Source organism: Symphodus melops (assembly GCF_947650265.1).
Source record: "Symphodus melops genome assembly, chromosome: 7".
Lineage (NCBI taxonomy): Eukaryota > Metazoa > Chordata > Actinopteri > Labriformes > Labridae > Symphodus > Symphodus melops.
Window position 1 is genome coordinate 9,216,330 of NC_136697.1, and position 138,923 is coordinate 9,355,252.

The 138,923-nt window shown below is 41.6% G+C and overlaps 12 protein-coding genes and 2 long non-coding RNA genes across 21 annotated transcripts in view; 8 read left to right on the top strand and 6 right to left on the bottom strand.

Moving 5' to 3' along the window:
• Positions 1 to 19,168: 19,168 nt before the first annotated feature.
• On the bottom strand, positions 19,169 to 27,287 carry LOC306826618. Its single transcript, XR_013779458.1, has 3 exons — positions 26,851 to 27,287; positions 19,531 to 19,556; positions 19,169 to 19,328 (listed from the first exon to the last, which is right to left on the bottom strand). It is a non-coding gene; the product is annotated as an uncharacterized lncRNA (long non-coding RNA).
• Positions 27,288 to 42,320: 15,033 nt separating this feature from the next.
• On the bottom strand, positions 42,321 to 48,942 carry psmb5 (proteasome 20S subunit beta 5). Its single transcript, XM_079347652.1, has 3 exons — positions 48,617 to 48,942; positions 46,872 to 47,178; positions 42,321 to 43,001 (listed from the first exon to the last, which is right to left on the bottom strand). The coding sequence occupies exons 1-3, from the start codon at positions 48,839 to 48,841 to the stop codon at positions 42,718 to 42,720; spliced, it is 816 nt and encodes a 271-aa protein (XP_079203778.1). The 5' UTR covers positions 48,842 to 48,942; the 3' UTR covers positions 42,321 to 42,717.
• Positions 48,943 to 49,066: 124 nt separating this feature from the next.
• psmb11a (proteasome 20S subunit beta 11a) lies at positions 49,067 to 50,392 on the bottom strand. The gene has a single exon (XM_079347651.1). It carries the CDS (start codon positions 50,178 to 50,180, stop codon positions 49,107 to 49,109), a length of 1,074 nt encoding a protein of 357 aa, XP_079203777.1. The 5' UTR covers positions 50,181 to 50,392; the 3' UTR covers positions 49,067 to 49,106.
• A 242-nt stretch (positions 50,393 to 50,634) lies between these two features.
• Positions 50,635 to 56,366, top strand: prmt5 (protein arginine methyltransferase 5). The gene is made up of 16 exons (XM_079348518.1): positions 50,635 to 50,859; positions 51,174 to 51,292; positions 52,044 to 52,129; positions 52,300 to 52,434; positions 52,533 to 52,645; positions 52,764 to 52,813; positions 52,923 to 53,086; positions 53,165 to 53,326; positions 53,421 to 53,498; positions 53,640 to 53,698; positions 53,875 to 53,997; positions 54,212 to 54,387; positions 54,868 to 55,071; positions 55,168 to 55,278; positions 55,362 to 55,426; positions 55,632 to 56,366. Exons 1-16 carry the CDS (start codon positions 50,762 to 50,764, stop codon positions 55,782 to 55,784), a joined length of 1,896 nt encoding a protein of 631 aa, XP_079204644.1. The 5' UTR covers positions 50,635 to 50,761; the 3' UTR covers positions 55,785 to 56,366.
• A 1,859-nt stretch (positions 56,367 to 58,225) lies between these two features.
• slc7a8b (solute carrier family 7 member 8b) lies at positions 58,226 to 68,019 on the top strand. Of its 2 annotated transcripts, none has more exons than XM_079347411.1 (12): positions 58,226 to 58,541; positions 59,072 to 59,298; positions 60,943 to 61,147; positions 62,353 to 62,504; positions 63,765 to 63,890; positions 64,486 to 64,639; positions 65,168 to 65,291; positions 65,522 to 65,625; positions 66,113 to 66,209; positions 66,327 to 66,476; positions 66,558 to 66,735; positions 67,512 to 68,019. In XM_079347411.1, exons 2-12 carry the CDS (start codon positions 59,142 to 59,144, stop codon positions 67,643 to 67,645), a joined length of 1,581 nt encoding a protein of 526 aa, XP_079203537.1. In that variant the 5' UTR covers positions 58,226 to 58,541; positions 59,072 to 59,141; the 3' UTR covers positions 67,646 to 68,019. The 2 variants fall into 2 exon arrangements, with proteins under 2 accessions (XP_079203537.1, XP_079203538.1); XM_079347412.1 differs by having other exon boundaries at positions 58,226 to 58,383.
• A 1,438-nt stretch (positions 68,020 to 69,457) lies between these two features.
• Positions 69,458 to 87,386, top strand: ap1g2 (adaptor related protein complex 1 subunit gamma 2). 2 transcript variants are annotated; one of them, XM_079348497.1, is made up of 22 exons: positions 69,458 to 69,617; positions 70,238 to 70,440; positions 70,753 to 70,877; positions 72,244 to 72,385; positions 73,081 to 73,177; positions 73,268 to 73,344; positions 73,595 to 73,690; positions 75,055 to 75,135; positions 75,621 to 75,719; positions 75,827 to 75,882; positions 77,158 to 77,271; positions 78,963 to 79,103; positions 79,598 to 79,652; positions 80,628 to 80,750; positions 81,461 to 81,550; positions 81,775 to 81,902; positions 82,594 to 82,698; positions 82,808 to 82,955; positions 83,759 to 83,930; positions 84,138 to 84,289; positions 85,373 to 85,471; positions 86,050 to 87,386. In XM_079348497.1, exons 2-22 carry the CDS (start codon positions 70,240 to 70,242, stop codon positions 86,134 to 86,136), a joined length of 2,388 nt encoding a protein of 795 aa, XP_079204623.1. In that variant the 5' UTR covers positions 69,458 to 69,617; positions 70,238 to 70,239; the 3' UTR covers positions 86,137 to 87,386. The 2 variants fall into 2 exon arrangements, with proteins under 2 accessions (XP_079204623.1, XP_079204624.1); XM_079348498.1 differs by having other exon boundaries at positions 83,759 to 83,921.
• A 60-nt stretch (positions 87,387 to 87,446) lies between these two features.
• On the bottom strand, positions 87,447 to 90,554 carry nedd8l (NEDD8 ubiquitin like modifier, like). Its single transcript, XM_079348499.1, has 4 exons — positions 90,373 to 90,554; positions 88,117 to 88,164; positions 87,940 to 88,022; positions 87,447 to 87,870 (listed from the first exon to the last, which is right to left on the bottom strand). Exons 1-4 carry the CDS (start codon positions 90,388 to 90,390, stop codon positions 87,747 to 87,749), a joined length of 273 nt encoding a protein of 90 aa, XP_079204625.1. The 5' UTR covers positions 90,391 to 90,554; the 3' UTR covers positions 87,447 to 87,746.
• Positions 90,555 to 91,257: 703 nt separating this feature from the next.
• Positions 91,258 to 94,022, top strand: LOC306827131 (zona pellucida sperm-binding protein 3-like). Of its 2 annotated transcripts, none has more exons than XM_079348799.1 (10): positions 91,258 to 91,368; positions 91,453 to 91,637; positions 91,711 to 91,814; positions 92,032 to 92,123; positions 92,195 to 92,375; positions 92,461 to 92,566; positions 92,641 to 92,729; positions 93,513 to 93,604; positions 93,677 to 93,762; positions 93,880 to 94,022. In XM_079348799.1, exons 1-10 carry the CDS (start codon positions 91,302 to 91,304, stop codon positions 93,892 to 93,894), a joined length of 1,017 nt encoding a protein of 338 aa, XP_079204925.1. In that variant the 5' UTR covers positions 91,258 to 91,301; the 3' UTR covers positions 93,895 to 94,022. The 2 variants fall into 2 exon arrangements, with proteins under 2 accessions (XP_079204925.1, XP_079204926.1); XM_079348800.1 differs by having other exon boundaries at positions 93,883 to 94,022.
• Positions 94,023 to 95,524: 1,502 nt separating this feature from the next.
• LOC306826537 (zona pellucida sperm-binding protein 3-like) lies at positions 95,525 to 97,531 on the top strand. Of its 2 annotated transcripts, none has more exons than XM_079347907.1 (10): positions 95,525 to 95,642; positions 95,726 to 95,892; positions 95,975 to 96,078; positions 96,154 to 96,242; positions 96,331 to 96,511; positions 96,608 to 96,713; positions 96,800 to 96,885; positions 97,034 to 97,125; positions 97,203 to 97,286; positions 97,421 to 97,531. In XM_079347907.1, the coding sequence occupies exons 1-9, from the start codon at positions 95,540 to 95,542 to the stop codon at positions 97,265 to 97,267; spliced, it is 993 nt and encodes a 330-aa protein (XP_079204033.1). In that variant the 5' UTR covers positions 95,525 to 95,539; the 3' UTR covers positions 97,268 to 97,286; positions 97,421 to 97,531. The 2 variants fall into 2 exon arrangements, with proteins under 2 accessions (XP_079204033.1, XP_079204032.1); XM_079347906.1 differs by having other exon boundaries at positions 97,203 to 97,280; positions 97,413 to 97,531.
• A 1,585-nt stretch (positions 97,532 to 99,116) lies between these two features.
• LOC306827366 (E3 ubiquitin-protein ligase RNF212B-like) lies at positions 99,117 to 105,741 on the top strand. 4 transcript variants are annotated; one of them, XM_079349129.1, is made up of 13 exons: positions 99,117 to 99,153; positions 100,441 to 100,564; positions 100,654 to 100,706; positions 100,793 to 100,867; positions 101,126 to 101,232; positions 101,323 to 101,425; positions 102,747 to 102,775; positions 102,871 to 102,911; positions 103,015 to 103,039; positions 103,838 to 103,904; positions 105,096 to 105,153; positions 105,283 to 105,313; positions 105,416 to 105,741. In XM_079349129.1, the coding sequence occupies exons 2-13, from the start codon at positions 100,465 to 100,467 to the stop codon at positions 105,489 to 105,491; spliced, it is 765 nt and encodes a 254-aa protein (XP_079205255.1). In that variant the 5' UTR covers positions 99,117 to 99,153; positions 100,441 to 100,464; the 3' UTR covers positions 105,492 to 105,741. The 4 variants fall into 4 exon arrangements, with proteins under 4 accessions (XP_079205255.1, XP_079205256.1, XP_079205257.1 ...); XM_079349130.1 differs by having other exon boundaries at positions 103,841 to 103,904; XM_079349131.1 differs by having other exon boundaries at positions 101,141 to 101,232.
• Positions 105,742 to 105,844: 103 nt separating this feature from the next.
• Positions 105,845 to 109,204, bottom strand: homeza (homeobox and leucine zipper encoding a). The gene has a single exon (XM_079349128.1). It carries the CDS (start codon positions 109,156 to 109,158, stop codon positions 107,170 to 107,172), a length of 1,989 nt encoding a protein of 662 aa, XP_079205254.1. The 5' UTR covers positions 109,159 to 109,204; the 3' UTR covers positions 105,845 to 107,169.
• Positions 109,205 to 112,113: 2,909 nt separating this feature from the next.
• On the bottom strand, positions 112,114 to 116,051 carry dhrs1 (dehydrogenase/reductase (SDR family) member 1). Its single transcript, XM_079349161.1, has 9 exons — positions 115,810 to 116,051; positions 114,879 to 115,044; positions 114,507 to 114,650; positions 114,319 to 114,398; positions 113,875 to 114,007; positions 113,623 to 113,766; positions 113,463 to 113,532; positions 112,867 to 112,947; positions 112,114 to 112,775 (listed from the first exon to the last, which is right to left on the bottom strand). Exons 2-9 carry the CDS (start codon positions 115,020 to 115,022, stop codon positions 112,639 to 112,641), a joined length of 933 nt encoding a protein of 310 aa, XP_079205287.1. The 5' UTR covers positions 115,023 to 115,044; positions 115,810 to 116,051; the 3' UTR covers positions 112,114 to 112,638.
• Positions 116,052 to 126,563: 10,512 nt separating this feature from the next.
• LOC306826617 lies at positions 126,564 to 128,878 on the top strand. The gene is made up of 4 exons (XR_013779457.1): positions 126,564 to 126,598; positions 126,749 to 126,811; positions 127,778 to 127,840; positions 128,853 to 128,878. It is a non-coding gene; the product is annotated as an uncharacterized lncRNA (long non-coding RNA).
• A 386-nt stretch (positions 128,879 to 129,264) lies between these two features.
• The window catches only part of LOC306826613 (uncharacterized protein), a 12,066-nt gene continuing 2,407 nt past the window's right edge, over positions 129,265 to 138,923 (top strand). Inside the window, exons 1-23 of the mRNA XM_079348042.1 lie at positions 129,265 to 129,349; positions 130,470 to 130,553; positions 130,647 to 130,706; positions 130,815 to 130,865; positions 130,991 to 131,092; positions 131,167 to 131,256; positions 131,345 to 131,407; positions 131,486 to 131,545; positions 132,584 to 132,652; positions 132,898 to 132,981; positions 133,596 to 133,682; positions 133,782 to 133,865; positions 133,981 to 134,049; positions 134,161 to 134,250; positions 135,008 to 135,097; positions 135,311 to 135,400; positions 135,486 to 135,575; positions 135,670 to 135,750; positions 135,952 to 136,014; positions 137,249 to 137,311; positions 137,922 to 138,068; positions 138,198 to 138,380; positions 138,563 to 138,610. Coding sequence (XP_079204168.1) covers positions 130,535 to 130,553; positions 130,647 to 130,706; positions 130,815 to 130,865; positions 130,991 to 131,092; positions 131,167 to 131,256; positions 131,345 to 131,407; positions 131,486 to 131,545; positions 132,584 to 132,652; positions 132,898 to 132,981; positions 133,596 to 133,682; positions 133,782 to 133,865; positions 133,981 to 134,049; positions 134,161 to 134,250; positions 135,008 to 135,097; positions 135,311 to 135,400; positions 135,486 to 135,575; positions 135,670 to 135,750; positions 135,952 to 136,014; positions 137,249 to 137,311; positions 137,922 to 138,068; positions 138,198 to 138,380; positions 138,563 to 138,610 — 1,783 coding nt within the window. The 5' untranslated portion in view covers positions 129,265 to 129,349; positions 130,470 to 130,534. The remainder of the gene's footprint in view (positions 129,350 to 130,469; positions 130,554 to 130,646; positions 130,707 to 130,814; positions 130,866 to 130,990; positions 131,093 to 131,166; positions 131,257 to 131,344; positions 131,408 to 131,485; positions 131,546 to 132,583; positions 132,653 to 132,897; positions 132,982 to 133,595; positions 133,683 to 133,781; positions 133,866 to 133,980; positions 134,050 to 134,160; positions 134,251 to 135,007; positions 135,098 to 135,310; positions 135,401 to 135,485; positions 135,576 to 135,669; positions 135,751 to 135,951; positions 136,015 to 137,248; positions 137,312 to 137,921; positions 138,069 to 138,197; positions 138,381 to 138,562; positions 138,611 to 138,923) is intronic.

Genomic DNA, 138,923 nt, shown 5'->3' on the forward strand with positions numbered 1-138,923 from the left:
TTCACAGCCTGGCCTCCAGGACCGCTGCCCAGACAACACGAGAGGCTCCCTGTCAAATGAGCCGCAGCCTGTGGAAGTTGGAGCACAAGCATTTATGTGCAGGTGGAGCTGAGAAAGTCAAGGTACTCAACTTTTACCATGTAATGTAATATAGAAGATGTTCAGTTTAAATATATGTTTAAATCCCGCTTTAACAATCCCCATATTTGGCATTAATATAGTACATGACCTGAAAAAATCTACAGCAAGTCACACTATGTCTTATCCAGGGTTTTGGAAAGAGCATTAAGTAAGAACCACAACCTCTAACCAGTTAACAAACACTCATTTGGATTCATCTTCATGAAACCCTCAGATTGTAAACTAAAACTCTCTATGTTAAAAAGCTCAGGCACTGGGCGTGCTGGTGGCGCAGCGGTAGTGCGGGCGGCCCAGGTTCGCGTCCGGCCTGTGGCTCATTTCCCGCATGTCTCTCCCCACTCTCTCCCTGATTTCCGCCTCTGTCCACTTTCCTCTCTACAATAAAGGCATAAAGGCCAAAAATAAATCTTAAAAAAAAAAAAGAAGCTCGTGCAAAATGTAACATGATAAGAAGTGAAGAAAAGGTTGCTCATTGGTTGATTCATGACATGAAATAAGCTCCTCCAGGAGAGTGCTTTATGTTCGAGCATATATGGATCAGTTGAAAGGCTTGGATCAACCTGAAACAGAGCTGTTTATAGGGAGCGTCTTCTGGCTACATGTAAAGGAAAGGAGTTGAGGTTGTTCCAGTTTGGGTGAAAAGTGGGCTGTCATAGAAAGTGTAAGACACAGTCATGTTGAAATGGGTATTTCAAACATTCGAAGCTATTTCTGCAAGCTAGTGTTTTATTTATTTAAAAAAGGAGTCAGGTTCAGCATAGACATGCTGAAGAATGTTAAGAGAGAGAACAAATCTCTGCTCATTTTCTCACTTCTCATCTTTGCTTGTCAGGCGCTTAAAGCAACAAAAACCGCTGGACACTGCTCATCTAATTCTCAAGTCTGTTGGTGAGGTTTCAGAGGGTGAAGGAGGGATTGGGGGGGGGTTAAGATGCCTCTCGATGACCTGACAGGCACTTCCCCTGAAGCACACTGACACTTTAACAGCAATCGTGTGCAGGTTGGGAAAAAAAAGTTGTACATCATTGTAATTCTCTCTCCCAAAGGCTGTGTCATAAACAATTCCAGGCTGCTGTTTTGACACTCCTAACATTCACAAAGGCTACCTTCATCTGTGTGTGTGGGGGGGGGATTGCTGACCGTGAACAATCCAATCTTCTGTGCTTCAGTGTGAGTAAAACTCTGTTCAATTCCACTCTGCCACAGACGAATGAAACACAAACATCACCCACTGTTGTAGACCGACAAGATGAGATAGGCTCCAGTTCTTTCTCACACACACAAGTTTATGGTATTTGGTTCCTCAGCACTGACACAGTTGTTCCTTTTCATATAGTCGTTTTCGACCTATGACCTTACAGCTTTGATGAAAGATTCAATCTGATATCTTCTGATTAAGAATACCATAAAGAACAGTGTACTGGTAATAGCACAGACTAAAACAATGCAGCACCAACTAAAAACAAATAATAATAGACTAGGAGTTGAAGGTAACATGGCTGTCATGATTTACTCTTGTAAAGTTAATTCCTTGTTTTGTTGCAAAGTTTTCATTTCCTGTTTTAAATTGGGACTTCTTATCCTTGTTTCCTTATGGGCCTTTTACAAACCAACCCTTACACCCCTCCCCCTCTGAGTAATATAAAATAACACATCAAATAACACAACATTACAAATTACGTTTTCAAATTACGTGCCATGCATACGCCAAAATGCAATTTTGCGTACATGATACAACTTGCAACACATCCCGACTGGTTAAGGTTAGAAAAAGGGATTGGGAGAGATTACAATAGTTGTCTTTAATTTTTTTTTATTTTAATTTTGACACATAGCACCATGGAAAGTGAAAAAAAAATAAAATGATTTTGCAACACTGTTTTAATTGTATTTTTTAAAATACAATTAAAACAGTTATTTCGTTAGATTAAAAAAAAAAAGATCCTCTCCCCTGCTTACCTGCTCACGCTTCAGTTGATTCTGGACAAACGGAGCTTCGCTGGTGACGTCATGACGTTAAAAAGTAAAGCGTGCGCTTCTGCTCGCTCCAGAAGTTAGTGGCAGGGATTGGCGTATCATACGCACGCAAAATTGCAATTTGACGGATGCATGGCACGTACTTTGAATGTGTAATGTCATGTTATTTGTACGCAGACTGTGAGGCCGGGTTGGTTTAGAAGTCACACTCGCAGCTGAATGAAGTCCCCTTCATCAAGGTGTAGGATAGTAATACAGCAGCAGACTTTGAGAAAAACTTTACTCTCTCAGGCAGAAGCAGGAACTTTGTGTTACCATGATTTCAAAGCAGCATTTTGTGGAAACAGCTGTTTGTTTTTTTGTTTTTTATTGGAGCTAACTCTAGCGTCTCTAGTAAATTGCATTAGTGAATTGAAAAAAACCCTACTTAGATGGAGCCTACATTCTTTATTGTAATTTATAATTTAATGTTCAATTAATTTATTGTAATTTCATTGAACAGGTCGTCCTAAATGAATGCACAGGCACTATTTTTGAGCATCAGAGCAGTTAATGAAAGCAAACTATCTGTTGGAGGAGAAATGTGGATACAATCTGCATTTGATTTATACTGTATTTAGATCTCTTATAATGTGTTTCTGCCTTTGTATTTATTTTATTTATTTGTTTTTATCGTTTGTTTGTGGTAAAGCTTTGCTGTTATTTGATGTTGATTCATATGAGAAATTGTAATATAAAACATTGTTGATGAAAAAAAAGGAAAAGGGACGCAGATCATGACAGTTTCCATTTCAATTATTTGCCTTGAACAACTTTCAACAATCTTAAACCCAGAGGTGAACGATGAAAGTTATGTTGATGTTGTAAAAGAATCAAAGTCAAGTATCCTCGTCGCCTTTATTCCTTTTATTTTAATTCAGAACCTCGTGGTTATCAGGATTATTTCACTGGTAAGAAGACATCACGGCAGACTCACCTCACTAACCTCTGCCGCCGTCACATTACTACGTCACCAGTAGAAATGCGTTTGGATTGTCAGAGCAATGTGATCTCCTTTCCCTTAGACTTTTATGCATTCTCCTAACATCGTTCCTTAAAATAGATAGTGAAAGGAGATAGGAGGGACAATTTTAATGAACCCAAAGTCTCGCTGTTCCATTCCTCATATTGTCAATTCTTACATCTTCCTTCCCATGTTTTGCTTCTTGTCTTCCCCTGAGAGTAGTTTTTCTTTTTTGTGGATTTTTATTGCATTTTTTTTATTCTGCAATTTATCAAAAGCGTGGCAGTGTGGGGACCTGTATATACTCTGAGTGTCCAGTGCTCTGTAGTGACTAGCTCAGCTTCCAGAAGTAGTGAGAGGTTCTCCCTGCATTTTCATTTAGATTTACATTGCCTGTTTCCCACTGTATAAGTTGGGGTGCTGGATAGTTTTGTTGTGACTCCAGCCTTTTGTGATATCACAGGTCTCCCTGGCAGCATTTCGTTTTTGTTTCATGTCTTCTGGGCGGTGGACAATTTCGGTATTGAGTCAACTGCTTGGCAGCAGTGGGTTTAGTTAATCATTTTCGGTGCATAATTTGGTTTTGGAAGCTTATTGTGGCTCTAAACAGTTTTGTTGTTTTCAGCCCCTTTCCAATCTTACACCTGCAATTTTTTTTGGTTATCCTGCTGGGATAACTTTGAGACACCTTTGGGTCCACACCTGCATCCCCATACTCCCTGACAGCCGCCCAAGTATATTTCCAAGCTGTTTTTTATTTAATTTTGTATTTATTCATAAAATTGTTGCACGCTCGAGAAAGCATGCAACAAAGTAAAAACAACTCCTTGAGGAGAGAAAAAACACAGCAACACCAAGAGAGCAGAATCTCATCAGCTTCAGAGAGAGAGAGAGAGCGAGGGAGAGGTTTATGTTTGAGCTCTTTAATACCTCCACTGTACAGACATAACAGTGCACAGAGTCGGAAGCCAGCAAGAAAGAGGGTTAGAGAGGCAAACGACTCGCAGAAAGGAGCCACAGGCTGGATCCACGCACATGGCATGCGTGCGCCAACCAGACACTACCCCCACGTCCCTGGCGCCCCACTCCAAGCTCTTGTTAAAAATAAAAGTCTCTCTTTTTCTCACTTTAATTAAGAACAGTGAACAGAAAGATGTATTTGAACAACGTAGAAGGACTGACTGCAAATCCTGCAGCCAATCAGAATCGAGTAAGACCATGGTACAACAATGTGTACTCATATTCGATAACATTTAATCACAATAAAAAGAGATTTGAATATGATGAAGGGAACAGAATGTTTACATATTATATTTATATGATTGGTTGAAGGGCTGTTTGGCCTCTTATGTGTATATTTCAATCAATGCATCTATAATGCCTTCTTCAAAGTCAGAGCACTGTGTGACCCTCTGAATATATTATGAAACAAAACAAGGAGAGAGAATACCTTTTGACGGAACCTTTCATCTGCAATAAATAAATGAACACTTCCTCTGAATTTCAAACTTTTGTAGAATTGTCTCACTATGCATAGTTAATGCCTGAGATACCTGGAAAATGTATCCAGGGTGTGTGTGTGTGTGTGTGTGTGTGTGTGTGTGTACGTGTCATCTTTCATCTTCACACATACAGGCTCAATGTCAAGCTGCCAGTTGATAGAAGTGAGTTGTGACTCCCCCTATTTTTCCGTCTCTTTCCCCGAAGATAAAGATTCATCATCGCTGTGTCCCTAGAGGTAAACGACCACACTGGAATACCAAGACAACAAAGAGTACACACACCTGCATAAATATCATTAGAGTCCTAATAATACAAGGCAGAAACAATCAGGAATAAATCTGCATCAAGTGGAACAAGCTTGCAAAAAGACATGCCCACTAACAACAAAACAAAACGCGAGCCCAGTGAGTGATCATGACAGTAATGATCATAATCAGCGAGCGTCCAAGCACGGAGAAAATAAAGTTTGAACAAATTATATGCTGCTTAATTTTCCCCACACACAGCTCATGGAGAGAGTAGAGCTGGCTGTGGCTGAGCAGCTAACAATGACAGATTGTCCATACCTGGGATAATATTAACCATAATTATTGCATTAGTGTAATCTATACTCTGATGAGAGTGGACTCTGTGAGCTGAATACAGAGTTATCGAGCTGGAGGTGGAATGTGAAAGTAAAGTCTTTGTCATACCTGCATGTAGGAAGTCGTTTCACATCATGTTCGCTTTCTCTTTCATCAGGGGCCGCCATTGTTTCGGCTCTGCTCGGACTGACAGAGTGTAATTTACAGGTGGAGCCAGACTTTCTGCCATCCACAATAAATTGGTCTCCATTTTCTGACATCTAGTCTTTTGGAAGTGGGATTTCTTTGATCTTTTCAGCCCTACCAGACATGTTTTTTTTTCTTCTGCTTTTCCATTTACATCATCACCCTCTCTGCCTCCTTCTCTGCCTTTCTTCTTGTCATGCCTATCTCTTTTTTCTCTGTCTCATCAGACCACCTCCTTTTTTCACCCAACTCTGTCACTTATCTTTTCTTTATCACTTGTCCAACTTATCCTCTCTTTCTTTTTACTTTTCTTTTGTGCTGTGCTGCTGTCATAAGCTGTAACGTACCATGCCATGCCTTTTGTTGCATCATCGCTGGCGCCACACACTTTGTGTGTTTTCAGTTTATAGTCTACATGTTTCAGTATTTGTATTTTTCAAGCTTAGAAATATGCACAAGGCTTTTTGATCCATTTCAAAGCATGAACAACATGGTTCCTGACTTGCGTGGGTATGAATGGGAACATTTTTAAGCAGTATAATTTCCAGATATGTTAAGTTGTGAACTTGCATCTTAATCTGCATGAACTTAAACGTGTAACTAGAAGCATTAAACTGATTCATACATGATTTCTGCACGTTTGAAAATCGGAGCTTAATCCCACTGTGTCCTTGTTTCATCAGTACATCTGGAGGCTGCATTTCTGTGACAGTGTGTTTTTTTTAAAAAGGTTAAATATGGCTTCAACATTTTCTTTCAGAGACTTGGATAGGAATATTGAAAAATATTTTTACATGTGCAGGCGATAAGCCTTCCTTTGCAAACGACTAAAGAAGAGGAAATTAGCATGGCTGTCTCCAGGGATTAAAAATAAACCTTCCAATAACTCGAAAGAATTAACATAAACTCAATTTGTTTGACGGACTCTAACAATAGAAGAGAAATGTGAAAATATGTACATTTATAGAACTGTGTCACGGCTGGTTCACAGCCTTGTTTCTTTTCTGTACAAACAAACATGAATAATTTACTCAATCGTTTTAGAGATTTTAACTTCACTGTTATTGAGACTGACTTATCCCATTATTCCTGGGGTCTTTGAGACGTTCCCAGGGTCCAGTGTTCCCCAGTTCATGATGCAGATTGGTAGAAGTTTTAAGTGCACTTTGAATGATGAACATCTGTTTAATCGTTGCAGAGAAATACAGAAAGCTTTCTTGCCAATAGTTCTGAAGAACAAGGTTTCAGGAACATTGACATCAGTACAGACAATGTCTTAGACTCTGAAGGTTGATGGTGAATCATAGACTGTAAATATTCATGGATGAAGCCTGAGTGACGTCATCTGTTACAGCAGGGGTCTAGAGGCTCGGCAGCAGCAGCCTCCTTGCTGGAAATCCTGTCTCAACCTAACTTTCTGTCGACCTAACGACAGGCTAAGAGCTGGAGCTGAGGCGGCTTTTAAGCCTCCTGACAAACCTCCAGGCCAGCCTGTCAATCATGTCGTCTATACATGCCTAACTCTGGATAACATGTATCATTCCTGATGTCGAAACAGATGCGTTATAAAAAAAAATTCACCCCTCAAGGTGTGTGGCTGTCTATCCATGAAGACAGACTCATATCGGGTTTTTTGTACCAGGCCATAAACATGTTAATTTATGCTGTAAAAACAGGATTTTTACAATGAAGTATGAGACTTCAAGTCTGAGGTGGACACTCTTTTACTTTCGCATTGGCTTCATTTTTTAAAATCGAAGGTCACCGCTTGTGATGAACATATTTTGGGCTTCTGCTGAAGCCAGTAAATATCTGGATCACTGATGACTTGGACAAGTCATTTGAATTCTTAATTGTTTAGAGGATAAAAAGGCAAGTTGAGACACTAAAATGAAGGAGAAGTTGAAATATATGATTGGATTGTTTCCTCCCTCATGTGCAGATGCAACAACTTTATAAATTGAAAAAACATTTTTAAGCTACTGCAGATGGGTCGTGACGTGTGAGATCATCTATATCACACAATCTACTGTTTTTCTCACCTCGTTGCCTTATTAATGTAGTTACATGAATAAGGATCAATTATTTGTGTTGCATTTCTGAAGGCTGACCTTCAAAATTCTGCCTCTACATGAAAATTCTTTTGAATAAAGGTAAAACGTCTCCAGGTTTTTATGACTGAGCTGCATTTCAGCCAGTGTATTATGTTTCCTTTTCTTTCCACATGCATGTGTAACCAGGTTAAAATGATATATTTATCTTTTATTTGAAACTTCACCAAATCCTTTAAAATACTGAAGATATTTTCATTTTGTCATTTTCTTTATGTATTTTGAGGTTCGCTGTACCCAAACTGTGACACCTGTACTGTCCCTTTAAAAGATTGCTGTGTGTGCGTATTGCGAGTGACGTGTGTTGTGCTTCTCTCAGTCCGCGCGCTACGTGCGCTGGGGGAAGGTAAGGCTACTTTGCTCTATTCACGGTTTAGCACTGTTTCTTTTTATAACAATATAAAATGCAGTAGTTGAAATTATTGTTCACTCGTTGCCTTTCTGAGCATGCAGGACAAGTTACGTTCCGAATATAAACTTTATCATTGAGCTTTTAGAAGTTTATTAGCGGACACGTGTTGCTAAGTGCTACGGGGTTTCCCGTGTGTTCTGTTAACAGGTGACTGGAGACCCGTGTGAGAAAGAACCGCATGTCACAGAAATGTCTTTTGATTTGTGCAGATATGGGTATTTTTGTATTTTACATGTTCACTGTTTATTGTGCTGGTTGTAATTTTGATGCTGTGAAATTCATTTGAATAAGTACATTTTATTTACTGCAGCAGGACAGAAACACACCCGTTACACATGGACAATTTTTGTGCAAAAACTAAAGCCCTCTCAATCATGATTGGTCAATGTTACACTTCAAACAGCTGAATTACCAACATAACATCAAACTCTTCAAATGCTAAAAATCTTGTCCCTTACCCACAGATTGTAAATAAACTTAACCGTCTGTCTAAAACAGTGGCTCTCAATTACTTTCTCTCTTGCCCCCCCGAGAGGACAGAAATGTTTGTGGGTAAAATCAACATATTCAGTCGGTCACTTTAAAATTTGACAGTATATTCTGATTCTTACCTGGACTTGGATGGTGAGTTGTTTTGTGCATTCAAAGGACCAAATGGTGGATCTGTTTGCTTGGATTTTTAAAAGAATTCCAGGAAAAGAGCAGAGAAATTTCTGTGTTAGCTTTTAAAGGATAAAAAAAAAACATGTCTGAACATGTTTTACAGAAGAGGTTTGTAAAGAACATAAGCACTGCTCTCTTTAATAAAGTTAAACAGCTCTAAAATAAAGGTCATGTGTATTTTATATCTAACTATGACTGTAAATTACTGTCAGCAGAATTGGCAATTTTACAGTGTTTACTGTATGTTTCAGACACAAGAACTTCCAACAATCCATCAGCACTTTTTGCACATCCATGCTGTAATTTATTCATGTTCATCCATTCATTCATGTGCAACATCATTAAACAGGAGCCTTCTGACATTTACAAGAATGAGGGGCAATAATATCCATAACATTATGATAATTATTATTCATTTCTATCACAGAGAGTCTATCTCAGTCAAAGTAAAGCAGAGCTGGGTGTCTTGAGCCAAATAACCAATATGTGTGTGTGATCCCGGGCAGAAGGCCTGAGCTGCTGCTCTCATGTCTTCAATCTGCAGGTCGCCATGTTTCTGAGGACGGGGCGGACTCGATGGCCAGATGGTTTAGCAATTATTTTCACTTCTGTGGGTCAGTTCCACTTCATAGGACTGAAGTTAAAATGTAAATTTTAGCTGTAATTCCCTTGAAAAATACATCTACTCGGGAAGAGATCAAAAATGTGAGTATTGGCATGAAGGGGAGTGTTATTACATCTGAGCCAGGCCTCTCCGTCCTTAAACTTTAATCTTTTTCTCCTCCTGTGGTTTGTTGGGCCAAAGCTAGCTGTTTTTAAGCACCAAAACACAGAGCCACTTTAGGGTTTTGATCTTTTTGTTTCTACCCCATGTTTCTTTTTTAACTCTATTCTTGTTCTGTCCCTGAGGGATTGCATGTTAAGAGGAACATTTAAAATCGGTTCAATCATAAAACCTAATCATTAACACAATTTCAGACTGGAATATGAGGTAAAGGATTGAACTGCAAGTCTGAAAGTTACAAAGAGGACAAAAAGTTCCAGTAACACTTGGTCGTCCGAAGATCAACTTTATTAACAAATGAGGCTGACGCTTTTCGGCTCGTTGCCTTCATCAGGTCTGAAAGTTTCATCCTTTTTTAATCCAAAAACAATTTAGCTTGACCATGGCAGCTGTTTCCTGAAGAGAATGATCCTCATTGAAGCTAAACTGATACAAAAAATCTGCCAAGTAAATGTGGAATACAAACAAAAACAAAAAAATTAATCCAACACTGAAACAAAAAAAACAAAAATAAATTTGAATTGGTCTCAAATTTAAGGAAAAAAGGCAGTTTTGTGATTATTTACATAAATTCTGTTCTAGCTTTTCTGTTCTTTCAGAGATAACGTGAATTCATAACTTCTTTGCAATGCTCTAAAAAACACAAGTATTAAGGGAAGTAAAATAACTATTTATGTGCAAGCTTAACTCGCTGTCTGCTCTTTTGTATGTGTGTATTAACAAAGCTTTTTTTCTGCAGGACTGTAAGCAATCTATATGTTCATTTCAGCCAGCTGGCTAAGGATTAGGATTTTTTGGAAGAGCTCAATCTTCTGCTTTTTGAGTCTTCACAACCAGCAGTTTGTGATAATGGACTTCAGGACACGACAAGCAATTTTAAAGCGTAAATGGAGTTTGAGTTTAGAGGCAACATCCTACAGCAACCTTCTAGTTAGTTGATATCTGTGAGTTTCTCTGGTGTGTTGCAGACATGGTGTCACAGTCTGTCTACCCGTCCCGCCCCTCCAGTCTTCCGGCTTTCTCCTTGATTTTCAGATCCAGCGACGTTCATCTGTTCTGCAATCCCGTCGTTCATTATATTCTGTGTTTTCATCCATCACTACCTTAAGCTTATTCATCACATGTATATACTACATGCTTTGTTTTTCTGCCATTTGCTCAATGTTACAATGTTGTTTTGTATCATAGCTTCGAGTCTGACTTCTGTTTTCTGGATCCCTGTCACATGTGTTTACCTGCCTGCCTTGTTTCCCTGTGAGCAATGAAAACATATTCTTTGAATTAATCATGGATTTGCAGCGCCGCCTCTGCCTGCATTTCGGTTCTACATCCTTGTGTCCTGGTAACTCCATTGAAGCACCTTGATGTTTGATCTATTAATAATTAATAACTGGTCCTGTTGCCTTTGGATCAGGCGTGGATTTACCATGTTGAGCATGACCTGGATGACTGAGAACCTTCACAGATGTTATGTTTGTGAATAAACATTATCATCTGAACCTTTTCATAACAATGAGTTTGTCTTTACAAACCTATTTGCAATTGCCCAGCTTGTTTTCACTTCCAGAAATCCTTTCAGCTTAAAGCTCCTTAACAGCCGTCAACAGCTGCGCTAAAGCCGTTATAACTTTTAAAAGATGGAATAACAGTACATTATTATATTCACAGTACATTGTGTTATAATGTGGGCCGCTCACTATAATATCTAGCTTTGTTGCAACCACAGTCTTTTATGAATAGAAGTAAATAGTGCGTTTGTGGGGACTATTTTCAGCAAAGTATTATTACACATTTTGGTGCTCTATTGAATAATTCTGGCAGCAGGACTGTATGTGGCAAAATGACTGAAAATAAACGTGTGTGTGTGTGTGTATTCATGCTCGCTCAGAGCCATAGTGTTGCTCATTGATATTGCTCATGTGTTTTTAATAGTTTTTGGACAAAGATGCAGCTCTTTGGCAGAGAAATAAGCTGTAATCGGTTCTGACTGCACAGCCAACAGTTGTTAGGAGGATCAATGGTGGGAAATTGTCGGTAAATTAATGGGATTACTTTTTCAGTGACTCATAATGAGGGTTTGATTACATATTTTAAGTAAGACATATGTAATGGGCATTTATATTTCAAAGAGAGTTTTGTGTGTGTGTGTGTGTGTGGGTGTGTGTGTGGGTGTGTGTGGGTGTGTGTGTGTGTGTGTGTGTGTGTTTGAGGTGGGGGGTCGTCCAACTTACCATCCCTGTGAGTGTGCGTCTGTGTGTGTGATCTAAGTGTATTCAACAGCATGCCAGAGTAACTCATCTGCACTGTCCGTTGGCACCTGAGTCTCGGCTGACCAACTTCTCTGCACGCATAAAAATTAACCCACGCAAACACAACACACTTACTCCTACTTCACTCACACACTCACAAACACACACACGAATATTCCCATGAAACCCCCCCCCCCCTTCCTCACACATCCCTCCAACTCTCTCTCTCCCGCACACCCTCCCTCTTCTTTTCATCTCCCTCGCTTTTCCTCAATCCACCAGATGGCTGACCCATCTGCTCCCCCTCTTTCTCCCCTGCTCTCCACCTCCGTCTCTCCCCCGCTGCTCTGTGCTTCATGTGGTCCAGATCCAAATTCTCCACACACAGGACCCTGGGTTCCCTGCGATGCAGTGCGCTCGCTCGCCCCTCGCACTGATTGCGTGTGTTTGTGCACATCAGTTCCAATGCCAGTTTCTATGGCCACATTTTAAAGCCATTTCTGATAAAGACTCTTATAGAAACTCATGTTTTTCTTCTTTGTGTGTGTATGTTTGTGTGTGTGTGTTTGTGTACACATCTGCTTAGGTAGCCAAATTTGTCTGTGTATGCAGCACACCCACCATCTGTTAGTTTACTTCTGCTTTCAGGGGTTGTTTGTCTAAATAAAGACTAAAAAGTGTTTTGCTCGTGTATAAAATGTTCATGTGATGTATGTGTCAGTATTGTTTTATCTACAGAAGCAGCTACACCCAACTTTGCTTGGCCATAACTTAAAGGAATAGTTTGACATTTTTAAAAATGAACACATTCACTCTCTTGCCAAGAATAAGATGAGATGAGTGAGACACCATCATATCTGTCAGCGTCAAAAGGAAGCATCCAGCAGCTTCTTAGCTTAGCTTGGCATCAAACCTGAACGCAAGGAAGCCCATCACTTTCCTAAGGTGACAGGTGAGAGTCAATGGAAGTGCTATGTAAAATCATAACTTTTTTAAATGACTACAGCAGTTTATATCCTGTTCCCTTCAAGGTTTTTAGTGGTTGAAGGCAAAGTTGAAGAGGCGACTTTTTAGGGATTTCTTGAAGGTGGAGAGTGGAAGGCAGTCTCTGGTATTCTTTGGGAGAGAGTTCCAGAAAGTGGGAGCGACGATGGAGAACGCCCTCTCCCCCCAGGACCGATGGTTGGTTCTGCATTCTCGTCAGCAGACCTGAGATCGCGAGTGGGAGTGTGTCGGTGGAGGAGCTCAGACAGGTGGGGGGAGCCGGGTAATGGAGGGCTTTATAGGTGATAATGAGGAGTTTGAAGTGGATACGCTGGGGGATGGGCAATGTTTCTCAGATGGAAAAAGGCTGTTATAGTGATGTGTTGGATAATTGGTCAAAGGAGAGGGTTTGATCAAAGACAACACCAAGGTTACGGGTTTGGGGGGAAGGGAGCGCGTTGGAGCCATCAATGAAGAGAGAGAAGTTATGGCTGGATTTGATGAGGGATTTGGGACCGACTATTGGAAGACTTCTGAATTGTCGCAGTTAAGTTTGAGAAAGTTGGCTTGAGACAGGATTTTATTTCAATGATGCAGTCAGCGAGGACTGAGTGAGTGAGTGAAGATGTGGATGTCATCAGCAAAGCAGTGAAACTGAAGCATGGCAGCAGATTATGTGGCCGAGGAGGGAGCATGTGCAGGATGAAGAAGAGGGGTCCAAGAACTGAACCTTGGGGAACACCTTGGGAGAGAGGAGCAGGGAGTTTTTAATGCTAATGAGCCAGTAGAGTGCAATGTCAAACATTGTCAGTAAACACTCCAAGAAAGCAACTAATTGCATTTTACAACACAAAAAACTATAACTTTAAAGTGAATTTATTTGTGTTGCATCATGGGTTTAATATGTTTAGTTATGAATACGTTTGCTAACATTGCACTCAAGCTCATCGAGGTATGGATGAGCAGCGAAATCACTAAAAGTTTGTCCAAAAAGAAATCAGGTGATCAGACAAGGATTGAACATCATTAGCTACCTTTTTTTTTGTAAGAAAAGCTCGACATAAGCGTACACAATAATCCGTCACAGTAAAGCCATGCAGGCAAGTACAGTCGATCCATCAGCTTAAACAACAATATGGGAGTCATTTTGCTGCCCAGTTTTGTTTTCTCCTCAGAATAAATAAGGCTGAACTCAGTGGTTTGTTGAAGAAATGTATTTGATTGTGTCTTGCCTAAACTGAACCCTTAATTACAAAGGCACTTAAAGAATTTTTGAAGAGTTTGTTACATTTGTATAGCTTACCAAAAAAACGTTTTATTTTATTTTTCATGTGTAAAAACTTCCTTTAGCTAACGCAAGTGGTCTAGTCCCAAGGGAATAGCAGAGAAAGGTGGTTATACTATTAGCACAATAACACGACACTGCTCTTCTCTGCACACTCACAAAATCACTTTACAGGCTGTCCTTTTTGTGCTTCTGCAACTTCTTGAAATCACACACTGAGACACCAGTATTATACCATTGTGGAGTTCATGTAGAAATACGAAGCCAGAGTGACAGCAGATCTTTATTAAGGCGATGTTGCAGAATCGCAATCTCAAAAGAGCTATATGAACTCTTCACATCAGTAGTCAGACTGAACACATACATGATTTAAGGGGAAGGAAAGAAGTCGGACCTAAATATAATCTGTAACTGAATAAAAGTGCTGCTTTTGAGGAACACCTGAAGGTTTCCTTTCATTATGTAGCTTACACTCTCTCTCTCTCTTGTCATTCAAAGCTGCCTACTTCAACTTTAGCTTACATTCAATTTTGCTATTTTGAATAAGAAACCACAAACAATGATATTGAACACTCAAGGTGTGCACCATCTCAGAAAGTAATATAGAGCACAGTGCTGCAGGGCTGAAGCAGAGTCTGCCTGTCGGAGTCACCATGACCTTGCCTTTACAGATAGCAAAGACCCTGCCGAGACACATTTGACTGACAGGCGTGCACGCGGCAGACTCATACAAACACAGTGATTGACGCACAAACATGCAGGCACACATACACTAAGCCCACATGCGGATGAACAGGCACAAACACATGTAAGCACACACAGACGAGCAATGAGAGAAATTCAGGCGCCGGGGGAGATAAACAGCACAAGCCCGAGGAGGGGAGTGATTGCTTCAGACACATGTGGCAAGAGTCAAACGGGAGAATAACAGAGAGGGAGAAAAATGGCAAAGCACACAGTCTGACAGGCGTGCTGGACAATCACACAGATGGGATTTAGTGACAGACAGATACACGGTCCGGCAGGAAGACAGGTGTTTTACTATGCAAGCCCCTGCTGCCTTAAATCGACATGCATCTCCTCGCAGCATATGCGAGGAGATGGCGGGAAAATGAAAAACAAACAGAATTTTGACATTTTCAAAAAACCACATACACCTACATAACCTTCACCAGCACAAAGCATGCCTGTGTGTGTGTGTGTGTATGTGTGTGTGTGTGTTTGTTAGATGTGTAGACGGTGATATTTGGTTTAGAGATAGAAGCACTGTGTCATAAATGTGATCACAGTCTTCTGAGGAAGAGCTTTGGGAAAAGAGAGTGCAGCTGCAGGACCCTTCAAGGAGCTTCTGTTTGTTCAAATAGTCAATAAAGGACAGAAAACAATATGCAATACATGCACAGGATAAGAATCATCCACGTCTTCATGTTTACATGGATGATGTGCACACATACTGTGTGTGTTTTGTGTTAGAGACACACCTGATAGAAGCAGACCACAGGTGTAGTGTGACAATGCAGAGGATGGAGGAATTGGGAGAAAGGGAGTGAACAAGGAGGTCACAGGGGTAGGGGGGAGTGTGGGGAGTGGAGAGTGGGGGAGGGCCTGGGGGGGGGGATGCTGCAGGCACCAGGCCAACTGTATTCAAGTGGAAGACCATCAGAAACCCCTCGTCCCCCCGACGGAGGAAATGAAACCACACGGAAAATAGGGAACGGCGGCCTTGATGCCGTCCACTTGTACTCACGCAGCATGCACAGATGCTACCCTGCACACTCGCACAAACCTCCAGATACAAACAAATTAGAGAAACCACTACTGGCAAAGACAAGGGAGCGAAATGCATCCCACGTTTACAAGCATCAAATGGCTCTGCAGTGTGACACCAACTCGTCCTCGTTGCTCGGGCTAATGCCTGGGGTCTTTGGCAGCAGACGGCAGAGAGATGAAGGGAGGAAGAAGACGAGGAGGAACGTTTGGGATTATGCAGCCTCACACACACAGGTCAGACCTCCTGCCCTCTGCTGTCATATGCTGCTTTAACCCTTCATTAATCCCTCGCAGTGCATTTAAACCCCTGATATTCTGTGGCTGGCAAAGAGGCGCAGCATTTCTCTCCAGAAAATTCCCCTGCAGAGACCACCAGAGCCAATTAGGCAAGATGAAAGCCCACGCAAGAGCGAGGCGGCCAGATCACAGGCGGAGAGAAGAAATTATCAAGACTCAGGTGAGATGCAGAACAAGAAAAACAAACAAATGTAATTTAGGGCAGCAAATTATTGTGATATTTTTTTACAGATTGAGGGGAGGGACCGAGAATGAGATTCAGAGTGAGCTCGGAACTTTTTCATCTTTCATTCCTCCTTTTTTCACAAGGCGCTTACATTTATTTATGGGACTGAGACAGGTTACAATAACAAGCAAAAGGTTAAGATAAAGAATGAGCACGTAAAAGTCATTGTACCTGCTTTGACAATGGATAATGGGCACGGTTCTGGAGAAATATATTATTAAAAGGAAAAAAAAAATAAAATAAAGAAGTGTTGGCACACTGTGAGGTGAGGAAAACATTTGAATGTTTTATGTTCTGGGACAGCGGCACCACAGCTTACTGAGAAGGAGACACTGTGTAAATACACCTGAACAGTTTTACAAGGTTGTGTTGAGGAACAACAATGTGCAGCAGCAGCAGCAAGACGAGGTAGTAAATATCAACAACAAGCAGCAGCAGACCCTCCCTGAGCAATAAGAAGCCCCGCCGCTGAATAGTTGGATGAAAGGTATCGTAGTAACAAGCACTGGTTTAGCACTGGATTAGAGGCAAAGCAAGACTTACTCTGATATTTGTTTTTGTCTTGTTTCTGAAGAACCCCATTAGCTTCTGCGTTAAACAGACTCTACTTGTCTTTATTGACTATATTTCATTATGAAAAGACATGACATAACCAATGTAACACACAATATACAACACAAAGTCAAAAACTGTCTGACACATAGCAGGTAAATATAGTCATATATATTTATATATTCTCCACTTCAACAGTTAAGGAAAGAAAAAAAGAAAAATATCCAGCATCTAGATCACAAAAAAGAAAAATAATAACATAGAAATCATCCTATTCAGTGTCTGGTGTAAATAAATATAATCTGAACTTTTTGTGAAAAACATCTAGTATTACTTTCTGGTTGTGATGATTTCCATGCTGCTATTGCTCAATAATGCCTGGTTTCTTTGCTTGAGATATTCTTTCAGTCCTTTATCCAACCATGGAGCTCCAACATTTCTCACAGCTTGCCTTTTAAGAGGGACATGGTCATCAATGATTGGCATTAACACAAATGTAAAAACCTCCAAGGCCTGATCAGGATCTTTCTCGACCAAGACTGGTCGATGGTTTTACCTTGACCAGTTAATATTTCTTACTTCTTCATAGAAATCTTTTTCCTTAAAGTATTTAAATGTCCTCATTAAAATCACTCTCTGATCTGGTTTTAGAACTTAAGTCGTCCTTTTGATTGCATTCAAATTATGATCACTGCAGCCTACAGGAACCGAGGCTGCTTTTGAGCATATTTCAGACACATTTGTACTAATTAAATCGATACATGTTGCGGATGTTTTCAGCTTTACAGCATATTCATGTTGGCTTTATAATTACTTGTGACAAGTTGTATATTTGCAACTGAAAGCAACTTTTTTCTTAATGTACATTACTTCAAATTCCAATTAATTTTGCATTTGGTGGTCAACAGCACCCAATTAAGACTGGACTGAGAAAAGGCAGATGGACCTGTAGCCAGATAACTTTAACTCTTGTCTTCAATCACTCTGAGCTCTTTCTGGTATTTCGTTCTGACCATAAAATGCTACTCCACTTGCATTTATATCTTGTCTATAATATTATAATCACCTATGTTCAATAAAGAGCTGATATGATTGAACAAGACAAAAAAGGAGTGAAACAGCAGAGCTGGTGTGGAGAAAAACAGATGGTAGCAGGAACATCGCACACACAGCAAGAATTTAAACATCTGGTAAAGACCACATTGCTGTCGGAAAAGAAAGCCCACTATAGGATATATGTCCAGACAAAATGCTACAGCAACTTTCATAGTTGTTTTGTCATAAAGCTTACCCAGGTTGAGACTTATTGCTTTTCAGGAATAAGTCTCGATGAACAACCTTCGTCTTTGCTCTTCTGCTGTCTACAGAGGCCTCAGTTGGTGGAGTAATTGGTATCTCTGTGCCTTCTGTGATGGATTTCCAGCTGTATTATAGGTACATGTCAGTGTAAAATGGTGAGTCCAGACACAAGGCTGTTCTCTCACTCTGAGGGACTGACATTCGGATTTCATATATACCTTTGATGTTACAAAGAGCTTGAAAGATTTCCATCATGTCTCGGTTTGGCCTCACAACAGAAACAAGACATACACCAGTAGAGCTCATTCTAAAAGGATCAAAGGACATAGAAATCTGGCAAAGGTTTGACTTGTCATGGCAGGGGTCCTAGTAGTGACACTAATCACATTAATGTCGGCCCCTTTTTAGTTTAAGTGTCCCAGTAAGACACTGGCAGTGAGTGGCATTAAGTGGCAACCTCCAAAGCAGAAAATGAAGTCAACGAGTTCAAGTGCCAAAGGCTGCAGCTCAATGAATGGCCATTTGATGCTGACTGTAAGAGTTTGTCAACCCCCATCGAGGCCAATATTAAATATTCCTTACAGAAAAATGTAATCCATGCACAGACCAGTACACAAAAAGGGTTTTTTTCTATGCTGCTAATTTCCTAATTGTAACAAATGTGGAGGTGGAGTGTTTTTTTAAGCTACATTAGCTTTTTAAGTTTAATCAGTACCTCAAATTATGCATAACTAGAGGTGGCTTTTCATGCACTCGTGGCTTGCTCTCGATTTCTTTACAAATCACTTGTTGTCAAAGATGTCTGTGATGCAGATTTTGGATGAGCAAAATTATTTTATTTTTCATATAGCAAGCCCATCTCAGCTGTCATTGGGAATGAGGCAGGGTACATCATGGATTAGGAGTTACCACTTAACCATGACTAGTTTGTTTCTGGACCAAAAAACATTCCTGCGGCAATGCGCTGATCACTGCAACACCATGCAGACCTTATTTCAACCACAAGTTACAATTCTTAGAACGGTATTAGCGTTTGTGTGCTATAAGATATGCATGTGTGGATGTAACCGCATTCATTTGGCTGGTTCAATAAACCCCTCGACTCTGCGTTGTGTAAAAAGTAAGGAGCGGGAGGCTTGCTGGTCTTTTCACGTGGCTATTTATTATCACGGCAAGTCCGTCATGGCACGTCTCTCCAAAATGGTTACAAGTTTATAAAAACATTTGTACAAAAATATAATGTACCTGAACGGGAACAGAATAAATGCTGGTCATTCGTTTGGCTCGCACACAGACAGCACACTATAAAACAAAATCAACACGAGGCGAGTTAGCTAGCTCGTTGCCATGGTAACTCGACATCTCAAAGAAAATACTTTTAACAAACAATAATCTAATCAAAAAAATATACATACACATCTTATTACACTTTTATGAAACCCTAAGTGCTACTAACGACCTTAATGCAAAATATGTTTACATTGTGCTGCACACAGCCACTTACCATGGCACGTCTCTCCAAAATGGTGCCTGCTACGGTTACCGCTGTGCATTTATACTGCACCTGAGAGAGGGCGCTATTGAGCCAATAATAACAAAAAAATAAACAATCACACAAGCAAGTGGAATAACAATAAAAACTCCGTTACATTCCCCCCTGCTAAATTCCACTTGCAAAATAAAAAAAATGACCATCAAAAACACCAGGTACATATATTCAACTCAAAACCCACACAACCATTATTCCACACATGTCTGGCTCCCAGATGCTGTCCACATAGTGAGATTCTTAAACTAAAATTCACAGTCAAAATACCCAGTAAAAAAAACTACTCTCCAACGAGTCAGTGGAAGAAGAAGTTGGCCAGACCTCATCAACACACACAGGGAATAATATGCCTGTAACATATTACATAAACATAATGACTGCAAACTGTACCCCACACAAAAATCAACATCGAGAGACATGATGTAAAACCCACCACACACAGACAGGAGCATGGAAATAGAACAAAAACATTACCCCTAAGAAAGAGAAAAAAAAAAACCTTCACAAATGAGATAAACCACCCCCTATCCTACAGATAAAGCAGCTCTAATCCCTAGTCACTGTTTTCTGTTGCATGATCTCAATCAACCTAGAAACCGGTTTAAACAACCTCCCCGCTCTGGACCTAAAATGACCGCTAACTCCCCCATTCCCCGCTGTAGCTACCGAACAATGTGAAGCAGCGTCAGATAAACTTCGGGTCTCAATGCATGCAAGGGAGTCTAAAGAGTCAGTAACAACGGTCGGTCTGAGCACAGAATCAGTCGGACAACCACTTTGTGTCAGTGGTGCACCGTTAGACGAAACGGTTCGTAAAGATCCATGAGACTGCTCAACATCATGCGTCTCAAGGTCGGTGATGGACCCGAGAAAGATGGGAGGCACATCAGGCTGGTGGACAGTCACAGTTTCCCCAGGACGAGTAGACACCTCCACATCTGCCTGACTGGAGACTTCAGATGGAATGATGGACACCCACATCCTGGTCCTATACTCCACAGAGTCCACAGAAACACCAGTAACATCCTCAGGTCCCTCAGCTGTGTCAGCAGAACTTGACAGTGACGAAACGTCCATGTCGCACTGAGGCGCAATGTCAGGAAAAGGCAGGAAATTTACTGGCATAATGAGGTTACGATGGACAACCTTCTCCTGACCAGTAGAGGTATGTTGGATCTTGAAGGTGTGGCTCTCGGCATGTTTTCCAATCACAACATAGATGGCATCCTCCCAGCGGTCTGCAACCTTTCTTTTACCACGCTCCCCTTTGTTCGACAGCAACACACGATCGCCGACTTCCACAGGAGCTCCACGAACCTTTCTGTTGTAGAGGTCAGTGTGCCGCTGCAACTGTTTGGAGGCTGTAGCCTGAGCAATGGCCATGGCATCCATTAAATCCTTGCGCAGAGACAAGACATATCGGTCGTAGTCCGCAACCTCAGGGTTGTCAAGGACTGATCTGAAGATGGTGTCCACAGGAAGTCTCGGCACTCTGCCAAACATCAACAGAAAAGGTGCATAGCCGGTAGTTTCATGAACTGTACAGTTGTATGCAAATGTGAGAGACTTGAGCGCTGCAGGCCACCTTTGCTTTGCTCTGCGAGGAAGAGCACGGATCATGTTGCCCAAAGTCCGGTTCATACGCTCACAAGAGCCATTACCCATTGGGTGATAAGGCGTCGTATGGGACTTTTGTACACCTGCCACACTCAGCAACTCAGCAATCAAAGCACTCTCGAAATTCTTCCCCTGGTCTGAATGCAAGCGCTTGGGAAATCCGTAGATTGAGAAATAGTTATGCCACAGTTGATGTGCAACAGCTTTTGCAGTCTGATTCGGACACAAGAAAGCTTGAGCCATCTTCGTGAAATGATCCGTGATGACAAGCACATCCAAAGACCTATTGTCAGAGTCCTCAGCCGTCCAGAAATCGATACATACAAGCTCAAGGGGCTCCGATGTTCTGATGTTTTCCAATGGTGCTCTGGCTTCAGGTTCAGGTGATTTGCTCACGACACAACGTCGGCAACACTTCACATACTCTGCCACGTCCTTACTCAGTCCCAGCCAGTGGAATCTCTGTTTTGCAAGATACAGTGTACGTCGTTGCCCCTGGTGGCCGGCTTCATCATGGACACCACTCAACACCTTGGAGCGCAGCGAAGATGGAACGACGTACAAGTAAGACTTGTTTCTAGTCACAGTGTTCTTTACCACACGATACAACACACCATTCCTTATTGTGAGTTTGTCCCAACCTTTCAACAGCTTGATGGCCTCAATCGGCTCATTAGCACGTTCCCTCCTTGACGGTCTACGTCCTCTCTCCACATAGAACAACACTCGTCCAAGAACACCGTCCTTCCGCTGCTCTTCCGCCAAAACATCCACTGAGAGCACACCAGCGCTGGCACATTCAGATGTCAAGACAGACTGAGAAAACTGAGGTAACAAGAGAGCATGGGGACAAACACTGGAGTCTTGCTGGCGACAGGCCTGGAGAACAGCTGCTACCTCCTGTGAAGACAAAACACCTGCCCGAGCAACCACTGCAGACTGAGAGGCAACAGCCTGGCACTCCTCAGTTGGTCTGTCAATTGGTTGCACAGACCAACGGAAAGCCTCCTGTACCCCGTCAGTGCACACCGCAGCAGCTTCGGCCAGCAAGTCTGCATAAGGCACTCTAGTTAGTCGATGTGAAGCGCTGGTCTGCACAAAGGGTTCCCTGCTCAAAGCGTCAGCAACCACATTCTTGGGTCCAGGTATGTACTTGATGCCAAACTGGAAGGGAGCCAACTTAGCAATCCACCGCTGCTCGCATGCATCCATTCTAGCCTTAGACAGTATATATGTCAGGGGATTGTTATCTGTCCAGACCGTAAAATGATGACCCCTAAGCCAATGATGAAACTTATCACACACTGCCCACTTTAAGGCGAAAAACTCTAACCTATGTGCAGGATATCTGGACTGTGCGTAACTGAGCGACTTACTAGCGAAGGCAATCGGTCTGGCAGTCGACCCTCCAGCAGGAACCTGTGACAGCACAGCACCTAGACCATTACTTGACGCATCCACCGACAACAGAAAGGGCTCGTTGAAGTCTGGGTGAGCTAAGGGGACTTGTTCCAACAAGGCTAATTTCAACAGCTGGAAAGCCTGTCTGCATTCATCTGTCCAATCAGACGCACTGAGCTTCCTCTGAACTTGGCGATGCTTTCTACCTGACCCACGAGGACGTTTGTTCCCTGAAGTGAGCCCGAACAAAGGTTTAGCTACAGAAGAACAGTTCTCGATGAATTGTTGGTAGAAAACTACCATGCCAAGGAAGGACCGGATCTTTCTCGGAGAAGGAATGTCTGTGCCTTGCTCCATAAGGTCGGCTTCAGTCAAGGAGGTGATGGCCGCCACCTTATCCGGATCAGTCTTTATTCCATCAGCACTAACAACATGCCCAAGGAATCTCACAGATCTCTGCAGGAAGTGACACTTTTTCGGGGCCAACTTGAGGTTATGAGCTTTGAGTCGATGAAAGACCATCTCCAGCCGTTCCAGAGCCAACTCTTCTGTGGGGGCAAACACCAGCACATCATCCAGATAGCACAGCAAACTGAGAAAGTTCTGGTCTCCAAAGATCCCCAGCATCATCCTCATAAAGGTCGCAGGGCTATTGCATAACCCTTGGGGCATCCGATTGTATTCATACAATCCAAAAGGCGACGTAAAAGCGGTGTACTTCCGGTCATCTTCGTGCACCTCCACGTTGTAGTAACCGGAAGTGAGGTCCATTGTCGAGAAGAAGGCGTTGCCTCCCAGGGCAGCCAAAGCATCAGCCGGATGAGGGAGTGGGTGAGCACCCTTGATTGTTCGTGCATTGAGCCAGCGAAAGTCATTGCAGATACGCATATCACCAGACTTCTTCCAAACCAACACCAAGGGTGATGCAAACTCACTGCTGGATTTCCTGATTATTTCTCTTTCCTCTATTTCATCCAACACTTGTCTGAGTCTTTCATACTGAGTCGGTGGCACTCGTCGACATGGCAGCCGAAAAGGTTTGTCATCCACAACCCTGATACGATGCAAATGGCCTGTAACTTTGCCACAATCCAACTTCGCCCTTGAGAAGACTGACTGAAACTTGGCAACAAGATTCACCAACCTCTCCTTGCAGGCAGGAGAAACTGCACAATCATCAATGTTAATGTCAGACAACCCTAAATCATCCAGAATTGAATGAAGGGGATCAATAGAACAACTAGGCTTTATCTGCGGTGGGTGGTCAGGCAGGCTGGACACATCCGTTGTTAGACTGTGGATCTCGTGGCCAGAAGCTGCGTCGCTCATCGACAATTGCACATTCTGTTGCACACCAGACCAGATGTCACCGTTGTCAATAGCTTCACTGAAGGCTTCCACTGCCACACATGAATACACATCAGCAAGTTTGGCATTTCGTCTCACTGTCACAGTTTTGTCAGACGGATTAATCACCTTCAGAGGCAACCAGCCATCCTCTCTTAGCAACGCTACAGTCCGTCCCACTATAACTGATCTTGGTCTTGCTCTCGAGCTTGTAGGCTCCAGCATGACTGTACTGCCAACTGTTGATGCACTCACTTGCTGCAGCTTGCCCCAGACCAGATGCTCAGTCATGGGTTCAAGCGTGACAGCTCTCTTCACTTTCACAGTGCCAATTTTATCAACAATGTCCACCGTCTGATCCACAACCTCAGTCATTAAACTCAACAGATGTTCCTCTGAACTGCTGTTTGCACCTGTTGTTGCAGAGCTGAAGCCCAAAAGACCCTTCTCCATCTTCAGATGCTTGGCCAGATACCTCATGAGATTGCTGCCGATAATGAAATCGTCACTTTGACCATCGACTACTAGTGTTGGCACAATTACTTGACAGCCATAAGCCTCCACTTCCAGGTCACACAAACCAGATGGCACCGTCTTTGAGCCACCACAACCAATTAGGACAACATCAGTTGGCTTCAAGGTTGGTGTCTTCAACACATCTCGCTGCAGTAATAGAGGCATCACACCAGAGCTCAGCGTGCAAGCCATTGAACCACTATCAAGCATAGCTCTGACTGTCACTTTCCCACCCAAGGATACATTCTCATAGAACAGTTCATCGTGTGGTTTCAATCTTTGAATGTTTTGGAGGACAGGTGTGCGTCCGAGCTCTCTCTCTTCACACACACTCTGGTAAACCGACTCCAAATCATCCTCATCAATCTCTGGGGGATCACATCCAGGCCTAACATTTGCCCCCTCCACATGCAGGCCATCTAGTTTCCCATTTGCTGAGCTGCAGGATTCAAGACCCCGTCCTTTGAGATCGTAGCTCTGGGACATCCAACACGAGTGTGACCAGGCGCATAGCAGACAAAGCACAGTCGATCGGACCTACAATGGTAATGAGTAGTGTGTCCAGTATCTCCACAAACGTCACAAGGCGAAAACACTCTTGCTTTAGCCTTTTGATCCTGATGAGGTCGTCCATCCACCCTTCTGAATGACCTTGTATGTTGTGGCTGCTGCTCCAGAACACGCTCCAGCCTGGCTACGAGTCGGTCGAGACGATCAGCAGAGGACTCAGTCTGACGCTCTGGAGGTGGGGCTGAAACAGGTGTTGCCTGGACAAACTCGTTAATGTCAGGTTTTGTTGTATGTTGCACACAGGAGCTCACTTCATGCTGCAGAGGAGTCATGGTCGTCATCACTCTCAACTGTGGAGTCTGTTTCCTGTCCCTGTTATGTTCAACTAGTCGTTCATGCACTTCAGCCACCGTCCATTGTTGTATTGGTTTGCATTTAAACATGAGCGACAACTCTTGGTCAGGACAATTACGTATGAACATGGTCGTCAAGTCACGTGACAGACTATCAAATGTCTTATTCTGTCTCCTCAGACAGTCCTCAGTCATCTCCATAGCTCTGTTTAACCTTAGCCAGTAATCAAAGGGGCATTCACCTGGGCCGGGCAACGTTGCATAGAAGTCAGCAAGGGGCATACCAGAGGAGACTGTGTCACTGAAGTGCTGCTTGAGTATTTCAAACACTGGGTCAGGCCCACCCGCTAAGGACAATGATGGCTTACTACGTATGCCCACCTTCACGACCTCGCGCGCCCTCCCCATGAGCTTACTCAGCACCTCCTCCGCCTGCACTGTCACTGGGATCCCCTTCTTCTTCATGTACGTCACCATCATAGCTTCCCACTCTCGAACTGCGTGAGCGTCATGTCCGTCCCCCTTAAAACTAACAGGTTCTTTGATCTCAGATCTGACTACAACGTTCAATAGCGACGAGTCCGCCACTGCATTCCCCGCAGTCCCACTAATACTAGGCCCCAACCCATAGCCTAAGCGTGACTCAATGGAAGATGCTATACTTTCACCTATAGAAAGTCCAATCTGGGCAGCCATGCCTGCCAAAAAGTTTTCATTTGTACTCCCTTCCTCTAATGTTGGCATTTGGGAGCCATTCTGGAAGGCCTCACCAGTCGTGTCATCAACAGTCACTAAATCCTCAAAAATAGGTTTAGGAGTAGAAGAATGGGGGGTAAACAAAACTCTGCTCCTACCCCTCCCAAATGCTGGTATTGGAGTAAAAGTAACCGACCCTCTCCCCCTACCAAACACATTACTACCCTCCATGACCTCGGAAGAATAAAACAAAACAAATCACTGCAAAAAAAATATAGTGACCAAAAGACAGGTGAAACTTGACAAAAAAAATCGAGAAAAAATAAATAAATAAATGCAATACAAAATCGAGCCAATAGCAGCTTAATTACAGAGACACTCTAAATTAACCACTAAACTCAGTAAGTGAATAAACTCAACACTTACTCTATTAAATATTCACCCATTCTACACCCTGCATAACACAGAGCGCACATTCATTAAACCAAACAAAATAAACAAACACCTTAGCGTCTCTACAGCCAAACCTGACTCAATACCACCATCTCCTGACCAAAGAAGGTAGGCGCAGGTCAGTTCACTGCCACTGTCACTCCGCGTCGACGGCTCTGTCGCGTGACGATCGAAATCCAGGTGATAGACGGAGCCCTCCCGCCGCGATGAAGTAGAAGCTCGGGTCACGGCACCAATGTAACCGCATTCATTTGGCTGGTTCAATAAACCCCTCGACTCTGCGTTGTGTAAAAAGTAAGGAGCGGGAGGCTTGCTGGTCTTTTCACGTGGCTATTTATTATCACGGCAAGTCCGTCATGGCACGTCTCTCCAAAATGGTTACAAGTTTATAAAAACATTTGTACAAAAATATAATGTACCTGAACGGGAACAGAATAAATGCTGGTCATTCGTTTGGCTCGCACACAGACAGCACACTATAAAACAAAATCAACACGAGGCGAGTTAGCTAGCTCGTTGCCATGGTAACTCGACATCTCAAAGAAAATACTTTTAACAAACAATAATCTAATCAAAAAAATATACATACACATCTTATTACACTTTTATGAAACCCTAAGTGCTACTAACGACCTTAATGCAAAATATGTTTACATTGTGCTGCACACAGCCACTTACCATGGCACGTCTCTCCAAAATGGTGCCTGCTACGGTTACCGCTGTGCATTTATACTGCACCTGAGAGAGGGCGCTATTGAGCCAATAATAACAAAAAAATAAACAATCACACAAGCAAGTGGAATAACAATAAAAACTCCGTTACATGGAGAAAGGTCTTTTAAGTAACTTGGTGGGCTTCACCTAAACTCTGTTGCTCAACAAGCAGCAACTTTGTTCCACACTTTAAGCCATGCCCACACACCTCTTTAGCACCACCCATTTATTATAGATATATGGGTGCAAACATGAATGTTATGAGCTACACTTGGGCACTACCTACTGTAATATATCAAAATATATGTTGTGGACAAAGGAAAATCAGACAAAAAGAACATTTTGAGTTTTCTCCAACAGGCAAAACTTGACCTACATGTACTTGGTTAGGCTTTTATAGTATGCTGACACAACTGGATTAAATCAAGCTATTAATTATGTTATAAGATACCCCTGTGCTTTTTTACTGAAATGACAACAGTCCCAGTCTGAAAGGTACGAGAAACAGTGAACATTATTTAGGGTAGTTTCCACATTAGAGTTGCTCTTATATATATATATTTAAAGTAAGATTTTATATATAAAATCTTACTTTTACACCAGCTCAATTTTTTTTAGGATTTTATAGAGGTTGCTTGTGTTGGTAATGGCTGAATGAATCATGATCATTTGAATTGCTCCCTGGGGACAAATAAAGTTTTTGAATTGAATTGATGTAGATTTGCAAAAAAACAAAAAACAAACAAAACAAAAAACTATAGTGTGTTTAAGGTAGAGTAGGTCATTTTCTCCAGATACACTTTTTAAGATTTTGGTTGAAATTGTCAGTCTCTCACAAGGTACCAATTTGATGATTCAGCCTTGCCTCCCTGACTCTATTCGTTCCCCTTGCATTCACTAGCCCACACTAAAAGCCTGTCACTGATGACAGAGTCAGTTTGTCTGTCAGTTTGTCATTGGCCGTTGAGTCATAAAAAAAAGGTCATGTTTTTTTCCATGTATGTTTGTAAAATGTAGTGTTTAGCTGCCGCTTAAAGAGACATGAGAGGGTGAGTTGAGGTCCGCTTCTTGAGCTTTAGCCTGTAAGTGAGGGGCGTGGCTTGTGAGGGAGCGCAGAGGGGAGGGGCTGGGTGTAGATGGAGCACTGAGTAAATGCTAGTTTTCCAAAATGACCGTGTTTCTTTCTGCAATGATTGGTTGACTCTTTTCTCTCCTTCATCATTCAGCAGCGGTAGAGAAATATATTCCTATAGTTGGTGGAGAACATACCAGAGCTGAAGAATAAATATTAGACATACATTCATCTGTGGTCAAAAATCACATGCAAAGTAATAATCACTTTGTTCCTCGTCTCCAATAAAGTGTTAATAATCCGCATGTTTGCTATTATCTTAGAGGTGATAAAATCAGTAATGTGTTTAAAACATGCTCTTACTGCTGCAAAGTGGCTAAACATATTAAATAAAAATGTATTCACGTGCTGATTTGTGTCATCACGTAAATTAATGATGCATACTTTCATTTATAAGCATGCATATATAACATTGTATTCATTATTTATTGTGCCGTTCAAGGACGCTAACATCTTACTGTAAAATGCACAAAGAAGAATTGGCTCACAAAAGGAAACTGTTAATGGTCAGTTTTTGCCAATGCTTATAATAATTTCAAACACAGATAGTTATATACACAGATCATATTTTAGAAAGACACTAAATAACTATACAAAGACTTTAGTTTGGTTTGTCTCTTGATTGTATTCCTCTTGATTAATCTTTTGATTGTATGGCTGTGTCTTCATGAGTTCATTTATTTGCCAGTGTTTGCTGGCTGAATGTGTTACGTGAGACATCCGCGTCACACAATGCATCACGAAGAGTGAACGAGTGAGGTTTACTGACTAGAACCCTCCTATATCGCACTGAAAGACAAACAATAAAAGCAGCAAATGAACAGCACGAAGACCTCCAGTAGTGTCTGGAGATACATGTATATTTAACATTTAGATATGCGTATATGGACTGGAAAGTCATATTGAAGTCCAAATCAAGTGAGAAGGGAATGGTGAATTTGTTTCTCTAACTCTGTTCAGTGTTTAGGCACCCTGCAGTGAAGGGTTAAAAATGGGCAGGAATTATCAATAAATTAAAGATAGATCAAAGATACTTGAGAATAACCCTAAACTTGGCTTTGGGTTTTTGAAAAGCTCATGTGAAGAATACTTTAAAATACGATCTGTTAAAGCAAGTCCACCAGCGAGAGGATTGTCTATTCTCATAAAGTATTAATGTGCTGCTGGTGATTAAAAACAAGCCGCCCTTTCATAACATTTTCTACACAGAGGTTTCACGTTGAGTAACACGTTTGACTATTAAAAGACAGCCAGAGGACTGAAAGTACTGCAGAATGCCATGAACACATACGTGAAATAAGATGTACTGCTTTGTCCAGAGGGGGGCGCCAAAATCAAAACAGCAAACATGAAAAGAAAAGTGGTTGTGTTTAATCAACACGTTCTTGCAAAGATACTGATTTCAGTCATTTGTTCCCTCGAAAATACCAAAAGGCTTTACTACTACATAATCTCAAGTTTCATTTCAACCAAGGACCCCTTAATGAACACTCTGACAGGTAGAGGAGGAAGACCTCATCAACAGTGTCACATGCTGAGGAGACATCTTTACTCTCCTTGGCATATGGTTGGCCACCCGTGCTCCAGGACACATCACTGTGTTAGCACAGTCTGTAATGGGCTTTCTCCAAGCATCCGCCATAACTTCAAAGTCACCTTTGTTGGAAATGAAAGTATTAAAGCTAATCAATCCAGTGTCTCCTTTAAAGAGACACTTGTTTAAAAAAAGTAAACATACATTTAGCTAGTGTTTGATTTTTTTAATGGTTATTGTATTGTTAAAAGCAAAAGCTGCAGCGAATACAAATAAATTACACACAAATGTGATCTGTGCTTACTTGTGTCAACTAAGTCAAACGGCTGCTTGTTAATGTTATAACATGCAACTCTCTCTCCGCTTTAAACAACCGTGTGGAACTGCCTTCATTACGCAATCATGTCCCACATTATGTCCATAAAATCCTAAAAATGTTCAAAGAAGTGTTTCCACCGATACACTACAGAAATGAACAAGAGACTGTTGAAGTAGGTGATGAAATATTCACGTTAGGGCTTCAAACATGATGAAATGTCCCTGTTGTTAAAGGCATAAAGAGTTGGATTTGTTGGTTTTGAATTGTAAACATGAAATTCAAAGTTGGCCCCCATCTCACCAAATGTTGACGGCCAAGAACATTCAAACACAGCATCATAACAACACACAGACAGAGGGAACGGTCTCAGTAGATACACAGAGACACTTGTAGTGGGTCATAAAGGATGATTGAAAGGGATTAGTACATTGTTTTTTAGGAAAAATCTAACTCATTCTGCCTCCAAGCAATATTCATGAGACTGCCGTCATTAATGAGACGACACAACACAAGATTTCATTTTATCTGTGGCTTTGTTTCTGGGATTTTTTCAACCCAATAGAGTCACTTCGGCAAACCAAAGAGCCGTTCAAGATTTTGCATGATTTCTTAAGGGACAGCTTGTTCTCTTATCTTCTGTTCATCTGCCTCGCTCTCTGCCAGCAGCGCACTCCCAATTGTCTTTAAAACTGTGGATAAAGTCTTGCAATAAGAATCGTGTTTGCATCAGAAAACCCTGTAGTTTAAAAAAAAAAAAAAAAAAAAGGAACGTTCATGTTTAAGAAAAATTCAAAAAGTGTTACTTATTTCCTCACAGCAGCTCTGCAATGTTGTGTCCATGTTTTATCACTGTGTGTGTTGGCAGTGCAGAGGAGAGGAGATGCAGTGATGCCCCTTACAATCAATGCTCACTTTTTTTGTCCTGTGCACTCCGGGGATTTACTCAGCTGGACTTCTGGTGCAGGAGAGCAGTTTTGGCTTTGCTCACTCCCTGACCAGTTCATCCACTCACCGAGGAACACTACACTACTTTAACTCATATATGTTTCATATTTTCACTGGGGCTTTTTTTTTTAGTAGTTCAATTTCTCATGATGTGTGCAAAGAATTCAAAGTAACCTTCAGTCTTTACTTTAAAGCTTTCATTGGAACGACCAACATGTTATACAACTCTGTTATAGTGGGATTTCAGAGTATTATTAGGCCCGTGACGTTTTAAATGATCCTCATCCTTAAGAGCTGTTTTCTTTGTGCCTTGGATGGAGCATGCTTTCAGGGGGGGATTTCATTGGGTTCAATGCTACGCTGCTCAAATCTACTCTTTTAGAGGGTCACCATTGAGACTGTCATTACAAACGTATGCTGTGCAGACTTTTCAAATCTCGCAGAGCTCAATCTTTTATTCTTACTGAGCTTGGCAAATTGTTTTCAAAAGATGCTGATGTTTTGGTAAATGTGTCCAATTTCCAATGTAGTGGGGATAACATGGAGACAAAACATATATAATGTGGTCATATAGGGCCTGATTTATTAAGCTCCCAATTAAACAGAATGAAATTGCGGGTTAGCTCCAAAAAATTGCATGTTTGGTTTGAGAACGTTTTGCGGGTGATCTACTAAGAATATTTGCGTGAATGATAACAGGTGCAAACCTTGTGGAGGCGGTAGTGTTTAAGTCAGGCTTTTGCGTGTTGGACTGGTTTATGCCAGTTTAAAATGTAATGTTGGCTAAAAGAAAATAAGAGGATATAAATGTCAATGTTAAAATTCTTTAGAATGCAGAAGCTGTTCCGTTCTTTTAATTTAATCATGCTGTTTCTCTTTGTTTACTATTAATAATCAATACCAAAAAAAAAAGTAAATGCATGCCATTGGTATAGACAGTGGTATCAAATTTGCACACGTTTAAGACACACAAGTCTTTAGTAAATCAGGCCCAAGTCTAGTTAAACATATTTTTTCTTATTATTTTAAGGGGAAGTTTAGGTTGCTTATAAACGGCTGTTTAAAGGTGTTGGCCTTCACCATTTGGTGCAATAAAATAATAATAATAGCTGTGTATGCTTTCAAGTAGTCTCCAAGTATATCAATTGAGTCAGACTAAAGCACAAGTTTTATGATAGCCATCTACACAGACAGAGCTGCCACTGAGCTCTCTCTTAGGCGGACCGGCTTCGGACTCGGCAACTGAAACTTTCACGTTAAAGTCTTCTTCTGTCTATCTCTTTCATGAAATAATGAAGATAAAACTAAAAGCTAAATTAACGGTATTACTGTGCCTTACAGACGGCTTCACGTAACCAAAGCTGCCAATCAAAGTTGAATAAGTCTGGTTATGTGGGCGGGATGGTGTTGACAGTGACCAATCATAAGAGAAGCAGAGCCAGCCTTGGACTCCATCTCCAAATTGCCAAAACTCTTTGCTCCTTCGCTCCAGATACTTTACCTCGGGTGAGCAGAGCAGAGCCTCGAGTGAGGAGAGAGTCCTGCGCTCACAAAGCAGACAGTGACGTTCTTCTCATCTGTTTTATTTCACCCTCACAGCTGCCTGTGCAGTAACTCTGTTGATGAATGAGTGTGAGAGGTTGTTGAATTTAAGAGCTGAGAGTTTGATCATGAGCTTGGCAGTTAACATCTGCCAGGTGTAACAATACATTCGCTCATGGGTATGTTAAGTTGCTCTCTCTCTCTCTCTCTCTCTCTCTCTCTCTCTCTCTCTCTCTCTCTCTCTCTCTCTCTCTCTCTCTCTCTCTCTCGAGATTTGAAACAAATCTGATCAGATCAAAAATATATCAGATTGTGATGCATTTATTACGATTGTTCTTTTGAGCCAAAGCAACATTGCAGTGCAAGTCAAATAATCAGTCTGAATCAGATAAGTGTTCTAAAAATGACTGTGTGTGAGCTTAAAAGGTAAGGGTTTAACAGCATGAACTATAAGTACTGTTTTAAAGGAGAGACGGTGGAGGCAAAGGAAAGAAGTGGGACAGAATTGGATTGAGCTCGGGATGTTTGCATTTGACTAAGAAGTGCAAGAAGAGTAACACTGCAACAGGAATGACCAGGAGTGGAGGCAAAGCAAAGTCCACTGCAGTGCAGGTAAAAGTGAATGTGTGAAACATGCACCTTAAGGGATGAATAATAGAAAGTGGTAGATGGTTGTTTTTTTCTTTCCGTGTGTATGTGCAGTGCTGCACTGGCTGGCACACACTTGCCAGAGCTCAAAAGAGCATTTCATAGCTGAGATCTGAAATAGACTGGTTCAGCTTAAACTAAAATCTACATACACAACATGTACCTGACTTTTTCTCACAGTGTCTTAGTGTTTACTTCATATCTTCTTACATCTACAGTGGATACACATGAAGAGTTCTGCTTCACTAAAACACACATCAGTACACAGATCTGTGTGTGACCTGTATGATAATATGAAGAGGTCACAGGACTGACTTGCAGGTGCCCCCACCTTGATATTGCACCCTCAGAAATGGAGCTCGCTGTCCCTGCTGAGTGCTGCTGCATGAGTATGCTGCAGAGAAAGGCCTTGGAGAGGCACCAGGGAGAGAGTGCACCATTCAACTGTATCATCAGGGCCATCCAATGTAATGAGAGCAGATCGGTCCAGAGCAAAGAAAGGCGAGGAGCCAGAAGAGTGAAGAGGGGGGGGGGGGGGGGGGGGGGGGGGGGGGGGGGGGTGAGATGGAGGAATGAGGGGGATAATGGGGTAAGTAGAGAGAGAACAAGCAGAGGGTCAAAGCCGTAGAGTGCTGGAGCTGAGCGAAGGAGAAAATAGGAGAGAGGCTGATATAGGTTAGAGTATAGGGAGATAGAAAAAGTTTCCAATAAAAGAATGTAAGGTAAACACACAAAGGGCTATGGCAAGATTGAGGAAAATGCTTAAAAAGAGATTGTCGACTGGCAAACAAACATTCATTTTACCCCCCAAAAAGTGTGAACATGAAAACATCAGAGGCTGAATTACACAAAGGACGCCAACTGCTGGGCACTCAAGACTTTGGCACTCAAACTGTCAGAAAAATATCACACAAAAAGGGCAAAGAGAAGGAATGAGGACGAGATAGTTTGGCACGGGGGGGGACAAGAAATATTGCAGAAGAAGAATTCTCCTGAAATTCTTCATAGCACATCGAGGGGAAATATTGATCATAAAGGACGTTTCTAATTTCACAATGTTGTTCATAGCAGGGTGCTGATATTTAATTAAACTGCCATTTCCATGATTTAGTCCATTAGCTTCTCGTTCTCAGAACGCCATCAACTCCGTCATCTCCACAGCAGTGACAACCTCGGCCTATTGTTTGCGATCAGAGAAGCTGAACTTCCAAGAGGTCATTACTCATTTCTGGCATTCGTCTCGGCTCCGGAAGAACACGTCATAAATTATTTCTCTCACACATAATCCTGGTGCCAAAGCAGTGTGTCAATCACTTTCGGAGTCACTCCCCTCCCCCCATATCTGTTCTGTCACGTCCGGGCCCATCGGATCATCTATCAGTGGGCGATCGTCCGTTTGGAAGGGTACCCTCTGTTATTACCCTCACGTCTCGGGCTCCCAGCTGAATCACAATTGCAGAGTCAGTGAAGAGTCAGGAAGCTGCGAGGGCTGAGACCGGGTAACGAGCTCTGGGGTGGGTAATTAATGCCTCCATTTCCTCCCGTTTTTGGATTGTCAAGGGGAGGAGGCAGCATTGATCAGAGTGTGATCAGGCCGGAGGGGAAGTGGGCGACAGGCACCTCAGGGGGGATTAAGTCCAAAATGTGGAGCAAAAACTACGGATGGACTGATGGAGAGGTGACAGAGAAGGAGAAAAAGAAGGGGGGGGGGGGTTCAAGCTTGGCAGAGCTGCTTCTCTTGAGATGGGTCTTCCGCTGGGGCTGGATACTCTGTCAAAAAGCCTGCAGCTTTGACTGACACACACACACACACACACACACACACTGGCCTTCCTATTAGAATTGTAAAGCAGTTATTCACCTGGGGGGGAAAAAAGAAGGTTGTATTTCATAGAGCTGGTTGAGGCAGATGGCTGAACACCAGAGTTTGATTCTGCCTGTTTGAAGGAAGAGTTTCCTTTTCACTGGTTCAAAGTGCTTTCTCTTTGGTGATGTCATGTTGGGTTAGCACTGTCTTGATCTGTCCTGCTCTATACAGGTGTATTTAAACATATTGCAATGCACCTGAAAATGTCCAATACATTTCTTTGGAGAGCTCAATGTGTCATGTGTGGAAAACAGACGGCCTAATTTTTCACCACAACTCTACCTGGAGTATTTAAGCCCCCTATAACATCCACGTGAAGTTGGGCTGAACTGATGTGAGAAGGCATCAGAAAATATTCAAAATTCCCGATAAGCTGGCGAGAAAGGCGTGATGATGTTTATAAAACAGGACCAGCGTGATCATGATGCGCACGGTGAAGCTGCTTCATACTCTTTGTCTTGTGTTGTTACTGTGAATTCCTCCAATCACATGACGGGTGATGTAAAAGGAACACGCTGTCATCAAAGCATCTGACTTGTTGCTTTGGCCACAGTTTCTGCGTTATTGTTACGCCATGTTCTGCCGTCTGAGACGGATCGGACAGAGAGGGGAGCCCTTTGAGGTGCTCGTGTGATGAATTATTCAAATAAAAGACGATGGCGTCGTTTTCAGTGACTTATAAGAATGAAAACAACGATTTGCACGAATACAACTGCAGAGGTTTACAGGAGAGTATAAGCCACAGTGCAAGGTCAGCCACGAGAAAAACACAACACCATAACAGTGTGTCACCCAAACAAATGTAAGCACTCACATAACCAGAACTGAACTGCCACTAAAATCACAAGAAGTATAAAAAAAAGGCCAATTGATACGGGGAAACAAGAGAATACGCGATTCACTTTTCGCCTCCCTGAGGGACCTAAGTCACTACGTATTAAAGGATGCAGAGCGCTATAAAGGAAAAGCCAGGAGCCACATGGGAGTAAGTGGAGTGACCGTGGCAGCCACCATCGCTCTTTCTGCCACGTCTTTAGCTGGAGTCTCCCTGACCCTGTCTGTGTTTGCCCGGGAGGCCAAGTCTGGTGCTGGTGACGATAAAACAAACGGACAGACCCCATTTATACAGTCAGGTGTCATGACAAGGGATAAACAGCCGAACGCTTCAGGCCTCTCGAGGCTCAGTCTGCGCTAATAGTCAGGGCTATCATGCTCCTCATCCTCACCATCACCCTCATGATCATCATCATCAAGAGCAGCAATAGCAATGTTGGCTGAAGCTCGTATAGGTGCCTGCTGGGAAAACGGACGAGTACTGAGTCAGTATTGGACAGAACTCAAGGGTCGCACTGTTTACTCTGCTGGGCTGTATTCATTCGTGACGCTGAATTAATCGAGGCAACATAAAAAAATAAGTGAAAAAAAAAGGAATTGCCAAAAACATTGCTGGGGAAGAGGGGGTGTGAAGAAAAAAAGAACAGCCTCGAGTAGAGCGAGGCGGCTGTGGAGGGAGCGCGAAGGGAATGACAAGAGTGTGGCTGTCATAGTGAGGGATGAAAAACAGCACCTCTCAAACGAGGCGAGGCAGCAGCTGCCTCTTGCGCCAAAACGGAAAAGGATGCGCAGAGACCACAAACATAATTATCTTCATGCCAGCTTTGTTGTTTGTCAAAACTGGCACGCATTTAAGGACTCGGGTGTACTGATTATATGACACCCGGAGAGCCTTCGGGGTGGACAAGAGGCAGCCGGCAGGGAGTCATTATCCAAGCCAAATAGACTTCTCATTTATCTTTCCGTCGGGATAGAGCATCAACAGGAATAAACAGTGGCTGATTGATTCTCAATCAACAAAGGGGCGCACTCTTGCAGTGGGTGTTTTTGAAGATCCAATTACCAATCCCAGCACCAAATCACAGGAAGTCAGCTCGTACGTGAGGCGTGTGTTCGTGTGTGAATAAAACAAAGTTTGTCAGAGAATCCTAAGGACTGACTTCAGATATGATCGGATGTCTGGGAGTGAAATCACATTTGACCACCTGACAGATGGTAAAATGTGGGCACAGGGGTTATTTTCTGACTGTGAAAATCATCATGCTGGCACCTTTCAATATCACCAGCTGGTCTTTTTCATAACATACAATCTAATTTAGGCAAAATAAGAAAGCTATTTTCTCCATTTTGTCATGCCCCCCCCCTCCCCCCTCCCGGCGTGTTGCCGTTTTACCTTGAGTGTAAAGCTTTTAGAAAATACTCTGAGAGCTGCTGCTTAATAGCAGCTATTGTGAAAATACCTGTTGACAACCTGTAATCTCTGTGCCAGACATAGATGACCGTTTACACTGGCAGCACGCTGCCTACAGTGTGCTGGGCCAATGCCAAGGTCACACACACAGACAGGTGGAGTCTAAACACGCACACAAAAAAAAAAACACGGGTGAGAAGTGTTTTCTCTACACATGACCAGCCAGGCCAACAGGTCAGACAGGAGCGTCCATACCTGCTACAGGCTTCTCAAACTATGAACAAAAGCAAACAGAGTTCAGAGTGCTTTACAGATCCTTCTGTGAAATTGAAGAGCCACACTTAGGGCAGGAAAAGAAACTTCAACAGTCTCTATACAGAGCTTGTTGCGCACACTTTCACATACAAAGACTAAATCTGTACAGCCACATAACAGGTTCGACAGCCCCGTCGCTGCAGCCAGTGCCTGTCCCCCCAGCACCCCTCTACACACCCCCTCCCCCCCTCCACACACCCCCCTCCCCCCCTCTCACTCCTCCCCCCCCCAGCACCCCTCCTCCCCCCCCCAGCACCCCTCTACACACCTCCCCCCCCCCCTCTCACTCCCCCCAACACCTCCACCAGAACAGATACAACCTCCAGTGACAATCCATCCCCCCTCCCCCCCACCATCACCAGAGACCAGGTGAGCAAGGAGCTGAAGAGACTCCGCCCCAGGAAGGCAGCAGGCCCAGACAAGGTGTGTCCCAGGATGCTAAAGGCCTGCTCTGCTGAGCTGGGGGAGCCACTTCAGCATATCTTCAACATGAGCCTGCGGCTCGGGAAGGTTCCTGTGCTCTGGAAGACCTCGTGCCTCACCCCTGTCCCCAAGAAGAAGAACCCCAGTGAACCAGGCGACTTCAGACCAATCGCTCTGACATCCCACGTTATGAAGACCTTCGAACGGCTGCTGCTCCAACACCTCAGACCCCAGGTACAACACGCACAGGATCCCCTGCAGTTTGCATACCAGGCAAAGGTGGGCGTGGACGATGCCATCCTCTATCTTCTACACAGGGCTTACTCTCATCTGGACAAAGGGAGCAGCGTGATGAGAATCATGTTCTTTGATTTCTCAAGCGCTTTCGACACCATCCATCCCCTCCTACTGAGAGACAAGCTGACCGAGATGAGGGTGGACTCGCACCTGGTGAGGTGGATCACGGACTACCTCACAGAGAGACCACAGTACGTCAGACTGAAGGACTGCACATCTGACACTGTGGTCAGCAGCACCGGAGCACCACAGGGGACCGTGCTCTCCCCCGTCCTGTTCACCCTGTACACCTCGGACTTCCAGTACAACTCTGAGCTCTGCCACATGCAGAAATACTCGGACGACACTGCGATAGTTGCTTGTGTCAGGGATGGACAGGAGGAGGAGTACAGGAGCCTGATCGAGGACTTTGTGACGTGGTGCAGTGCCAACCATCTGCAGCTTAACACCTCCAAGACCAAGGAGATGGTGGTGGACTTCCGAAGGAAGAAACCACATCTAGAACCTGTTTCCATCGGCGGGGTCGACGTGGAGGTGGTCAGAACCTACGGGTACCTGGGGCTGCAGCTGGATGACAAGCTGGACTGGTCGCCTAACATGGACACTACCTGCAGGAAGGGACAGAGCCGTCTGTACTTCCTGAGAAGGCTAGGGTCCTTCAACATCTGCAAAAAGCTGCTGCAGATGTTCTACCAGTCTGTGGTGTCCAGCGTCCTCTTCTACGCAGTGGTGTGCTGGGGAGGAAGCTGCAAGAAGAGGGACGCAGCACGCCTGGACAGACTGGTGAGGAGGGCCGGCTCTGTGGTGGGTACAGAGCTGGACTCACTGGTGACAGTGGTAGAGAGGAGGTCTCTGGACAAAATGCTCTCCATCATGGACAACACACACCACCCTCTGCACAGCACCTTCACCGGCCAGAGGAGCATGTTCAGCGAAAGACTGCTGTCACAGTCGTGCTCCACGGACAGACTCAAGAACTCTTTTGTCCCCCTGGCAACAAGGCTGTATAACACTTCACTGTCACGGCAGGGAAGAAGCGCACGGTGATCCCTGGAATCTTTTTTCACTTTTTTCTCACTCCTCACCTGCACTACTGACCTCAGAGTCAGCCCCCAGTTGGACACTGTAATGCATATTGATAGTCACCTTACTGAGCACTGGTCACTTTAAAGATAATCACCCTAATCATGTCTGGTTTCATCCTACTGTTGTGTTATGCTACATCTGTAATGGCTGACATGATCACCCTAATCAGGTCAAGTTTCACTCTATTGTCTTCAACACTTAATGCTAATCTGCCCATCAATAGTTGGGTACTTAACGATAATTACCCTAAGCACTCCTGGTTTCACCATATTGTCTAGGACACTTAATGCAAATCACTGCTCCTTTAAGTGGGTGAGCCAATTTACATTCCTGCATTGACTGTTTAACGACTGTACTCACACCTCTGGCATAAGCTCAAACACTTCTGTACATGCACATGTAACTAGTTTCTAAAGGTCAGCACTTTGTTTCTAAGGCTCTTTAACTGTTTACAGGTCTCTTTTAACCAACACATATTTTTCTCTCCTCACAGGTTATGTACATTATGCCATATTAGTTTTAAGTCTAACTGCTAATGCTAACTGCACAGGTTTAACATATAATTATGTTTATTCTTAGTCACATAGGGGCTGCTAAATCTGTTTGGGGGATTTGTATACAGAGGGGAGGGGGGACAGCGGGTGTGTATTGTAACTAATGTCTTGTGTCCTGCCTGTCTGTATACTGCTACTGAATGCCTTGAATTTCCCTCGGGATCAATAAAGTATCTATCTATCTATCTATCTATCTATCTAAGCAGCTTTTTGATGCTTTGAGTTAACTAATGCCTGCTGAACATACTCAGTGACTATTCCAGCATGTCGATGTTAAACGAGTACATAATGTTTCTTGTACAATAGCACGAGATATCAGCCTGGGATAGCAAGGTTTAAAAGAAGACATACTACATTTAATGGCACTCCTGAATGTGATGGGTCTTTCCACTAGCGGGGGACCAGAATTACAAAACGCTTTAAGGCAGCTGGAGTGCATGACCTAAGAAGTCAAACAAAAAGACTGTTGAAGACTGAACTCCTAAAAGAGAGCTTGGATATAAAAATCTTACGCCTGGTTGCTGCTGCTGCTGCTGCATGACGTCAACACTTGATAATCAGATATCAGAGTTTTGGACAGTTGCACAAACTGACGGTCCTCCCAAATTCAGAAAGGTGTTTGAAGGAGCTTTCAGATGCTGTTTGATCATCTGACACGTACTTCATTTGATGCCTTTACCAGAAAGTTCTGAACAAAAAATAATCAATTAGCGCCTTATGTTCTGGTTCACTCTTTGATCTGCAGTCCTCAGCTCCTCTTCGACTCATTGTTCCGAGACGTGGACTTCAATACTGATGTGATGGGAGCTTTTACTACAAGCATTGATTCATCTTGGAATTACTTCCTGTGCGAGATCAGAGCAGCAGTTGTTTTTTTTCTTTAAATTGGATAACAGAAGAAAAAACGGTTTTATGTGTAACTTTGATTGTTTTGACTGGATTTTATTTGTTGGGTTTTTATGATTTTCTGTGATCTTACGACATAGCACTTTGTGCCCGTTTCTAAAAGGTGCAACCAATGGAGCAGATTATTGCCAAGACGAAATCAAGAGCACATGCAGCTATTCCCAGGTATGATTTGCGTAACAGACGTGTGTGCAATGCCATTTTCTCAGTGATACCAACTTAATCATATAAACTGAACTGATAAACGTCTAAGTCATAGCGACAGTTTTCTTGTTTGAACTGCGGAGAGAATGGTGTACTAAATTAAAATTTACAATTATAGGTTAAGATCTGCTTCTTGTCAACACGCCCCTCTTTGCTTTTAATCCAATAGGATGTAATCAAACACTTAAGGTCTTATTATGCAGGCTCTATGAAGTCTATTTTTATTCAAATAAGGCCTTCAACACTATACTTACCATAAATAACATGGAAATATATTGGATGTTTAATGGTTACGGAGGGTGTTTATCCACTATTCTGAGGGTATCATTTAGAGTCATATTCAGTGCGCTTTTGAGAATCACTGCTTTAATCCACTAAGTGTTCAAATGTTCTGCACATTTCTCTACCAGTCTCTGCAGGGTGTCACTTCTGTTTCTATTCATTTACCAAGAGCAGTGACACAGACGAGACCCCGCTCATTTCCATTTATCGAAATCCCATTTCTATTCCTTCTGCCAGCTAGTCACCTGTGAAACTAGTTTTTAACCATGATTTGGAAGTGCGCTTGCTTTAGATGTCTACCCCATCCCCTCCGCTAGTGTTTATTCCCAACCATAAAAGCTACTGGAGGGGCACACACTGCCAGCACAGGTCGTTACATCGTCTAACACAGAGGAAGGGAAGCGCACAACATAGGGCATTGAGAAGCTAAGTGTGTCGGGGAGGAATTAAAGAATAAATCTCCCATTCCAATTAAAAGGCAAATTTGTGCAACGTGAACAGAGGCAGGGAACAATATCAACGAGGAAAAGAAAACACACTGTTACAACTCAGAAGGCACAATTACTGAGGTTGGTAGTATGCAATTAAATAGTGCTACTTAGACAGCGCTGCTGCTCACTAATACACACCGAACATATAGAGGAGACAGGCTTTGAGTGTACCCCCGAATCTAAACAGCTGGGGAAACAGATGACTGAAATGTGAACACAAACCAGAAAGGAACATGATGCAACAAAATGTTAGCTTTACATGAAAACTAAATTCTAATAAATGCTATTATCCACAACCTTTAGCATCAAGAGAAACATCAGCACTTCTGAAATAAGCAAAGACAACACTTTGGAAAAAAACCAGAACATCATAGGTTTTATTGTGAAAGATGTGAGTTCTCAGGGTAGATCCGAATGAATCGTATGTAGGGCAAGTAACACACTACTCCCACACTGTATTAAAGCCTGTTTGAGTCATCGCCCTCCCTCTCTGCAGCCCTCCTCATACTGTGTGCGGGGAGAGTGGAAACACACGGCATTCTCAAAAATGTACACTTAAAAGCTTTAGGCTAGCAACAAGTCAGAATGTGTCAGAGACGCAATACAAGTGGAAATCAATTGGCGGATGAGTCCTTTATATTTGTGTCAACCCTTCTTACATTTTCTGAATATCTCAAAACATCAGATACTAGAAAAAAAACTACCAACCCTCCCTGTTCTCTCCCCACCTTCTTCATTTCTAGCACTATGGCTGCCCCTTGTACTGCTGGTGCAGCATGAGCACATCTTCCTGGGAGACCCGGGTCCAGCCGTCACTGTGCACATGGTACAGGTTGACCTGCCCTCCGCTGTATGCGTCACGGTATGTGGCCTGGTAGATGGCGCGGCGGCCGAGCTCGCAGGCTTCCTCCACGGACAGATCTTGCCTTAGGCCACTGTCCATCACACCGTAGGCGTACATGGAGCCTGAGCCGACAGCGAACAGGTCGCCGCACACCCGGTTTCCCTCTGAGTCGACGTAGTACAACCCTGAGGACAGAGGACAAAAGGTTGGTCAAGAAGGGAGGAAACACAAAGGGAGGAAATCGTGTAAAGGGAGTTGTGTTTGCAGTCTTTTCTCCTGACTCAGGTGTAAAGCTTTGTCGGGAAAAACTGAGACGGCGCATGTATTAAACCGCCGCTCTCACACAAACTTTGAAGCGCACACACACTCCAGGGTCCTCCAGAGAGAAAATATGAACAGCTGCAACCTCTCCAAGTGAAGAAAGGCTGGCAGATATAAACAGCTGCATCCTCTTCAAGTAAAACCAACCGGCCACAGAACCTGCTGACAAGGCACGGGCCACATCGCTGTCTGCTCAGGGGCCCCACTCCAGGCCTTATTGATCCCTGCAAACACGCCAAAAATTAACTATCGACCCGCAACCTGAGCTGCACAGGTAACTGAACCTCGCACCTCAAGGGGGAGAAGGAAAAAAAAAAAAAAAGTAGTACATCCTGTGGACATCTGACGAGCACAGCACATTCATCTATTTCCACACATAACACTTTGTCCTGCACAGACATTTCATCTTCACACATACGCACACTTGAATGACACATGGAGGCTTGAGTTCAGGCCACACTAAAACCCGACCAAAAATGTAAGCCAACGTTAGACGGCAGACCCAAACTGCTCTGATGGACCTGTGAGGGACAGTTTGCGCCACACCACGCTCCGTGGACACATGCGAGACATTTTGTTTCCGCGCTGTGACACACTCACTATGCCCGATCCCAGGAGTGACGTGGAACGGGTGACGAGCAGCAGCCTGTGAGCTCGCCCACAGTCTGCCTGCAGATGGTAAAAAAAAGACAGCCAGCAGAAAAGGTTTTCATCACACTTCACCGAGTGAAACCTGTGAAAATGATACTCACGCAGAGGCACAGCAACACATGCATAGAAAATTGCTTAATATCCACAGCTATCGCTCATATCTCACATTAAAAAACACTTCAGCCGGCTCTCAGATTGCACACCCTCGCCTACTGAGTTTCTCAGCTAAACCAGTCTATAAGGGGCAGAGAGCCACTTGTTCTTTGGAGAGAAAAAAAGGACTCACCATCACTTACACCTGGAAAATTGCAGCTTCCTCAGCCTGTCTTTCGCTTGCCACGATAATAATCCAGTGGCTGCCTATGCACGGGGTAATTTGCCATTCTGAGACCTTCTTTCCTCTTGAAAACCGCATGGCACTCGTTAAAAAACATAATAGACAGGGATAAAGAGAGCTGTAAAGGCGGCCTCTCGTGTTGAGTAGTGCGCTTGTCGGAGGTGGATGAGGACTCTTCAGTGGGTCCAAGTTTAGAAGCAGAGCGGCACCAAAAAAACACTTTGCCAAATCTCTTCCTTTTTCAAACGCACCTGGGCTCTTTGTCGAACCCGATGCCCGATCAATTAACAAGTCTCTGCACCTTGAAAAAAACAGACTTAGAAAAACACAGGGAATTCATAAGGGCCACTTATATGCAGAGGCGGGGGGCCATGCTCCCTGGATGGTTAGGCGTTGCAGTGGCCAAGTGGAGCTCCTTCCACTTCATCCATCAACTGACAGGTGCTTAAGGAGCCTTTTTCTGAACAGAGGCCTGTGCAGCTGGACTGACAGCTTTTAGAGGCCAGAGAGGAGCACAGAGTGAGATGGACGGCTGGCTGTAAATGGGAGCATTTTTGTCCGTCATCTGTCCTTCCCACTAGATTTCACCCCTGGTTTGAGAGTACAAAGTGAGCAGCGGTTGTACTGCCAGGCAGGGAAGAAAAAAAAAAAAAAACTATTACATCACTCTCCTGGGAGTGGTGGTAAAACTGACGGCCACATGGGTCTCATTTCATACTCTTCTATTCTCTGTCATCATGCGTGATTTAATCACATAGAAAGGAACCCGTGGTGTCCTTGTGGGGAGAAGAAGGGATGCTGGGCGAGAGGATTCTTCTGACGCAGAAGCCACTCTTCTCCGTCAGTTTCAAAACCACTACAGAGTTATCAGGAATTAACGACACACTGATTACAAGTGCCATAACGTTTAATGTTACAACAAAGCGCCATATTTGACAAGCTCTTCAACACAGCTTTTATTTGATTTATTTAGCATGCAGCTTAAGACAATCCATCAGGGGAATAAGTGCTCTTGACATGATTGTAGCCAGCTAATGAGCTTCCCACCTAATCGGGATTGATTTAATTTACATGACATTTACCTCTCCATTCAATCATCAGCATTGAGGGGGTCATGGCAAAGCTCCCACACCAATTGAACTTATAAAAGGATCGTTATTTCCCCAATTGATTGCTGGAGATTGAACACGTGTCATTTAGGTTTGTTGGCGTAACGGGCGGGCTGTTGTTGTTCACACAGCTCTGTGTGTTTTCCAGACAAAGCCGGCATCGATCTCTGCAGGTGCATGGGCATTATGCATACGACCCAATTGTCCAAGGCTGAGACCCAACGTCCATCATCCAGCCGCGCTCGCTCTGGCCCGCACTCCCAGCCTCATCGATTTCCCATTACGGTGTCACTGTGGCAGCCTCCTTAAGCCCCCGTTCTGTGATGTACGGCCTCACACTGCGAGGCATCAAAAACTCACCGCTTTAAGCACAGACAGGGCAGAGCAAGAGAAAGGCTGCAGTGCCATCTAGTGGGGAGCTACGTCAATGACACAGCACACAATACAAAAAAAAAAAAAGCATGTCGAAACTCACCGCAGTTAATGCAGTCACACTTTTGTCTCAACCTGCATTCTCAAAATATTTCGTCACTTCGGCTTTCACATGCTACAGAAAGATACTCAACAGACGCTTATGATGCTGGACCCGAGAAAGTACCAACTCAAGAATCTTAAATATGTTTGAGGCTCAAGTAGAATCCATTTTTACGTGACTTAAAACTAAACACTAATAAGAACAGAATTAAATAAATATAAAGTGTTAACTTCACAGACTATATCTGTGTTAGGGGAAAGAACTGACAGCACAGTATTCTGAGCATTTGCACAGCAATATAATATCGATCGATGGCTGCCAAGCATCAATATTTTAATTCCATCAATAACAAAAAGTGCTTTTTTCTTTTGCAATTGCTGAAAGGGTTGCACAATTTATTTTGAACAAGTTGTGTTGTTAAAAATGACTGCAGCTGTTCAGTCGTCCGTTTGTTAGTGTTTCAGGCTGATCAAACTGAGCTGAACACAGTTCATGCAGCCTTTCACAGGGTTTGACTTGGTCACAGTGTTGATCAGTCTGTGGGTTTGACTTTCATTGTGTAGAAATAAAAAGACTGAAGTGAGATAAACAGACTGAGATTTTTTTCTGATTTAAAAAAAAAAGTTATTGATTTAGTTTACATTTGTCAGCATGATACGCAGATAAAAAAAGTTAAATCACCATATATCGTACAAAAATTCTCAACGTAACATGGCAGTAGTAACTTATGGTGACTCAAGTATCATAACGATATGGCATCGTTTAGTCTGTATACTGTATATAAATATGAACAAAGTCTCAGTGACAGAGCTTCAGACCTAATCAAAAATGTTTCTTCCAAGGGCATAAAAGTTAACTTTGAAAAGTCTAGCCTTTAAGACTTGTCTTTTTTTAAATCAGGATTCTTATTTAAACAGATTTCTTTGTCTTTTATCCAATTAAGTCACGATATATTCAGCAGTGAAAAATGTTGCCGCATTTTAAAAAAAATAAAAAAAATCCAAACAGACGAAAAAAGTCTGGAAATTATTTAAGTGGATCCTTAACTCAGTAAAAAGCCATAAAATGGTCAACCTGATGGCAGCTGTTTCGTTGTTTGCTTTACCCGTTGAATCATAAACTCACACAGGCCATGCATTTCATGATTTTCTATTCTTTTTACCTGGGCCTCTCTTGTCCCAGCCACACACCATGGTTCCCATGCTGAGTCCCATGCCTTTGTACTGGTACACCATGTTAGCGAGCAGTTTGGAGGCTGCTGCCACAGAGATGCGCTCCTTGTTACGCAGCTCGTAGATGCGGCACTGGCGGGCCAGCAGGCGCTCCCAGAAGCTGCAGTCTGCCGCTCCTCCCGCCATGGTACCCAGCAGGTAGGGATTGATCTCGATCACCTTCTTCACCGTCTGTGAGGCGATGTAGGAGCCGGCTGTCGCCCGAGAGTCCACCGCCACGATGACACCGTGCTGGAACTGAAAGAGGCCAGAGCAGGTGAAGTGTGTGTTAGAGAAGCACAAACACTGATAAATCTGTGATCACTATGCACCCGTCGATGTCTCGAACCTCCTCTCATAGCCGATCAGACAAAGCTAAAAATGTGCTTTTGTTTTTCAGCTGTCAGCGAGAAAAAATACATTATTCAGCTCTGTCACAAGGCTGCTCATTTCCTCAAAAATCTCTGTATTGCTAAACTGACAGGCATAACAGTATAGTGCTAACGTAAACAACAGATTTGGCCAGCAAGACAGAGATGTCTGCTGAGGAGGGTTTCAGCTAACACTCTCTGGGATTAAGGGATAAAGACGGTGTTATTTTATCTTTTCTTTTTATCATCAAATCCCCTGAAGAGACAAACATCAAGTGCAGGGATCGTGTTCAGTATTTACTCTGCTCTGACAAGAGAAAAACACTGCACTGGCTCTTCTCACTGTAATGAAATGTCACCCAAACAAACACATCGTTCTCCTTTATGGGTTTCTAATAGTTTTGGATCCAGTGGGGCTCTGAGGCACAGACAGTGAGCTTATATCAGGCTTTTACACAAACTTGTTAGTAGCATGAATTTATTGTTGAGAGTAGCACAATAGCATTATCCATCTTTTATTTAAGTTGAATGTAATGACACTTAATTCAACTTTAACGTTTATTGTGCGTCTTTATGGCACAAATAAGCTGCCTTCACCTTTAAAAACTCAATCCTCTCTTTCTTGATATGACGAATGAGGGTCGGTCCTCTTTTGTTTTTTTCTAATGAGGTCAACTTAATCAAATGAAGTTTTCATAATACTTCTAACAAATTCTATCAACACTTAGTTTATAGACCAACATTAGACCAGTTACATAAACCAAAGGTGTACAATCAAAGAACAATAATAGTTAACAGTTCAACAACTCCAATATATTGAGCCTTCATATAAAAGACACGCATCACAACATCTCACTTAAAGTATGAATTACTCTTTACCATCATAGACATGCACTGACATGAACGCTTTTTATGAACATGTAGAAAATAATACATTATATCCAAACTAAAACCATTTTGTTTATATTTAGCATTGTTTAGTTTGACTTTATTACTATTCAGTCACTGCTGAAGTGCCGACTTTATAAATCTATCCAAAGAGCTCGACCACTGCTGCTAATGACCAGTAGCCTATCTTCTGTGTTAACTTAATTTTTAAAGACAAAACATTAAATTAAATCCTTTGTTAAATAACTGTCATGTGTACGTTACAATGAGAAAGCAGTTTGTAGCCACGTTAGCATGCTAATGCTAGCATGTTCCGTCAGTGCCTAACAACGAACTTTAACGGTCCAAACGGCCTACCATAGTGAACTTTGACATTATTACACGTTGTTTTGCTTTATGTGTTGGTGCATCTACAAAAAATACAATGAAATACTTACTTTGAATGCTAAGGTGGTGGTTCCATGCAGGAACTCTATTTTCCTCTCGACACCGTCGTCGTCCCCGGCACACAGCGGGTTTTTAACCGAGAAACTGAGCCCATCTCCTGGCGTAGCGTCGAAGCCCGTCCCGCTCTGTCCGAGCCCGCATCCCATACCAAAAGGCTGACATTTATCAAAAGAAAAATCCGCACAATTACTGTTTAACACACTAGCAAGAGCCATTTTTCAGTCTGACGATGAGCAAGCAACTTCCGCCGTTTAAGGACAAAATGTATTGAGTCATGGTGGTAAAAACCCCACAGCGCCCCCTTTGATTTTGGCGGACTATATTGCAGTGTTGTCGATTGATAAAAACTCATACATTCTGTGATCAATACAGACTAAAATAACCTATTCTATAAAACTGATAAAAGTAAACTCTAACAATAATCACACTGTTTCTGTAATTCCCCCTAACCACTACTTTTCCTCATTATCCTGAAGTATCCTATTTCCTTTCCTCTGCTTTCTTTTCTCTCCTTTTCATGTCTCTATAATATTCTTCTTTCAGATCCTCTCTCTGTCTCTGGCTCCATCCCTGAGCTGTGATGTGGAAGAGGTCCACGTTGTTCCCTGAGTATGCATCCCTGTGAGTGGCTCTGAATACTGCTTCTCTTGCCAAAGAGATGGCTTCTTCTTTACTTAGACACCACCTCAGCCCTCCATCCAGGACTCCATAAGCATAAGGAGAGCCCGAACCCACAGAAAACACATCTCCTTGCAGTCGGGCTCCATCACTGCACACATATATTAACTTTGGGCCACTGTTAGTGGATGCAGCAGTGTCCTTATCCCACCCACACAGTGTGAGAGCAACACACACTTCAGTTCCTTTAAAGGGATGCAGCATAAATGAGAGGAGCTTAGCAGTGCCACATATTGAAAGGCGATGTCTGTGCCGCAGTTGGTACAGTCTGATCTCTCTGGTCAGAATTCTCTCCCACAGCATGCAGTCTGCACCGCTCCCTGAAGAGGTGACCACTAAATGGGAATGAATTGGAGTTATTTTATGAACGGCTGGGCATGCAACAAGCCCCCCAGCACTGGCACGTGTGTCTGCAGCTGCAATCACCCCACCTTGGAAAACAAATCCAAGGGTAGTTGTTCCGTGAGACAGAGGAAAAGGCCTCCTGACCATTGTTGATTTTGCTAATGGGGAAGGCATCAAAGGTAGTCTGTGGTTGAAAGATAAAAAGTTCTGTAAAGTTGGGATAAAGAAATCCACTGGCATTCCACCATTTCCCTTCGATTTTTTTGGTGTCTTCAATCCAAAGGTGTAATTTTCAGTTAAATGAATCGATGAGATTGAATCTCCAAAAAGAGAGGTGTGCACAGGGGTGTCTCTGAAACCACAAACATCTTCCAAAGCCATGGCCAAACAAATCCATAAATCCCTCTGTTGTGTTGATGACTGCTGCACGTATTTCAATGTTGAATTCCCTGGCTGGTTTATTGACCAACACGCTTTTATAGCTAGCCTAAATATGACACCTTGCAGAAACACAAACACAGCCAAAGCCATCAAGTTGACTGAAGTGAAAATGTATCCTCTTTCTGAATGCTGTGAAAGTAATAACTAGAGAAGCCACTTTCAGCAAAACTCATTTCTGCAGAGTGTCATCTTTGTAACTGTATATCTTTAGATGGGATTTCGGTTTCTTATCAGGGGAAAGCTACAAGCAGCAACAACATTAGAGATTACAGACTGTAAAAATATCTTCTAAAGACAATAAAAAAAAATCCAAAATACATTTGGTGAACTTAGCTCTAATCACAAATGTTTGAATGTTGTATATATATATATGTATATATATATATATATATATATATATATATATATATATATATATATATAATTTTTATTTATTTATTTACATATACATACTGTATACAACCCAACCTGTTGACTTGAATAGTCATAAACTGGGGACCGTAGATTCTTAGCTATCGCGGTAACTAACGTAATGTGGAACTGAGGTACTCGCAGCGCCATTTTGGCTCCAAAGCGCTTTGTCGCTCAATTAACTCGTACGCTGCTGTCGATCCAATATGGCGTCAGTTTCCTCTGGAGAAACGAGGTGATCATTTCAGTCGGCAAAAACCATGGCGTCCGCCAGTACGGGGAGCAGAGTGTCCTGCGGGAGAGATTTGAATTGTGTGCCGGAGGTTGCAGATACGTTGGCCGCGGTCGCCAAACTTGGGTGAGGAGCGTGCTGCACTGTGGAGGTCATTTTGTTTTTAGAAGTGAGCTTGTAAGAGGAACCAGGAGCTGGTTTTCTGGCATGCTGTCAATGAGTGGGTCCGCTAGCACAATGCCTGCTATGCTAGCCTGTTAATTACCAGCACGTGCACAATCACAGTGATGCTTGACTCTGGTTTATAAGACTTTTTACAGCCTGCTTGTTCAAACACATATCTGACTGGAGAACAAACACGCATGTTGTCGTTCCACCTCTGTTATCTCTCTCTCTATAAACGTTTTAAATGATGTGTTTTTCTGTCTTCTGCCGTGCAGGTTTGACTTCCTCTGCATGCCCCTGTTTCACTCGAGGTTCAGGAGAGAGTTTGTGTTGGAGCCCGCTAAAACCAGAGCTGGAGCCCAGACCCGATCAGACCTGCTGCTGTGTGGAAGAGGTCGGTGATTCTCCCCTCCCATTGCAAATAAGATATCTCTTAAGATATACCCCAGAATGATGCATGTACAGGGCCCTGTGACACTATCACATATATTGTATTACTGGTCCAGCAACCATGCAAAATAAAGTATTAAAATGAGCTACTAATTTATTTGAATACTTCTTCCATTTCTGATAATTCTACAGTTTATAACTGTGTGCTCATTGTCAAACATTTTCCATTACTGCGACATAAAATGTACTGGTCATAATTTAAGGTTCAACGTGTGTATTTATACGTGTATGTATACATATCTATGTATGTTTTTACACAATCCTACTTTATTTTATTCAGTTCATGACGGGGATTAAACACCTATTAGAATACAGAAATGGAAGCTTTAAAGTGAAAAGATCAAACTACTCGTGTTAATTAAGTATACAGGAAACGGGTGAGATACAGTACTATAGATGGTATAGTAAAAAAAAAAAAGTACCGTAGTAGATAACAGTTGGTAGACAAATCTTGAAAATCAATAGTGACGGGTACTAATTGTAGTTTTTGATGATGGAATTTGCCTCTGTGACACCAGATCTTTACGCCAGCACTGAGCTCCACTCACTCTAAGCATTGAATCAAAGATGTCTGTCTCCTTCACTCTTAATATTAAAATGTTTGTCACACATTAAAACTCAAGTGTGTTGTCATTGAGTGATTCCATGGTCTGACATCTTTTATTTTTTCTCTCTCTCTGTCATGTGTTGAATAGATTGGAACACTCTTATTGTCGGGAAGCTCTCTCCATGGATCGAGGCAGATTCAGAAATCGAGACCGAACGCAGGAACTCAGAGGCGGTAAGTACTGCAGTTGGCTTTCTTTATGCCTGTGTTAAATTTGTTGCTGGCAACAATTCTTTGATCCAAATATCATTCAACCTGTGAATTTATCTTGTTCATTCTCCCTCTGACCTCGCAATGCATCTCTTTGTATAATCCACCCGGGTCCTGATCATCGGTCTCTCCAGGCTCTGGCACAGGAGCTGAACTTCTCAGCATACCTGGGTCTGCCCGTCCTAATGATCCCTATAAGGGGCCCTCATAACGCCAATCTTGCTCGCCTGCTGCTAAACCACATCCACACAGGACACCACACCTCAAATGTAAGACGAACAAAATTCAAGAGTTCAGCTTGAACTTTATGATAAAGCAGACAAAGAGCTGACTTCTGTTTCCCTCTGGGTGGGTGTGTGTGATTTAGTTCTGGATTCGTGTGCCTCTGATGGCTCCAGAGGACATGCGCGAGGACCTGATTGAGAACGAACCGCACACTTGCGTTGATGACCCAAGTGTGGATGAGAAGACCTGGAGCTGGTTAGTTTGACACAGTCCACTCCCCGAGCAGCCGAGTGCTGTCTGCATGCTAAAACAGCTCTTATTGATTTCCTTTGGAACCCTGATGCATCGTGTTTACTCGCCTCTGGTCTTTTAGGTGGCACTCGTTGAGAACCCTTTGTGATTACAACAAGAGGATCTGTCTCGGTGAGAGGACACGCCATGTAGTAACAGCCTGGGGCAAAGTCAGTGCATTAAGAAATAATCAGGGTCCAGTCGTCCTTTGAAAACGTGCTCTCTGTTTGTGTTCCTGAAGCTATTGAAGTTGGAGCTGACATGCCATCAGAAGCCGTGATCGATAAGTGGCTCGGGGAACCTATCAAAGCAGCTGTACTTCCCACCAGCATCTTTCTCACCAATAAGAAGGGCTTCCCTGTGTTGTCAAAAGCACATCAGCGAATCATCTTCTCTCTCTTCAAGGTACATGTCAGCGGTTTCAACCATAATAAATCACCCGCCGAATGGAGAAGTGCGTCAATATAAAATGTCTTTTCTCAGTTGGAGGCCCAGTTCATCTTCACTGGAACCAGTCGCCACACTGAGAAGGACTTCCGATCCTATCTGCAGTACCTGGAATACCTCAACCAGAACCGGCCTGCACCCAACGCCTACGAGCTCTTCGCCAAGGGTTACGAGGACTACCTGCAGTCTCCCCTCCAGGTGAGAGAGTCTCATTTGTGTTTAAGTCTCTGAAATAAAGGAGCACACGTTGATGGTTGAAGACTGAAGGTTTGTTTTTCCTTCCTCTGTTCAGCCGCTCATGGACAACTTGGAGTCTCAGACATATGAAGTGTTTGAAAAGGATCCTATAAAATATTCTCAGTACCAGCAGGTGAGACCATCACACAGCTGCTGCCACTTCCCTTTTAATAAAGCGTCACAGCATTTGAACAAGACAACTGTTGGAAAACCAAAAGAGGGGGTCGGGTAGGACTATTTGCACAAATATTCATTCTTGTCTTTGTGTCTCCAGGCTGTATATAAATGTCTACTTGACAGGGTTCCAGAGGAGCAGAAAGACACTAATGTTCAGTAAGTAGCTGTGCCCTGAACACTGACAATGACAGCAGCTAGTTTTAACTCATAAACTATGAAAAGTCTGCTCAGTGTCTTCACATCTATGTAACATAAGAGAGGACGTGGTTTATGGTGTTAAAACTCTTAACCCTAAGCTGCATCCTCACAAGGCTGTGGTCTCCTCCTCACAGGGTGTTGATGGTGTTGGGAGCAGGCCGCGGTCCACTGGTGAACGCGTCGCTGCGTGCTGCCCGACAGGCAGACAGGAAGCTGAAGGTGTATGCTGTGGAGAAAAATCCCAATGCTGTGATCACGTAAGTGCAACACTACTCTTTACGTTCATGCCTGTGCCCATGTAGGGCGTCATCTACTGCTCAGTGCTTACTCATAATGTGTAACTGCATCATGTTGTCGCATCAAACGTTTTCAGCCTGTTTGATGCGATCAGTCATGAGATTGGAGTTGAGTATCTGCGAAGCCTTGAAGTCGGGACGCTAAAACGCTCATGTGATCTGTCTCTTTGTTCAGCCTGGAGAACTGGCGCTTCGAGGAGTGGGGTGATCAGGTGACGGTGGTGTCATGTGACATGCGGGAGTGGGCTGCACCTGAAAAAGCCGACATCATCGTCAGCGAGCTGCTGGGGTCTTTCGGTGACAACGAACTCTCCCCCGAGTGCTTAGACGGGGCGCAGCACTTCCTCAAAGGTTCGTCGGGGGTTTTTGGGGCCTATCCTGACTCAAGCATATAAACTAATTTTACACTATTAAACCAACTTATTCTACCAGCAAATTACTCATTTGTAAGGGATTATTTCTGTTCAATGTAGAATATCCCAACTCAGACCCTTAAGTATTATTTGGCATAAGAACTTGCATACAGCACATGAAGAATATTTGTCTGAAAAGGTTTTATTTCCACGTGCAGCACTCTGACTCTTGCATGTGGCCGTGTCTGACTGAGTTTGTACACCAAATAGGTACATTAAAGCAGTAGTTACTTTCTCTTCCAGGAATGGTGAAATGTAGAATAACGAGGTGTAAACATTTGACCGACAGCAGAGCTATCTTACTTGCCAGTTCAAACGTGTAGAAAGCATCAGTCATCCTCCATTACTCTCCATGCGTCTGTGAACCTCAAATCACTTTCTCTTTCCTCTTTTCTTCGTGCCGTCGCGTTCCCCTCAGATGGCGGCGTGAGCATCCCGTGTTCCTACACCTCCTTCCTGGCTCCCCTCTCCTCCTCCAAGCTTTACAACGAAGTGCGGGGGTGTCGCGAACGGGACAAGGACCCAGAGTGCCACTTTGAGACGCCATACGTGGTGCGCCTCCACAACTTCCACCAGCTGGCTGAGCCCAAACCGTGCTTCACCTTCACACACCCCACGAAAGGTAGACGCACGTCTAGGCCAAGGAAAGAGAAGACGTTACATCTGGACACAGGCTGTTTTTCAGGGTTTTCACATTTCTCCCTTTTTCTTCTTTCAGACATGAACAATAACCGGTATCAATGCCTCAGGTTCTCAGTGGGGTGTAACTCAGTGCTCCATGGTTTTGCTGGTTACTTTGAGACCACGCTGTACAAAGATGTCACTCTCAGTAAGTTATCTTCATAAAGAGAACGTCACACTCTGCTGGTTTACATTTGAATTATTAATGTTTTTATTGTGTGTTTGTGGCAGGTATAAAACCAGAAACACATTCACCTGGGATGTTCTCCTGGTTCCCCATCCTCTTCCCCCTCAAGGTCAGTCCCACAGGCAGCGTACCTGTGCTGCAGCAATGCTCAAGAAGCGCTCTAAACAGCAGAATGAGTAGATTTTTATTTAGTATAGTTTTTAGTTTTTGTGGATTCCTATTGAACCTCTTGATTATGACATGTACAGGCTTAAACTAAAAAAAAAAGGGATTTGCGTATTAATCCTTCCTGTGCCTGTTATTCCTCTCAACAGCAACCCATCTCCATATCCCGGGATGATTACGTCACAGTGCGCTTCTGGCGCTGCAACAACGGGAAGAAGGTGTGGTATGAGTGGGCCGTGACCGAGCCCTCCTGCTCTGCCATCCACAACCCAGCAGGACGCTCCTACACCATCGGCCTTTGAAGACGACGCGTCAAAACAAGCGTCGGCAGGAAACCACGTGTTGCTGTAAGACCTGGTGGCGGTTAAAGTGAAGGTGGCGTGGCGTGACGCTTTTTACATACACAGTTGAAACCTGGACTACAGAGCAGTCTGGGGTTTAAAATGCCCAGCGGTGGGCACTTTTGAGCTGGCAGTGAAAGGGTTAACGGGATAAACCAGCTGTCACGGTGTGTGTGTTTGAGAAGTCTGTTTCAGCAGACGTGGACTTTATCTTGTACACGAAGTGTATCGTTGCTGTGAGAGTTAATGTCAAATGCTCGACTGTTGCTTTCTCTTTTTTTACAGTCCGTTTTCTCCTTCTGTTCTGGTCGTCTCCGTAAGTTCACACTCAACCCTACCGGACCTTTGCCTTGTCAAACACATTCCCTACAATACGCGCGCACACACTGATGAAATGCCTCTCTCCTCGACACCAAATGGATCAGAGGGAAGTTACACAATTCAGGTCACATACCCTACTGTTAAAAGGTTATCTTAATCATACCGTTTGTTATTCTGTTTCTGTATGTTTGAACCATGTCAATAAAGACAACCCTGTAATGTCATCCAAATGCTTGGAGAGTTTTTGGGATTCTTTATGAATATATATGACTTATGCACTACAAATTAGTGGTGTTCGATGATTTGCCAAAGCAGAGATCGTAGAAACGGGCTGTTTATTTGATCATGCTGCAGTTTATGCTCCTACGTAGATGCGTCTCCCCCTACTCTTTGCTCCGCAGCAGTGCAGTCTGTAAAAACAAGTCCATCTCTGTTATATAGAACTGTTCTCATACTCCAAACTGCATATATGCACAGTCAAGGTTTTTACATCTTGGATAGTAACACAACAAACTAAACGAGCCGGTGAGACATTCAGTCTGCCGAGGTTCAAACACAGCACAGCTCAGTGATGGGAGATATAACCTCAGTGTTTAAAATGTGGCTGTTGGTGTTGTCTGCTCTTTCCTTTGTTCTCTGCAGGTCCAAAGAGAACAGAAACCAGAACTTGGAGTCTACATGTTTTCAAATAAATGCAACACTGCCTAAAAATGTGGCTAATAAACACAAGGACCTGTTGATAAATCAGAATTTCAGATTGGTGCAGAAAACCTTGAGGGAAAGACATTTCTGGTGCTAAAATTGTTCTGTGGGAGACCCCCCCCCCCCCCGTAGAGATGGACTTTGATACCCCCCCCCCCCCCCCCAACAAAGACATACATATATTAAATAAAAGTGGGATTGCAACTTCAGCTGAACTGATGATGGTTGTCCAGTAGATGTCCCTCAAGATGTCAGTGTCTTTGAGCACAAGTCATGAACACTCCTCTGGCAGTATTCACATCCCACACTGACCCAATGTGTGGAGACTGAAAAGCTCTAAGGCCAGTTTCTTTTAAATGGTTAAAGTGCCTTTATTATCAAGAAATTATCCCTGACAAACCTATCAGATGTAAAATAGTGTACAAATAAGTCTGCATCAATGAGATAAACTTGTATTTATCCCACAACAGAGACATTTACAGTGTTACAGCAGCAGGATAGTCATAAGAAACGGTGCACAATATAATGAAAAATAATTTTAAATCTCACAAGCTGTCAAATCATAGCTGATTTGAGCTGATGAGTTTTGACAATTATTGAGGCTGACACACTTCATGTCCCGACACCCGTCTATTCTTTACCTCTCATTCACAATGTCACTCTTGAAGTTCCTTGACTCAGAGTTGACCCAGACACGCCCTGTCTGCTCTTATCATGTAGCAGACAGTATCACACATGTCTAACAAGTTTCATTTGCTGAAGACGACACAACTGGAGTCAAAAGATGACACGACATTTTGATAATGTGAAGAAAATGCTTATAATAAAATTGACAATGTAGTCATTTTCCTGTTATACTCCCTTGAGAGGTCCACATGCAGCTTTCAGATAATTATTGGTTATTGGTTTGTAACATTTTGACAAGTGGTTGAAGTCGTCTAATAAGTAGGTGGCATCATTCTGCCAAAAACCAAGCCAACAAATAACTTTTTTTTGGTTTATTTTGAAACCTCATTAAAAAAAAATCATTCAAATATTTGAAAAGTAATGAGCATATTAGAATTAAGCAAGTTAAACTATAATCTGGCATAACGTTTATTTAATTCTGTAGTCTGCTTGAAAACAGATGTTTGGGAGGATATACTGTATCATTTGTTGTCCACGTAGTCCAACATGCACTTTGTTGATATTTTACAATTTCTTACATTTTTCTTTTGTAATAAGCTTATCATAATGCTTTCATTTTAATAATAATAATTTAAAAAAAACATCTCTGTCAGCTTTTTAGAACAAGCTCGATGGTATTTAAGTTGTATGTTGTCTATTGGTCTCAGTGGGCGGTGCCTGAGACGTGTTGATAATTTAGGCTGCACTGATTGGCTGAAAATAACCAGCTTTTTTATTTATCGGGGCTGTCAGTTGTAAGTCTTTTGTTACCACGCTTCTCATCACGGCGAGCAGTCAGGGACAATGATAGACATGAAGTCCGTCACATAACACGAAGCTTTCCGGCGTTTTAGTCACTGCGGCTGGGAAGGTGGGTCATCACGGTATGAGTCTGTTTTTTAGTTAAACTAAAGAAAAGGACAGCCTGCCGGGAGCGTACTTCTGATTGGTTAATTACCAAATCCAGCCGTCTTTTTTGATGCACGCGGAGAAAAGCTCGAGCTGGTCCTGTTAAGAGCTGTTAAACTGGTAAATTTGAACTTTAATATCCTAACATTTACAAACCATTAAGTTTACATTAACCCTTATTTTTCTTGTCAAACTGCATTTATTTAAACGCCTGGTCGTTTCAAACCCACCTCTTTGCTCTGGCCTTTAATACTGAGCTTGACATCTTTTTTATTTTATTTCATGCTCCTTTTTAATGTGTTTTTATTGTCTTTTATAGTGTCTTTTTTTTTCCTGTACGGCACTTTGGTTAGCCAAGGTTGTTTTAAATGTGCTATAGAAATAAACTTTGATTTGATGATCCGGAGCATAACCCCTTTTATTTAAAGTCTCCGTCTGGACCGCTGTTTGTGTGCACTCTGGATTATTAATGGGATGTTTCTAATTTTAGCTCCACTGTAGTCCACTAAAGATGGAAACCTCTGCCACCGGCGTTATCCCATCTCATGTGCAGGAGGGGAGTTAGTCAGCACAGTATGTGTATGGGGGGAAAGAAACGCAGAATTTAAAACAAATCCGATTTAATATCTTAATGTATGCTTTCATGATAGGGTAAATTGGGCGTCGCTGCCCCAGGTACCCGGACTTTAAAGAGGGGGACACACTGGACAGGTCTGCAGGATGACGAAGGGCCCGAGGAAGAGGAGCAGCAGCACCGGTGGGGCAGGTCAGTCGGAGCCCCCCGACCCTCAGTGTGGTGTGGTGAAGGATGCAGGAGGCTCCGGGGTGGCTCTGAAGAAACAGATCGGCTTAGGCAGCGCCTGTGGCATTATAATCGGTAAGTGCGCGCATGTGATTTTATCCCATCACTCATGTGCAGACATTTTATTATGAAAGTCCATTTCATAATCATGTGAGTTGACTATTTCATGTGTCAGCGTTGCTGTATAATCTGGACACATGGTACACCCCAAAAACTTACCTATACTGAAGAAAACATAAATGCCCTCTTGCCCTTGTGATCAGTCACATACATTACCACTTGCCCCCTTGTAGCCATCACAACCAAACAAACATTTCCACCTTGACTGACCCGGACTTGTTCATGCTGGCCAGGTACAGACAACCCCAGTGCTGCATCATCTACAACATGGTCGAGTGGGCACCTCTCCTCGCTGGTGTGTGTTATGTCAGACTGAACAGTTTGATCTGATGACCTGGAACCGTCCACCTCAATACGAGTTCTCTCGACTCATCAAGAAGACTATATATAATGTCTCACCCCATCAAGTCGGGCTTATTCTCTTCCTTTCCTTACCCTCGATTTTTCTTGAGGGAAGTGAGAGAATAGACACACAGTTCAGATTCAAACCCAGCTCACCCGCTCCATACATAGGGCGCTCACATTAACCAGTGCACCACCAGCGCCCATGCAAATGCTTTTCATCTTCAATTTCTTTTTTTCCTGGTTGGTTGACTTCATTCACTTCAACGTCATAGATATTGCAGAAAAAATCTAATAAAAAGGCCTTCCAACTGGCTTGGTATCCACCATTATCCAGACAAATCTGTCTAGTGTATTATATCACAATGCCTGGTTCGATTCTTTTTCAAAGAAGTATAAAAACCTCTTTTTTAGGAACATGTGGTGAATCGTTTATTAAATGTATGATGCAAACATTTAAAAGTGAAGATAAAACGACTATAGATAAGAAACAGAAAAATCGTCTGGACCAGGATTTACAAGCAGTCTATTCATTACTGTTGCAAAATACCTCTTATCTCCCCGTACAAGCAGTAATTGACAACTGTTGCCATCACAAGTAGTGTTTTTTATTCAACCTTCATACAGCAGCAAGTTAAAAGAGCTCCTCTGCCTTTTCCCACATGTTCCCAGTTACTGATCTGCGCTGTGGATGTTTTTGTACTTGAGAAACGTTCTGTATTTCTATTCAGACTTTGTTGCTTTGTGCTGGTCCCTGCAGGCACAACATGGCAACTCAGTCTGCCATCTCTCCAGGCATCAGACATCGTTTCTGCTCGAAAAGAAGGCAAAGAAAAACGCTGCAAATAAAATATTTAACTCTCTGTTCAAAAAAAACTTAAAAGCTTTGCACTGCTTCCAAACACTTCAGATGTGAAAGTCCAAACAAAGCTGGCACGCGGAAGTGTATTCTTATCTTCCTTGTACTATGAAAGGCAGATTTTAAAGACGTTTTCCCACAGGGGCTGACCAACAAATCCACGCAGCGCTCAAGTTAATTATTTTATAAGGGAAACTGTTAACATGAGCACTTCAGGAAATGGGCAGCTTGCAACAGGAAATGGTTTCCTTTGCCTTGTTTATTTTTAGATGCTTTAAGCTTGTTTTCAGACTGTTTTGTCTTTCTGTGTCTCTGTCTGTGTTTTTTGAGCATTTTAAAAGGATGCCAACACTTTCTGACTTGTGGCCCAATCTTTTTTTTATTTTTTATTTCCTCAGGCAACATCATTGGATCTGGAATTTTTGTGAGTCCAAAAGGGGTCCTGGAAAATGCCAGCTCAGTGGGCGTTGCCATAATTGTTTGGGTGACCACAGGAGTCATCACAGCCATCGGTGCTCTCTGCTATGCAGAGTTGGGCGTCACCATCCCAAAGTCAGGAGGAGACTACTCATACGTGAAGGATATTTTTGGAGGACTGGCGGGGTGAGGGGGAAACGTATATCTAATTATCAAGCAAAGATTAAGAAAGATGACCTTTCATGCTGATCTCCTTTTTGAAACGTCCATGGAGTGTTACAGCTCTTGGTGGCGATAATGAACATTAACGATGTGAGCAGAATTGAATTTATACGCTTATGTTGGTATAATCCCAGAATAAGTCTGCAGTGTGCTAAAAGGCTTCTGCTAATCACGTGATTTGAAACCAGTCTAACAAGAACAAAGAATTTTACGACTGGCTAAAAGCCTCGATGTAGGCCGGTGAATCCGTTTGTATAGTGGAGCGGGCTCTTCACTGCCGCCCCTGAACCTCCTGCAGCGTTGTGCTGAAAGCCGCAGCATGGGATTTCTCTTGTAGAACATTTCATCCTTTCACCTGTGAGATAAAACTGCACAGCCTGACCTGAACTTCTCACCAGTCACATTTTACTTATGATGATGTGGTGGAGGTAAAAAGATTTTTCACCAATGCCAAATACACAAAAGACCTCTGCAGAAACTGCAGCCATATAGCATAGATAAAGATCAATAAGATAGGCAACTGTACAATCACCCTGAAAGGCTCTGTGTGAAGCATATTGGGTGTGAAATGTTAAACATAGCTTGGCTGGTAAAATACAGACTGGACCTTTTTTTTTTTTTTCAACTGAGATTGCAATTCTCTATGAACAAAAACCTCAGTCAGAGTCCTTTTGAAACAGTCTAAACATTGCCTCATTATGTACAGACTGGATTTTAAAGACATTACATGGGTTCCTGTATGATAAAGCTTTGTTCCAGTCCATTGTCCTTGGAGCAGCATTATGTCAAATGATGCATGAAAACACTCAAAATGTCCATTACAATGCTGTATTGAGCCTTTTGTAATTAATGAGAATTTTCAGTAAATCTCCACCCCCTCCCTCTGCCTCCTGCACCAGCTCACCATGTAATTAAAGCCTCTTTAATATATACTCCCAGCACCCCACAACGCTGCTGACCCAGTTCCAGTCATTCCTCTTGTCTTTAAAAACAATGCTCCAGTGCATTCCTATAATGCACTTGGCTAATATGCCTATTAGCCTTTTATTTTTCCATTACATTTAACTGTAATAAGGATGGTATTGTTCTCACACACTGTAGTTCTGAAAATGTGTGTGACACAGGTCTGTTCCTCGGCTCATTGAGCTCCCCTCTGTGTTGCCCCTCAGTTTTCTGCGGCTGTGGATAGCAGTGTTGGTTATCTACCCGACTAGCCAGGCTGTAATCGCTCTCACCTTCTCCAACTACGTCCTGCAGCCGCTCTTCCCCTCCTGCCTCCCCCCGGAGAGCGGCCTCCGCCTGCTGGCTGCTGTCTGCCTGCGTGAGTCATTTCATGAAACTAAACATTCAACCAACAACCAATCAATGCTCAAAGTTTGCATTTTACAGATGGAGATCATGAGGCAGCAAATGTAACGTTTAATTTCAGACATTGGGAAATGTAAGGCCTTTTTTCCCGTCTTTCTTTTTTCATTGTGTATCCCTCGTATGGGGTTCTCTTGTCGGAGAAAGCCCCCTGTAGGCAGCAGGTGTCATGTTTTTGATCAAGCACAGAACACTTGTGCTCTTCACACAGCCTGTTTTAAAAAAAACATTTGTATAATGTATGTGAAGAAACCTGCAGGCAGTTTAACATTTACAACCGTTTAGACTTAGACTGAACTTTATTGATCCCTTTGGGATGACTCCCTCAGGGAAATGTAGGTTTCCAGCAGCATATAGGACCAAAATAAAATGTAGCAGGTAACAGAAAAGTATCAATATAAAGAATAAGATAAAGTTTAAGAATGAATTTTAAATGACTCATTTGTTTCCTTTGCTCCATGCATATTTAAGGGAAACTTCAATATGCACAAATTGTGAAATTTGGGTCCAAGCCAATGTGAGACATAATTCTCTGTAATTCCAACACAAACAGATTTTCTTTCACATTTACCAAATCAGACTTATATTCTACAGGACGTCTCTGCCTAATCAGAAAACATCATAATCAGCAGTTGGGTGCACTTTCCTTCCAGCGTTAGTTTGATGTGAAACACCAGATACACACTCGGCTTGACATCGTTGCTTTGCACATTATCTCATGATACGATGCTGATGTTCAACAGATACAGCCTTACATCCCCATTTAAGTAGGGTCAAACAAATACTTTTGCAAATTTTTTTTTGTTATGTTTTCCCTCTGGGTTGGCTTCAACTGTTGAGTTGCACTCAGGCACAGCATCATTGGACTTTCTCAAAATTCATCCCAAAATACTTTTCCAGAATATGCTGTACATCCTTGCCTCCCTTCATCTCCGTCTGCGAAGGTCCACACAAACCCATCAACAGAAATGTGGAGAATCCTATATGGAGTTAAATATTAAATATGGAGTTAAATATTATTCACAAAACTGTTACCTGCATTTACCCCCAGTTGGATTTCCTAAAGTTGTAACTTTTCTGGATGCTTGCTTATCATGTCGCAACTGTAAGAAAAAAAATGTCATTGTTCTCTCTGTGCAAAGTGACGTTTCTTGGCGTCTGGCTCGATCCAGAGATATTACCATTGCAGTAATTAATTTTTCTCTCCTTTTTTTAGTGTTTTTGACGTGGGTGAACTGCCACAGTGTGCGCTGGGCGACGTGTATCCAAGATGTCTTCACTGGAGGAAAGCTTTTGGCTTTGGGCCTCATCATAATCATGGGTTTGGTCCAAATATGCAAAGGTATGGTTTGCTCCCTCCCTCCATCATATCACTGTATTTTGACTGAGCCCCCGATTTGAAAATGATTTCTTCAGAACACCGTAATAGAGGAAACCTGTTTTTAAAGTGGCAGCACTTAAGTATAGCACACACACACTGTGCATACTGTATATCACAGCCTTTCATGATCTGTTGTGGATTATGAAAGAGTATGAATCGGGCTAATTTCTTATGGTGGCTAAACTGGGACTACATCTGTGCTGAGGCATGACTGAATAAAGAGCCTTTGATTTTAGCTAATGCAATGCCTTCTACAAAATACTTTGTTAAAATCTCAATATAACAGACAAAACATCACCGGTCATCTGAATGGACAAGGACACATTTCTTTGTTGATGAAATGCATAGTGAACACATACTAGCAACACATGCTCTGCACGCGAAGCGACAAGGCAGCAGGTAGATTTATTGTTGTTTAAGGCCTGTAAAAAAACATTCAAAGCATTGTTGTGTGTGGTGCCCTCTGCTGCACAGCTTGAAGTGTTGAAAAGCAGTTTACATCGGGTTACAGTTAAATGCATGTCTGAGTTTTTATTTGTTGTTTTTTTTACCTTAGGCCACTACTACTGGTTGGAGCCCGTCCACGCCTTCGAGACCTTCAGAGAGTACAATGTTGGTCTAATCGCTCTGTCCTTCCTACAAGGCTCCTTTGCTTATGGAGGCTGGAACTTCCTCAACTACGTCACAGAAGAGTTGGTTGACCCGTACAGGTAACACAAGCACAATTAAAAAAAGGAAAAAAACCCACAACAAATAGGATATTAACCCCAAAAAAAGTTTCAACAAAGACAAAAAACAGAAATAAGCTATCTCCGTAAGAAGCCGTTGACAATCACACACTTTTACCAGAATTATGTAGGCTATTTATATTCTCTGTGCAATGTAATACATGGTTACTGGTTTATTTGCCATGTGTCTCTAATATTCTGCCCTCAACTTGGTTGTGCTTATTCCAGAAACGGTGTCAAATGTTTGTGTGACAAGAATCACAACATCCCAGAAAACGGAACTAAAACATTGATGATGACAATGATGATGCTGTTGTGACCAAGTCATTAAAGTATATAGACAACAAAAAAGTTCCACAGATTGATCCCTGAGGGGTACCATAAATGTTTACAAATGGTTTCTGAGTAATTATTCAGAGTTTCGTGGTGTTTTTGTTTGGGAGCATCACACCTCCGTCACAGAAAGAACTTGCATACAATGAACTGCCATCTTTTTTTTCACCCACACAGAAATCTACCACGTGCAATTTTCATCTCTATCCCTGTGGTGACCTTTGTTTACGTGTTTGCCAACGTGGCCTACATCACCGCCATGAGCCCGCAGGAGCTGCTGGCATCAAATGCTGTGGCAGTGGTGAGGAAACAAAAGTGTTGGATTATGCATGAAAAGAACGTGTCCTATTAGTCTGTTATGGCCTCTAAAAGTAATAGCATCTCAGCAGCTGCCATCTAGACTAACAGCATTGATCGAAGGCATGTTTAGTTTGTTGCCCTTTTACGCTCCTTTTTAAGGATGTCCTGATTAGTTGCTGTTACTCAAGTGTTCATGTTTTCTTCTGTCTGTACTCCTAATATTTCTCCCAGACATTTGGAGAGAAATTGCTCGGAGTAATGTCATGGATCATGCCCATCTCTGTGGCGCTCTCCACCTTCGGGGGAGTCAATGGCTCCCTCTTCACGTCATCGCGGTCAGTTTGTCCCACATCTGCACCCACTCTGTCCTTCCCTTCTTCTTTGTCTAGCTTCTGTGACAGCTGCTTTATTGCTTTGCGTGTCGTTTCTTTGCTGCTTTTTGAATGTTGCCTTAGACTTTCCACCTGAGATTTACGTAGACAAGCTCTGGAATCGGATTAGGGAATTAAAATCTAAACGGGTATATAATACATTGGAGAGTTACTGCTCATTTCTTGGGTTACAAACCTGCCTGAACCAAAATCTTCATTCTTCTAGAAACCTTTTCAACCTACTAAAATGACCCTGCTGAATGGGGAAAAGCAATCCCAAAGCACTGAGCCCATTTTCCCCCCTGTTTTTTGTCCTGCATTTGCACCTGTTCTCCTCACTGGTGCTTCCATTAGATTTTTTTTCCTGAAGTGTTTTGCGCGGCTGATGCCTGCATATGACAAGCAGGCACCAGCTGGCTCAGCTCTTGTGACTTAACCTCTCGTCTCTCAGGCTGTTTTTCGCCGGAGCGAGGGAAGGCCATCTCCCGCGTCTGCTGGCCATGATTCACGTCCAACGTTGCACTCCCATCCCAGCGTTACTGTTCACTGTAAGTCTTAAAAAGAAAAAAAAAAAAATCACATCTGCTCTTTTGCTTTTTTTTTTGTCACCTTTTGTGTTCACCGTTTGCAGAAATAATATGCCGCTCCCCTTGCAACTCATTTAGTTGATCTCCACTCTGCTGATGTTGTGCACGACTGACATTTACACCCTCATAAACTATGTGGGTTTCATCAACTACCTCTTCTACGGCGTCACCGTTGCCGGGCAGATTGTGCTGCGTATCAAAGAGCCCAATTTATATCGACCTATCAAGGTAAAGAAACGCACAGAACAACTTAAAATGATCTTTTAAAAACCCAACATGCCATCTGGTGATAACATCTGTGTCCTCCAGGTGAGCCTGTGTTGGCCAGTGGTCTACCTGCTGTTCTGGGCTTTCCTGCTGGTCTTTTCTCTCTACTCTGAGCCGGTCGTCTGCGGCATTGGTCTTGGCATCATGATGACGGGCGTCCCTGTGTATTTCCTGGGAGTCTACTGGGAAAATAAGCCACAGTGTGTTGATGTCACTATGGGTAAGGCAACAAACTGGTCCAGGTTCAAGCATAAAAGTCTTAAGTTTCCACATTTAAAAAAAAAAAAAAAAAAAAAGCAAGTGGGTGTAAACATATCCATAGTTTAAATTTAGAGGGCTCATTGCTCAGTTTGATACAGGACTCCCTGAAACTCACAACGCATAATACAGAAGGATTGGTTTTGTTTCCCCCAAAAGAGCACTATCAAGTGTTTTCATATTTCAGCCCCAACTCTGACCCTTTGTAAATGTCACGGTAGTTTTTGTTCTTAAAACCCACCCACATAATATTATTTCATTCTGATATATGAGGTTCATGAAGGAGGTATGATGAAGGGTTGTGTGTAGCCTTTTAGAAACCTCAAGATCAAGGGCCAGGAGGACATGTTAATATGTCAAGGGATGTTTTAATGTATAGATTTTTAGGAATATGTAGTCCTAATGGTGTCCTCTGTTTTGAAGGTAAAATTAGGGGTGAAGTCTTCTGTAGGTTCAATCTCGGGGTTAAGGTTAAGATAATGTTAATAAACGACTTGATAAGAGTATAATTTTACTAGCTTTTACAAAAAAAACATTTAACCAAATGAGCCAATCACAGCAGACGTAAGTCACAGCACTATCATGACATATGGCCCTGCCCCTGGTTTAAATGTGTTTACAAGAGTTGTCCAAGTTTTTGAAAGACTGTTAAAGGTTATAATTCAAAGGACAAATGTCAAGTTAACTGAACTCCAAATGACTACATACATGTTCCTGGTCTCTTCTAACTGTATCCAGGTAAAATTACACATCTGTTCCAAAAGCTCTGCAAAGTGGTCTACCCTGTCATGGACAAGAACCCAGAGCCTTCCAGGCCTGAAAAGACGGACGGTACTGATGAAGACGGAAACATTTCTCAGACTGATGATTGAACATTTACATAAAGACTACCTCACAGTGATTTTTTACATTTGACCCCACAAAAGATGCACTTATGAAAAACATGCTCACCTGTTGTTCTGCACTAAACTTTCTGCCTCTGTTTTTTACTTAATCCTCACTGCCATTTTTACATGTACGGGTGGGGAAATATGATTGAAATGAATTGGCACTGACTTGAAATTTATATAACATTGAAACTGCAATGATGAACCACATTCTTGGTTGTTTTCACATTACAATTGAAACCATGTCCACTTATCTGCACTAGTTTGTTAGTTTTGGAGCCAGTTGTAAAACATTTTTAATATGCAATATTAAATATATTAAACATTTAAAAAAAATATTAAACATTTTTAATATTTAATATATTCTGTTTGTTTATAATATTACCTCACTAATATAACACTACTTTTTTTTTTTTTTTTTTTTTTTCAAAAAGGTTTATGGCTTTTATATATATTGGACTCCTAACATTAAGTGTGTTTTTATTGTCATTGGAGGCACAGTACCTAATCAATAATTAATTCAGAGGGGGCAGACCTGGCTTTAGAGAGGAAATGTTTGTGAATTACTAACTTGGTGTTATTCCACATTTATGTCCTGTGAGCCATTTCAAATACACTTCTACAGACCATCTCACAGAATTGCAGCTATGGTTCTTTGAGTGCACAGAAGGCTTATGATGGTGAATTCTGAATGTTTCTGTGGTGCTTATGCCAGGTATATACACCTCTATGTTCAGAATTGCAGTAGTCTTGTTTTTTTCTTGTTTAGCTCTCATACTGGGGTGCCCAGTTTATTTCACAAAGCTCTGTGCTGCAGTAGTGTTGTTTGTATTGTGCTGCCTGCTGCACCTCCTCATCAATGTTTCATCCACCTGCTGGAACCTCGACGTAAGAGGACGTACACTGGGCGATCACATTACGGAAGTCACGGTCAGCTTTGACAAGCCTAGGTGGGTCAATTGTTACATTCCCTCAAATATGTGAGGATGGTAGATGAATACGCCTTCAGAATAAAATGTCGAAGCTGTGCAAACAATAAAAAAAGCTGCTTGACTTATTGAAATAGCCTAAATGTCTAAATGAAAAGAGAGTGCAAAAACATGTTTCATTGTCATGCTCTAAACGACTATAAAAAGAAAATGTCTCTTAATGCTGATGGACTCGTGCTGTTGACGCTCATAAAGAAGGGTTTATAATACCGGCTCCTAAACGGTTAAAAACTTCCTCGAGGAGTTTTAATGGCCTGAATGCCTGTTTATTTCCCAGCAGCTATTTATGTCGGCTAATGTGACAAAAAAACACAAAAAAACATTTAAGACAGTCCAGATTGCTAAACGTGCACAAAGTGGTGATTATAGAGTCTGTCAGGGCCTGAACCAAAGGAAATGGGGTCCAACCAGCATTCATCACCATCCTGTCTGTCAGTGTCTCGTTTACTCCTCATGCTCTTTTTTTCCTCTGTCTTTTTCCCTTCTATACACTGATAATTCCTCTTCATTTTTATCCATTGACTTTAATTTACAAACACTTTTTTTACAGCAACACTGGGCGACAAGAATAAGTGGAGTAAGATGGGGCCCCTTAGGGAGGTTTCCTGCTGTTTTTGGAAAATGTGCACATTGTGCTTTGGTTTATGTTTGTGAGCCCTCGGGGCCCAAAAAAGCTTTAATAACAACCACGTCTTTGCTGCCATACATTTCCCTCGTGCTTTATGTAAAATATAAAGGCCCTTTAAAACAAAAAAAATAAAAAATAGACACGAATTCCCAAATGCTGTGTATCCAAACAGATTTATGTTTGAAAGGTATAACCGGAAGTCACGTGAGTAGTTTCCTCTACCTTGACACTACATGGATTCACAGCATTTCCAGCCAACTGTGTACTGCCGAGTGTTGGAGGGGGGTCGGCTGAATCGGTTCACTTTTTAAACCCCGGGTCGTCCCCGTCCAGTGAAAAGGTATGTTTGTTATTTGATAGCTTTCATCGGAAACGTAAACACACTGAGATGAGATGCTAACTTTAGCTTAGCTCTTTAGCTCCACATTCTCCCTGAGCAGGCTTGACAGCATCTGCAAGGTTAGCTCTGCTCGGTCAGCTAGCCCCCCCCCCACCCCCGACTCATTTCACTGACCTGCACCAAAGACCCGGAGGAGTGTAGACTCACTGACAGCTTTCTGTACAGATTGATTCAGTATCTCAGATATTTGACTGAAACTTTCTGTCAAAGCTGTCCGAGGAATAAAAAACACAGCAGCATTAATCTGTCACTTTACAGAGGTCAGTTTACAAGACCTGGGGGGCATTGTAAACATTTTGAGCTTTTTTATTTTGTATAAGAACAGTAGTCTTTTAATATATGTTTTATTGAGTAGTAGCAACAACTTTGTCTTTTCATGTGAAGCCTTTTCAGATTGAGGAAGTGAAATCAAACACTGTACAAGTACTCAATGAATGAGTTTATACTCTTTGAATGTTCTATTATAATCCTCTCTCTTTGTCTCTTTCTCTCTCTCTCTCTCTCTCTCACACACACACACACACACACACACACACACACACACACACACACACACACAGCCATGTCTCCATCAGTCCAGCTGCAGGAGATGATCCGGGCCATCAGGTCAGCCAGGACACAGTGTGAGGAGCGGGGTGTCATCCAGAGGGAGTGTGCAGCCATCCGGGCCCAGTTCAGACAATCGGACAACGGTGGACGATCTCACAACCTGGCCAAGCTTCTCTATGTGCACATGCTGGGCTACCCTGCTCACTTTGGTCAGGTGAGGGGATTTAGCTAATACCTGTCATGGGTTTGCTTGTGTTGAGAGTTCCCTGTCTTTGCAGCTCCAGGAACTGTGGTCTATTCCCCTCAAGCAAAGTCTGCAGCATCGCTAACCCAACGAAAACAGGTCATTGAATCCATCGAACAGGGAGGGAGCTGGAGCACCGGGTTCTGCCAGGGCGGCTGCTCAAGACTCGGCACGCCTGACCTCTTCTTTGAGCTCTGTGAGGGAGAGATGTCCCCCTCGGCTTTAGTGGCGTCAGTGTTTCCAGTGACTTCACATTATAAGAGATATTGTTCTTCCTGTTAGATGGAGTGTGTTCGGATGATAGCCAGCCCTCGCTACAGTGAGAAGCGTGTGGGGTATCTGGGAGCCATGATGCTGCTGGATGAGAAGCAGGACGCTAGTTTGCTCATCACCAACTCCATCAAGAAGTAAGGACTGTCGTTTTGGATTCAAATCTGCAAACCAATCCAAACTATTAGTTAGTTAGAGTCTTTTAGGGGCTCATTAAAGTCTCTTACATTTCTTTAAATAATAATACATTTTATTTAAGTATCGGCGCCTTTCTAAAAACCCAAGGTCACCTTACAAACAGCGTTAAAAAGATAATATAAAACACAGAATTACAAGCAGGGTTAAAAACAAACAATAAAAAACATAAACATTAGAAACTTAAAGGGGATTAACGGTTGAAGGTTCTGGACCCCATGGTGGTGGAAAAAAAAACTCCAACGCAACCGTCGACGTTTATTTGATGGAGTTGACCGATTTCGACGAAGATGAATGTTTGCAGAAAAACGAACACCATAAAACTTGAGATGAATGCCCATCCCATTTTATTAAGGCTGCTCTCGATTAGATGTGTTCAGTGATCCAATACATAAAGACACCGCAAACAAAGATGCGCTCATGCTGGCTTTGAAAAGTATTAGAAAAAAATATTTAAATTATATAAATTATTATCCTTTATGTTCAATCTTAAAACTATAAAATCAGCTGTAAACAGCACGAGACGCTCTGAAAGGTTCACTCAGCTCCAGCACAGCGCTCATTAGTTGTCTCCCTCCGCACACACACACACACACACACACACGCACACACACACACGCACACGCACACGCACACGCACACACACGCACACACACACACACTGTTTGTCACAATAACAGCTCCATAGGCTGTCTCACAAAGCAACATCAAGTTACTGCGTCTTACTCTAATGTGTTTGTCGATATCCTATTTTTGTACACACCCACTCAAAGTGTCTAAATGTGTCTAATTTTTTTCCACTTCTATCTTTGTATGTAGAAGCATAGGATAAAGATTTACATGCAGTGTGTTGCACTGTACCACCAAAACTGTAAAACCTCCGATTATTTATCGCCGTGTGTGTGTTCTCTAAAGTTTGGGAAATCGGCCGACAATTTTAAAATCCTGCCGTGTGAACCAGCCATTCAGAAGGTAGTTTTGACATAAACATCGTGATGACAGAGAGCAGCCTGTGTCACACTGTGATCAGACTACAACACACAGGATTAGAGGAGAACATTCAAATCAAGTCTGAATCCGTGCTTCATTAAAATAATGAACCGCAGGACAGTTTGTGCAAAAGACAAAAATGTGGATCAAACATGACGATGTCAGATATAATAGTTATATAATAATAATGAATAATTATTAATAATAATAAGTAATTAATAATAATAATATATGTATGATAGTTCACACTCCTACAGTGGTGTGATGGATGTGAAACTGTCAGCAGGCTGATCAGCTCTGTCCCTGTCTCTCCTCCAGTGACCTCTCCCACAGTAACCAGTATGTGCAGTCTCTGGCTCTGTGCACTCTGGCCTGTATGGGCTCAGCTGAGATGTGCAGAGATCTGGCGCCAGAGATCGACCGTCTGCTCCGAGCCTCCAACTCCTACATCAAGAAAAAGGTGGGTGGGGGCCGCCAGCCACGGAGGTTCTTGTGGGTTCTCTCGCTCTCAGCAGCAGTTAACAACATGACGCTGACTCTTTCTACATTCTTACCAATAGGCTTCATACTTAAATTCACTCCTGTAATTGCTCTTACAATTTCATTATTACAACTATCCCTTTGTCAAGCCCTGCCCTCCTTAGTTACTGTTACTAGGTTTGTCCCATTTGAAACAGTTTGACTACCTTGAGATTTGACAGACTTTTTCATGGCCTAAATTGATCCTTGAAGAAACATGGCCTCAGTGAAAGAGATTTTCCTTACCCGTGCCCGGAGCCCGGGGTCTCAAACGTCCTCTAAATGTCAGCAACAGGGCCGTCAATATGCAGCTGAGAGTTAAGGCAAGGCAAGTTTATTTATATAGCACATTTCAACAACAAGGCAATTCAAAATGCTTTACACAAGACAATAAAATTAATTGAAGGAAGAATATAAAAGGATTTAAAAGTTATCGTGCAGAGTAAAAAGTGCACACTTTGTAAATGACAGTGACATCAGCTAAAGCTGAACGCTCCAGATCTGTTCTTAATCATCGATGTAAACTTCCTCGTTCAAAGCGGGTGTCGCACAAGAGCTCCTGGCATCGAATGATCCTACAGTCAGATGCTGAGTGTGGTGTTGGTGTTGTTTTTTTCTGACGACTGTTCCTTCCAGGCTGCTCTGTGTGCCGTTCACATCGTCCGAAAAGTCCACGAGCTGGGTGAGCTCTTCGCCCCCGCGGCTCGAGCTCTACTCTCTGAGAAAAACCACGGTGAGCTGCTCCGTCTTTACGTCACCACTGTGTGTCATGTCGCTAACGTGACTCACTGACACCCGTGTGTCCCTCTGTGTTTACCGGCAGGCGTGTTACATGGTGCTGTGGTGCTCATCACTGAGCTGTGTGAGAGGAGCCCAGAGACTCTGGAGCGCTTCAGAAAGGTGTGGAAAAAAAGAACACGTGTGTGTGTGTGTCTGTGTGTGTGTGTGTGTGTGTGTGTCTGTGTGTGTGTCTGTGTCTGTGTGTCTGTGTGTCTGTGTGTCTGTGTGTGTGTGTGTGTGTGTGTGTGTGTGTGTGTGTGTGTGTGTCTGTGTCTGTGTCTGTGTCTGTGTCTGTGTCTGTGTCTGTGTCTGTGTGTGTGTGTGTCTGTGTGTGTGTGTGACTCTCTCACTCTCTCTCTCTCTCTCTCAGACTGTACCAGACCTGGTTCAGATCATGAAGGGTTTGGTCATTTCCGGGTACTCACCGGAGCACGACGTGGCGGGAATCAGCGATCCCTTCCTACAGGTCAGTCTGGACTCAGCTAATCCCTCCTTCAAAGCCCATCACATCCATCCAGTTCAAAAGTCTTAAAAACACACGTAGAAGCTGTTTTATGAGTTATGTGTCGTGCTGATTGTCGTCTACACGCCTCTATCTCTCTCGGCTCATTTAAAGAAAACAGCCTTCTGTTAAATTTGTCCTTTTTTTAAAATGTAAATCAAAATGATTCACAAGACCGACGAGCCGGCTGGCAGAGTCTGTGCTTTAGATTTTAAACGTTGTTCTTTAACATTGTTTGTGTCGACAAATGCAAAACAACCTTCACTCATTAGAGCAGATATATGAAAACACAAGACTCAAAATCCTACTTCTTCAGTTGATAGTAAAAACAATCTGTTTGAATACACAATCTGCATCAGTTAAAAAAGCGGCTGAAGAGTAAAATAAGCCTTTACTGTCAACATTTAGACTTTCAAGAAATCCAGACACGGGTCCAGTTTAGACCAGCAGTCCTCACACTGATGTGTTTTTATTTGTGTCCTGTGCCTCTCTCTAACACAGTGCTTCTTACTCCTCGCTCTTTTTGCCTCCCAAACATCTTTAGTTTGGATGTTCTCACCTTTGAAGCTCTATTGATAATGTGATTATAGTATCATCCCAATCAAGTGTTATTTTCCTTATCAGTGTGGCTCGTTCCTGAGGTGATGCCGTAAGGCTCCCGAGGCTCATCGTCAGCAGCCTTCATGCTTCATGACTTCCCATCACGCCCACCTGACAGTCCCGTCAGATTTACACCTAGCTGTGAAGAGCACGTATCGTTCATAAAATTCAGACCGAGCTGTTTAAAACCCCCGCACAGTGTGTGTCCATGATGACGGTCACTAATCAGACCTGTTTGGTTTGTTGTACCAGGTCGTAAACACGTTAACTTCTGCTGTAAAAACGGCTCCTTTGGTTGTGGTGTGTTTGTGTCTTCAGGGAGTCTTGGAGCCTCGAGCGGACACACGACAAACTGCAGGATTTTATTTTCAGCCTGTTTTAATATCACGACCGGAGGTTGTCGCTCGTTTGATGAAAGGGAATAAATATGTGGAATCAAAAAGAGCCCTGCAAAGTGATACAACTGAAACAGATGCCTGACTGTAGAGACTCTATAGATACAGATTCTTTGTAGACTTTACAAAGTAAAGCAGCAGCCGTTCAGCACTTGACTGGCACTTCTTCCATGGCTCTGATTCCGAGGCTACATGTGGCTTGTTAGCGTTTCTTTCTCTCTCACTAACACAGATGTGTATCTGTGCTCTCATTCTGCCTCCTATTGTCCTTCACCCAGTCTGCCAAAAGAAGTGGTGGTCAGCCTGTTTACTGTCTGTGGCCTCTGTCCGCAGGTACGCATCTTGAGGTTGCTGAGGATTCTCGGTCGCAACAACGAAGTAGCCAGCGACGCCATGAATGACCTCCTCGCTCAGGTACAAGGGTCACTGTAAAGACAAAAAAACAAAACGGCTCTTGTTATAAAAATGTTTTACTTGTTCTTTACTTCATCATCAAAACAATAGACTGTTTAATCATTTCACTTTAGAAATCAAGATGTCCAACTCCACCAAAACCACATAAAAACATGTTTCACTACCTCTCATTTATTTCTGAAGTGTGTTTCTGATATACACTTTTTGTTTTGAATCACTAACCTTCTTGTTTATGCTGATGAGGTGTAAACGTTGATGTCACTCCTTTCTTAACTTCTCACAGTCCATTCAGTTAAAAAAAAAAAAAAAACCACGTAACAGAAGCATGACGCGTGAGTTCCTCCTGAAAGAATCAGCAGAAGCTGGGTGGTCAAAACAACGAATTTAAAAACGGGACTCGTTTTGTCAGTCGGTGGAAGAGAGTTAATTCATGAGTGCATGTTGTTGCATTAATAATACAGTGACTTGTCTGGCTTGTCACACAGGTGGCTACAAACACCGACAGCACGAAGACTGTTGGCAACGCTGTCCTCTATGAGACGGTCCTCACCGTGTTGGACATCAAGTCAGAGAGCGGCCTCAGGGTGAGACGCCTCAAACACTCCTCAGCGTGGATTCAGTCATACAAAGAGAACAACGTTACCTCCTCATTGAACCCACTCAGACAGGCTTCTCTTCACTTGTGCCACAGGTTCTGGCTGTGAACATCCTGGGAAGATTTCTCCTGAACAACGACAGGAACATTCGGTTAGTCCCTGTTTTTTGTTTTTTTGTTTTTTTCTCCATTACAAATTCCTGATTTCGATAAGACGCGATATGACACGGATACAATGCGATATGATATAAACTCAAACGGGGGCCTCACTACATCACACAATGACTGAAATAATGATGATATGGGTAGAAAGAAGTCGTGGAAGGAAAGGAGGTGAAAAAAACGAAAAGAAAAAGGAGGTAGAAAATAAAGAATAAAAAAGAGAAGAATAAGAGGGAAAAAAACTATTATAAACTTGAATTACACACACACACACACACACACACACACACACACACACACACACACACACACACACACACACACACACACACACACACACAAACAGGGACCTGCAACAGCCTCAACATACACATTTGCTTGATGTTATTATTACTCCCTGCTTGTTATGTTGTCTTTGTCTATGCTGTGCACTCTATCATCATGTCTCCTTCCCTTGTCCCTCTCTCGTCTTGTGTTCTGCATCACCTTGTAAAAAAACAACAAAAAAAAGAGATAAGACACGGTTAAATAGTGAAATCTGTTTTTGGCTCCACAGCTGCACACATAGGTGCCTCTACAGTAGGATGAAGAAAGAGAACAATACAAACAAACAACAATCCACATGGAAACAACATATATTACAAGTCATCCATATTGTACAGAATCTGCAAAGAAACAAAACCAAAACATTAGAAAAGCAAAACCACACCATGACACGGCTGCGTGTGCTGCCTAAAGAAAGGATGGGCACACCTTACTTCTTTTCCCCATCCTCCCGTCCTTCCTCTCTTATCTCTCTGGGTCACTTTACCTTTTCCGTTCCACAAGGCCAGCAGCAAACTCGCTGCAGTCAGAGAGAGAAACCCCCCCGCAGGCTCTTATCAGTCTGAGCTGACTTATCACTTTTTCCCCCTGGAGCCTCAGCGGCCGGTCTCTGTCATTCTGAGCAGCTGATCCCTTCATTTTTGTGCCCTGTCATTTCTCATGAGGCGGGGTGGAGGCCTGTGGCAGGGTGACTGTGTGGACCTGCAGGGCAGTAATATGACTGGTTCAGTGCACCGCTAGATAACATCTCCCCCCGTGCTCACATCAATACTTAATAAGTTCATGAGACATTTCAAGTGGAGAGATCAATTATTTATGATGCCAAGTTCAGAAAGTGAAGTTTGTACAGAGCGGTTTAATAATCGAACAAACTATTAATACTGTTATGAGTATCAAGATTAGAGCTCTTCTTTGTGCGTCTGCTCTCTGTTTTCGTCCAGGTACATCGCCATGATCTCTCTGCAGAAGATTGTCGGGACGGACCACAATGCAGTGCAGCGCCACAGGGGGACCATCGTGGACTGCCTGAAGGACCAGGACGCTTCTGTCAAACGGTAACTTTCACCTCTTCAGTGTGTGTCAGACACAACTGCTTAACCACTGATGATTTGGGCCGGAAGAGAACTGGAGAGAAGTCAGAGAAAGACTTTAAAAGGCCACTGGAGAGGATCAGCGTCTGATTTAAAACAGTTTATTGTGCCTTTAACAGCAAGACCCTGGAACTCCTGCTCTTTTATACCCGGTTAAAGGAGCTCTATGATCCTCACTTTAACCATGTATGACGTCGGTCTGGGACACCTGCTGAGTTGATTGTAGAGATGTGTAGCTCAAAAACCTCCTTAGTTCATCTTTTACTGTCGTCTCTGAATCCCTCATTTCAGCCTCTGCTTGATAATGTTCATTTCAGCTACCGTCTCTTTAAGGCCCCCCCCCCCGCCCCAGGTGCCCACTTTCCTCTGATTGGCCAGCTTTGTTTGCAGTCGAAGGGACATTTGATTGAGCATCCAGGTGGACATTAAAGTAAGATGCCGGCGCATGCATGTCCTCCAATATGTTGGCTGACATAGAGGTCCTCGTTCAGAGCAGCAGGAAACCACGAGCAGGGATTACACCAACAACTGTGGTTCTTGTGTTTCAAAGAACATCATAACATTATATGTATGTATACAAATATAGATCAGCATAATCAAATATAGATCAGCATAATAGACCTTCATTCAAATGAAGAAATACAAAAACAAACCACATCCACTTTTCTGGATTTACATGATGCCTGAAGGGGAACTTTTACAAAAGGCTCACCCTTGTGTTCACACATAAACACAGTGCTGCTCGTACAGTCCACATATCGTGCTCTCACATCCCTCCGTGCTTTCACTTCCAGCGCATCTGCCCTCCACAGGATTTGCAAACCTCAGCAGATTTATATCTCACAGTTTCCCACGTGTGCATCTATCCAATAACTCACTCAGACCGTTTGTCCCCCTTCCTTTAGGGCCTCTTCTAAAAGCTCCTCGCACCTTTAGCTCCTCCTACACGAGATTCATTATTCTCCCTGACGTGCAGTGCCTCTGTAGCTGTGCTCTGAAAACACAATGACAATTATTATAGGTGATCAGAAGTGTAATACAATCTTAGCACAGAATATGTCACAGAAGGAAAATACAAAAATAAACTGTTGAGAAATGTTTCAAATTTGAAAAACAAAATGTGTTTTTTGCTGGAACGTATGCCCTCTGAAAGCATCTTAACATTAATATACATCTTAAAACTATTAGTGATGTGCTTTTTTACGCTCTGGTCCTTTATTACCAAATTGATTCAGATGTGTTTGCCTGTGTTTTGTCTTAGCTCCCTTAAAAAAAAAACATTACATATAAAACTGCAGTGAGCACATAGAGTCAGAGTTCAATTCATTCAGCATTCAATGAAAAGCTTCCTACTTATATACATGTGGGGAAGATCATTTTCAACGTAACTCACACCCTGACATATCTCTTTGAGTATCTTTAGTGAACAAGATATCTGGAAGTGTTTTACTGTGATGATAGTCAAAGAACAATCTGTCCATGGTTTAAATCTTCAGAAAGTCAACGACTTGACTGTTTACAGACGAGCGTCTTCCTCACCATAACGACCTCTGTTCAATCGAAGGATGTGTATGGATGCAGAGAACATGTGTTTTTTGCACCCACTGAGTGTAATATATATAACCAACAATAATCCTCTTTTTTAATCCCTCCAGCCGTGCGTTAGATCTCTCCTTAGCGTTGGTGTCAGCCTCCAACATCCGCTCGATGATGAAGGAGCTGCTCATCTTTCTCTCCTCCTGCCCGCCTGAGCTCAGGTCTCAGGCTGCCAGCGGTATATTCAACGCTGCAGAGAGGTGAGAGAGACACACACTGCGTGCAGAAGGGTACACATGTATCAGACACACGAGGCTTCATGCATGCAAGGCCTCATACGTCCACGTGCACGGGAGGACTTCTAATGTGCTCCGCTGTCTCCAGCTGGGACAGGCCACGCATTGGTGTGAAGCGGCTGTTTCAGTGCTAAGGCTGGTACAACACAAGCCTCTGTGCGAGTCAGGATGCACGGTGGCTCCACATGTCTCACTCTGTGTCTGTCTCCACTCTCAGTGATGACACCCCCTCTCTCTTTGTTATGATGAATAGCCCTCTCTGTTACTGTTTTAAATCACTGCTACTTAATGCTTTTTGTTTTTGTGTGTGAATGCAGTGAGAGGATATAAATACACGTGTGTGTGTGTGTGTGTGTGCGCGTGTGTGTGTGTGTGTGTGTGTGTGTGTGTGTGTGTGTGTGTGTGTGTAAGAATCCCGCCAATGCACCACTGAGTGTGTGTGTCTCTGTCTCTGTCAGGTATGCGCCCTCCCAGCGCTGGCACATTGACACCATCCTGCATGTCCTCACCACGGTAAATACAGACTGCTGCACTCTGCTCTAGAGCCTGCTCACACCTGCTGTTAACGAGCGCCCAGGTTATCCAATCACAGACGGACACTTCATCAGTTCTCCCCTGACACTGAAAAGGGGCCGCAACCACACGGCCATAGAAAGATATACAAAGTGCAAAAAGTGTTCAATGTTGCAGTAACACTATAAAGTAGTGTCAACAAATAGTGAAGAGTGCATTGTTAGATAGAACTCGTAGTTTCTCTTCAGCTCTTCAGGTTTTATACGACACCTGTGTTGGAAATAAGTCCGCCCTGAATTCAAAGTAAATCTAAAAGTAATTTTATTTTCCAACGATGTGGAAAGACGTTTTAAACCTGCTTTCTTCAGGGAGACTTTCAGGCTGCTTCTTACATACTAGTGGGACTCTACAGTAGTTGTTGCTCTACTGAGACAACGCTGTTTTGCCCATGACACATCTGTATAATCTTCTGAAGGTCGCTGTCCACCTGGGATTGGATCATCCATTGTTGATACCAGGTGTTAACAGAGTCTAATTGTTGAAAGAAGGAGGCACAAGAATGGAAGCTGTGCACTGAATGTAGTTTTTTTTTATCGACATGTTGTGTGCACCACTTCTGTACAAACTCTCCGACATGTTGCTCAGCACCTTAGCAGGACTTCTGTGTGAATCCAAGGCTCTTCCTTTTGCACATCCTTACTCCTCATTCTGCGCTCCGTCCAGGTGAGGAAATACAGACCAAGCTGCTTTCAGCTGATGAACGATGCAGAGAAAGAAATGAAGCGGGGATGACTTGTTAATTAAAGCTGAAATCTGTAATTGACCGTCACAATTTCTCTCTGAGTGAAGAACTGTGATAGAAACGTCCCAAGTGAGTTCACCGTGTCTGGGAGAGGGAGGACCCAGGTTCTCGTGTAGTTTCGTGTGTTTGACTGTATGTGTGCTAGAGATTGACTCCGGTCTTCTCTCCGTCAGGCAGGGGGCGACGTACGGGATGAGACGGTGCCCAACTTGATCCAACTCATCACCAGCGCCTCGGAGCTGCACTGTTACACCGTCCACAAGCTGTACAGAGCTCTGCTCACCGACATCTCTCAGGTGTGTCTTTGTTTTTTATGTTCTTAAAGAAGTGGTTTACTGTTGTGCATTCACTGTTTGTAGCCTCTTTGTCTCCTAACTAAAGCCAATATGAAGAGTGCCTTAACCCTGTATTCTTTTTAATGGCCAGCAGGGGGCAACTGACGCACCAACAGAAAACAAGTGTTTGGCGAAAAGGGAAAAAAGTGTGTAATGATATTTATTTGTACCTTTCTAAATAAAAATAGAAAATAGCAGTGCAACAACAAATATAGCAAGTGAATGGCCGTGTATAGAAGTTTGAGACTTAACACTAAATCCTATAAATGATGTGTTTTTATGTGAGTAGGAGAGAGAAAACGTGTGTTCTTACATGCGAAGATCATTCTAGTCCATGAACGTGCAGGCGTCAGAGGAAGCAGGGATGCTCTCTGTGCACAGCGCTTGGAGCTGCTCTGCTTCATGGCAGGGGGAATTGCGAGGCTTTCAGTTTAAAACTGGCTGATGCAACCAGGTTTATTTTTGGAAGCGAGTCGGATGAGCAGCAGACGTGCTCTCATCTGCAGTGTGCTGCAGCTTCCCATTATCCACCACATTAACCTCAAGTGTATTGTGCTGAGAAAAAAAAGACAAAGTTTCAGATGAAGGCGAACATAAAGAACTCTGTGTACTCTTCTCTATGAATCTGATTATTTATTGTACATTGATCTGTGTTATCTTTGTGTCTGCAGCCGTCCCTGGTGCAGGTGGCGTGTTGGTGTATCGGAGAGTACGGAGACCTGCTGCTGAGAGGAGAGTGTCAGGAGACCGAGCCCGTTCAGGTACATGGAGCATCTACACAGAATGAATACAACAAAATAAACTGAAGGATTTTACCCAGTCTAAACACATACAGGGAAGATTTATTCTAACCACCTCATCAGATCAGGGCGTGTGTCTTCAGTGATTTGATTTAAGCTGATTTAACCCCAGAACCAAACGTGTGCTGTGTTTTAGCTCTCTGAAAAAGTACACTTCTAGACTCTGAATTATGGATTTGATTCAGGTCACCGAGGATGAAGTCCTAGATGCCTTGGAAACGGTTCTGCAGTCCCACATGTCGTCACCGGCGACCAGAGGTTTCGCTCTGACCGCCACCATGAAGCTGAGCACGCGCATCACGGATAACGTGGAGTAAGAGTCACAGCGAGCACAGACTGCAGTTAAAACTCAGAGACAACACACGGCGAGACACTAAGGCAGCAATAAGACAGACGTTTGATTGCGTTTGTTTAATCCCTCAAAGGGAAGAGACACATTCAGTACCTGCATGGTCTGGTTTTGTCACAGCTTGTTTACATTGTTAATCACCACCAGGCTGCATGCACGTGCTACGACACTTTTCAGTGAGTTCTTTCTTCTCAATTTACAAAGGCTCATCACACAAACAAAATGAACTTTTAAAATGATTTATTTTTCTGTTTCTATGAAACTCCTGGCAAAGATTTGATGCTGAAATGTCACATGTAAGGAGTGGGTCTTATTCTTTAACAGACAAGAAACATCCACAAAGTTTTCTTATCTTACCAGAGAACAAAAAGTTAAAGGAAAACACGCCATGTGTCATGGGACACTGAGAGAGGGTCGCGAGATGCCTTCCATAACCAAATAAAAATGTCAAAGGATTTAAAATTGCTTTTAAACAAAACATTATAACAACATTGTTAAGAAAGATTTTTGCTGAAATGAAAGTGATGTATTTTACATTGTTTGTTTTGTGCATTTAAGTTGAACAAAATAAATTGGAGAAAGAGTGTTGATGAGATCACTGACAGATATCATCAGTGATCCTCTAACTGCTGCTCTTCCTCTCTGCCCCCGTCAGTCGGATCAGAAGCATCGTCAGCATCTACGGCAGCTGTATAGATGTGGAGCTCCAGCAGAGGGCGGTTGAATACAACGCCCTGTTTAAAAAATATGACCACATGAGGTATGCTTTGAAAAGTTGCTGAACTTCTCCTGCTCTTCATCATTTGTCTTTTTAACCTTCTCTGATGTATAAACCAGGATTAGAGCTGAGATGTGTCGTCTCTCTGCAGGGCGGCTGTGCTGGAGAGGATGCCAGTGATTGACAAGAACTCTCCGGGTCATACAAACGGGGAGTCAATGGGCGAGAGCGTTAAGGAAATCCAACCAGCCAAAGTCAAGCAGGGAGAGCCGCTGCTGCCTCCGCAACCTGCTAACCAGGTACGTCAGAGTCCCCGCTACCAGCTACAGTGTGTTGTGACTGTAGAGACGTGTGAAGCAGCACACGATCATATTCTTAGACCCGTTTGAAATGTTTCTGTGACTTTATCATACCCTCGGTTTCTCAGGAAGTCACGTTTATTTCTACAGCACGAGGCATCATGACGAAGGGAAAAAACAAAGAATGAAATGCAATTTTAAAAAATCACTAAAACAAAAAATGAACAATATGAAAATATGTAATGTTAAAGAAATGGAAAGATCCAGAAATATGACATGAAGTGGAAAACAAGACCATGTAAATACTGATAAATAACCAGGAATTTGTAATGGCGATGTTCTCTGCTCTGAAGTCGTACTCACAGATTCACCTGCTGGTCTTTGCTCATTCAGATCAGACTCACAGTTTGCTCCATCTGTGGAGGCCCGGCAAACTCCACCCGTGGGTGCTACAGTGGTGAACTCAACAGTCGAAACTTTACAGCAGTTTGTTTTGCTTTGTTCGGGGTTTCTCTGTCGGTGCTTTCAGGATAATCACAATACAGTGAAGATTTGATCAACTCTTATTTCCTGATGAAATACAATAGGGTGAGGATACACAGTGAACTTTTAACTTGGTGGCATCAAATGTCATGATTTCAAGTCGTGTCTTTCGACTTGTTTGTTCGGCATGTTTGTCAAAGCACTGAGCAAACTTTTTTTCGATTACGACAGTATCTTAACCTTACCAGTAGCACAGTGTGTGTGTATTCAGGGAAAGTTCAACTGAGCAGTTGTCTCCTCATGTTGGTTCTTTTCATCAGGTGTGTGACCTGCTCGACCTGCTGGGCGGATCTGAAGAGACTCCGCAGCTGAGCCCAGCAGTGAGCGGTTTATCACCAGGACTGCCCATCAACACGCTCAGCACCGCTGGAGGAGACCTGCTGGATCTACTGGGAGGGTTAGAGCCTGCACCTGTCACACCAGGTCTGACCCGTACACACACACACGCACACACACATGCGCACACACGCACACACACACACACATGCACGCATGCACTGTCCTGAAAGGGGTTTGGGAAAGTGTAAAGGAGGCAGAGAGGGAAGTGATGTGGACATTAAACGAGGGAACGAACGGTTCAGGGGACAGATACTGTCCTCACTGCTCAGTTGACATTCTTCTCTGTTCTTTTCTCCACAGCGCCCACCGTGCCGGTGTACGAGAAAGACGGCGTGACTCTGACACTAAGTTGTGAGAAACAGTCGGACTCAGGCCTGACAGTCACACTAACAGCCTCAAACTCCACCGACTACGACATCAGCAGCTTCACCCTGCAGGCTGCCGTGCCCAAGGTTTGTCACGGTGCATCGTGTCCACCATGTTCAGATAAACACACAAACAAACTGTCAGCTGGAGGGTTTAGGCAGGGTTCACAGAAAAGAGACAATGTACTTTTTTAGGAATTTTATATGTCACACTGCTGTGTCGCTCACAGACATGCATTAGTTACACACACACACACACACACAGACACACACACACTTTCACAAGGACATAGAGCAGAAAGACTGGTGAGGTTAGAAACCTGAGGAGGGCTCTCTCTGCGACTCTGCTTCAGTCATAAACACACACACAGCTCGTCTCTACTGCTGACAGATTGGACGCACAACAGACCAAATATCAAGACTCTTATATAAGTTTGAGTCTATTTTTAATTGCACAGGTTTAACTTGTAATGCGTTTATTCTAAGTCACATGGGGGGGGCTTCTAAATTTTGTTTTTCGGGTTATTATATACAGAAGGGAGGGGCACAGCAACAGCTTGTTTATTGTCATATTGTTTATTTTAACTAATGTCTTGTATACTGCTTCTGGAGGCCTTGAATTTCCCTCAGGATGAATAAAGTATCGACCTACTTCAAGTGTCTAGACCACCATCATCGTAGTCCTGTTTCGTCCTGGTGGTGAAAACGCACAATTTGTGTCACAAACTGAACACCGGGACAGAAGTCACTCTCGCTTAATGAAACCAAACATTGAAGACATCTGCTATCACGTCTGGTAGATTCCTCTGCACACTGATGTCGACGTTAAAACCATAAACCACGCTTACTTCAGTAGCAGCCATATTTTATTCAGAAAAAAACCCCAAAAGCGCTGCATGTAACGTCTTTGTTGTTGTTCTTTCCTGAAGCTGCTGGGTTCAGGATCATTCACACCTGAAGCTGACTCAGGCCACATGTGGAAGTAATGTAGACAGCCAATCAGAAATCAGATTTTAAGCTTCAAGCTTGCAGTGAGAACGTCGTCTAATACCCGTCGTGTCTCTCTGCATCTGAAGAGTAGGACATGTTCTCAGGGTTGTAAAAGTGTCTCCGTGCTCAGCCTGTGCTCGCTGCAGTTCATGAAACATGTTCTCTTTGTTCTCCCCGCAGAGTGTCCAGTTACACATGAAGGCCCCCAGTGGAGACGCTCTCCCTGCACGAGGTGCAGCCAAGGTGACACAGATGGTCATCCTCAACAACCCCAACAAGGTAGGTTCCAGATGAGACATGTTACGCTCCCTTTTTTTAAATTCTCGGACGTATACTGGACAGCGTTTGGCTTATAGTCCGTCTGAGGTGGACTCAGTCACTGAACTGTAGACCAAGATCTGTCTGGTACACATCTACATGTCACCATACTGATACGATGTGATGATAATGATGCCTGTGCGTTTCCTCTGGGAATGTTGCCTGTCTCCTTGATGCTGAATCAGACCTGTTTTATTTCATTTGTATTTAGTTATTTGTCTGCTCCATGAGAACTGTTGAAACATTGTAAGATACAGAGGACCTCTCTTCTGTTATACAAAGAAAAGTTTCATACTAATTTATTTATACTTGGTCCTTAATGTTCCAATGTGTGATAATAGTACCTTATTGTTTATTATGATTACCTTATTGTTTTATGGTCTGGATTACGACACTGAAAGAATCCTAAACAAACACAAAGTTAGAATTCGTTAATGCACCTCGAGCCTCTTCTGGCCTCAGAGGACTTCTCGAAGAACCTTTTAGTGTCATCTCAGTCTAAACAGAGCTTCCTCTAACTGTCTGTACCCTCCTCACAGGTGAACCTGAAGATGAGGGTCCGCATATCTTACACCAGGCAAGGCACGGCCTTCCAGGACACGGTTCAGATCGACTCTTTTCCCTGAGTCAGACACTGACCGCAGCCTGTCAGCCTAACAGGACTCTGACCACCGTCCCTAATGGAGTCAGCCGACATCATCAACCCTTCGTTCCGCTTTGACACCCCGACGCTGCACTACAAACTGCTGGGACTTTCTATAAATTACTGATTTGATTCTGGTTACGGGCAGAACACTCCTCTCTCACATGAACTCATCGTTTATCACTCCTCTTCATTCCAGCTGTAAACAGCACGGACGCTGTTGTTTGATACACAGCTTTGAAAAAGGCTAAAAGGCTGGTGTTAGATGGAAATACTCCAATATATCTGAGATTTTTGAAATGACATCTGTCGGTTTAAAGTTTGAACCATTCAGGGACATTTAACAGCTGCTTTTCTAAAAATGTTTCACTCCTTCAAAGTTGACTTCGTCACTCAGACTGAGCCACGAGATCAAGTTTCCCTCGTGTTTCCTCCCACTGAAGTATTTTCTTTAATCAAACACTGGCCTCATCGTCACTCTCAGAAGGTAGCTTAACACTCAAATGAAACACTACTATTAAATCATGCTCTACATTACATGCCGCTTTAATGGGAAATGCACGGACTTGATTTTGACCTGGAAGGATTTTCATCACAACCTTGTGGCGTTGCGTTGACGTGTTCCTGGTTTTTTTCCCCAAACTTCGTTCAGCTAAACCTTCTCCTGAGTAATTCCCCTGTGCCTTTCATTCTTTCAAGAACTGCAGGTTTTTATCACGTACGAGAGAATATTTAGTTTTGAAAGCAAAGAAATGGGTTTTAAATGTAAGTGGTGTGGCTGTTTAAACATGTCTGTCACTCCTGTTGATAGGTTTCACCTTGGCTACTGTTTACAGAGGCTTCAGAGTTTATTTAATGGAGACTCTATAAATAAGAGACGGCCACGACGCCGTCCAACAGTTGAATATTTGACCTGTTAAGCACATTAAGAAGAGTTTTGAGAATCTCTTATACGACCCTTTTTGTAGAAGGAAATTGAGCTGAGCTATATAACACACATCAGCGTAATTTCTCTTCACCATGGAGCTCTGTTTAAAAAAAAAAAAAAAAAAAAAAACACTCTGGAGACTGTTATTGTCAGTGATGGTGCTCCACATGGACTTCAGTGCAATTTCTAACCAACTGAGAAGAAACGAGCAGGAGGAGTATTCTGTGTACGCCGTCTTTAAACCTTCACTTTCATGTTTAATTTTCTTATAAAAAAATAAATAAAATCAGTTTTCAGGATCCTCAGCTGTGACTGATCGTAGTGTCTGTGTTTATGGAAGTGTGTGCTGCGTTAGAGGACCATACTTTAATCAACTTCACCATTTATTCACAAGCAATAAGACCACAGTGTTGTAAAACTGTCTTTTGTACAGCATGGGTGCCTGCATCAACTGGTCAAACTCAGAAAGCCAATGTGGGTTTACAAAAAAAAAAAAAAAAGGCTTCTACATAGGAATCAGAACGTCCTTCTATCTTTGTTGGTGGATTTTTGTATTTGCTGCGGTCCAGGAGCGAGGGATGTCAGATCTCTGTGCTGTAACATGGTTAAACTGTGACAGACACCTAAAGTGTTGGCACTCAGCCGGGCCTGATCACGACAGCCAATCAGGACAAGGAGGCGAGGAGTGTGTGGGGCCTGTGGAGCATAGAGCCGCCTCTTAGCGCCAACACAAGATGGAGCACCGAGCCTCCCTGGATCTTGTAGTCTGCAGCCGTCTTCTCATCATTCCTGAGGGGCAAAAAGAAGAGTGAGAGCAGGTTCAAGAGAGATCAGTTCGTTCATGGTGGAGGAACTCACATCTGTTTTCCACTGTAGATGAGTCTCTGTTGCTGTGGAGGGATCCCTTCCTTCTCTTCCACCCTTTCTTTAATGCGCTCCACCTTCATTCAAAAGAAAAGAAAAAAAGAAAACATTTACAAGTTGTAAGGCTTCTCTACAGTTTTATTTATCTCACAGGGAAAATCAATCAGTCACCTTGTCTGTGGGCTCAATGTCGATCTCTATTTCTTTTCCAGTGAGAGTCTGAAACACAATGTTGACATGCTCACATTAACATTTATGGATACAGAAAGACTGCAGCAGAACAGTCTAAAAAAACAAAACAAACGAAAGCACATCCCCCTTCATAGAACTTACTGATGGTTGTCACAGTCGTGGAGTTTTAACCTTTGGTGACAAAGCAAACCGTAACATCTGCTTCCATAGCACAGCAGGTAATAAGTCCTAGGCACTCGTTTGGTAACTTCTTGTTTTAGATTAGCAAAAACTGTGTTGAGACGACGTGAATATATTTAATTTCCCTTGGGATCAATAAAGTATCTATCTTATATTATATATATCTATTATTATTATTATTATTATATCCATCGATATTATATTATAACTTATATTATACAAGTTGCACAGTATTCTCTCATTTGCTTGCTGACTGTGACAGATCCACGTAACGTTCACATGTAAATTATATGCAAAAGGACTTAGTGTCTGTATTTACCACCCTTTAAATTCCCTAAGTTCTTTTTTTGATCGTTGAAAAATCAGAGGTTTGTTCTGTTGAACACATGGTATCCAAACAGTATTGAAAAAAGGTTACAATTGTTGACAATTCAAAAAGGGTGGCGAGTAATTATTTTATTTCTGATTTATCGTAACTCCATGATGCAGGGGGAAGGAGGGGGGGGCGTTGTCACAATCTCGCAGGGCTCAAATCGACGTCATTCGAAGCGTTGCTCGTCTCAGTCCTCTTTAAACAACAGAATACAAACATGTGAGCCACGGAGCAGTTCACCTCTGTTTCATGGAAATAACCCTGACTTCTGATTACAGCTGAGTTTTCATGTATCCGGGCTTTTCCTCCAGCAGCTCTCTCTCTCTCTCTCTCTCTCTCACATTGCTGTTGAGTAATGCTGCTCTTTCTTCATGCTCGTCTCTGTGGGACGGAGGCGACTCAACCCTCACACAGATCCAAGACTGCACTGACCCAGCCACGCTCAAATCACAGACAACACCTGTTTAGATACTACTGCTTATCTCAAGTTTGCTCCTATCTTTTTTATTTTGAGCTAACAGAGTCTTTGAGTACTTGAACACTAAATTAATATTAAATATTAAAAAATATTATTTTTGTATTATATTCTTTTTTTTGTTGTTTTTCACATGTTCGAAATAAAACTAAAAACTAAAATTAAACTAAAAACTCTTTAGAAACAAACGGTTATATTTATTCATTCTTGGTGAAACGACAATAGCAGTGTTTTTTTTTTTTTTTTTTTAACACTTTTTGCCTTTGAGTGAGATTTGGTTCATTTAATCATCAACTCAGTCCCTCACAGAGAACAGTGTCTCACTGTTGAAGTCCAACAGGAACAGAAAGCCTTCATGGAGATGTTGAATACTTCTGCTCAATATGAGAAAAAGATACAATAACATTGTTCAATGCTGCCGAGACTCTGTGAAATGCAATAAATAAACAGAAAACTAAAGAGTGCATATTATCCAAAAGGCAGTTTGGTCCATCGACTGTTTTGTTTCTTTTCATCCCCCGGTTTATTTACATGTTTACATGTCCCTCATATTTTCTCAAACACACTATTTACCTCCTCTTAATCTATGAGGGGAACCAGAGAGAGTCTGCATGCTGCTGGAGTGACAGTAAACACCTATATACATTAACTGATCATATTTACAAGTACAGGTATGATGACCCTTCCTACTTTTTCACAAATAACATTTTAGGTTAAAATACATTTTTCATTTAATAAGATAAAGTGTGAAAGATTCTAACCGAGATAAAAGTGATTTATCACAGACTTGATTTAAACATGCATCTTCTATCCAGTACTGTTACAGTCAAAATGATATGTTGTTTGAATGTTTAATGTTTATTTAAAGGTTTAGTTCAGGAGTTAAATGACTAACCGGGTGTTAAAGTTTATTATTTAAGGTTTATTTAAAGGTTTATTTTAGGAGCTAGGTGGCTAACCTGAAGTTAGCAGCCTATTAAATAACAAAAGATCCTGACTGGCGCCCTAAAGAGTCTCAGGCCAAAAGTTCATTGGTAACCAAATTATACCAAGAAATGAAACCAATGTCAACTAAAGTATGAATCAGATATGAACAAGAATTTCATTAGAAATATCCAGAAATAAATGAATTAGCGGAATGGTCAGAGGTGTTAGCAAGCTAGTCAACATTAGCATCTAGGAGCCGTAAAGGAAACACCGGTCTTACCTTAACTTTGATCAGCATGTTTACTTCAGAGTAAATTTCTACGCTAAAAAAATTAGATCTGAACAAAGACACACTTGATAAACTAGCAAATTACAGCCTGCTCGTCTGGATGACTTGAATTTGCTTCCTGTGTACACAGCTAAACAATCCGGCCTGATGTGACGTCAGAGTGCATGAACAAAAGGTTCCGCTTTGTCAAATAAAAAAAAGTCAGCTTTTCTCATTTTTAACCCACAGAAATGTCTCAGTTTTGAAAAGGTTCTGTTAAAAAAAAACATATTTTAGTATAAAACAAAAACAAAAAAAACTTAACTAAAACTAATCACTGTGTTTTCATAACTGTCACTATTATGCCAAGACCAATTTTAGCTATCAAAGTTGTTTAAAACATTTTGATCAATGTATTTTATAACAATCAAACAAACATACACTACACATAAAGCACACATGGTTTAGTGTTTATTTTAAATAACGGAGAGAGAGAGATACGAGACTTGCACTTGAGTGGTGTAATCAGAATTATATTTTTTTAAATGCTTACAAATATTTACAGTAATTGTAAAACATAATAATCCATGAAATAACAATTAAATAGCTTTCAACAAAATGCAAATTTTAAAAAAACACAACATCCACCCTTTAAAAAGAAAATGATATATGAGAGATATGGTATAATGAGTTCATTAATTGGAAAACACTAGTGATTCGACATTCAACCAGTTAGAACCTAAATTAATGTTTTACATTTTAACCCTGTGTTTATAGTAAATCGACTAGAGATAAAACTGTGAGAGTGTTCAAAAGCGCGACAGAGGAAGAAGAGTGAGACTAAATGCTGCCCTGATTCCACACAGATGTTGATCATTCAGCTAATTTGTCAGGAAGTCCATAAAATGTGCCAGCTCTTGTGAGTTTAGGATCATTCAGCCATGGTGACTCCTCTCTACCTAGGTGTGATACTTGCTGCTGTTTGTGCAACAACAGCTTCAAATGCAGGTAGGTATATGTGTTAGTGCCATTTATATTTATTAAAGTGTTTGGCATTTAAAAACAGGGCTCACAACGAGAATTTGTTTGCAGATATCAATGTTATCTGTACAAAAGACTCAGTGAAGATCAACTGGCGGATCAATGCTGAGTTGGTGCCAACTGCAGCTCGTCTGTTCCTGGGAAACTGTATGGCATCTCGGTTTACCGTTCTGCCCAACGGAGAGGGTGAAGCTGAGTTCAACTACAAGTTTGATGACTGCAAATTTAAAAAAATGGTAATCGTCTTCGTTTATTTCACTCAAACAGTTATCAGTCAATTCTGGACTGCTAATGTCTGTTTTTCCACAGTTGAAGGGAAAGCGTGTGCTTTTTCGAAACGAACTGACTTACAGGCCACAAGCAAAGTCTAAACCTGCAGCGTTCGTGTATCCCATCGAGTGTGTGTTTCAAAGGTGATATTTGCACGTTATTTTATTTGTTTTATGCAAAAGACTGCAGTTTATGTAAATGCTTAGTTATTTGTGGACTGTGTTTTAGTTCTGCATTTCTTTGCTGCTTTAAAAACTTCGCCTGGCTCTGTTGTGAGTTCATCACAGCTTTATCTCGTCTGTTTCTTGGACACTGAAAGCTAAAAATGAAGGCTTAGAAAACGACAATTTTATATTTCAGGCCTCCAGGCTGGGCAAGCCCTTTCATAACACCTGGATCAGGCCTTTCTGAAGGTCGAGGTGGACTGGTCTTCCACATGGCACTCCTTGACGGTACATTTTCACAACCAAATGCAGCATAAGGATAAATGAGACTCATTTCTAACCTTTATTTTCCCCAACAGAGCAATTAAAAGGTATAGCAAAGACTAACGTCATCCAGCTGGGTAACTTCATGCCAATATGGGCGGCAGTCGAGCAGAAGTCCCATCAACCCTTGCTGCTGCTTATTGATGAATGTTTAGCTACCACCACTCCAGAGCTGCTGCCTGACAGCCAGGTTTACCCGATCATTACCAACAAAGGGTAGGCTTGGATGTGGACGCGTCTTTTGCTTATTTTTAAGACTGTAAATGTCAAAGTTACTTTAACATTCATATTCATTCCTCAGGTGTCTGGTGGAAAGCATGGTGGGGAAGTCGACGTTTCTTCCTCGTTACCACTCGTCTAGTCTCACCCTTTACCTGCAGTCCTTTAAGTTTGGTCTTGGACAGGAGGTGAGGGGGTTAAAAGATCATTGTGACAAAATATTTTGAACGCGACTCTTCTGAACAAGTCTTGTGTTCCTCAGATTTACATTCACTGTAAACTGGTTGCATGGGATCCAAATGTTCTTGACGAAAGCAAGAAGGCCTGCCAGTATGTGAAGGAAGACATGAGGTAATCATGGGGAAAAACAAACTGATCTGATGCCTTGTCTGGAAATGCAATGACTTTATTTTAATGAGCTCTTGATGACAAATTCTGGTCATTCCACTTTAAGTAGTATGAAGTTGTTTAATTACATTACTGATAATTTTAAGTAAAAATCTTGTTTCTGGGTTTCTTAATCCCTGCAAACAAAAACGCATGCAGTTTAAGTGTCTTGGATGTTAAATATATTTCCTGTTCACTCTGAGAAAGCTAATCTAATTGCCTCTGAACTTCTCGTACAGATCAGAGTAGTTTAAAACATGAAACCACGTTTGTTTTTATGTGCTGATGCAAAAAATAACTTGGCTGCTGGTTGGCCTCGCAGTTAACTTGCACATCTACAACAGCTGGGGTCCTCCTGCTGCCTGTATCCCATGTCCACTGTCTCGTCCCAATTCAGGCACAAAATTATTCTTAAAAAAAAAAAAAAAAAAAAACTACTTCACTTTCAGTTCTGCTTGGTTTACAAAATTCTTGAAATCAACCTTCAGCAATGAAAAATAACTAGTTTGACTTTAAATCCCTTCAAAGGCTGTAATCAGCCTCTGTGTTATTGGTCAAGTTTGCGTAACTGTACAATGAATTTTATTTAGTAAACTGTTGCTGAAATCTTTGTACACATGGAGAACAATGAGCAAAGACTAAATGAGATAAATTACTGTTCTGTGGAATCATCTTGGCAAGCCTCATCCTTAGTGTATTGTCAAAGAACTTTTTTAATATTTGCATTGACTCTCTACGTCTGCTCAGATGGGAACTTCTTGACGACCCCTCTCGGAGCTCAATCTGTAGCTGCTGTGACTCAACCTGCAGGTCTCGTTCCAGGAGAGGCGTTGATACAGGTATAATTTTTCAACAATGTAGAGGGAGCATTTTCATTTTCATAATTCCTTGACTCTGGTTTCTCCCTTCAGACTCTCAGGGCTTCAGTTACAATTCTGTGCTGGGACCTCTGCTCATTGTGGATCAGTCTGACTCAAATGCTGACAACCTGTCAAAGGTCCGTCACTAAACTGACTTTAATATACTTTAATCATAATTTGCCATAATGTTTAAGGTCTGTGTCCTGTTTAACGCCATATATGATAACTGTTGTTCTTTACCATTTTCTCAACAGGAGAGTCTGTTGTAAACTGAAGGATGATCTAATAATTGTGCCAAACCAATCCGGGTGCAGAGAACTTCAGTATCCTGTCTAATACTTGATGTTGTCATGATGTCTGCTTCAAATGATTGATTAAAACTTCTATTAATCTGGTTAATTTTTTTTCCTTCCTCCTTAGTCTTTGTCCCTCTGATCCTGACACAAACAAAACGCTTGTTACTGCGGTTTCACAATTTCGTCATCAGTTTCACGACTCCTTTTGAAATAAAAAGTATTGAGACTTAGAAGTCCTACATTCAAATACTGAGTGTTTTGAGCACACTGCAAAAACAAGTTGGATTACTTGTACACCAACAGGACTTCATGCTTTATTGTTGTCCACGGGGGTTGCCAAAAACTCCTTATCCAAAAGCCCCTGTGTGCTATTTACAACATGGACACTCGTTGCAAAACATTGTCATGTTGACCCAAGTTCTGGTTTTTACAAAGTTTGCTGCTTCAGTGTTTTAGATGTTATTATGGGACTGTGGTATAAATGAAAGAATTTCACAAGTGTCGAAGGCTTTTGAGAACTGCATTAAGTTAATTAAAAAGTTTCCAGGCCATGGACCCAAAATTTCAAAGGTTTGGTGCCACAATGCTGCAGCTGAATCAACTTTAGGAGACGGTCCTGGTGCTTGCTGGACCCTTAAAGTTTTTGATCAGATAAATTGTTGATTTAGGTGCAGTCTTAATAGAAGCAATATCCTTGCCTGTGAAGCCATTTGTGTAAAGCAATGATAACTGCATGTTTCCTTGGTTAACAGAGGAAGAACAATGATTTCAAGCACCACCCTCCTTCTGGAGCTCCCAGTCTGTTCTAATTTAATCACCAGTGATCTCCAGCCCAGTCTCAGTCAACACTCTCACCTGTGTTAACAGAAGAAACCCTTGACATGTCAGTTTGTCCTTTTGTTGCAGAAATTTGTTTTTGGGGGGATTAGGTTAATTTTCATGGCAAAGAAGGACTTTGCAATTACTGCATTTCATCTGATCACTCTTTATAACATTCTGGAGGGTACAGTCATAAAAACTGATACAGCCTGGTTTTTTTTGACATTCACATTTGTGACGTTCTCAAAACTTTTGGCCAATGCTGTAACATTTGCAAATTACAAGCAAAATAAGTTGACAGAATCAACATTAAACAAGTTTTAAAAGTGACTATACACAAACATGACGCTATATAAACTAAACTAAATGCACATTCAAGGTCAAAAGGTAACAACCTATCATGATGAACTGAAATAAACAAAATATTCAAATATCATTGGCCATCTTATCAAAGCTATCATATGGGATCAAATCTTAAAGATGAAATTGGATTAAATTCTGTTCTTCCCTCTTGGTATTTAAATAAATAAAAGCTCTAGTTTGTGTTGTTTCAAACTTTTGAATAGGACGCTGAAAACGTTGGTCCAAAAATATAAGGATCATCCTAATCCCTGCTGGATTTAGGTTGTGATTAAATGTAATAAATTACAATTATATATCAAGTGAAGATATTTCATTTCCATGTGATGGTGCTGATCAAGCTTCCTAAGCTGTCTTGTGTCAGGCTGATCGCTGCACCTGAGATTGTTGAAACCCACCAGGTGAAACAGATTGTCTTAATTAAGGCTTCCTGGTTAGAATGAATAAAACCAAACCCAGCAATGGCAAGAACTGTTCAGTCATGATGGCTTCTCTAGGTGCACTGTGGTTGAGCCTGACAGCTGCTGTGTCAGTATATGCAGGTAATACCAGAGCAAAAGACTGGGTTATGATGGGTGTCACACTGCTTTGTTTTTGAGTTAACTGTGTGTTTGAACTTTTTCAGACATGCACCTGGACTGTAATCCGGGTTCTGTGACCCTGGTGTGGACAGAGCGCAGCGCTCAGGCTGACACGTCACTCTTTCGTCTTGGAAACTGTTTCCCCACCAGCCTCACAGCCAGAGAGGCCGTCTTCAGTGTGGACCTCAACGTTTGTAACTTCAAGAGACTGGTGAGCAGCTGACTTATCTGCAAACGTATAGCTACATTTCCTACTGCTGTTACTTTTTTGTATTTTTTATTCTCTTTGGTAGGTTACTGGGGATCGGCTCATGTACAGTAATGACCTGACTTACATTTCCTCTCCTGATTCTCACATTTCCCCCTTCACTCGCCCGGTTGTCTGTGCATATGAAAGGTAGGTGTTCAGTCAATGATAAGTGGTTACTTTGCAGACGTTTGTGTGTAAACTATGTTCTTCTATTCTGTGCAGGCCCAAAGACTGGTACCCTATGATTTATGACCCGGTTTTTAACACATATGGTCAAGGAGAGCTGGTGTTTCATATTGGACTGATGAACAGTGGGTGTTAAACATGGCTGACTTTTTTTTTTTTTTCCCCCTCCAGTGAGTCCTGAAACTTAAACCTTTTTTGTACGTACTACCTCAGGTGACTTCTCAGGCCCGGCTCAATCCACCAGCTTCCCTCTGGGCTCCTTCATCCCAATCATGGCCAGTGTGGAGCAGACGACTCATCAGCCCTTGCTGCTGCTTCTGGAGGAATGTGTTGCTTCAACTACGCCAGATCTGCGACCTGGGAGCAGTCTCTACTCAATTATTGCCAATAAGGGGTATTTAAAAAAAATAATAATAATTTAACAGTACAGTTGCGAAAAGAGTGGTTTTGGTTTCTGTAAAGACTGCAAGTACTTGTGTCAATCATGCAGATGTTTGGTGGACAGCAAGATCTCTAGATCAAGCTTTGAACCAAGGCAAAAATCTTCAGAGATCCACCTATCCCTTCAAACCTTCAAGTTTGCACTCGGAGAGGAGGTACACATCACATTGTTAATACTGCATGTGCATTTCTCAAAAGTTTGGCTATATTATAACTCAAAAGCTGTTGTCGCACACACCAGGTGTTTATCCACTGCCAACTAGTGGCTTGGGATCCCAGTCTTGTCGACAATACCAAGAAAGCCTGCCACTATGTCAAGGATTATGGGTAAGATTTCAATGTTTCAACTGCATCCGACTATTTTTATACATGTTGGTGTTTCCAACGGCCACACCATTATTCAATTGATTTACTCCAACTAAATGTGGAGAGTTGGCTAATGATTGATCTATTACCCCCTCAAAATTCTCTTCAGTTGGGAGCTGCTGGACAATCCTGCATATAACAAACTTTGTGACTGCTGTGAATCCAGCTGCAATCCCAGGAGGAAGAGGAGTACAATATCTGGTATTTAGTTGTAGTCACCAGCTTGGTTTTTGGTATATATTTTCTCGTACTGACTTTAACTTCTTGCTTTCAAACAGGTAACCATGGAATAATGCAGAAAGCCGTGCTTGGTCCGCTTACCATCACTGATATGACGCACTGAAGTATCTTTTGGGGTATGCGTTTTTTATTAAATGAAGCCTTGCATCTATTAAAAGAACTTTAAGGCACAAGGAATGGTTGTGTTCAATTTGGGAAGGAAAACTAAAAAATCACTCAAACTGACCTTTTTTTGTTTCACCCCACAGGACGAGAGTGGTTCCTTAATCTGACTTGGGCTTTTATTCTTGGTTTCAAGCTTCTTAAAGCTGAATACCTGCCTGTATCTACATTTCAGATTGTAATATAAAGATTCTCAAAACTCAAACTCCTTGACTCCTTAATTTGGAAGCGTACCATTAATCCAGATGTGCTGTGATTGTCTTTGTGTAATTGTTTTATCACCGTCAGGGGAGACGGTCTACATCATAACTTGTGCTGTAAGCCATTTGAGGAGAGCCTTTAAACCATGTGATGTGTATATTGAGTGTTTGAAAGACCAGTTGCAGTGAGAAATCTAAATGATTTAGCAGCCGTGAATTAAATCAAACTCAAATTTAATATTTAAAAATGGTAATGCATATATTATCCACTTTGAGCCCTGCAGCTTTGTTCCAGAAAGAGCGTGCGGACTCCAAAAGCCTTGCCATATATCTTTGCTACAAACTCTTTTTGTTACTAGGTAGTGATCCCATTAAATTCTTTCACATGGTAAGCTGGCCAAGAGAGCAGCTGCACACATAATTAAATGGGGTACGAAGTTAACGCAAACATTAAACTGTTAAAAGTGCAGAGGGTATCAAGAAATGCAGGCACTGTCCAGTCGTTTCCTGTTTTGACTTTCAAGAAATGGCCAAAGACATTCAGATCTTCCATGCAGAGAGGGCAGCTCAACTAAACTCTCCTCTCCTGAGCTCAGTCTGGACATGAGGAACTGACACTTAAGAAAACTTCAAAGGTGTCATGGCTTCAGTTTCTTTGCCGGTATGTAAGCCTATACATATGGCACTAGACCAGTGGTGTCCAAACTTTTTTTGTTGCGGGCCAAAATTGTCGCGTTAGAATCGCTCACGGGCCACGGGGTTTTTGTTTTTTTGAACTATTGGAAGGAACTTTTTGTATTTTGACCACCTCAAAAAATAATGTAAATACACAATAACTAATTGCAGTGGGAAACTGTGTTCTAATTTTTTGGAAAGAATAGTCGGGCTTTTATAGGTCTCCATCGCTAACAAGAAAAAGAACGAAATATGCCATCTGATGAGGCCTGGGGCCAAAATCTTCTGATTCTTCGAACGAAGTCAAGGGCCACAAACAATCCACTCAAGGGCCTCAAATAGCCCCCGGGCCGCACTTTGGACACCCCTGCACTAGACCAAGAGAAGTAGTACACACAAGACTCATCCAGGGTATATACCAGGCCAGCATATCTTCGAGGATGGCCAATCAGCTTCAGACTAGCCTACACAACGGGGACGAGTAAGGTGTCAGCCCATGACAAATCATAATGAAACTGTGTCCAATGACTGTACACCTTTGGCACCCTTACAGCACATCTCCAGTCCAATAAAGGCAAACGGTGTAAAAATAGTTTGCTAGCTCTGAGGGGAAATGCAAGTTATTCCTAATGTCACCTTAGAACCTGACTGCACTCTGGTTCTAATGTGAACTATAGGCAAGATGACCCGTCTCTTTCAAAATATCCCTTTCTCATCAACTTAATTGAGGTGTGCAAAGATGACACTACAACCAGTTATAAGATGAACGTCTGCCTTTTAATAAATCCACACATCCTCAAATCACGGAACGTCGATCAACGGAGTCGGAGAGGAACTAACGCGAGAATAAGGAGGGAGATGAGCGGCGCGCGACCGCGATTTGAGCCTAATGAAAATGTGCAGTCCGCTGTATTTAAACTGCTGCTAGTTTAAATACAGAGAAGAGCTAAATGTAAGTCATTTAAACGAGGCGCCAGACAGTTCTTCTGAAAGCTGTGTTCACGTCCTCGACCTCTGTTGATCAATATTCATCTTAAGTGACTTTAAGCTAGTTCACAAACAAAGCTAATATTGTCTTGTAGTATTTACGGTGTTCTGTTAGCATCGTGTGAAGTGATATCTTTACCTTTAGTACACACGGCTGTGTGTTACTGGAATGATTAATGAGTGTGTATATATGTTGTATTGACACTGGTCCTGTCCTCTCTCACTAAACTGGTCCAGAGTCTGTGTACTGTTAGCTTTAAATCTGAGGTTTGTGAGTTTTCATTGAAGTTATAATTCATGTACTGAGTCTAATGTGAAAACATTAAGAATGTGACTGTCTTGCAGTATACTTGGTTTATACCCAGTATGTCCAGTGATGAGCATAAAGTCAGACCTCTGGTTGTGAACATGTGAAGTGCTGTAAGTGTATTTTCCATTGTGCTGATTCTCATTAGAAGAGAGACTGACTGATCCATCCATCACACATTGAACCACTATGGCTCATTATATTTTGTCATTCATGGGTAAAATGCAAATAAAAAAGGTTTATCAGAGGTTATCAGGACGATGCCATGCGTGTTCAGTGTTAATCAGGACTTTGTCTCCATGGATTGACTAAAAGGGAAACTTTACCTTTTGATTTCAAGAGAGCAGGCTGTGCAGAAATGCCTGAAGGTGTTTATTCTTAGTAAAAATCCAACAGGTAGCGGCACCACTGTTTGTAAAACAAAATCCATTTGTATGTAAACGTATCCTTCTTGCCACTTGATGAATTTCATCTGTAAATGATTCCTAATGAGCTTATGGTCTCAATCGCTCCATTGGAGAGCAGCCAAGCATGATAGAGGCATAGCAATGTGTTTCAGTCCTCCCATCCAGACATCATGGTCCCTCCAGGCTCCAAAAAATATCTAGGATGGCAACAGCAAAAATGCCAACTTGAGGGTCCAGGCGAATAATCCACAAATTCAGTGAAGCTATGTCAACATTGTGTGCATCTTTGAAACATTGCAGGACCTTTCCCAAACTGTTGTGACAAAGTTTCAATTCTGTTTAAAAGATCAGAAAGATTTTTTGTTTCCTCTGAGGCCGAGTCAAAATATGGGAGAAATCCCTTTCACTATATTTAGTAATGTTTGTGTGATGTCGTGTCCTACTGTTTATTGTCAAATAGAACCAGAATATTTTCTTATCGCCAACTACATTTATCATTACATAATCACATCTGTGTATTGAATCTTAATGATTACAGAAGAATAGACCAGCAGAACTAGAAATGGACTGGTTCCATTGCAACCAGTGCTTCACAAAGAGGGGATCCAAGTTTGCTGTGTCCAGCTGTGGCCACATCTGCTGTGAAGCATGCATCAAAACTAGTAAGACAAATAATCCACTTCCTGCCCTGAATGATAAGTTCATTTCTCACTTTCAGGCCTCTTGTGCCTCTCTCGTCTTTTCCCCACAGAGCAGTGCAGCGTATGTGGGACGAGCTGCAGTTATTTGCCCATCACAGATGAGGTGTGTGCACCTGATGCCACCAACAGAGAATGACCTTATTGAACAGAACCACCTTATTATAATTTTGCACAACATTTCTGCTCCAGATGAAGCCACAGGAAAAGGTGTTTTTCAAGGACCCTGTGAAGCTCATCCAATCACGGCTGGAGCACATTTCACAGGTCAGTCCCCCTGTGCAGCGCTCCCCTACAGCTCCCTCGCTGCTGCCCTTTTAATTGCTGCGATAATGTGTCAAATGTCAGAGCCGTCAGTCAATTAATGAGTCATTCAACACACGGCTGCTTGAGTCACAGCGATATTGGACAAGAATTAAAGCATCATTTAGGATCCCTGAGTTATGAAACCAAAGCCAGGGTTGATTGTTTTCATGTTTAACTCTCTGTAAGAGTATTTGAAGGTGAGGTCTTCATGTTCCCCAGGTGGCACTTTTTCAGCGATCACAGATGGAGCGGGTTACAGCGTACTTCAAGCACAAGTCTGTCGAACTGGACGGGCGTCTGAAGCAGGTCACCGAGCAGAGTTACAGGTGATTTGAGTTGCACTTGTAGTTGTTCTGCTGTGGCTGTTTAACCCCCACAGAGTACAACACAACTCTTCCCACTTCTGCTGTCACAAGGCAAATCTCCGACCTGAAGAGAGAAAACGCAAACTTAAAAAAGCTGCTTTCAGAGCTGAAGAAGGAGACCGCTGAGTTGAAGAAGCCCCTTTCTCAGAGGAGGGTAAGTGTAGGAGCCGTTTCTATCAATTATTGTTTGTTACTTTTTGATCTGTTTGGGTTTGTTTTGTTTTGTTTGTAGACACCAGAGGGCAGTAAGCACTAGAGCTGATAGACACCTCATGTACTGACGCTGTCTATTGGAGCTGACGTGTCAGCACGGCTGCCATCTTGGATGGGTATCCAATGCGCCTATGTGCTCTGTATTCATTTCTATTGAGGAAGATTTATCCCTAATTACAACAATCATCACAACTCCCTGAATTTCTAACGGATTTTCTCACGGTTTGGTTTGTTACAAACGGCAGAGATTTAGCTATGAAATAATATAATCAGTGAAATAAGCAAAATTAATTTCCTACGTGAAAAGTAATCCCACATAATCTGTTATCAATACTGCACTGGTTATGTTAACCGTAAACTGCACAAAATACCGGCATAGTGACTCGCTCTCCTTTGATTCCTATTGACTCTGCTGCATAGAGCGAGGAGACCCATCCAACATGGCGGCAACGTTTCATGCTTTCCAGTAAGTCATGAGGCGTCTAGGGCTGGATCCCAAGTCCCTTATTTGCACCGAGTGTCCTCCGAGTTGTCTCCTCCACTTGCGTCTTTGTCCCGCCAGAGATGCACGGAGGAAACGAAGCCGTGTGTGTTTGATTATTTCTAATCAAACACACAGTTACAGTGTTTAGTGTCTTTTTAATGTCCCTCTTTTCTCCCGTATTAAACTCTGCTCATGTTGAGAAGTTTCACTGAAGTCTGATCCTGTGCAGCGTCCAATCAGTGAGTGATATACGAGAAGGGGGCGTGTCTGTCAGTGAAAAGACTTCCGTGAAGTCAGCTCTCGTGTCTCCTCGGTCATCGCTCCTCGGATCAGCCTCCTCTCTCCTCGATCCTCTCTCCTCCGTTCGCTATAAGAGCTTTGGGACGATCCTCAACATGGCGGCTTTGGAACTACTTCCGGTTCGGCCGAGGACCGAGGACCGAGGAGACTGCAAATAAGGGACTTGGGATCCACCCTAGGTATATCATGTCTATGGTTGCAGGTGTGAGTTTGATGCACCAGGAAGTGACACAGGTTATGAAATGTGGCATGAAATGTTTGTTTGTTTACATGATCGAAATCAAATTGGACATTGAAATTACTGCATGAGTACGATCTAATTGGGACGGTGCATCAGTGGCCATTGGTTGAGTTTATGCTTTGTTTGTAATTTTATCTTCATTTGTTTATTGATCAGTAGCCGCTAACTAAAATAAAAAAGCTGTTCAGGTTAAAGATGTGTACATAATGAATCAAACATTATTTCTGTTTATGACAGGTTTCTCCAGGACAGTTTCAAATGGAAGGGTAAAAACTATTTCTCGAGGACTTTCTTTCTTTCTTTTTTTCCCCCAGTAGTTTCTTTCAAGTCATTTGAACGATGGTTTTGTCTCTTTTTTCAGTTCTCAAAGAATGTCCCTCCCTGTCGCTGTCACCTCTCCAGGTAAACCTGTCGATAAAGTTCTGAAGGTTTCAACTATTGTTTGTCCTTCTCATTATTTTTTTATTCAAGTTTATGAGTGTTTACATGTTTCTTTGTTTCCTAGTTACCCCTCGCTCCAGGCCGATGAGGTATGCATCCCCTGTTCCTGCTATTGGAGATTTCTCTCTTAATTACATCCAACTTAGAAAAATTCAAAGAAAAATCTGAATGCGTATTAATGAAGAGACAAATAAGAGTAGATGAACACACTGAAGGTGCACTAGGGCTAGGCAATTAATCGATTTCAGATTTCAGTTTCAATTTTTGGCCTCCCACGATTATAAAAACAAGATAAACGAGATTAAACAATCACTCTTCCATACAATCATAATCACTCGGTATACATTGAAACATGCTGTGTGGTATTTATCAAAATGTTTACTAGGCTCAGTGGATTCAGGTTTTGTATGAAGTCAGTAAGTGGAAAGCCTTGGTTCTCTGAAATAGACAGGTCCATGCAAATCACGAGGAGGTTTCCCTGAGTCCCTCCATCTTACAGGGACTGGTCTCTTGAAAGCTACAATATTCCCCACTATGGGGCGAGAGGGGTCATGGAAGTGTTTGAAAAAATAAGAATAGTGGAAATATAAGCTCTGTCCTCGCTGTTCAGGATATTAACTGACTTGATCACCGATGGAAGATTTTGAATCGATGTTCTCGACAGCCCTTCACCAACATGCTCCAAATGAAGGAATACCTTTAAGAAGAGTAGAGGTTATCCCTCCTGAAGGCTTCACTTGTATATTGAATGACAAAGAGCACTGAAGCTGTTCTGGCAGCACACAATGGCTCCTATCAGGCATGTTCTGCTCATTTGTCTGTGTCTACACTTGACAGAAGAAATGTAAATCTGTCACACTCCAACGTTTGGTCTCCTTTGGTTTTAGCAGCTTAGGCTCAGGAGAAATGCAGGGGTGGGCCAGAGATAGAGGTCTCAGTCTGTCCTCCCTCACAGTAAGTCTCAAGTCCTCATGTTTAGTACAACGACTCTAAAGTAATAACACAACTGACCTTGACCTTTTTAAATACATTCTTAAACTATGTGTGAACACTTTCAAAGTAAAGAGCCTGGTTGACCCTTTTTAGAGTTTGGCTATCGAAACTCTCGCCATTGTTTTTGTACTGCAGGAACGTCTCCACAGTTCTAGGAACTGTTGGAAGCCTCCTTTATTATTCTTTCTGAACTGCAGAAATTATCAACTATTTTAGTTCCTCGAACACCATTTAGAGAAACCTTTTTAGCTCCTGCTTCAGAGTAAGTACCACGGTGCTGGGAATGCAGACAAATGGAAAAGTTCCCACAGTGTGTGTAGTTCTCAGACAACTCTTTTGTCGATAGCTTTTTTTTTCTCCAGCTTTACAAGACTCTGCTCTTCTGTTTATGAGCTCAGTGGATGTAAACTCTGTTACAGTTCCTCTGATGAATAACTTTGAAATATCTCTGTAACCTGTAGAAGGAGCCTCTAAGGGTGCGGTCACACTGGAAATCAGTACTGTGCTGTAATCAAGCACGATTGATTACTCCCCACTGCACCATTCCCCCACTGGCCGACACGGCCCGCGCTCACACGCTCTAGAACTAAAAGTGCCTAAGCCTCCTCTTTTACATAATGCCATAAAACAGCACATGCATGCTTGAGGTTATTATGAAGCGTGCTCAGTGTACAGTCGGTCTTGAGAAAAAAAGGGACGCCCAGTGAAGAACACATCCGCACATCAGAGAACACAGAGAACATGACAGCTTCTTTGTGACTGTTTTCAGTCATGTTCAGATACAGACACAAAACTTCAATTTCTCCATCATGAAGGCGGTCAGCGTTGTGTACTCATGACATGCTCGTGTATGAAGTGTACCGTGTCCAAGCACACCGCAAGTGTGCCGAAGCCAAGGAAGTGTACCGTGCCTGAGAGCAGTCACACTGGTCAAACAAACAACATGGTTGAAACAGATTTGGCAGAGTTTGGTGTGACCGCAGCCGAGGTTACCTGTATGTTTAGATTTTGTCTGGTCAAACTACAATTTCAAAACCAAGTCCTCATTAACATTAAATATTCAACTACGAACTGCTACCTATGGAAATTGCTATCGGTCGTACCTTTTGTAAGTTATTAAAGAAAAACTTTGACCTCTTGTGTTTTTATCAGACTCCTGGATCAGCTGCCTCTGTTTCTAGTCACAGTTCTCTTTATGAACATGTTCACAGTAAGTCTGGCCGTCGCTCTAACACTGGTTCTATGATTAAATTAAATGAACTTGCCATGCTTTATTAACATAGAAATAAGATGCACTGTGTTTTTAATCCAAGTCCTTTCACCTCTCCGCTTTATAAAGGAACACCGACATCTTACAGCACCTCTACGAGGTAAGAAATAAGTAACAGAAAAACATCAGCGATAAAACCTGCAATCTCATCAAAATGTTCTTGATGTTCTTACTGGGTCAATCTGTTCTTTTCCATCCTCAGAACTCAGCGTCAGACCCCTGATGTTTTCCAGTTCCAGTTTATGAGTGGATTATCAATACAGTCACCCAGGCATTAGTGACCAAGGTCTCTAATAAGTAAAGAAACACTTAAGTAGTTTTAACGAGTCATTAGCGGAATATGTTCGTCACAAAACATCTTTTGTTTGTTACAGGTGTTTTATAAAATACACAAAAGACATTTTCTGATTTGACCTAGTTATTCCTCTGTCAGAGTAGAAACCTGCAACATTACAGTTCTGATCGACTGGTCACGCATGGTTCGTGGCAATGCAATCTTTGTCTGCAATTGAATAAAAACAGTTTGTGCAGAGACACTTGTTTTATCCTCAGTACCCAGAGTCATCAGCTACACCTCGTTGGAACAGCCAACGCACACAGAAAAAAAAAAAAACAAGGCTTGCACACGTGATTATAAAGGCAAATCCTTTACTGGTTTCCAGTGACACAATTGTGCAAATGAGATCAGGAAAATACATTGAAAACACCTGCAGAGGAAGACAATAAACGTTACCAACATTTTCCTACAGCATGACATTGCATTCACTTTTCATTACTCATAGAATGACAGCTTCCATGATATTGAGGTCATTTGACCTTTGCCTTTTCTAACAAACTAAACTCAAACAGGACTCCATTCAAAACTCAGCTCAGCCTCTGGAGGTCAACAAAAGTCCATTAAGAGTTTTTCTGCACTCGTATCTTAACGTATATTTTTTTTGCAATAATTTCGAATATGAATGGACAGTTATATTTGACCTTTGGATTCAAATCATTTAGCTTTTCAGTTTGCAGACCACATCAGTTATGTCATCTAGTTTACCTACATCATAAATCAACAAACTCACCCTACACTCAGACATGACACAGATGAAGCCCAAAATACTGACTGAATAAGTAGAAATCAAAATTAAAAAGGGCATTGACTGTTTGAAGGTGTGGGCATCAAATTCAAACAGTTCGTAAAGAAATGACATCATTGTTAGACAAATTGGGAATGTGGTTTTCTAAGTATGCTTCACAGTAGAAGATGTACGATACTGTTTTCAATAAGCATGATAATAGATGTCTGATTTAAGCGGTTACGGATGACACTGTTTCGATAAACAGAAAGAAAATAAACGGTGAAAGAACAGGGTTTAATGAAAATAATGGCTGCAGGTTTTACAACCAAGTGCAAGATGTCGATTTAAAGTGTACATGTCTAGTGTGCTTTCTATGACAAGGAATTATTGGCTGTTAAGGAATGATTACACACAGTGAAAAATCAACAAATTCAACAACACAGACATTTTTCTGAAGGAGTTACACACAGTATCTGCTATAGTCAGGTACCAAAGGTAAAACCAGTTTAAATTATACTGCTACAATAGCATACTAAAAATATCTGTGGCTGTGAAATCTAAACAAAATAATGAGCTCAAAAAAATATAGCAAACCAGTGTAGAAGTTCCTGTCCTATTTACAGCAACACGGGCAGCACACTTATAATTCAAGTCAAAATATATTAGGATAAGCAGGAAATGCAGCATTTACATTAAAAAAAATACACAAACCTCTCTTTATTTGGCTTGTACTGGGAAGACTGGGAGATACAAACCTGCTGAATTAAAGCAATTTAAACCAAACTAATGACTATGCTTGTTGGTGCAAAAAAAAAAAAAAAAAACAACAACGTGAGGACAAGTCCAACAACTTCAATGTAAGTTCTCAGTTCTCAGGTCTGCTTCCAGTGTGTTATTCAGTCACAATGGCTTCTTGGTCTGTCACAGCAACATCCTGAGTAGCAAACCAGTCTCGCACTTGCTGGTAGCTCATTCTCGATTTCTTGCATAGAGAGTCAAGATCTTTTTCATGAAGTTGACCTATTGAAAGATAGTATGTTACTAATGGCTGGATATCAGGGGAATCAGTACTCACTCCATTTGCTTGAGATTTTCGTTTGCGACCTGCCCCCGGTCGAGAGGATGTGCCAGAGCCACTGAGGTTAGTTAAACCGCTGCTGCTTTGCTGTGCTGCCAGGTCTGCCAAGAACTGGTCGCGGACCCCCTTAACCCAGCGCAGCTGGCCGTTCTTAACAGCATAACGCGTGTCACCAAACCACTGAATAACGTCTGCACGGGGTAAACCTGTAAGCTTCACAAGCTCAGTGTAATCTTCACTTTTGGGCCATTGGCAGCGCAAGAAGTGCTGCTTTAAAACATCCAACTGCTCCTTGGTTTTTCTTGGTCGCCCAGCAGGAGTGAGAGCAGGGGATGTGGATGCGGATGAAGAAGCCCCTGTGAAGCGAACAGGCGTTTCTGAGGGACTGGATTTGGCTGAGTGGGCTGACTTCTTTGATGTGCTGCTGCTTTTTGAAAGAGGTTTATTGGGTGACGTAGACAGCGGTGGGCTGCCAGAAGGGGAAGAGCACGGAGACGATTCCAAAATGTCCGATGGTTCCTGAGGAACGTCTGGCTCAATGTTGCAGATTTTGATCAGTTGTAAGGGTTGTTCTTCGCTTTGTTCCCCATCACCAGAAAGCTCCTCCATAACAACATAACTCTCTGCATCAAGGACCCGTTCTCCAAATGCTTCAATGCTGTTTGACAAAAAAGTCTGAAAGAAATGGGAATTTCTGATCCCATTGCTACGGACTCCTTCCGGGCACGTCACCCCGTTTAGTGGACGAATCTTTTCAGTAATAAGTGAAAGAGGTTCACTTTGTTGATCTTGTTTACTTCCAACTACAGTCTGCTGAGAATGATTTTGGGCTGCTGCCAGGCTTCCTCGGCCAACCCTAAGCTGATACCGGCTGTCGCTGAACCATTTACGAATGTCGTTACGACTCAGTCCAGTTTCTTCCTGCAAGCGCCTGAGCTCTGTCTCTGCGGGCCAGTTCTCTCTCAGAAAGCTCTTTCGCAGGGCAGCAAGCTGAACTTTAGTCTTTTTGTAGCGCCCGTGACGATGTTGTGACGATGACAAAGAAAGGTCAAGGGAGACTTCTGCAGCTGTACTCGCTGGTTTTTCTGCTGGTGGGCGGTAGAAATAAGAATCCTGAGGAGGAGGGAGGGTAGAACTGAAACACGGGACAGTGGATTTGGCTGGTTTATAGGATTCTGGTGACTCACACTTTGGTTTCTTTTTTTGAGGAGTGAGACTGGGGAGAACGACCTCCATGTCATTGCTTTCATCATCCTCAATGACCAATTCTTCACAACTTCTACTCTTGCTCTTCAACTTTGCTTCCTCATTTGCGTCAGTAGAGTCATCGTGAAGCTCAGGCACTGCCAGCTTTTTTCGCGTCTCCTCGATTTCCTCTGAGGACCAACTTATACCATATTTAATCCTCTGCACCATAAACCACACCTTCACTTTGTCCAGGGGCAAGGCACATTCCCGGGCCAGGGTGTTGATCTCACGGGATGATGGATATGGAAATAAATTGAAGGCCTGAACCAGCTCTGGGATTGCGTCTAGTTCACGGGTTTGATCCGACTGTGTCCACACCAATTTCAGTCCCTCCGACACGAGAGGCAGGCACACGACAGAGTTGTGGTTCGTCGTAAAACTGGCCACACCACTTGCGTTGCTTTCATTCGAGCTGGTGGAGTGGTCCAAATCCTTGGGGGAACATTTACCTTCGAGCTTTTCTTCACATTCTGTCTTTGTAGCTGTCACTTTAAACGGCTCCTTCAGGACCACAAGAAGTCCGTTTCTGCCATTATGTTCACTGTAAGTTTCCATCTGGGATACCGAAGAGGCGGCCTCAACTACAAAAGAAACAAATGTGTTGATTTTAGTACCAATGTTTGACTTGTATCAACTCTAACACTTCACAGACGATGCATACAGTTAAACGTACGGACTGATTTTTTTAAACTTTTTGTTCTCATTCAATCTCAAAGTCAATTATCTGACAGCTGTTTCCCCTCCCCCTCTACTTTGCACTGCTAGTACTGAACTCCCATTGAAACTAGTCGGAGCCCAAACCCTGTCCAGACTGGGTTCCCCTCCCCCAAAGTGTGGGGACTAACTTTTGTTTTGTGTGAGTGGGGGGAACAGGTCGCAAAGGGTGGGAGCGTGGGGAATGGGGATCTATGAGAAATCCATCACGGTCTACTTTCTCACCCTTTCCCAGCCAGTCTTTGTTCCAGTCCCAAAAGTGAAGTGAAGCCTCTTCACAAAGACCGATAGCACAACAGAAACCTGTGGAAAGACGAAACGATCCTGTTAGTCATATACGAGTCACGGTACAGACATAAATCAGGATTACACATCAAATATTCTTTATGAAAAAAAAAACTTTACAAAGTTGTAAATTAGTGTTCGAGCAACAAGTGTTAAACACTGAGAAATATCACAGAAACAGTGTCGGTTTTCTAGTAAACAGGCTGAGATAACCCAAACATGTTGATTTTGTTTTTGTTTACATGTATGTCCCTTTGCATTAATTACCTTAAGACATAAATAGGATGTCTGTAACAACATATGCAACGGTGTATGACAAGTAACTTCCTCTTCTTAATTAAGTCGGAAGAGATTTTGTGACAGCTGAAGAAATGCGGCGTATTAAGTCCGATTAGGCCATGGCAGAGTATCTGGGTCGCCGAAGCACGAAAGAAATGATCCAGTGGAGGAGAAACATTGACAAACAAGTCTGAAACCACCGTGTTAGTCACACACCAAACATCTCAGACCATGGCTATGAGATCATACGGAGGTCCACCACCGGTGTCTGGTGGGGTTTTTTTCTTTTTCACACACACACACACACACACACACACACTTTGGTTGTTCACATGTTGTATCTTTGTGTCGGTGCAATGAAAAGCTGTAGAAGTTGCTCCAGGGACAAGTAGCAGTCCAGCGACCCCCCCCCCCCCCCCCCTCTCCTCCTCTCCTTTATGGCGTACTAACTAAAACACTTCACCCTGCACAGGCGCACTTCACAGTCAGACACGCTTCAGTGAAACACAGAAATAAACTTACCGACTGACGCCAAAACAAGCCTTTCTTCTCTGATCCGTCTGAGCGTCAACAAAAAGAGACGAAGGACACCCGGAGTTCCCCTCAAACACTCCGCTTTTTACGGCCGAAGTTTAGAGGAAGAGCTGTGAGACAATACCGTCCGTCTGCCTGCTTGACCCCTCGTCTTATTTATCGAGCACCTTCGACGGATTACGGTCAGCATACAAAGATGCGAGGCGACCAAGTTTGTCGCCTTCCGTTGGAGTTAGGTCCCCAAATAAATCCGGCCGAAGAGGGCACAAATATCTCAATCCGTGAGATTTAGGTTTGGATGTTGAGTCGCTGTTACTTCTCCCCCCTCCTTTTCGTCCGAGCCTTGTTGCTTTTGTTCTTTAACTGAGAAGTGTTTTTTCTCTGTCCGGCCAGATCGAGGCGAGGCGGAGCCGAGGACCAGGAAGCTCCACAAGGCCCAGCTCTCCCACAGTGACGGAGGGGTGGGTGTGCCCGGCTGGGAGAGCTGCTCGTGGATTGGAGGGAGGAGGCGCTTGTATAAGAAATCCGTGGCAGTAGGCTTAAACAGTTTCACGTCAACCACCCACTACTGGTCACCCCCCCCCCCCCCCCAAAAAAAAAACCAGACAAACAAACACCTCACAGGATTTTGCGATGAGAATCTCGGCTACATCTCCTCATTTAATGTGGAAATCTTGTAGTTTTAGTCGGTCTTTACCGAAAGCATATGACAATTTAGCTTTCAAAAAGGGAAGGCCTTCATGTTTAGAGGATCCCCCCCCTCTCACACACACACACACACACACACACACACACACACACACACACACACACAGCGTGTCACACACGCTCCAAATAGCTCCCATCAGAAATGATGAGTAGTAGATTACAGGACACGTATCTGGGGATCCTAAAAACAGTAAAAACGTAATATTATAGTCCCACATCAACATAAATAACTCCTGGAGTGTTCAATGTCAGATTGTGATTCTTTTGTACCACGTAGCCTCTGCCTGAAATCTTCAACTTTGGCTGAACAATAAAACATGTTGAGTGACGGCCGATTATTTTTTATACTGGCAGCATAAAGAAGGCTTTAAAGCATAATTTAAACATTTGGTTTAAGTTGGGAAAGAAGACTTACAAAAAAATACAATCGAATATTTTTTCTTGTCACTTAAGTGAAAAGTAAAAAAAAAAAAACAGCAACATCCTGATGCATATTAAACCCAAATTTTACACTTAACATCCTCATATACTAAAGTTCAATGAAAAAACAATAGTACAGCATGTTAGGTTTAATGTAAAGATGTAAACGTTCTGGGGCAACGATGGCCTGCCAGCTATGTTGTTCTTGCCACGGTGACTGTGGGTTCAAATACGACCATAGCTCTGAGCTGCATGTTGTCTCCTGCTCTCTCAACACCTTCCGTCTCTCTTCACCTACTCTATCTAATAAAGGTTAAAAAAGGGTCCTGAAAATAACATTAAAAAAATGTGCAATATTCAAAATTAAATATGCTTCATACATGATCTTCTATCACTAAAAATAAAGCTACTCTATGAAAGTTTTTTATTTTAATTTTTTTTTTTTTTTTTTTTAAATTTAATCATTATTTAGATAATATCTAAATGTTTATATCCCTACAACACTTCCTTCATGTTTTCAGTTTGGGGATGTGAGAACTTTTGGAAAAATGAATTGTAGTGTGACCAGTAAAGAGTTAATATTCCTTTATTGAAAATGTAGTGACTTCATCTGTGTAATACATAAAACAACTCCTTTAACTGTACGACTAATCAATGTCTAGTGTTACGAGTTCATGTTCATTTCATAGAAAAATTACAAATAGATGCAAAAATATTTAAACATATGTACTGTATGATTTAAATGTGTGTTCTTAAAGCTTTAGATAACTGTGATATTTTTGTAAACAGCTCAAGGTGATTTAAGTAATGTAATACTATAAAGTTCCCATTTTCACATTGTATGGCTTCTCCCACAGCTGACCAGTGTTCCTGTTGAATACTGAAAATACTGTTGATCATTCTTCATGTTGACCCTTTTTAACTTCATGAAATGGCCTTCATAAGTACTCAAGAATTCAAAAATCAATATACAAAGTAAAATTACACATACTCCTTCAAAAGAATTGTGGCAGTCTAAATTAATAATGTCAGCCTTTAGTCATCCACGTACTTGTAGTGCAGATACTGCCACTGCAGCACTGAAACAGGAAATGTTTAGAAACGGCTATGAGCCATTGTGAGCATGAAGCGTGGGACGCGTAGGAATGAAGGCACAACAGCTGATAACCAGGAGAAATATGGTGCCCGGGACAGCATGAACTTCAAGGAAGTGTAATCCGCGACATCCCGCCCTTGAAACAAAACAAGAGTCACCATGAAGTTAAAGTTAACATTTAAGAATTAAATATCTGGAAAACACCTCTGGGGATCACACAAACTCACCATCAATATCTTTGATCCCATAGCGCCTTGCCAGGTCGCAGGTCATCAGCACTTTCCCAGTCAGTGACATCAGGTTTGTGTCTTTTAGAAACATAATCAAACCAAAGTTACTTAATCTGACAGTGAACAACTCTAATGTCATGGAAGGATCAAATATGGGAACAGAGTGACTTAAATGCTCTCTTTAGTCAAGCCTTTTGGCTTCGTTTAACAGTCTGACTAAATATCTCATCTCTTTCACCGCATACACACAGCGACCATTTTCCTCTGACATCACACTTTTATTATTATTATTATCAGAAACCAGAAAGACAAAAGGTGAAGCTATCAGTGGTCTAGTGGTAACTATAGTTAACTACTAACGTTGATTAACTTGAAACACAGCCCAGTGTCACCTGAGACTATACTTTTCTACGGCATTATTTGCTGATCAATCAAGAAGCGGCGATCAGATAACAGTGTGTCAAATGATCTATGTTTATACCATTTACAAACCTTAAACCCAGCAGTAAAACATTCATTCACTATATGAGCTTCTCACCCTGAGTATGATGACTGAAAAAAACATGACAGTTCTGATGACAGTGACACCTCACCTTTTGCCAAGTTGACAATGCACTTCCCGCTCACTTCGGGGGTTTCTCCATCAGCAAAGACACCTTTGAACTGGGGGGGTCGGGGACGAATTAGTGAAGAAAAAGACTAAGCTTTACTTTTTAACATCGATATGGACTGGCTGTTAAGAGACAAGACTACCTTAGGATCGACACCCTGTGGGGACTCTTTCTCCAGTACTAACTGAGTCACCAACTCAGTCTGGACGGCTCCTGGCCACAGGCTGACAGACGTCACTCCTCGGCTTTTCAGCTCAACACCCATGTCTGCTGCCAGCCTGTCACACTGGAAACAAATCACAAAACAAAACAAAACCGTTTTTTTATTACACTGACCTAATACACAGAACATGTACTGACGTTAAGTGAGAAATCTTACGAGGGAAGAACTTACAGCTGCTTTGCCAACACCATATGGCACATTGAATAGATAGGAAAGACCCCCAAAAGAGGAAATGGTGACTATCAGACCTTGACCTCGGGCCACCATCAGCCGGGATGCATACACTGAGAAGAAATAGTGGCCCCTGTCGAACAAATACAGTTCGAATTCAGTCCAATTCTTTTCTATCCATTTTATCTCTAATTCAAAAAATTCAACTTGTATTTACAGTAAACATACGTTTCTTAATGCTCCTCATTGTGGTATTTCGTAATGATTAATGGAGAAACTTCTACTGACGCAGTAAATTCCCTCTCACTCATAGGTCAAATTGACAACACACGATGAGTAATAATACATTTCAGGAAAACTTTCACCAGACACCAGAAGATGATTCAGCAGTTTACTGATTATGAATCACTGGACATATCAGATATGACTTAGCAAACAGCATACCTGAGGCCTGTGTTGTTGACTGAATCCCAAATGGACGGGTCTGTTTCCCAGAACTTTTTCCCCATGTTTTCAAAGATTTCCTGCAAAAAAACAAGACGTTTCAAGAGTTGCGTACTAAGGTCACACTAGGGTACTTTTCAACACATCGACACAAACCAAAGCCGGTCATAAAAGGGCAGTAAACCTACATGTACTCCTGCATAGGCATTGTTGACCAGGATATCCAGCCTGCCATTCTGTTCCTGTTTGATCCGCTCGAACAGATCTTCAATGTCTTTATCTTTGGTAGAATCACAGACAACAGGCACACAGTTTCCACCCCTATCCTTAACCTGTTTTGGGAACAAACAAATTGGCTTTGAAAAAAACTAACTCAAACTGAAAAAGGGAAACAATACATCATTGATTAAGTCATGCTACATGCTCTTGAGAAAGAAGGGGAAATTCCTTGTGTTTTTAGGAATCCAATTTGAATGGCACCAACATCAAGATGTTGTCAAATGTATGTTGGAAATCTGTCTGTTATAGTTCTGACAAGTTACTAAAGCTCAAGATTTCACCTCTGCAGCGGTCTTTTTCAACGTGCTCTCCTGTCGCCCTGTGATGTAGACGGTTGCTCCTGCCTCCGACAGCTGGGAAGCTATTCCCTTGCCAATACCTCTGGAGGCACCTGTTACTACACACACCCAGCCGGACAAGGCCATTTTCTCTGAGGGGGGGGAACACCTTCAAGAGACAGTAAGATCAAAGACACCTTGTGAATTACTGTAGACAGATGACAATGTGGATTAGAAATGATCAGAGGTCAACACAGATATCAGGAAGGATGCAATTGCGACATGGTTGCAGAAAAGAATTTTTTTTTGTCCCCACCCACTGTCCATAGTTCACTTAAAGACTGAAGGAACTCATTTTTGTTGTGCACAAAGATTTTGATGTGTCATTGCCATATGACATTGATTAAACCATGACAACGATGAATGGTCATCAGTGATTGAGATTACTAGGTTAAAAAGGGAAACTTTATCTTTAATATTAATATCATATTTTAAAAAAAACAACAACCCAATAGCAAACAAGCAAATCTCAAACAGTTCTTATGCAACAAGCTCGTTTGACTTTTAATAACAAACTTTCTTGTCGTATGGTCTAATTCATCTCGTTCTTTTGGTCTATCAACTCAATAATTTGCGTCATAATCTTTAAAAAATATATATACTGTTTTTTCTCCTCGGAACAGTAGTTCTGCTGTTGATACAATTACATTTATTGTTAAAGATAAATGGGCATAAATCATTGCGCTTTATATAAGGAGAAAGATTTGATAATAGACGAGTTAGTTTTTTTCTGGCGTTTCGTTATACACGGCTTGAATTAAGCCTAGGCATTCATATCTTTTGAAAAACTCTGCTTTTAACAAGCACAGGAGCCAACAAAATAAAAAAACCAAAATACAAAATAGGTCAACAGCATAAAAACATAATATTATACCTTATTCTGCAGAAAGCGTGGAATGTGGTTTGTGTAGTCCCAGTTATTGTTTGGTGAACTGCGACGACGAACTGTCTCGGTCTAAACGTCACGGATGTAGTGTGAAGCTATTATTAAATCTTCTAGTGAGGCAGATCGAGCTGCAACTATGTGAACTATGTTACAGTTACACGACTATTATATCAAGTCAACCCCTCGAACGTAATATCGCGAGAAGAAGGCGCCGACAAGTACATAGCGTGGTTTCAGAGAACACTGAGGATTCATTGTAGCTAACTTCCTCTTTCGCTTTAAATTTAGCAGGATGACCCACACTCGTTTGTTTTTCCGGGTTTTTTTTAGCTAACACTAAAAGTGCAATTTGTGTTGGACTTTTATAAGCTGCTAATGTCATCTTGTCGAATAATCGAACTTGAAATGGCGATTAAGGCAATACAAATGTTGTGTTTGACCTGTTAACTGATTATTAGATCTAAGTAAAATCATTAACGTTCAAATAACGGATTCAGTGAACTCTCTTGCCAGTCGGTGTCGGGTGTGTGGTCTTTTGTGTGGACGCATGGTGGCGCTGTAGCTATAGTACATGAAGCAAATCAAGACGTGAAATGAAACGTGTTCTATGATTTTATTAAATGTAGGCCTAAGGGACTGCATTAACATGTGTATAAAGAGCATTAAACACTGCTTGTAATTGTGACTGAGAGTGTATTTGTTGATTGGGGGCTGTTAAAAAGCTGCCTGGAATAAAAGTAACCCGTTAAAGCCTATAGTGTAAAACATATCATGATTCTGATCAGACATGTTTTCATCTTATTAGAATAGATATTAGTTTGCTATTAGGGAGTTGCTGTTTATCTCAGAGGACAGCCAGTCATCCTGAGGATTTTGAAATGACGTGGCAGACAGCACACTTGCTGTTATAATGGTTTTTTTCACAAGTTATAACTGTACATTTTGAGCATATTCCTAGCACATGAAAAAAGTCAAGAGGCTAACCTTAGCTGGATTGTAGTTAATTTAACATAATATGGAGTCATTATGGAGTACATTCAAACGATCCAGGTGAGGTGTATGGATAAAACACTTCTCAAACTTTTTTGGGCCGATAGAGCCGAACAAAGAACAAAATATACAAGATAAATTACAGTGAGTCCATTATTCAAGACGATCAGAACCCCTTATATAGGACCTTATATATGCAATCCTTTTATATATAGGACATAAAAGGATTGCAGTTCAAGGAATGTACCATAAATAATGTGTGATCATGGACTGTAACATGTTTGTGTCGAATATTTGATTCTCATTGGTCAATTACAGAATAATGAGTGTAAAATATTTCACTGTTACAGACCGTAGTTAGTAACGCAGAGACTCTGAAGGAAAAATTCTGATCGTTTTAAAAAGTCGGGTAAATTTGATTATTTTAATTTTAATACTCGAGGAACAAAAGAGACAGAAAGCTGCAGGCTCGGACACAGACATCGTGGAAAGTGAAGATGGCACATGAAAGCAACAACCACAATTTCCCCCTTGGGGATTAATAAAGTATAGTAAAAAAAAACCTATAAAAATAAGAAAATAAAAATTAATGAAAGACACCTTCAACAGCGGTGTCTCAAAGATGACTTAAAATAGTCCCACAACCTGAATATATGAATGGTGAAGGGAGACATAGTCAACAGGACTGCAATCACCACTACACCTTTCAGCCTCACCACTGTCAGTCTGTTGGCATTTTCTTTTTTTGATGAATCCCATAATGTGTGTTTTTTGAGGGTTGATTGATATGATAAATTTAGCCCTCTAGAGTCTTTAATCAGAACTGCATTGTGTGGAATGTTTTTTTTCTTCTTCTTGGCAGGGATCTTATTAAAAAGAAAAATAACAATCATTTGGATGTTTTAATTGACCAATCAGAATGGAGAACTTAGCACAGCCATGTAATAAAGCCGGACATGGAAACTGTCTGTGTGTTTTTCTCACAAGCTGCAGCCGTGTTGTCCTCGGGTTCATTAGCGCTCACTTGGGTTGCTTCCCTCTCTGATTTTCTCTTCTGTTATCCCCGCTCTCATCCAGATTCATTTTCACACTGTCGCTAATCAAAGCTTGTCTGATTCTAAGCCGAGCTGATCACGCTGTCCCCGAGGTCCGTGCTCCATTCAGCTCAGATGCTACTTCAACAGGTAGTCTTACAGGTAGCAGGAGGAGGTGCTGAACGTGTTGGTCTCCTCTTGCTGGATCTTCTCCTGCAAGAGGAGGTGTGGAAGGAGAATCTGGACGTGTGTCTGCAGTTTCAGCTCTCTCTGACTCTCCTTCCTCGTTCTCCTCCTCTCCACCTTCTCGGTCTCCTCTTGCAGGATATGGTGCTGGAGCTTCAGCTCTCTGGTTCTTCTCCTCTCCTCTTATTGGAGGACTTAATGGTGGAGAAGATGGAACCTTTTTAGGCTCTGTGGGGATCAGAAAGCTTTCAGGGATCTGAGGATCAGAAGGCAGGACTTTTTCTACGATCTCAGCTAAAGAACAGCATCAAACAGTCGGATCATGCCATGGCCGGTTTTTTTAGCAGGTGAAGCAGAAACATGCAGCTTTGTTTTGGTGAGTTTGCTTTTTCAAAGTTTGTTTCTTGCTTAAACCAAATCGGAGAGGATTTTTGTCAATTTGTTTGTGGACAAGAAAGAGCTCTGCTGTTCTGGTCGAACAGATTTTAGGAGGCAACAGACATTCAGACGACTGAGGAGCAGGAGGTAGGCAGACTTTTTAAAGCAGCTCTCAGCAGAGGAGGACTATCAGCAGACATGTTTGAGCTGGATGTAAAGAACATTTCAGGAGGAGCAAACGTCATCTTAGGTTTTAGTCTGAGAAGGATGAGGATGAGTTTTTCTCTGTGCAGCCTTAAGTGCTGAGGAGCAATAGAAGGACCCACTAAAGCTGGAGGACATGTCCACCTTTGTGTCAGAGCTCCCTGATGCTGTGTTGAATATTAAACCATCAGAAGTGAGTTGACAGCATGACTGAGAAGCAATGAGGAGTTCTCTTATGCCGAGGGAGACAGTGTGAGCTTCTCAAACGATCTCGAAGGAGGCTGAGGACTTCAAATCACAGCCAGCGAGGCAAGCTGAGGAGGAGTTCTGTTGAAGGTTTTATCAGACGAGAGAATCAGTATCATGAGAGAGGAGACAGTTCTGTGTCTGCAGAGGTGGAAGCTTTGGTGCAGGAGGAGTTTGAGGAGACCACGATCAGATTTTTACAATGGGTCACATGTTGAAAGTGATTTTCATGAACTCTCACATGAATTAGAGGGCGGCGCAGGGCTTCTTCCAGGTTTTCACAGAGGTGGAGAAATGCTGAAATACGAGGAGGAGGACTGCAACTTCTGTTGTTCCAATGTCCGTGTGATGTAAACAGACTTGACTTTATTAGAGGGTTTAGCGTTCAAACAGGAGGGAAGGATTGAGAAATCGCTAATGTGGGTTTGGTTGGAGGTTTTTCAGGTGCAGAGGAGACGTGACATTGAAGGTGGAGGAGGAAGGTGCGATGCAGGATGAATTTGAGGAGGACAAAAACAGGCTTTCGTAACCTGTCAGGTAAGAATGAAACTCGACTGAGGAGTAAAGCAGGTTTTTGTCCAAGTTTATAACAGACTGCAGACACTGCTGCTTTATCTTCAGTCTCATTGTTTAGAGAGCAAAGAGTCGTCTGAACTTCACCACACTTTGTTTTTGAGGGAGAGGAGCAACAACCACCCAACGTTTGTTTTTAACAAGCAGCATCTTTTGTTCTTCTTTCAATATTTACATCTCTGCTGCTTTTTCTGTCAGCTCTTTGTTTTCTCTCTGCAGATATTAAAACGTGTTGTGTCTGCGTGGAGGCACAGTGTGGTCACACTCACAGCTAACCTGCAGTGTGACCGCGTTAAAGCTGCGGTCATCTCTGGTCAGCTCAGGCTTCTTTTAACCCTCATCATGACCTTCATTTAACCTTCAGCAGGTGTTGTTTTAGGATCTTTGTTGTTTAAACTGAACTGAAGCTCGAGCAGGAGAAGAGAGAGGAAGTCAGCTGTTTGTGTTCAGAGCAGAACAATACTCTTTGTTTCTTTATCTTCCTTTCCTCATATTTTTCTGCCTCTCTTCTTTCATGTCACATCAATCAGGACTGCATGGAGACTTTAGAGTCAGTTACTGTAGCCAGTCCACAGTTTTGAACTCTTAACATGTCCTTTATCAAACCTGCCAATCTGTTTCTTTATTTCCTCTTCACCTCAGACCAAAACTCAACCAAACCCTGACTGTTAAAGAGAAAGATCTTAAAATTTGTGTGGAGACGTGTGTTCACACATGTGACAGATGATCTGCTTTAAGCATCTTTATATCACAGCTGAGAGATGATCAGTGCTTCTTTAACTCCTCATACATTAAACTTTTAAACTTTTGGGTCATTTTCCTATTTTTCTTCCTGAAGCACTGAGTCTTACTTTGGTCTGTTTATATCTCTCTTTTTATTAGCATGTATACCAGCAGCAGTGACGATGATAATGAAGTTGTTGATCAGAGTCATTTCAAACTGAGCTCACAGACCGACCCCGTCACACTGAACCTGAGTGTCAGACATTCACATTACATCTTCATCCTTTAAATATCCTCTATGTGTTCAAGCCGTACCTATAGTTATCGTATAAACGTCATGCTGTTTAGTCTCAGGTCATCTCACTATTAGTGTGTTTTAACATCCTACCACCAGGGGGCAGCAGAGTGTGAAGAGCGACAGTGTCAGAGAGCAGTAATGGGGTTTCTCTCTCAGTCCCAGGTATCCCTAAGTGACATTAATATCCCATCTGTAACTGGAAATATATGTTTCCCCTTACTTTTCTATTTCTTCAGCTCAATGACCTGTTAGTGAGGAGGAGCCATGGTCTGACCTGAGTTTGAAAAATGTGAACGACACATTAATAATAATAACATTAGACACAGGTCATATAGTCAACAGCATTTAATCCTCACATGAACAGAACACACATCACAATCAGATATGAAAAGCTCTTTTGAAGAGGTGAGTCTTGAGTAATGATTTAGATGCGGATGTGTCAGTGCACTGTTGAATATGTTTGGAAAGTGAGCTTCAGAGGGAGCCATGGAGAAGGCTCTGTGCCCCCAGGTTCAGTGCTTGGTTCTGTGTGGGGGAGATAAGAGGTTTGGCGAGGAGAAGGAGAGGGATGGTGGAGGGGAGCAGGGAGGTAAGAAGGGGCCTGGTGGTTGAGGGCTTGAATTGGATATGACACGGGACAAGGAGCCAGGGGAGCTTTTGCAGGACGGTTGATGTGTTCACAGGGTGAGAAGGTGTGCAGCAGAGTTCTGGATGTATAGGAGTTAATTAATGTCACCATTGCATAGTCATTACACACAGATCAACGTTATTAAACAAACAACCCTGGTAATAACAAGAATAATTTTATTTATATGGCATCTGTTAAAAACAGAGAATAGTAGGCCAACTGTGTTCAGTGTGTACTTTTCTTTGTTGATTGTCAGTTGGACAGAAACCGGTGCTGTAAAAATGAAATTCCCCATGGGGTAAATAAAGTCTACAAGTCTAAAGTCTAGGAGAGATTAAACACAGTCATTTAGGTTGCCATCATCTACTTACAAAACTAGCCTTAAATCGAAAGATTGTTGTGCAATCTTTGTCAACACATTTTTCCACACACAGGAACACAGGAATTGTGTCAACATTAAAAAGGCAAACGTGGTCAAAACTGGATCTGAGAAGCAGATAAATATTCAGCCATGTGGCAGTTCTTTTATGGTGTCAAATTCAATTGCATGTGTTTCCAGAAAGTATTAGGCCCCATATTCTTTTTTTTTCTTTTTTTTAAATTTATTTTTTGGCCTTTATTATAGATGGAGGAAAGTGGATAGAGTCGGAGGGGGGGAGAGAGTGGGGAGAGACATGCGGGAAATGGGCCACAGGCCGGACGCAAACCCGGGCCGCCCGCGCACGAGGACTGAGCCTCAATGCGTGGGGTCGCGCGCACTGCCGCTGCGCCACCGGCGACCCCGGGCCCCATATTCTGTGGTGTATTTATCTTTTATTAAGATTATCATGCACAAATATATGTCAGAGAAAAGACTGTGAAGCAGGATACACACTGTATAAGCCCACAATGAATTTTGCATGTTCAAAAAAGCAGGTGTAAAGCTTTTTGGGTATTTATTAATCATCTACGTGGGAGCTACCAAAACGATTTAATCATTGACTCTGTGTACACAGGTGCATTTTTCAAGTCAGATTCTCATCATCCATAGAGAACTTGTTAACAAAGTCTTTTGAGCCAGTACCTGAGCATTAACTCCAAAATAAACCAAAGTTCACATTCACAGAAGATATCAAGTTGATTAATACAGTATCTGCAATCTAATAAGAATTTAGACTTACCTTTTTATTTTTCTGTCATTTATGTTTCAGTATTTATTTTATTGCTGACATTTCAAAACATAATTTAGCATCCTCTGTTAATTATCCCTTAAAATGAACTAGTTTAAAGGTGCACTATGATAGTGAAATTTAAATGTTGGAGAAGTGAAACAATTCTGATCACACAAACTTTAGTTAAAGAATATGGGTCTCTGTTTGGAGCTAAAAAGATACCAGGAGAGTTACGGTTTTGCTGTTGCGGGCCCACCATCATAACTTCTCACGGAGCAAATAAACAGGGTTACAGGGTCAACATTTTCCTGAGTACAGTTCTCTGTTTATGAAGTTGTGGACACATACTACAGAATCTGTCTGCAACACTTCTCCGACTTTCAAATATCTCTCCCCAAACGTCATAGCTCACCTTTAACATGACTAAAACCATTATTATTTTCACAGCAATAATGCACACATTATATTGCGCTCATCATACATTATACCAGGCCAAGAAGTTGCCCACTTTGCTTGTTGACAAGCAGCCCCTCTGGGTTTGCACAGCCTTTTCCAGTAAGTGAAAAACACCCCCAGAAATCGATAAATCAGTGGTGTATAAAAAGCCTTTGGACTCTTGATAGAAGAGGTTTCTTTAACAGACTCGAGGGAAATGGCTGACGGGTTTCACCTGTTTTGGTTTCCCCTGCTTTTGTCCTGTGTGACTCAAGCCTCAGACAACATAGGTGGTAAGGAACAACAATGTATTTACACAGCAGTAAATTAATACAATTCCTAAAATTAAAACCCTGAATGTCACATCTAGATTATTGTTTGTAATGAAGTTTAATCTTTTTTTCTTTTCTTAATCTACCATCAAGTGATTAATCTAACAGGTGCTATAGGGCATCCACAGGTGGACAGACTTTTTTCAAAGAGCCAGGTGAGTCCTCAGAGCTGTGACGAATCAATGTTGTTTGTATCAACAGTGATATTTAGCCTTTATCATGTTATCTTGTTTTTCTCTCTTGTTTGTACCTAATTAAACTAATAAAAAATATTTGTTCCCTTGCAGATAGTAGCATGTTATGGTGAGTGTAAACAACAAATTCATTATAATTGATAAAATACATTAAAGTTCCTGTGGGAAGTTTTTAGTTTCTTATCATACTGACTGAAATTAATTATGATCACCTATAAAAGCAAACAAGACCATCATGGACAATACACATTTTTTTAAGAATTTCTTTACTATAAATGTTGTCAGTCATGGGGCCGCTGTCAGACAATGTGTTAACTGCACACTGACAAAAACTCTTCTTTTTTAAAAGTCTTTTACAGCAAAGATTCTCAACAATACAACAGCAGGATGAGAACATTGTTTTACCACGTTTGTGCTCGTGGAGCTTATGATAAAAATAAAGAGTCGTTAAAATAACCTTTTCCGTGTCAACTGAAAAATCAAACTTTTGAAGTGTATGTACATTTAAATGTTTCCACTGAAAATGTGTAAACGGAGGTCAAGGCTGGCGTAGAGGGTTGAATGTAACATTAAAGGAACATGCTGTAAGTTTCTCTTATTTGAAACCCTTCATAGGTACCAATGAACTGAAATCAGATCAGAACAACAGCCAACATGGTGAGTATGAATTCTGTTAGAAGCAGAGGTGTGACACTATTGATCTCATATAACCTTTCCTCTCTCTCTCTGATATAACTTCAACTCTTTTTCTCTCTGATATAACTTCGACTGACTCTTTGATATGACTTTGATTCTTTCTTACAGATAATGAAGCCTTTGAGTTGAGGAGTGAATTAAGACTCCTCAAACTGCAGTTTGCAAAATGCAGTTCGACCATCTCAGCTATAACCAACTGTAAGCTTGTGATTGTGAGCTGTACTCTCTGTGTGATACATAAGAAGACGATTGATAATGATTTAAACCAATGTTTAACTACATTTTTATTTGACTGACAGCTCATCAAATCCATCTTGAAAACAAAATGAATGAGCTCCTGGACACCTATGATGATGATACTTTTCTGGGTAAGTTCACCTCACCTGCACTTTAGCTAGTTCTTTATTAGTCAGGATTTTCACCACTGCAGAGCTTCTGTTAAACACGATGTAACATTTGTTTCCTAGTTCTGAAAGTGATCGCTCTCACCAGTGAGGTGAAAACATTACAGAATAAGATCAAACATGCCACTAATTTAACCACAACTACTGATATTGATGGTGAGTGTTGAATTTCCCTCGGCATCAATAAAGTATCTATCTATCTGTCTATCTATCTATCTATCTATCTATCTATCTATCTATCTATCTATCTATCTATCTATCTATCTATCTATCTATCTATCTATCTATCTATCTATCTATCTATCTATCTATCTATCTATCTATCTATCTATCTATCTATCTATCTATCTATCTATCTATCTATCTATCTATCTATCTATCTATCTATCTATCTATCTATCTATCTATCTATATCTGTTGGCAAAGTCAAACTACTAAGCACTCCTCTCTGAAACAACGTCTTTGAATGAAAATGTTTCATATCTCAACTTTTGTCCCACAGCGCTGCAGAGCAAGTTACAAGTGAAAACGAATGAACTGATTGAGAAGATGACGCACATGAAAATGAACCGCACAAATGCAGCACTGAGTAAGAGAATTGATTTTATTTACAGGACATTTGGAGAAAAGCTCTTAAGCAGAGTTTAGGTAAAATAAAACGCTTGGTGAACGAAAGCTGTAGACAATAACATTTTGAGGTTACATTGTATTAAAAGTTCTGATTATAATTGCTTTCATATGTTGTTACAGTTGCTGATTTCATCTCACAGCTAAATCAATCCTGGGATCTGCAACAGGCCAAAAGCAGAGGACAAAATAGTGGTCAGGGCAGAGTTTGGGGTAAATATTAGCTCACTTGGCTGAAATATTTGCATTTGTTTAAGCTATGAAGAATCCAACTTTAATCAAATTAATATAAAATATGCATCATTGGATTGTGCTGCTACAGTCTGACTTTGTCTGGTGTTATCAATAGCTCACAAGGCTAATGTTAGCTGGTTTTGGCTCATTGTATGTAGGTAAGACTATTTGATTCATATTACTGCCTTAGTTTTCTAACTTTAAGACTCTTCTTGATATGCAGGTAAGGCAGATGTTGACACAGGTTTCATAATCTCACTGTTATTATTTCACACTGTATCTCCTTTTTGTTTAGCTGCTCCTTGCTGACATTTTTAGTAATTAATTATTTGTTTAATTTAATCTCTCTCATCATCAGTTCTACAAGAACAAATGGACCACACAACCTTGCTGCTGGGACAGAAAGAAGATAAAGACGCAAATAGTTAGTGCACATCTCCAGCTGTATTGAACTTTAAAAATGATGTTGATTTCCTGACAGCCGTGTTCTGATCCTCATCCAGCACTGACCCTGATGTTTATAAAAAGCGTAATCGCTGAATTGCAGAAGCACATCAATGCTATCGTTGACCAATCCAGAGCTGAAGCTGCCGGTGAGACTATGTGTTGCACACTGTTGAAGCTCCTGTCTGATTTTTTATGTAACATTAAGATAAAATACTTTTACTACTGATGCTTCATTTATTTTCTTCTTAAGACCACCAGAGACAATGGAAGCAAAAAGTCGATCTCCTAAAAAAGAAGATTATAGAGTTGAACAGTGATGAGAATAACATCACACTTAGTAAGTGAGAAACTTATCAAAATGCTCACTACTTACGTCTATTACTGCGGCAAAAATCGGGCATCATCTGTCTTTTTTTTTTGCAGCCAAAGACATTTTGGCTTTGCAGAAGGAGTTGATGGAGTTTAGACAATTCATGTTTGACACCAAAAAGACAAGTGATTCCAAACTTGCAGGTGAGCGACCCAACGGCTCAATGAAACCTGATTTACTTGTTTTTATCTACAAAAACATTATTGTGTGTTGACAGTCAAATGAAAACATTACAAACCTTTTTTTTTTAAATTAATAGTAAATTGTATGTTGTTTTATCGCAGAGCTTAAAGCAACTTTGGAGAATTATAAGAAAACTCATGACTTCCACCAGAAAAGACTGGAGGAGGAGGATTATGCCAAAGCACAGCTGAGTAAGTTAACAAAAGAGGACATTTCTGTCAGTCATTTTCAGTTTCAATGTTATTTTTCACAAGGATAAAACAACAAAGTACCTGTGCACAATATTCCTTCAAAGTCTGAACATTGAGATTTTTTGTTGTTGTTGTTGTTTGTCTGTTCTTTTACTTTAACCAGTCTTCAGAATCCTAAGCATGATGAAAGAGCTGAGAGAGCTGCAGGCTGTTAATCAAGACCAGCTCACAACAGACACAAGTCCATCCACCAGTGAGTCCAACTCCATTATTTCTTTTTATCTATTTCAAATTTTCTATCAGATTTTTTTTTTCAAGTTGGGCTGAAGAGCAGCTGATAAATGCTAAAACCAAATGCCCTATATTGATGTCCTTAATCTCCGACATAAATGCTTTAAATCAGCTCTTCAGACTCTCCTTCAAACCAGAGAAAAGGAATATGCGAATGCTCAGGCTGAGATAAGTGGTGAGTTTATTTAAACTACTCTAAAAAATGATTTCCTGCTTTTAAACTTACATCAGACCCTGCACAGGTGAGCTGCATGGTAAGATATTTCAATCTGGCTTTACCAGGATTTTTTTTTTATCAAGGATTTTTACAAGTGGTATCAAGGTGTTATTAGTTTCTGCAGGGAATTTCATCTTGAACGAGATGGCATTGATCATGACATTTATAACCTGCAACCTGTGCACATTATGAAGCGGCTTCATTCAGTTTTTTTCTTCATCTATAAGTTTTTCTCTGCTCTGCTTAAACTACACATATCATTGATATAAAAGTATAAATGATCAACAAAGTGTTGCTCTCTGTTGTTTCATCCTCCATTTCCATATCATTCGTTGACATCATGCCGTGGCTCCTGAGGCAAAAAAAAAATCCCCTGTCAGACAGGGCTAGCCTCCAGCTGTGAGGTGCATCTGTGAATCCTTCACTCAGGGGGATTTTAGTCTGCTTGAAGTTTTATCGACGTTTTCAGGATTGCATGTGTGAAACCATCTTATCTCGCATACTGTACACTCCAGAGTAGTTCAGGTATGCCGTCCCTGAAATCTTCTTGACTTGTCTGTTTGCAACAAATACAGCAGCAGTGGAAAATAACATACAGTACGTGTAAACAAAAAGTAATATAAAGCAGCTTAACTGTGTGCACAATGATGGCACTGATTGCTCCTTAACTGTCTTGAGATTTACATGTCGTCATCCCTGCCTCCTCGCTCCAGGTAATATTTCTTTAATGTTGGCCAACTTCACACAGAAGTGTACCTGGAGGCTGGCAGAAAATATTCTATTTTAAATTAGTGTGAGAATGTGTCCATCGGCATTCACATATGCATCCCCTTCAGAAAAGTATTGTGAATTTTCCAATGTTATGTGTGAAAACACCATTAGTGTGATTTATAGGAGATCTGACTTAAAGTTTCTGTTCAACAGAGCTGCAGAGGAAACTGCAGTTAAAGAGTGAAGAAAGGTGCGGAGCTCGAGAGAAACATGAAGGTAAATCTGACAGATTTTAGTTTTCAGCACTGGGTGTTCAGCAACTTTCTATAACTAATCACAGACATGACTCAAATACTCACAGTTAATACAAACAAATCTGATACATCACACCTCATTATCGTGGTCCTTCTCTCTGGAACAAACTACCTGTTGAGGTTTGTTTGTTTTATTGTACTGTGTTTAAGTGTGTATGACTGATAGTACAAATTTCTGTGAATACGTTCAGTTTGGATACATCTTGTAGAGAAGACTTTGTTGTTCGCAGACTATGATCTATTTGGAGAAGCTATGACCATATGGGAAGAGACCCACGATATATGAGGCACCATAAAAGTATAATGTTCGTCCTCAGTTGACAGTACAAGGATGAACTGTTCCTCAAATATAGGTCCGACATGTGAAGAGTAAAGGTCATGTGTTTCTTCATATCATGTACAGAAGTATCTAAAGTGGGAAGGAATTTGTGACATCTGTTGAACAGTATATAAGGGCTCTGCAACGACTAATAAAGTGTCTACCTTTCAGCCTACACACAGTTTCAGTGTCGTCTGTGAGAGTAGAACCACGGCCGTGACATGCTGCATCTTTATCCAGTCTGTTGATAGATTCAGCTTTAGGGACAGTTATATTATTCAACCCATCAATGACTGTATGTGTGTGTTGAACCCCAGGAAGAATAGCCAGTGTGTATGTTGGTGCTAATGGGGATCCTAATAAAGAAAAGAAAAGAAAGGTCCATCACAAATGTATCTAAAGCTTCACTGCAAACCTACAGTATATACTGTATTCTAACAAGAAAACAAATAGTCACTCTTAGTGTGCGTGTACTGTAGGGGATCACTGGAGTGATTATTCATGTTTGCTATGTGGATTCTGTTGATTTAATTTCTGTATCTTTTTCATAACCGTGGACATTTTATGTATTAATTTTGGTATTTCAGTGTTCTTAACCTCAATGTATAGCACATTGAGTTAACCTGTAATTAATGTGCTATTCATAAAATTTCAGAACTGGACAAATACGAAGGCTCAAACGCAGAACTTGGTAAGAAAAGTTAAATGAAAGCACTGCGGTCATCACCTCAGTTCACAGTGCAACAATCAGATACTGTTCAGTTTGTCTAAAAACTGTGCACTGATTTTTTTTCCTGTGTTTTCAGTTTTGAACGTGATAAGTTTGCATAATGAGATCTGGACTCTGAAGAGTAATCACTCCTCTTCAGTAGATCCTGACAGGCCCTCAGGTGAGTAGTCAGGATATAAAATGTCATTTTAAAAACTCTTTCAGTTTAGCTTTGAGAAATGTGTGTTCATTAAAATGTCCATGAAAGTTTGTATTATTTTCACTGAATACAAACTCTGCTACATATAAATCTATCATTGCTTTACTTTGACCACTGTTATTTCTTTGTACCTCAGAGCTGTTGAGGCAGATTGAGAAGAAGCAAAGCGAACTGAACTCCAAGACTGAAGAAATAGAGAGACGCTTTACCGACCCAAAAATAAGTAAGCTCAATGATTCCACCCTTTGTTTTGTCCTGTGTCTCTCTTTACATCCTCTCGGCAACAATAAAAAAGAAACACAGGGCCATGAAGCAGTTTTTCTTTTATCATGCACTTTGATAACTTAAGGTCCTTATCTCTTTGATAATGAGGCCTTTTTATGTTTATTTGCAGAATACAAAAATAACATTTACACAGATAACTTACAAATAATACCTTAAGTAACAAGACTGACAGCTCTGTGTGTGTGTGTGTGTGTGTGTGTGTGTGTGTGTGTGTGTGTGTGTGTGTGTGTGTGTGTGTGTGTGTGTGTGTGTGTGTGTGTGTGTGTGTGTGTGTGTGTGTGTGTGTGAATGTGTGTGTAAGGGAAGCTCCCGCTATTTTTCTACAAGCTGGGCTTCGGCAATGCCTAAGAATTCCCAGACTGGGACACCAACATCGAGCTGTTGTGGAATCAATATGAATGTACAAAGATGAAAAGACGACAGAGCTTCGTTACAGTGCTGACACGCAGAGACTGCAGTGACACGTTTGACTGTTGAGAGAAAGATAGATGTCATTTTATGTCAGAAATGATTAGTTACATATTTACACCTTTTTTCCCACCATTAATAAACTCCTCAACCCCAGTATTAATATCTCAAACTCATTCACAGTCGACCCCTTCCTCTCGTTCTTCCAATCAAAAATTGACTCCATCAACAACTCCCTATCCACCTTACCTCCTTCCCTTGTCTCCTCCCTCCCCTCCACTCCTCTTATCACCTCTCCTCTCTCCCAAATTTCTTCCCATCTGCTGTAATTTTGTTGAACAGATGACAAATGTGGTAAAATAAACAGAACAAGACAATGTATGTCACAACAAATCTACACAATGCCTGGGTGACTGTTCATTCAAAAAACGTCCTTTGACATTTTAAAATGACACTGTTCCTCATGTAACGAATCACAAGAAATATGAAACATGGTGCACAGAACCAATTAACCCTGACTGATGTATAAATGGATTACATCATTTAAACAATTATGGAGATACATAGTGCATAGACATTAAGCCTTTAATCAGATGGATGACTGATTATAAACATTTCTGTCAAACTCACTGAATGTTTCTATGTTTCAGTTTTAACAGTCATTGAGCTGCAGAATGAAATATGGGACCAACTTCATGCTGCTGCCAATGGAGTCATGACTGACGGTGTAGCTGGTGAGTCTTTGTAAAATGCGAGTGATTTTGTGATTTTAGGATGAACACAGAGGGAAGTCAATGAAACTGTATTGAAGTGTACTTTTTCCCTAGAGACGCAGAGCAGAGTGGACGACCTGATTAGTAAAATAAGTGACGACAGCGCACAACTGAGTGAGCTGTTCATTCCTTCTCTCGTCTCGCTGATGAAATCTCTGTTACTTATATTAATATTACAGTATCTCTAAGTGTGAGCTTCACATTTCCCTCTCTGTATTTCAGTTCTTGAAATCATGACACTTCAGACACAACTAGAAAACAATAATTTAACCGGTAAGTGTCTCTCAAGCATTCAAAACAGATCCCCAAGCAGGCAAGTCGCGACCAGCTGTTTTTTGTTGTATTCAAATCTCTTGCAGGTATTTACTAATTTAAAAAAACACACACATTTCTTTTAGAGTTCTTGAGATTCTCAAATGATGACCTGACTACTAAGAGGCAAGAGCTGCAGAAACGTCTCGACCATCTGATAATGAGGAACCAGACGGAAAAGGAGCTGAGTAAGTGAAAGGTGATCAAAGTGTTGAAATTCAATTAAAAGAAACGTCTTTACAGTGTATTATCTGTATATCAGTTCTTAAAGCCACTAATCTGCAGAAGGAACTCAGAAACTCTAAACAAGAAAAAGAAACTCCGGACCAGACAGATTCCGTCACAGTTACTCGTGAGTATCTCATTTCCGACTGACATTACTGAACTCATTTATCAGCAGTGGCTCCATAAGGCTAAATCATTCCATCGTTTCTTTCTAGAGCTAAAAAAACAACTGAAGGACAAAGAGGAGGAGCACTCACGTGATCAAGCTGAGATACAGTGTAAGAATAGTTTCATTCAGTGAAGCTTAAAATATGGTCAAAGAAGGTCAAATAAATGGTGAATGTGTTTTTTTTTAGCTCTGAAGAATCAGCTCAACCACACAGCGGATCAGTGCAGTAATGAGCAGAATGTTAAAGGTGTGTTGACACGTCACAAAGCAATTTGTGGTCATTGTTGTCAATCAATGAATATTTTGTCTTTTTTATTTTGAATTATCAGAAATAGAAAAATAGATCTGTCATCTGTTTCTCCTGATTTTGTGCCGTATAAAAAGGAGGAATACAAAGTGCCCAACTATTAACAGATATATACAGTTAAATGTTGTAGGCCTGTGTCCACCAACAGCACAGCGTCTTCTTTCCGAGCTCTCTGCCTTTTTTTGTGGTACAAAGTGCTTAAGTGGAAAATCGATTAGCTTTTCCAAAAGGAGCTGTTCATTGGCACTCTTTTCAAAATGTAAAACATTCTCCGAATTTTTGCCACCTACGGATCATGTGTTGCATCCACTTCCTCTTTTCTCCGGGTCTGATCGGGAAATAAATGATCTCAAAAAACAACAACAACAAAAAAAAACATGCAGTAAGAAGTAACACAGCTGTGCAGGTCAACGATCTGTTGTCACAGAGACAGGACAGATGAGCAGTGCTTATCTTCTTAGTGCACAAATGCTTCATGCAAGCGCTCCCAAGCCAGTGCATTTCTGAAGAAAAAAACTTTTTTGAAAATGTTGTGATTTTTACTTTCCAGTAAAAAACACTGATTGATAGTTGGTTGACCAAAGCGAATCACTGAGGGTTAATAAGTTGTTAGCTACAGGGTTATACTCCTCCCACTTCTTAACAGTGTGTTAATATTCCAAAGTTAATAGTCTTAATAATGAAAAGCTGGGAATTTAATAAGAGATACAGTGGTCCCTCAAGAACAAATATCAGGGAAAAGACTATTCGAGTATTTGTAGATACAAACATGATAGAAAGGAATGATAAGGGCATTGCTTCTCAAGTAAAACTGCACACGTGGCTGGAAAGTGAAATGAATTAGAATTGTGGATATATAAGTATTTCTACCAAAGCTAAATCTTTTGATTATCAAGAGAAACTTGTGTTTTCATCGTCCACCTTCTCCAGAGCTCTCAATGTGTTCATATTTCTTATGATATAAATGTGTCCTCAAAGATCTGCAGGTGGAGCTGGATTCCAAAATAGAAGACCTGCAGTCAAAATCTAACACTGTCACTTCACTTGGTGAGTGATGAAGCTGTGAGGTTTTTTCCCAGAAAGAATTCAAATGGTTACTTGATAAAGCAAAGGGTCACAAGTTGCAGCTTTGTACTTAATGTTTAGAGGGGGTGTCATCTTAATGTAAGAAGTTTTCTTCTTTTTTTTACTATAGGGGGAGTTTTTGTGTAGTCTGCACATATTTGTAAGAATAAAATTAAAAGTTAACAATGTAAAATCTGTTGACTTCTTTTTGATTGTATTTCTTTTAGCTCTTCAAATTTCCACATTAACCGAACAGCTTGAGGAGCTGAAGAGACAACTGCAAAAAACTCAACTGCAAAGCAAGATGGCAGGTCTGTCTTCAATTAAAACTTTTCTCTTTAATATTAACCCAATATTTACATCACAATTTGGTCCATATGCTCTCTCTCACTGTTTCTGATATATGGAATATATATGTTGTCAAGTTAGGAACTTAAATGAGTGCATCAATCGCCATTACGCCTACGCGAGAGATTATGAGAGACATTATGAGACATGGGTCTGATTCAGACTCCAGTCACATTTTTATTTATGTTCCGGTGACATTTGGTCTTCAATCTGAAAGTGTAACAGGCGTTATGAGGGATGAAGTGATCCCCCCTCTGTACTGTCTTCAGAGTGAGTAATAGAGGTGTTACAAGGGCAAGAAGGGATCAGCTGAGTCAGCGAGAGGACCTTAGTGATGATAGACTGCTTAGTGTTGTGTGTGTGTGCATCTCCGGTTGTGAACTCACAGACCTTCGACCAATATGACGCCATTGCGGATCATTATGGATGTTCAAAGAGATAATGACAGCTGAGCCTTGTAACAGTGATTTTGCGGATACTAAATCTGTAAAGGGACTATTCATATTGCCTTTGGAACAGCTTGGGGAGGGTAAACATCTTTATAAAAATTAATTGTGTTTTTGTTTTTGTCCTACAGAGTTTCAAAAAGCCATTGATACAAAAACAATTTTGCTGGCTAAAAAAACGGAAGAGTTAAAAGAAAGAAGTACTCAACCACAAAGACGTGAGTAGAGGCTAAACCCATTGAAAGCATTAAAATCGCAATAATATTTCCACATGTATGGTTTTATAGTTATACCTTTAATGTTTAACCCTTCCACAGTTCTGGAGATTATTGCATTACAAATGGAGATTGAAAGACTAGCAAATGTTGCTGTCAATGACTCCGACTACTTTAGAATTAATGGTAAGTGACAGAAACATGTTAAAAAACTCATTCACAAACTCCACTTGTTTTACCGAGCAGTAAAGAATACATGTGCTCACATTACATATGGTCTTATTATGGCTTATGTCTACAGCACTTCAAGATCAGATGAATTCTTTAATTGAGGGAATTCAAGATGAAAAAGATGAAAACACTAAACCGAGTGAGTTATAATGGAATTGAATGAAACAAATTGTAAAATATCGTATTTTCCATTAATCACTGTTCATGTACTTGTATCAACTAACATCTAATACATCATGTCTTCTTTTAGTGTTTCAACTCATGGCTCAAAAAGATGAAATAGAAAGACTGAGGAAGCAAGAAGAGAGTCAGGCTCAGGCAGAGTTAAAGAAAATCAAAGGTGGGAAAACATTTGTCTGTACATACTAAAATATTGGTACAATGTGTAAAATGTAAATAGAAACAGAATGTGGATTTTGGTTAAACATGTAAACCCCATATTTAATAGAAAAATAGCACAATTTTAAGTCAAATGTTCAAACCTAATAATTTCATTGCTTTTTTGGAAAATTATTTACTAGTTTCAAATTAATACTTAACTGAGGGAACAAACAGCCTAAAGTGTTTAAAAAGTTAATACACATTTCCTCAAATCAATGACATCATTAAAAGGTCCCATATTATGCCCTATTGGGTCCATATATCTATTCTATGTGCATCCTAAAGTATGCTAACAATCGCTAATGTAATCCTCGCTATAATGAGCAAATGGGCTTGGATTAATGAGATCATGGGTTTGTGATGTCACAATCCCATTTTCAGAGGGGGGCTAGGGACCAAGCGCTACATGTGGCTATTGCTACTGCTAACAGTAGGAGGTAGGAGAAGCCCTGTTTCTTGTGGACTTTGAATTTTTGCACATAGCTGTACCTAAACATGCACAAGACACCTGGAAAACACACTCAAGAGCATATAAAACCTTAAAACGCAGAATATAGGACCTTTAATATGTTGTCATTGTGTTGTATTGAATCAAATATGGTATTTCAGTGTTTAATCAATCACATTCTATTCTTATTGGCATTTTGAAAACTTTCTAAACTCTATTGGAACAGGGGTTGTCTTTTAAAAACTTGTGTGTCATTTCTTTCTCATAGATCTGGAGAATGAACTAGAGGACATCAGAAATCAGATAAAAGAAAGGACATGGCTGCTTGAGTCAAGTGATACCAGGATTGCTAACTTGTGTAAGTTTTCTCTTAGCTTTCTTGGCATTGAAATACTAAAGGTTGTTCCCGAACATTACATGCAAGGCGTGATGAAGTCCCTTATTGCCTGACATTTACATATTCTGTACATATAGGACAGCATCATCTGCATAAAGAGATACAAAAGTGAAGATGATATATGGCACTTTTGAATTGCCCAGTGCAGCTTTTGAATATTCTTTTGTGCCACAGCGGCTCAGATTATGGAACTTCACTCTAAAATTGGACCACTTGAAGATGAGATATTATACATAAAAGAAACAAATGCTGAGAACCTTGAAGGTAAAGAACAAAATATGTGACTTTATATATAAAAAGTTGTGTCGGAAAATGTAGAGAGACTCACCAATGATCTCTGATGTTTCAGAAATTCAGAACAGACTGAACAGGACAGAGAGGCAAATGCAAGACAGCCAACGTCAACTCAACGATGCAAATGCAAAGAACTATAAGCAGAGTATGAAAATGTGTCTTCTTTTTTTGCTCCTTTATTATGTTTGTTTTCTTTTAAGTGCTGAATAACACTGCACCTGTGTTTGCTTCTCTCCTAGTCATGGAAATTGCTGACCTGAAGGCAAATCTGAAAAAAGCCCAGAAGCAGGCATCAATAGCTGCCAAAAGAGATATCAACAGTTTGTCTCCTTCTTAATATCTTTAAATATCTATTTTGTCATCCAACCTCAGATTTCTGTGTGCATGCTATTATACACAGTGTATAATAGCAACACATATTTGGAACTTTGATTTAATGATAAAATGATCTAGTTGGTAAAATTGCAGGTGAAATTGTTTACATGTAGGAAAATCATCTCTTTCTTTGTGTTCCCGTTTAGAACTGCAACAACAAATAGAAAAACAACAAAGAGAGACCCAAAAACTTGAAAGCCAGAATAAAAGTAAGTGCTGTACAATGCTGTTTTTTGTGTGATAGTTTGACAATATGTTTAATCGTCCTCTTCAGGGAGTCAGATTGGAATATGGTCAACACTCAACGTAATCTCTGTGACGTTTCTGATGAGGCATATTAAAGTTCATCGGCGAGGGTCGTTATATTCAAAACGGTTATGGAAGGTTACAGAAGGTTATGTGCCAAACCCTTCACTGTACTAACAATAATCCACAGGCTGAAGATGAATGAAATGACCCAACAAGTTTGTCTTTGTGAATTTATGATGTATGAGTATTCGGCTAAAGGACGGACATTACAAAGTCTTCAGTCTAAAGTCTGACAGTGTCTGAAACAGAATAACAAGATTTATATACAGAATCTTTGATCTTATTTTAGTGACAGGTGTCTCCAGTTCTTTAGCTGTCAGCATTTGATGAGAAATGGATGAGGAGTGTCTGTCACAAACCCCAAATCTTTGTCATTAATTATTACTCACCCACATGAACGAAAACTGTGAGAAAGCACTCGATTAATCAGTATCTATATTAAAAACAGTTTTCTGTATTGAAAATGATGATCCCTTGCAACAACTCATTAAGTGTTGTGACAACCCTTCATGTGTATTGGGAGGAAATTAATACATGACACATAAAAGAGGGGGGGAGGGGCGTTAAAGCTAACAGCCAAAAACCGTCACCGTGGTTTTGAGACGATTTGTATTGAGCTGAAGTGTGAACACAGCAGGTAATAGTCTGGAACATTCCCAGGAAACGAGGGTGGAAATGTAGAAGATGCCAATCACGTTGATCTGAGATTTGTTGCTTTGTACTCTTTACTACTCGCCTCAGTTAGTTCTGTTAGGTTTTCTACTATTGTTTTTGTTTTGTGTAAATGTCCTCAAACATTGAAATAGCCACCATTATTTAAGACTACTCCCCCCCAACACACACACACACACACACACACACACACACACACACACACACAAATCCACCTAAACCTTAACAGTATTATTTTGAGTAGTTGGAATATCACCAACATCGACAGTTTCCCATTGAAAGGTGCATTTGTAAAAATGTTATTCTGGAAAATTGCAAGACTGTCCACAGTTCATGGCTTAAGACAGCATTACTCTCAACGATCAATCAATGGTCAATATATACAACGTCTTCTGATTAAACATGTCTTTGAAACTTGTTTCTATGATACTTTTCGTTGGTCCGACCTCCTTCCTCTTTCAGACTTACAGTGGGAGGTCGAGGAACTGCAAACGTGCTGCTCCGATGGTCCCAGCCTGTGTGATGGTAAGATCCTCATTAAGTCTTAAATATCAAGCAAAAAAAATGTGTTTGATGCAGTGAGTCATTTGATGTCATTTTGTTTAAAACTTTTTTTTGTGAAAAGGTTAAACTGTAGGAATATAACTGGTATGTGGTGTAATCTTGTTTTAGCAACATTTATTAGACTAAAGAAAAACACAATAGAAAGACAATAAAAGTCAAAACATTGATTAAGTAGAAAATCTTTCTAAAAATGTAATCAACCACACCAAGCCACCTTCTCCCTCTGCTAGGTTTGAACTTGTATTTAAAATGATATAATCAGAAGAATGTATTAAAAATAGTTTTTAGTTTCTAAGGATAAATAAGAAAATGTATAGACTGAGGTAATAATATTTATAATTGAACTTTGATTCTCACCAGGGAAATGATGGTGCTACTACAGCTATATATATCATTAAACATATTATAAATATTCACTAACTTTACTAGATAAATATAACCAAGACACATTCTCAACAATGAACTTATAGGATCAAATTTTAATTATTGAGGTGCTGATTTGCAGTGACATATATTTAGAGTGTACATTTAAAGTTGTTGGATTGATTTTTAATTAATATTTCATCATCAGGTGTACAGAGAAAGCTGGAGCAGTGCCAGCAGGATGCAGATCGCCTGCAGCTGCTGCTTGGTGAGAAGGGTACAAACATCCAACAGCTGGAGAAGTATCTGGAGGAACAAATCAGGGACAATCAGCTCCTGCAGAATGATATCAGTGGTAAGTTTATCTCAGTCTATAACAACATACAGATCATCCATCAAGTAAATTTGTAAAAGAGAAAAAGGCTCTGTGAAAAACAGAACGGCCAGTGTTATTGGATTTTGATCTTTAAATATCATCTAACAGAGTTAAGGGAACAACAATTGATCCAGGCCCGTGCTGATGAACTGCAGCAGCAGCAGCTGCATGAGAAGGATGCCAGACTCAAGCAGCAGCAGCAGCAGCTTGAGAACCAGACGAGAGAGTATAATGAGCTTCAGGAGAAATACAACAGCAAGTGGGAACCTCTGGAGAAGCTAAGTTCAGAAGGTATGGAGATTTTGCATACTGACCCTCATCATTAAGGTTCCCTGCATGTGACCCTTAATGATGGTTTAAATCTTTTCTTTCTTGATTGCAATATGAGAAAAACCCTACTTGAGGATGATATGTTGAGAAAAGAGCAGAGAGTACATGGTGAAACAAACACACTCTTTCTTTTCTCTCTGCAGATGTTCAAAATAAAATGAAGGACGAAGAAGATAACACAATCTATACACGTGAGTTCCCAGAAAACTTCTTTTTTGATTTTCATTTAGTGGTGAAATTATAAACCAGGCTCCATATAAAACCCTAAACACAACAAACACTGCATACAAGGCTTGTTGAATATAGTATAAATGTACCTGTGTGTATGGCTCCTACCCATAGACTGAAAGGAAGAAGTGAATGTAGAAGGGCCTTAAACCTGCATTCTTTCTGATGGCCAGCAGGGAGCGACTGCACCACTTGCATAAATAAGTCCAGATTTAATGAAACTGATGAAAAAAGAACCCAACTTCCCCCCTTGAAATATTACCACAGTAAACATGA

Bases quoted from the DNA above. Each gene is read 5' to 3' on its own strand.
- psmb5 (XM_079347652.1), bottom strand. From the start codon at position 48,841: ATGGCTCTTGCTAGTGTGTTAAACAGTAATTGTGCGGATTTTTCTTTT. The intron at 47,179-48,616 runs GTAAGTATTTCA...GGCCTCTTTCAG, and splicing joins CCACCACCTTAGCATTCAAA to TTCCAGCACGGTGTCATCGT. The intron at 43,002-46,871 runs GTAAAAAGAATA...CTCTGTCCTCAG, and splicing joins CTGGGACAAGAGAGGCCCAG to GGTTGTACTACGTCGACTCA.
- psmb11a (XM_079347651.1), bottom strand. From the start codon at position 50,180: ATGGCTTTGGCTGTGTTTGTGTTTCTGCAAGGTGTCATATTTAGGCTA.
- prmt5 (XM_079348518.1), top strand. From the start codon at position 50,762: ATGGCGTCCGCCAGTACGGGGAGCAGAGTGTCCTGCGGGAGAGATTTG. The intron at 53,499-53,639 runs GTGAGACCATCA...TTGTGTCTCCAG, and splicing joins AATATTCTCAGTACCAGCAG to GCTGTATATAAATGTCTACT. The intron at 55,072-55,167 runs GTAGACGCACGT...TTCTTCTTTCAG, and splicing joins CTTCACACACCCCACGAAAG to ACATGAACAATAACCGGTAT.
- slc7a8b (XM_079347411.1), top strand. From the start codon at position 59,142: ATGACGAAGGGCCCGAGGAAGAGGAGCAGCAGCACCGGTGGGGCAGGT. The intron at 61,148-62,352 runs GTGAGGGGGAAA...GTTGCCCCTCAG, and splicing joins ATTTTTGGAGGACTGGCGGG to TTTTCTGCGGCTGTGGATAG. The intron at 63,891-64,485 runs GTATGGTTTGCT...TTTTTACCTTAG, and splicing joins TTTGGTCCAAATATGCAAAG to GCCACTACTACTGGTTGGAG.
- ap1g2 (XM_079348497.1), top strand. From the start codon at position 70,240: ATGTCTCCATCAGTCCAGCTGCAGGAGATGATCCGGGCCATCAGGTCA. The intron at 73,345-73,594 runs GTGTGGAAAAAA...TCTCTCTCTCAG, and splicing joins CTCTGGAGCGCTTCAGAAAG to ACTGTACCAGACCTGGTTCA. The intron at 82,956-83,758 runs GTACGTCAGAGT...TCTTTTCATCAG, and splicing joins CTCCGCAACCTGCTAACCAG to GTGTGTGACCTGCTCGACCT.
- nedd8l (XM_079348499.1), bottom strand. The intron at 88,023-88,116 runs GTGACTGATTGA...TTTTGAATGAAG, and splicing joins ACATTGAGCCCACAGACAAG to GTGGAGCGCATTAAAGAAAG. The intron at 87,871-87,939 runs GTGAGTTCCTCC...TTTGCCCCTCAG, and splicing joins ATCTACAGTGGAAAACAGAT to GAATGATGAGAAGACGGCTG.
- LOC306827131 (XM_079348799.1), top strand. From the start codon at position 91,302: ATGGTGACTCCTCTCTACCTAGGTGTGATACTTGCTGCTGTTTGTGCA. The intron at 92,376-92,460 runs GTAGGCTTGGAT...TTCATTCCTCAG, and splicing joins CCGATCATTACCAACAAAGG to GTGTCTGGTGGAAAGCATGG. The intron at 92,730-93,512 runs GTAATCATGGGG...ACGTCTGCTCAG, and splicing joins TATGTGAAGGAAGACATGAG to ATGGGAACTTCTTGACGACC.
- LOC306826537 (XM_079347907.1), top strand. From the start codon at position 95,540: ATGAATAAAACCAAACCCAGCAATGGCAAGAACTGTTCAGTCATGATG. The intron at 95,643-95,725 runs GTAATACCAGAG...GAACTTTTTCAG, and splicing joins TGCTGTGTCAGTATATGCAG to ACATGCACCTGGACTGTAAT. The intron at 96,886-97,033 runs GTAAGATTTCAA...AATTCTCTTCAG, and splicing joins CACTATGTCAAGGATTATGG to TTGGGAGCTGCTGGACAATC.
- LOC306827366 (XM_079349129.1), top strand. From the start codon at position 100,465: ATGGACTGGTTCCATTGCAACCAGTGCTTCACAAAGAGGGGATCCAAG. The intron at 100,707-100,792 runs GTGTGTGCACCT...TTTCTGCTCCAG, and splicing joins ATTTGCCCATCACAGATGAG to ATGAAGCCACAGGAAAAGGT. The intron at 105,314-105,415 runs GTAAGAAATAAG...TTCCATCCTCAG, and splicing joins TCTTACAGCACCTCTACGAG to AACTCAGCGTCAGACCCCTG.
- homeza (XM_079349128.1), bottom strand. From the start codon at position 109,158: ATGGAAACTTACAGTGAACATAATGGCAGAAACGGACTTCTTGTGGTC.
- dhrs1 (XM_079349161.1), bottom strand. From the start codon at position 115,022: ATGGCCTTGTCCGGCTGGGTGTGTGTAGTAACAGGTGCCTCCAGAGGT. The intron at 114,399-114,506 runs GTAGGTTTACTG...GTTTTTTTGCAG, and splicing joins ATGCCTATGCAGGAGTACAT to GAAATCTTTGAAAACATGGG. The intron at 112,776-112,866 runs GTGAGTTTGTGT...TTTTGTTTCAAG, and splicing joins TGGGATCAAAGATATTGATG to GGCGGGATGTCGCGGATTAC.